At 37.6% G+C, this 121,896-nt stretch overlaps 4 protein-coding genes and 1 long non-coding RNA gene across 14 annotated transcripts; 3 read left to right on the top strand and 2 right to left on the bottom strand.

The window, feature by feature from the left end:
• The first annotated feature begins 24,666 nt into the window (after positions 1–24,666).
• Positions 24,667–25,758, top strand: id1 (inhibitor of DNA binding 1, HLH protein). Its single transcript, XM_058791091.1, has 2 exons — positions 24,667–25,145; positions 25,252–25,758. The coding sequence occupies exons 1-2, from the start codon at positions 24,795–24,797 to the stop codon at positions 25,285–25,287; spliced, it is 387 nt and encodes a 128-aa protein (XP_058647074.1). The 5' UTR covers positions 24,667–24,794; the 3' UTR covers positions 25,288–25,758.
• A 2,809-nt stretch (positions 25,759–28,567) lies between these two features.
• ncoa3 (nuclear receptor coactivator 3) lies at positions 28,568–73,429 on the bottom strand. The gene is made up of 23 exons (XM_058791090.1): positions 73,296–73,429; positions 44,929–45,033; positions 44,671–44,831; positions 43,773–43,873; positions 43,470–43,644; positions 43,157–43,342; positions 42,947–43,033; positions 42,110–42,253; positions 41,704–41,851; positions 41,103–41,599; positions 39,484–40,490; positions 38,757–38,883; positions 37,271–37,429; positions 36,953–37,171; positions 36,738–36,852; positions 36,192–36,363; positions 34,092–34,445; positions 33,060–33,158; positions 32,899–32,964; positions 32,530–32,713; positions 32,160–32,340; positions 31,309–31,492; positions 28,568–30,492 (listed from the first exon to the last, which is right to left on the bottom strand). The coding sequence occupies exons 2-23, from the start codon at positions 45,012–45,014 to the stop codon at positions 30,481–30,483; spliced, it is 4,464 nt and encodes a 1,487-aa protein (XP_058647073.1). The 5' UTR covers positions 45,015–45,033; positions 73,296–73,429; the 3' UTR covers positions 28,568–30,480.
• A 2,863-nt stretch (positions 73,430–76,292) lies between these two features.
• zmynd8 (zinc finger, MYND-type containing 8) lies at positions 76,293–98,785 on the top strand. Of its 8 annotated transcripts, none has more exons than XM_058792490.1 (20): positions 76,293–76,464; positions 83,944–84,011; positions 84,210–84,361; positions 85,367–85,588; positions 86,773–86,886; positions 87,376–87,468; positions 87,585–87,672; positions 87,763–87,818; positions 87,900–87,977; positions 88,080–88,195; positions 89,486–89,982; positions 90,438–90,575; positions 91,490–91,651; positions 92,095–92,661; positions 94,161–94,664; positions 95,304–95,506; positions 95,626–95,706; positions 95,807–95,885; positions 96,633–96,872; positions 97,225–98,785. In XM_058792490.1, the coding sequence occupies exons 1-20, from the start codon at positions 76,319–76,321 to the stop codon at positions 97,389–97,391; spliced, it is 3,771 nt and encodes a 1,256-aa protein (XP_058648473.1). In that variant the 5' UTR covers positions 76,293–76,318; the 3' UTR covers positions 97,392–98,785. The 8 variants fall into 8 exon arrangements, with proteins under 8 accessions (XP_058648473.1, XP_058648478.1, XP_058648472.1 ...); XM_058792495.1 differs by having other exon boundaries at positions 76,294–76,470; positions 95,301–95,506; XM_058792489.1 differs by having other exon boundaries at positions 76,294–76,464; positions 95,301–95,506.
• LOC131549913 (uncharacterized) lies at positions 80,571–95,246 on the bottom strand. 3 transcript variants are annotated; one of them, XR_009273520.1, is made up of 5 exons: positions 94,962–95,246; positions 94,422–94,655; positions 89,514–89,718; positions 84,197–84,311; positions 80,571–83,660 (listed from the first exon to the last, which is right to left on the bottom strand). It is a non-coding gene; the product is annotated as an uncharacterized LOC131549913 (long non-coding RNA). The 3 variants fall into 3 exon arrangements; XR_009273518.1 differs by having other exon boundaries at positions 80,571–84,023; XR_009273519.1 differs by lacking the exons at positions 94,422–94,655; positions 94,962–95,246 and adding an exon at positions 93,456–93,582 and having other exon boundaries at positions 80,571–84,023.
• Positions 98,786–100,595: 1,810 nt separating the features above from the next.
• dido1 (death inducer-obliterator 1) lies at positions 100,596–121,145 on the top strand. Its single transcript, XM_058792487.1, is given in 19 exon segments — positions 100,596–100,845; positions 101,887–101,936; positions 103,456–103,569; positions 103,932–104,829; positions 107,419–107,764; positions 109,174–109,392; positions 109,949–110,165; positions 112,807–113,380; positions 113,643–113,802; positions 113,905–114,021; positions 114,098–114,137; positions 114,140–114,261; positions 114,512–114,668; positions 114,781–115,258; positions 115,369–115,516; positions 115,628–115,717; positions 115,832–116,027; positions 117,121–118,978; positions 118,980–121,145. Coding segments are annotated over 17 exon segments (7,374 nt in total). The 5' UTR covers positions 100,596–100,845; positions 101,887–101,936; positions 103,456–103,487; the 3' UTR covers positions 120,652–121,145.
• Positions 121,146–121,896: the final 751 nt, after the last annotated feature.

Raw genomic sequence — 121,896 nt, forward strand, 5'->3', positions numbered from 1 at the left:
GACGGGCTGTAAATCAGAGGTTCATTTATACCTTCTCTCTCACTCTCTCCAATGATTTTCCATCATTCTAGGGTTCGAATGCAGAACTACCTCTCTGTGAGGACCATTTGGAAAAATAAACCAATGTAAAAACTAGTACGTTTTTATATACCAAAAAAAAGAGAAATAAACAAAAAGCAAATTAATTTACTTAAATATTTAACTTTTTAAGTATTCCTTACATTTTTAATGTTTTCCAAAAATGAACACTTTTAATTAAAAAATAACAAAACACTTAATATGTTATAATAACATTATATTACATAAATATATATATATATATATACATATATACACACATATATATATATATATACACTCTATAAAAAAAAGGTGCTATATAACACTAAAAGTGGTTCTTTGGCTCCACTTTTGGTATAGCACCAAATCTTGGTGCTTTAGTGGTTCTTCAATGGTTCTTCACCAGTTCTTTACCAGTTCTTTGGCATGACTGAGGGCTATATAGCACCGCTACCATATACAGAACCTGTTAAGCTCCTGTATGGTTCTTCAGCGGTTCTTCAGTGGTTCTTTGGGGTGATTAAGGTGCTATATAGCACCACTGCCGTCTGAAGAACCTGTTAAGCCCTTTAAAGGTTTCTTCTGAGCCAAAGAACCACTGTTGGTACTGTTTAGCACCATTTTGTTGAAGAAATACAATGCAATATGGTACCTCTTATGGTTCTACGTAGCACCATTTGACAGAGGTGCTGTATAGCATCTTTAAAGATATGGTGCTATATATATATATATATATATATATATATATATATATATATATATATATATATATATATATATATATATGGGCTTTACATTTATTTGAAATAAATGCTGTTCTTTGGAACTTTCTATTCATTAAAAATCCTAAATTGTACCAATTTTAAAATTAATTAAAATAGAAAACATTTTAAATATTAATATTTCTGTTTTTAATTTATTTTGATCAAATAAATTCAGCTTTGATGAGCATAAGGGACTTCAAATATTAAAAACAATATATATATGCATAAAAACCTACCCCAAACAATTGAATGATACATAACTAATTCATAACATAATCTTTTTATAATATTTTTTATATTACCGCACTGACAACTTTAAACCCAATTTAATGACTATTTAATTATATTTAATAAATAACTATTTGCCATCAGAGTAAATAAAAGCTTATATAAAATAAAATAATTAAATAAAAGATAAAAATAAATAATTTATTTACATGATATTTACTTTTTTTTTTTTGCAGTGATAAGTATGTGGTGGATAAAGTGCTTCACTCCATTATATTCCTTACTGATGCTGTATGAGCATGATGACTTCAGCAGTTCAACACAAATTCAAAAGGAGGACAGAAGAAGCCAGAGAGCGTCTGTAAAATAAACTACTGTCAAGTTCTAGAGCTCTCAGTTTATGAGCTATAGCGCGGGAGGGAGGGGATAAAGAGATTAACAGGTAAAACAGACCTCTCACCAGCACGTACCCACAACCACACGGGCATTCGTCATTACACCGCAGCTAACAAGAGCCTTTGTGTGAGAGTTTTTGTAAACACAAGGATGCATTAAGGAAAATATATGGCTCCTCTCAGTCCAACAATTCCACCGATAATCATATTGTTTCTCTCACACAAACACAGATGCTCACGGGCTGGTTTGCGTAAGTCTTCATAATAATATTTCTCTCGGTGTGTTTTGAGGACACTCGGCTCCAGTTACTTTGTCCTTCATCGCAAGAATCAATTAACCACTTGAAGGGGGCAACTTTAATTTAAATTAAACACAAGCAGCTATGCAAACAGTGGACAGCGGCGAGAGAGAGGAAGAGAGCGAGGGAGTCTCAGTCCTGTAGAGCCGCTGAGTCTAGACTCCAGATGTGCGGCGCGGCCCCTGAGGTCTTCAGTAAATATCAGCAGCACATGTCATCACAGTTACAGCACTACCAATCATGACTGCAGAAGAACAACAGGCGTATCATTTCTAGAGATCTCAGCAGCACAACATGCGATGGACTGGTGAACACACGCCAATGTCTCGTTTGTTTTGTACTGTAAAGACTCAAGGATCTTTTACAGTTTTGCCTTAAGACTCTGTGTGTATTGACAGGCATATACGGACAGTCATTTGTCAACTGGACAAGTTCATGCTGTCTTCCTCACACAGAAACTAAATGACCTGTGGAAATCTGAGCAGTAACAGATTTGGAAATAGATTTTCTTACATTCAAAAAAAAATGTGAGTGGTATTTAAAACAAAAACAGTCTCCTCTATGATGCTAGTTTGTTGTGGATAGTCGCCTGGGTGTTTCTATGCGGGTTTTAGTATGGTGCTATGCAGTTGCTATGGTATTCTGAGCGATTTTAGCATGTTTCTGTGTGGTTGCTAGAATATTCTGTGATGTTTTTAGATATTTGCTATCAGTGAGTGTTGCCAAGTCTGTGGTTTTCTTTTCCGCTGAATTGTGATATTTTTACACTTTTGCCGCGGCTTGTTTTTTAGTCTGCAGGTTACAGTGATCAACCAAAACCTTCCTGGAACGCATTTTCGATTGAGGGAACACCAAAGGAAACCGTGGGGAAAGATGTGATTGGTCTAGTTTTGATTAGCAATTGCATTGGTTTTGTTATGCACCTGGTAGTCTCAGACTGCATATGGCAAACAAAATTGGTTTGGTTGAATTATTCAGGATTTCCAGGAGATGTGTGTGTCACGTTCTTTAACATTCTGCCTGGAAACAAAGATGCCATGATGCCAAACCCCCTCAAGAAAATGAAAGCCGTCGTGTTTACGACGAGAACAATAAGCGCTTATCAGGATCAACTAAACGCTGGATTTTCAAAAGCATGTGAAATATGTGAAGTTTGTGGCATAGAATCATACAAGAGTTTTACACACCAGTTTGTTATTGTGGTGACACTTCCACGCCCCTAAACATGACGCGGCACAAAACGAAACATGATTCGTTGTTTCACCTGTCAGTCATATGGCCTCTTGGGCGGGCCTTGGCCATTCAAAGCAGCCAAGGTTCCCAGACCTTCCGCCGTCAGTCTGAAGGTCTGGTTACGCGAGACTATGCACCTGGCAACCCTGTTTGCTATGGCATTATGGTGTTTTTTGTGTGTTTTGTGATTTATGTGTTTAGTGTGAAGATGGTTTTAACATGTTGATGTTGCTATGATGTTTTGGGTGTTTTTTGCATGTTGCTATGTAGTTGTTAGGGTATTCTGTGTCTTTAACATATTGCTTTTAGGGGTGTGCAATATTTATCATCTATAATATTGTAATTGTAGTATTAATGATGTGCAAGTTTTATTTACTTTGCAAAAAAAAAAAATATATATATATATATATATATATATATATACGTCTTGAGAGTCCAAAAGCATTCACTGTGTGATGAAGCCTATCAGAATACAGTGCCACTATAATTTAAGTTATGAAAGCCAAAAAAAATCGGTTTTGCCAATGAAAATAGTAATTCCTGAATTAATCTGTTTTTAAACAAATAATTTGAGGCAGTGATCCTTTCATAAAAACAGCCACTTGCACAGAAATCAGCTGTTTGAATGAATGATTCAATGAATCACTCATTAGGAAAAGGGACTTACCACCACCTACTGGCAATTTTTGTGTCATAATTATTTAACCATGACAGGCCTAAACCAGCCAAGGTTTAGCAAGCATGAAAACACATGAGGCAAAATATTGCTTAATTTTCGAAAAATCCCCCAAAATATTGAGATTTCTTTTCTTTTTTTTTGTCAATATCGCAACCCTAATTAGCTATGCTTAATGTGTTATGGGTGGTTTTAGCATTTTGAGTGTATTGCTATGTGGTTTCTTACTGGCAAATATCAAAAGTATCCATTCCCAACATCTTGGTAATATTGTGGTATGACCCAAGTCACTCCTTCAGTGTAAGACTAGCGTTAATTTGCACATTTTATTGTCTGCCTGTTGTTGTTTTTTTAAATCAATATTACTTGTATTAACAAACAGAAATATGTGTTTGAAAGACATTAAAGGGACACTTTTGTGTGAGATAATATTCTATAACATCCCTTCCTTTTTTTAGTATTTTCTAGCTGTGTTTGATTTGCAGAATATAGTAAGTACACACACCTGACGCACACGGAAATGTGGCGTCCAATATTCGTTCGGTAAACAGGGCTGGAGGAGGAAATATTCAGCTGTTTAAACTGTGAGACATGAGCAGTACATGAGTACTGTGTGTGTGAGTGATGTTTGAGCTGACCAGGGTGAGAATATGTACCGAGCAAACAGGAGTATGGGTCCCAAGTATTGTACCAATACAGTTGTGAGAGACAGCTGCTTCCGCTGCCTGGCTTTTGTTAGTCTGTGTGAACAGGTGAGCAACAATTCATTCCCCTGATACAATACGGAGTGCATGCTCACAAGAGAGAACAAATATGCAGCAAACACACACTAAACCAAGCACAAGCTCATACACACTGCCTCGCTGTCTCTTTTCTCAAACACACACACACATGCTGTGGAGATTTTGACATCTCTTGGGTGTTTCCCAGGTCAAGCAACCTCACACAGAACAGTTCTCACTCCATTATTTAGGGTTATGCTTGAATTATGAATTCTTCAGCTCTTTCTCTCCTCACCTGTTGCAATATGGGCCAGAATCGCAAAAAAGTACCATTGTATCACCAAGTTTGATTATTGAACACGTATTTATCCACTACAATTGTGAATATTTGGGGAGACGATTGACTGGGTACAGGCCTGTATGTTATTATCATGTTTTTGACACAATATCAAGGAAATACCATGGTTTATTAGGCATGTACCATGGAAGTAAACCTTGATATTGAGTGCAGGTTTTTAGTAGCATTTTACACAAAAAGGAAATCTCAGAAATAGTTTTTTTACACTGCACCATGGTATTCTTGGACATACCCCAGATTACCATGGTATATTTCAAAATGCCATCACTGTATCATGGTACCACTACAAGACTGTTTTGTAAGGGTAATATCATAGTATATTAACACAGTAATCATTCAAGTATTTGTAAGATTATTTAAATTCTTTAAATAATCAGTTTCTTTGAAAATTCGTTAATCCGCTGCTATTGTGCCATTTTGTGGGGAGGATCAACTGCCTTCTACAGTAGGTACAGGCCTGCATGGTATTACAATGTTTTTGGACACAATATCAAGGTATTACCTTGGTTTCCTAGGCATGTAGTATGAAAATATAATAGGTGTTTTTGGCATTTACCATGGTACTTCCAGAGTAGCATGGTATTTTTTAACATACTTCAGAGTTTCATGTAAATACCATGATACTTGAATTGTAGTTCCATGGAATATTTCAATAATTCTAAGGCATGTAACATGGAAATATCATGTTTTAGGGCATTTATCATGGTAAAACATGATATTCAATGAAAGTCTTTGTAGTATCATTGTACACAAAAAAGTACCATGGTACTACCACATTTTTCACAATATGTACCTCAGAGTACCATATATGTAAATACCATGGTATATTTTAAAATGCCATTGTATTGCCAATTGTTTTGTAAGGGTAATATCACGTTATAGCCATATTACCTTTTAAAGAAAATCAACAAATGAATTATTATGTACAAAAATGATTTTGAGTCCCTGTTCGCGGTGAGTGTGCATTTCGAAGTGTTATGATTCATAAAATAATGAGAAACGAACTGGTCAAATTGGTCTCCTGAGGGTCATGGACAGCTTGAACAAATCATTACGCTTTCACACTTATTACACGTTCATGGCCACGCTGATTCTTTTTGTCACTCTTTGGGGATGAGGGCTGGATACAGATGTGCAGGAATCTGTGAAGTCTTGACTCCATTTTCCACCACTAGGGGGACTGAAACACTGTGACTGAGATGTAGCAGAGACAGTGAGACTTCAGGGGAATCCAACACAAGACAGAGCCAGAAACACCTCATTAGTGTGTGTGTGTGTGTGTGTGTGGGGGGTCTGGGCCACAGATAAAGATGTTCAAAGGCTTATTAGATGTTATCTCATTCAAGCACCTTTTGTCCAGCCCTTGGACTCGTCTCTGACAAACCGTGCCTCAGGATGAGATCATAGATTAGCAGCTTGGACAGTCCGTCCACAAGTGCAAAACATCATACATCTGCTGTAATTTAGCAGACATGTGAAGTATACAATTCCCATATGTGGTCACGGAGAAGCATGCATGCATGCATGTGTGGAGAATGCATTGTTGACTTAAACAACCGCTGCGCCTGCATGCATCTTAAATGAAAGTCCTTCATCGCGCTCTAAGCATCTGCCTGTGTGCCAGCCTGGCTGCTTGGCAAAATATGAGCAATTTCCCTACAATGTGGTTACAATGAGCCAGTAATCGTTGCGAACGGCCCCCTCCCCACCCCCATGCCACAAACACTCCCATGCATTCAGTGTTGACACAGCTTCAGTGGGAATACCCACCCTTTATGCCTCCTCCTGCTATGACCCCCCCCTCCAACACACACACACACATCAGAGGCCCAGCCATCAGGCCCCACACCTGGGCATGTTTGCAAAGGAAGAGGCCGGGGCGGGCGGCCCTCCATGCGCCTGTCGACTGGCTCCACAATGTCTGGCCAGCTGTGAGCCTGGCCTGCCCTGAGCCCTCACTGTGGGGGCTGAACACACAGCTGGGGAAGGCATGCTTCCCAAAGAGAGAGAGAGAGGGAGAGAGAGGAAAGAAAAAAGGGAGGGAAGCAGAGGGAAGACAGAAAAAGAAAGCAAAGGAATGAGGAAAGCGACAGCACTATATATCAGGATTCAGATGCAATAATGTATGCTTTTGTTCATAAACTGTAAATTTTGATCTAAAAACTTTTTTTTTTGCTGCATAATTCTACACATTTACATTTATGTATTTAGTAGACACTTTTCTCCATATAACTTACAAAAGAGAAGCATAAGCATTTTTTCACAGAGCCAGCAGTATTCACATTATTGACATCCTTTTTATTATTAAACAACAACAATAATAATAATATTTAGAGAGAGAGAGAGTATCACATAAAATAGATATTTATCATGACATTATAAAGAAAAATACTGGAATATATTGTATATTACAGATTTTTTCATCATAATGTGTAGATAAATGTATTATATATTATATGCATTTTTATTACATTATGCATTATTATATTAATATATGTATTATTTTTATTCATTATTCATTCAACCCCTTATTTTAATAAAAATTTTCATTGTTGTTTGTTATATTGTAGATTTCTTTTTTTGTTGTCATTACTTGTTTTGTGTATAATGATTTGGCAATGTTCTGTGTAAACAAAAATTTAAATTGAATTGAAAAAAGAGAATTGTTTGTATTGCATAGTTTTGATGACTTTTTTGTATAAAATGTAGAAAAAAGTAAAAAGAAAGAATGATTCTGTTCAAATTTTTCACTGCTAGTGTATTTTATTTTTAGATTTTAGAGTAGTAGGAATAAAGTTTAAAGAGCCAGGACACATCACAAATCATTACCAATCGCTTGTAATGATACACATCCAAATATATAACTGGAATAATATTCTGCTCTGTAAATCAAAACAAGCCCCCTGGGGGGTTTATAGTAAAAATCCAAGCATAAAACTCTCTTTTTATGAGTCTGAATTGCTATAATTTCACATATGGACATATTTTATGAATTAACAGTGAAATCGCCTTTTGTTTTCTTTGTTGTTTTGGTGCAAAACCAAAAGTTGAAAATCAGGTTTAGCTGCTATAGCGTGGGCCAGTGCTACTATTACCAGAATTGTACTAGTTTGACCAGAATTTCAGTCTAGCCCTAGACAAGCTTGTTATCTATTAATAATGAAAAAATTACATTTCAATAATAATTCGGAGAAAAACATTGCATTTGTGTTGCATATGTCCTACAATGCATTGCAATGACCTATAATAAATAATGATTATATTATATTATATTATATATGTAACGCATCCCTGCTTGAATACAAATCATGACACAGCCAAATGGTTCTTCTAACTGAGCCATATGACTGGCCTGTTGGGTTTAAACCAGCCTGTTTGTGTCCCTCTCAGAGGACACATGCTGCGTCTCCAACCTGTCCTGGCCAGAGCACCCTGCTGCTTCCCTCACACACAAACACACACATGCAAACACACACTCCAGATGGGCACAGTAGATGGACAGAAGGACAACACATGTTTAGGAAGTTGGATATTAAATCAGGAAGAGATCAGGTAGAAAAATATACTTAAAAATAGCTAAAAACTGTTAAACACGCTCTCTTAATAACGGGTGCAGTTTTTTAGACCGCAGCATTTTCCCTCCCCATTTGGGTGTCTGAAAACCCACGCACACACAGGTTTATACTGTTTACGTCATGTACCAATCAGTGCCTATCACCAGAAAAACTGAAGGCCTCCCCACCTACAACATTCCAAAACTATCCAGCACTTTTTATGCTGCTTTATCTGCCAAGATAGATGAACGCACACTACTGTTTAAAAGTCTGGGGTCAGCTAATTTATTTATTTATTTTTTTTGTAATGCAAGGATGCATTAAATTGACCCAAAACGTTACAGTAAATACATTTATAATGTTCAAAAAGATTTTTGTTTCAAATAAATAATTTACATTTTCCACAAAAATATTCATTTTCAACACTGATATAATAATAAGAAATGTTTCTTGAGCAGCAAATAAGCATATTAGAATGATTTCTGAAGGATCACTGAAGAAAAGAAATCATATTTTACAACATTACAGTTTTTACTGTCTGTTTATTCAAATAAACACAGCCTTGGTGAGCATAGGAGACATAAGTCCTGCAAAGAAATGTCATTAAACATTATTATTGTGACTTTTCTTGTGAACAATGTATAGCATGCATGCTTTTTGTTGTTAGGCTGGTTTCGTTTTTCTCATTATTATCGGTCACTTGAGAACTGGTGTTGTTGGACGTTATGACCTCATAGTTGATGTCATGATGTGCCTGTTTTGTATGTATGCAAGTGCACTTTTCACGCTTTTTTGTTTTATAGCCCAGTTTGCACATTTTAGGAAGAGAAAAAATGATAGATAGATAGATAATTATTTGCAGTGCTGCTGTTGAAGTGTGTGTAAGTGAGTTTCTGTAAGTGAACGTGCAACAAATGTGGCAAATAAAGTGAGAGACGTACGAGACATTAAGTGTTGTTCCACTTTGCAAGTGTTTTTCCACTTGTGTGAATGACGGAGCTTTACTTTTGGAATTCTGCAATGGAATCATCGTCAGAAGAGCAGAACAGCAGCAGATCTGTCTGTCTGTTTGCCCACAGGCCGACATGTACACAACACGACCAACTGATGACACTAAAACGACTCCTGATCACGTCAGCAAACGGCAGTCACCTGCTTAGCTAAGGGAAATGGAAAAATCAGCAGTACAAACGGGGTGAGAGCAGATCACATGTGTGAGCGTGTTTGTGTGCCAATTCCCTGAGTGAGGCCAAAAGCAGGAACTATCTCTACAGCTGTCTTTGAAACAGGAAGCTACTCTCTGAGAAGAGCTTTCTCAAGGCCTGATCGGAGAGGCGTGACAGGAAGCCCCATCAAATGACAGGAAGTGAAGTCTGGAGAGAGGAAGTGGGCTGTGGAGCTTCGGCTCCAGTAAGTCTGGGCCCTAAAGCGAGGGAGGAAAAGAGCGAGAGAGAAAGATGCTGGGCGTAGTGATGTTAGCGGCAGCTGTTCCCACACTGCCAGCTGTGAGTTATTATTTGCCGCCTCGTAAAAATACACTGGCACCAGTCGGGCAGCCTCCTGTCGCCATAGTGCTAGTCTCTCCAGTGAAGAACAGATGTGTGACAGCACACAGCCATCGGTCTATCATTCTGTTAGTACACCAAGGGAAGCATCACGTTTTTCATCACGTACAGAATTTTGGATCTTATTTGTGTGCTTTCATCGCTGTCGTATAGTTTATTGAGTCAGTAAGAAAACAATGGTGATAAAAATGTATATTTTTGAACTAATTAAGCCAAAGACACGGCCTGGTGCATATTTACAATGTCTTAAAACATGCGCTAGTGAATGACTCTTTTACACTCCCCTCAGGTTCGTAAAAAAGTCTTTAAAGTTTATGTCACGGACCGTAGCGTATGCTTAAAACATTGCAGGGCTAACCGTGTCTGTTTCGAACACTTAGCATACAGAGAATAAGGAAATAGCTGCTTTGCATTAAAATAAGATGTATCACCTCAGATAAGTAGGTGCTAATTTGTGTAGCGGCAGCTGACATGAATACAGTGGCAGCGTCATTGTGTGTTAAGGGTTGTGACCACAAACGTGGCCGCAAAGCCTGCGTACTCGTCCTAATTTGGGTATCGACTTCCTTATTCAGAAGCAGAGGTGCTAAGTGTACTTCTTACTGCTAATGGCTCGCGACCCTCCTAGAAAGGAAACAGATCTGGAGACAATAGCCTGTTACAATTATCACACTTTCTAAGTGGCACCAGCTAGTTGAACCTCTGAAACTTTTCACCTACTGTAAAGGGCTTTCTGAGGCGGCACTTCCTTTCATTAAGGATGCATCAGGTTGCTAATGGATCATTAGCACTTTTAACACCGGCCCTTGAACCTCAGGACTTTGAGTCGAAGGCAAAGTCAAGTAAAATTCAATGTTTTATTTGTCAAATGCAGCAAACCGCAGTACGTGATGACGAAGTAGAGCAATAAAAAAATCTGTAAGTAATAATTATACAAATATAATATTAATAATGTCTATAAATAATACTTATTCATTTGCTTTATATTATGTATATGAAATATATATGATTATACTATGAATATGAAAAAATGGCTTCATAGTTAATTATTAAATATTATAATATATTGTCAATGTAAAAATATTTATATTTAATGAATAAGTTTGAATGATCCTATTTATTCTTTATATATTTATATTATTTAGTTTATATTATGTATATAATTCTATGATGTATATGTGAAGTTTATATTATGTATAGAATTGTTTATTCATAATTTATTTGTATATATTAAAATGAAAAAACATCATTTCGTTTTGTGTGTATATATTAGATAGATTTTTATAGTTATAATTATTTATTTACAATTTATTTAAAATTGCTACTTTATAGTAACAATTTAGTTCATTATTAAATATTATAATATATTGACAATGAAGTAAATATTTATATTTAATAATTCTAACATCGATACTTTGAATGATCCTATTTATTTGTTAAATGTATAATATATACATTATAAATGATAAACATACAGAATATATATATATGTGTGTGTGTGTGTGTATTCTGTATGTTTATCATTTATATTGATTTTTATATTTATAATATTTTTATAATTTATTTTTATATATTAAAATGAAAAAAACATTTAGTTATTAAAGGTTGTTATTGCAAGACATTGTTTTTTTATTAGCATAGTAACTTGATTATGGTAGAAATTAAGAACTGAATTAATAACTAATTTCCACACAAAACTACAAATGTATAACAAATGCTGATCAAATAGTCTTACTTAAAAGTCTCTCCCATAGAATGTCATTATCTCCAACTATGTAAATTAAATTACCTCCTTTGTTTTGATTATTGCATTTACAAAGGTGAAATTTCATTTGGACAGTGTGCATGTGCAGAGAGCAAAATAAAGTGGCAAGTATAATGGTTTCTCAGTAAAGTCTTATTATTAGATCAAAGGCGCCACATTTCATGTGACCTTTTCATGTTATTAGGATAGCAAATTCAAATCTGATAGCAAATGAAAAACAACGCAATGCCACAAGGACAGACAATCTGAAGTAGCTTTACATAACTGCGACTGACTGGCATTAGCTTAGCATCTGCGCAGACATAACACAGCTCCCACAGAAACATCGCAGACATAATTCAGCACAGTTTTATCACTACGCACGATATTATATCACATTGTGTTGCATTTCCAGAGGGTGCACAAGGAGACACACACAGACACACATCTTGGCTGATAGAAACATGGATCCTTTCTGCTCCTGGTTGTATTACGTCTTACAGAATTTCAGGAATGTCACTGATTTTCTGTCTCTAACTTTGGTCATTTCAAACTCATTTTGAAGCTGGGGCTTTGATCACCTCACACAGCTGCCCTGAACCACTTTCATTGCACTCACAATAGAAGAAGAGTGTTTTTCTGCAGAAGAAAGGCTGGGGTTTAGTTCCCAAAGAAAGCTGAAGTTTAGCTCCTTCACTTTCTCAGCATTGTTATGCTAACAGGGCCAGGGCTAAAGAAACATCCCATTAGCATGTGAAGAAGACCCCACATCTGAGAGGAGACCTTCCAGAAAGACAATCTCCCATTCCTCTCTCACTCTCTTTCACTTATTCATTCTCTCCTTCTCATTCAGCTCTGATCCTTCACTCTCCTTTTTCCTGTCTTTCAGGCTTTTATTGTTGTGTGTTTCCAAAGATCCTCCATCTGTTTCCCTCTCAAAACGAGAAAGTGCATATGATTTCATTTTGGAAACTTCTTTAAATATAGACTCTTAACGTTAAACAATATTTATTGTTAATCACATGGCAATTATCTTTTCCGTGACTCGTGCTGTTATAGCAGCCCTAAACGTATCCTTCAGAGTCGGGATGAATTCATCACGAATATGGCAACAGCGTGTGGCTTAACTGGTGACAGATGTGGAGATCCTCAACGCGGACCGAGTCTGTGTGTGCACACTTAAACATGCACGAGTGTAAATCACGATAAGTATGACCACACCGATTTCTGTCTCGTACTAAAACTCCATCCGTCTTATAAAACACAGCCAGAGTAAATATATATGTTTAGATGCCATATTGAGCCCAGAGCTGTTGGATTACAGACATATGGTTCTGCTGAAAAGCAGAGCGCTATCTAGGTCACAATGGGAAATATGAAACACATACTTCATAATGACAAAATACACCATTTGAAGGATTATCTGCCAGGGTGTGTGAGCGTTTTTATTTACTTAGCTCTACTTTGGGGACAAAACTTAGCTAAATCTGACAAAAACTGATCAAAATAAAATTTACCTTACGTCAAAGGTAAAATAATAAAATAAAATAAATTGTTTTTTTTTTTCAAAAATGCTTTATTTTCTTTTTTTTATTAATATGTATATTAACAATATATTTATATTTTACTTTTTATTTTTATTTAGAGTTAGTCTATAGTATTTACAATTATTATAATATGAAACACATACTTCATAATGAAAAAATACACCATTTAGGGTCAGGGTGTGTGTGTGTGTGTTTACTTAGCAATACTTTGGGGGAAAAAAACTGTCCTTGAAACGTAGCTCAATCTGACAAAAATAAAATTCCCCTATACCTCAAAGGTAAAATAAAAAGTAAATAAAATAAATCGTTTTTATTTTAAAATGATGTATATATTTTTGTTTTTATTATTAATATGTATATTAATAATATATTACATTTATATTTTATTATTTAGAGGTAGTCTATAGTATTTACAGTTATTACAATTCCACTAGCAAAAGTAAAGAAAAAATATAAATAATCTATAAATAATTTAATATATATAATTATAAGTATTATGTAATCTACAGTATATCTATCTATATTATGTAATATATATATAACTTATATTACATTAATTAAATTACTCGCTACAGTTTTTTCTCCATATATATGAAATATATTCCTCTAAAGGTTTCCCTTATTAGTGAGACAATTCTCTCTTTGAATGATCATAAATAAAAAAAATAAAAATAAAAAGGTGCTCACATACTCTGGTCTGTATTGATATTGATATATATATATATATATATATATATATATATATATATCTACACGTCATAACAACTTGTCTATAGAAGTATCACATCAAAAATCACACCATGCTCTACTGTCTGGGAAATGCTCATTTCTAAAGAAAAACAATGGCATGTTTCATTATGATCCCGAGGTAAACTTGTGAAGGTGTCAATAAGCAGGCTGATTATCACTATGATTGTATGATAAACAGTAGTGAGTGATGTGACACTCGTCTCTAGAAACAGAAACTCCTGCCAGCTGTACAAAGAGCCAGAACACACACACACACACACATATGAAAGCCTGGAAACTCCAGAGTCACGGTGCTTGGCGCCTGCGAGTGTGAGTGATGCTTTCAGTAAACACTCAGACAGCTGGGCTGTTGGGGAGCAGCTAAATTGTTGATTACAACATGTACCTGTGACTAGTGCTGTGGTGTAACTTACCATCACATCACGCTCGCTTAATAAGGAGCTGCTCAAGTATGGGTATGACTAAGTCCCGCACCTGCTGGGCTGTCAGGGCATTTCACTAAAGACACTTACACAGGCAGGGAAGGGGAACGAGGGAAGAAAGGAGGGGGAGTAAAAGAGGATATTTCCAGTGAAGGCAGAAGGAGGATGTTGTGAAATCATGTTGCGTATGTGGCTGCACAGCTGCAGCTGCGTAGAGAGGGCCGGACTGAGCATGTGCAATCATGAGGAGTCACATACAGCAACGCTGTCATTTCTCAATTGGGGACGGTATCACAGATAATGTGTGAACATGATATGACCTGTCAACGTGGGAGGACTGGCAGTGGTGGAGGACACAGAGAGCTGCGCACATAAGCACATGCACCTTTCGTTTCCTGTAACTATTAGGCTCTGATCCAGCACATTCCTCCGTTTGGGAAGGAAATGCCTCACAGCTTCGGCCTCTCTGATGGTTCAAACCAGAGAAACACCCTGCACATTGACTTCTTTTGTTCTTGCTGACATATTTATGAAAGGTCTTGCAGGTGTTGAGGTCAACTATTCGTTAATACAAATAATGAATAAAATATAACTCGAAATAAGGTAAATGTAGGAGGTAGCATTTTTGTTGCGTCTCCACAAATTAATTTATTTATCAATTAAATTTCTTTTTTTATTTCTTTCTTTTTTTTTTTACTTCAGGACATGACTAAAACACAACTGAGTCTGAAACTGAACACTTGAAGTTTGAAAATAGCTTGTATATAATATGAAAAAAAAAGATTTTGAGTTTATATAATTACTTTAATATAATTTATAATATTGATATATAATTCATATAATTATTTTCAACATTTAATGTAATATTTAATATAATTATGAATAATTTGCATAATACAATAAAAAATAGAAATATAATTAAATAAAGAAATTTAGAATTTAGGTCATAATGAAAAATGAAAATGAAAAATATAAAACATATTTCATAATGACAAATTATAAAAATTATCTGACCTAGAAACAGTTCAATCTGACAAAATCTGTCTCTGGAGATCCCCTCACGTAAAGTAAAGCGAAGCGAAACTAAACTAAACTAAACTAAACTAAACTAAACTAAACTAAATTAAATTAAATTAAATTAAATTAAATTAAATTAAATTAAATTAAATTAAATTAAATTAAAAAACAATTTAAGTTTAAAGTTAAAGGTATTTTTTTATATAAAGAAGGCTCTTATGTTCACAACACCTGCATTTATTTGATTAAAAAACACACACACAAAAGTTATATTATGAAATATTATTACAATTACAAATATTTTTTATCAGAATATATTATTATTGTCAGTGTTATTGAACATATTATTATTATTATAAAACTTTCATCTAAATCTAAATGTATATTCATATTTTTCTAAATTGGTGAATCTTTCCATGTCATAAACCACTAATGCGAACCAAGTAGTGCATGTTAATTTTGACCTGTGGGGTCTGTAACCACTGAAGCCATTTATGGTGAGATGGCCTCCAAAAACACAGTATAAGGGTGTATGAAGCCAAGCGTCCTTCCATACAGGCGCTGTGTGGTCCAGCTCCCCCAGGAAATGTGCGTGGGAGCCCCAGGCTCTCTTTAACCGTTTTGCTTTGATGCCCGATCTAAAGACTAGTGCAACGGGTGGTGTATATGCAATAAGATAAATGCATGGCCTATTGTTGCATGTCTTTGTTAACAGTTGCGAGGTTGAGTGTGTCTGTGTGTGTGTATATAGGTAAGATGTGTCATTTAGATCTTCATGTGTTTTGTGAATATAAAATTGTGTGTGAGAATGTGTTTGGGGGGCACAGCGGTCCCCTCCTGCCTGGTTGCCAAGCGAGCACCATATGGGCTGCCTGTTAGGGTGCAGCTGAGGTCTCTAGCCCGTTCCCAGAATTGAGATGGTAATGAGAGTGGCTCTCTATAACTGGACACTGGACTCAAGCTGGAGCTGAGAGGAGACGCTGCCTTTCACTGCCTCCAACAGGCTGCGGGACAGCCCACCTCCGCAAGACGCAGCCCCTCCAACAGGGCCAAACCACCTGTTTGATTTTCTCATGAAGGGGTGGGGGGGGCACGGCAAGAAAGAATAAAGAGAATGGGAGAAAGCAGAGGAATGTGCTCTGTTAATTCTGTTCACGAGTGTCTCCTTCTCTTCATTCAACTTTCTCCAGAAACCCCCTCAGCAGCGCACACATACACACCAGAGTAATTTAGAGTCTATGCTCACAGATGTACGGCAGTAGAGGACGATGGTGTGAACGTACCACACACACAATGTTCACCCATTCTCCTTTTGTTACTGTAACCCCCCCGGAACAATGCAAAGAAGAAAAGAAGAATGTCAAAGAACTGGGGCACCTTCTGCTGCCTGTTGCACACAATTGGATTCCTGCAAGTCAAGCCTGGTAGATACATGTGTGTGTGTGTGTCCAAGTGTATGGCGTTGCTCGGGTCTGGCTGTGGGAAAAGAGGTAGCGTCACTGTATGTGTGTGTGTGTGTGTGTTTGTGCAGGGGACACATTCTTGTACCGTGAGAATGCCCAGGGGAGATGGGATGCATCCTTTGCATCCAGATTGTAGCCTCATTCATTCCCATTCCCGTGGTCATTCCTATGGACACTCAGGCTTGTTCCCTAAATAGGGACATAGTAGTATACTTAAAGTATGATGTAAAGTTCACTTAAAGAAAACTTCCGAGTATACTTGCAGTATAAAACTACTAAACTAGTAGTTTACTGAGACTATACTTCAAATTGTACTAAACATGCTACTACATGTATTTAATTAGTAAACTATCAGTATACCTATAAGTTCACTTTAAGTATAGTTGCAGTACAAGCTAAAAACATTGATGTAAACTAGTTGTGTACTCAAAGTTTACTACAGTTATACTTAAAGTATACTTAAAAGTGTACTTTTATATACTAGAAAGTGGGCCAATTTAGTCCCAAAGAGTATTGAAATAGTACACTTACAAGTATACTTCTAGTACACTGATATTTGTATACTTACTACATAAAGTATACTTAAAAATATACTTGAACTTTACTTAAGTATACTTAATAAAATAAACTTGAAGTATACTACTTTTTGGTAAAGGGTAGTGCTGAGATCCAACTAAAGATATACTATAATTGCTCAAATGTTATGAATAAAAATATCTTGATATTATACAGATATCATACAACCCTTATTAATAATGACATTAAAACGCATTTTAGGCACAATATTAAGAAATGTTCATTGTGCAATAAAGAAATACTCCAAATAAAGTTTAATTAATTTTTTTTATATCAATAAGTCTTAAGTGATATGTTAATTGATTACTCAGTATGAAATAAATTTATTTAAAATAAATCATAGCATAGGTTTTTTTTTACTAGGGTGAGATTGACAGATTTTTCCACTCTTATAGGAGTTGGCTGAATTTACATTTTGTACCTACATAAAACAGGTGAAAGGTTGAATTTTAGCTGTATTATATTTAACAGCCCAGCCCTGCCATATGGCAGATGGGCAGCTGAAGTGATCCAGCTTTAGGCAGTGAGTGTACACTTTTAAACTTATAGGCAAAATGGCTGATGAGCTTCACTTGTATTAAAGCTGCAGGCTAAACACCTGTGCAGAGGGTGTATGTGTGTGTGTGAGAAACACAGGGTGAGTGTGTGTATTTTAAGGTGTGGCTAACTGCCTTGGCTCTGTGGACAAACAGCCTCACAGCAGCACCTGATACATGTGAGTTTCTGGTTACCTCTTTCTGATGTGATTTCAAACCTATTTACACTTTAATAAAGGAATGAAACCAATGAGTCAAAACCAAACAATTCTTGCCTGCAGACTCAATTGCTTCACTGCCTTCTGCCATTCCTCACACCTGTTGATCCCGAGGCTTACGAAGCGGTCGCAAACATTTCTAAAAGTATGACGTCGTCCCCACAGTCGAGCAAGTCAGCTTTTATATGCAAGAACAAAACATGATTATTACCAACATAATTCAAAAACAATCACTAATTGTGTCTTAAAGGAATATTCTGGGTTCAGTAAGGTTAAGCTTAATCGACAAGCTTAACTGTGGCACAATGTTGACAACCACAAAAATACCACAGAAAAAACAAAAGGCAAAACCTAGGTTAGGGTGAGGCACTTAAAATGAAATTTTGAAGTCTCCAAGAAATATGACTCTTAAAATGCATACATTTCTGCAAAAATTGTTATTATTTGAGCTGTAATGTCGTTCTCATAAGTTTTATGGTCATTTTAGGCTTTAAATCATATATAACTTCTCATCAAAAGTGTTAGCATTTTTTCACACTAAAATCATGTTAACACATATTAACACATTATAGCTTTGCTGTTGAAATGGTGAGTATTTTAAGATTTTCAGAGTGGCCCGATTCACTTTTATTTCTGTGGTAATCAACATTATCCCACAAGTGCCTAGAATATTCCTTTAATGGCCATACAAGTCAAATCAAAGTATCTTGAGAGAGTGCCGTACCACCCAGAGGGGAACGATCTTACAATCCACAATAATCCAGATTACATAGATGCAATACTGAAAACAAAAGAGCTGGAAAGGTCTGTTCAGTGTCAACGCCGGCGGCCATTTATCAGAACCATCAACGGGTTTCATTCTCAGGCGACTGGCACAATACGCTCTGACAAACAGGAGGGCTTCCCATTCTTTGAGACTGCCACTGGGAAAACGGATTTGAGGAATTAATCTTAGTGTGGAGCTGAAGAGGAGAGAGCAACCAGGCTTCGGTATTGTCCCCTTTTCTCTGAATAGGGCTTTGTGAGGGAAGCACAGCTGCCACCATCATCACACCCATCTTTGGGCCGTACTTTCGTCAAGTATCCAGATGGGTTCAGAGGTATTTTCGCACGTAGAGGTATGTGGAGGAAGTCAGGTGATTTAAGCACACAAAGATCTATTAGGTGCAACCCGACCATACCATAAGCAACAAGTTGCGACAAGCTGCGGGACTGTGAATAGTTGCTGATGGCACCTTTTTTGACAGCTTCATACAGTAACGGAAATAGCACTGCACCTGACACACAGGGAGCTTTGGGTTTAGAATAGAACGAGCAGAAGCTCTCCAGAGGGTCTCTGGCTAAATGGCCTCTGTCCCTCTCCCCTGCTGGTGGTGACAGCTGCCCGGTAGTAAGGGTCTTCCCTCCAAAACTTGGCCATTATACCCCAGCTGTGAGCAGCTGGTCTCCCATAAACACACACACACACACACACACATCCTCTGGATCTGCCTATTCAATGGCAATGTGATGTAAATGAGGGCAGGGCGAGAACATCATTCAGCTTTTCTTGCTTTGAGGTGGGACCAGAGTCATCTAAACATCTTTAACAATCAACTTCTATCCACCTGGAGTGATTTTAAGACTTTTGAATGCACATAAAAAAAAATCACGTAATGCCAAAAAGGTTCAGCAGTTACATTAGTGAAATTCATTAGTGTCAATAGTGTAGCTTAGGGTGACCATACGCCCTCTTTTTCCAGGAAATTTCCTAAAATGAATTTGTTTTCATATTGACATGTTCTTTACAGTCCTTGTACATTATATGTAAGCGCATTTGCATTGCTTTGACTGTAGATCCCACCTTCTCACGCACTGAGCCTGGATGTTATTGGTCAACTTTTTCAGTCATTACCTCCGCCAAGTATGAAAATAGGAAAACAAAGGCAAAATCTGGATATTTTATGGTCACTTTCAAACTGAGCAGCTTTCTGTTGGCCTGCGCAAAACAGTTGCAAAATCTGCGAAGGGATTGTGTGGATTCCTATTGAAATGACTGGATTTGGCCAGCAGAAATTCACCAAACAGTGGCAAATGTGACCGCAGCTTTAGTGTCCACGCTTTGTTTACAACGCGCAGACCGGACGTTACCACCACTTGGGATCTATCAGAAGCTCTGCCTTCTGTTGCTTTTCGAGGATGTTAATATGGTGCTGTCTGGTTGCATTTATTACCCCACTAACAGCACAAAACAAATGTCTATTCCCAGAAGATGACGCAGTCACAGATTAACTCGAAGAAGGAGAGCTGTCGCCAATGAGCATGAGAAAAAAGGAGGAGGAAAACAAAATGTGTTTGTGTGCGTGGGGGGTGGCGGGGGGCATCCAGGGGACAGAAAGAGCTCCGACATTATTAGATTTGCAACAAGCCGCAACACTGCCGCCCTTTGTGTACTGGCCTCCTCCCCCGTCCCATCCCGTGCGCCTCCCGAAGTCCAGAGCTTGTCTCCTCCCTCTCCGTAACCCTGGCTCTCCTGTCCCATCCCTTCCCAGAGGTCCAAGTCCTCTCCAGGCAATCTCCAATGAAGTGGAAACGATCCCGGGACACAATGCTCACTTTCTGAATGGGGCTTCAGCATACCACCGGTGCTCTGTCACCAGCAGATGGGGAGCTAATTAGGAGCCATTAAGGCACATTGATAGTGTGTGTGGTAGCCAGGCGGAGAGGGTGGAGTGTGAAAGTGTGTGGCAAGCGGGGACACCGGCATTCACAAGCTGCTACCGCAGGACCACTATGTAGAACAGAGTGGTATATGTCAGGAGCGTTGACATATCATCAGGACCGAGACATTATGATGTCAAACAGTGTGCATCTGACACTATATAATAAATGCAAAGTGGAACTGGAATTTGAATTTTCAAAGTAAAGTCAAAATGTAACGAAAGTAGCAGTAGATCTTTTTTTTCTGTAGTGCGATGTACATCCGAGTAGAACAAATTATCGAAAAGAATAAAATGTAAAACAGGGCCTTCATTCTGTAGGGAGGAAGATTGATTGCATGAAAAGGGCAACCAAAATGATCGATCCAGTTATGACATTTTGATAAAAAGAATCATGGATGAATCACAATAAGAGCGATACATCCTATTTGAAAACAGCAATAACATGCTTTTTGAAAATAGATAGGGTGAAAATAAAAAAATAAAAAAGCATCAGCCAACTGCAAAATGTAATGACTTTGCTTTTCGGCTGACATTGCTTAGGCCTCACTTAGGCCTCAGAATATTCCACCATATTCTGTTTGAAAATGTGAAATAATCTCCAAATAGTTATTAAGCAAACATTTATTATTTTTGGCTTTTAACGGCCACCATCCAATCAATTCCCAAAGGATAAAATCAGTTCCCACCCAACATTTCAGAAATACATCATCCTACAGAAGTCATGTGTTGTGAAAAGCTATTCCATTGACTTTATGTCGTATGACTCACAAAAGCTAATTAGGTCATTTTATGTCTGTTCCTAGTGAACTCTTGTCTTATTGCGTTTTGCATTGAACACTTCCTTTCTCTGTCTACTGCTTTGTGTAACTGTGCTGTGAATTAAAGAGTCCATAGCCAGCTGATGACACAGCACAGAACACTACAGCCTTGTCAGACAGCCATCACATGACTTCTGACAGGATGTGATTCCCTCGAGGACAATTATCAGAGGCCACTCTTCCCATGAGAGGGAGAAGTCAAAGATACATGCAGATGCTACAAGAAGAAGAAGAGCATTCACACTCATCCTGTACCAGATTTTTCTGCTGTACAACATATTGTGAGAAATAACCAGCCATAAATCAGATCAGGGTAAAATCAGGACAAGAACAACTTATATAAATAATTTATATTGGGTTCACCATTTAAAAAATAAGCTTTATTTTACACATTTCAAACAGAATATGCATGTAGTACTAAAACTATAGGCACACTATAGATGTAGAGAAGATGCAAATAAAAACGAGCGATTGCTGTCCAGTGGCTAGCATAGGAGGACATCAAACAATAAAGCATAAATAATTTGCAACTTCTTTGAACTTCCTTTCTCTGCTTCTAAGAATATGTTTTGTATTTTATCGAGAGTTCATAAGGGTGTGCGAGTGTGTGTCAGGGGGATGTTACACTCTTTGCCTCTCTTTGCCTTGATGTGCAGTAAACAGGCTTTGGAGAGCCCAGCTGTGAGGGCTTATTGTTGGAGTCGGTAGGAAGTGCTGATAGCTTGCGCAGCTGAACAAAAGCGGGATGAGCGAGTGGAGGGGCGCTCCAGACTCGTCGGCTCCAGCCGAGATTCTCTCTCACAGTCCCGATACTGCACTCCCATTGTTCAGCTCCTCCTCCGCCTCCCCTCAACCCCGCTCAGCTGTGACCGAGCCAGAAACGCTCCAGTCCCTCTAACTCCTGCAGGATGTACGAGCCATCGGTAAAAACAACGTGTGCACGTTCATGCACGTGCATTTAGGCATTATTTTGAAATAAAAATATTATGAATGCATTTTTTTTTTTTACACATTGCAACTTTATTAGGATATTTAACCACGAAGGTATTCTCTGTTTTATCATTTTCTTGTCACAGCAAAATGGCTTCTTGCATGTAAAAATTGTATTTCTTATTTGCCAAATATTAAAATAATATGCACATCTTCCTATTTTTTTTAAAGAAATAAAAAAAAAAGTTAATGTTAAAATGTAATGTATTTTTGTGCGGTCAAAAATAATTACTGTAACATTCGAAAACAGTTCATTCGCTTCCTTAAAATTGCAATAAAATAAAAGGGTCTCTGGAATCTAAAAAAAAAAAAAAAACCTCTGGCTCAATAGGCTATTTTTCACTTTGTCTCTCACTTTTGTGTCTTTACAAGAGTCTTTCGGGGCGACAATGGCAGTTTGCAGGTGCGCGGAGCGGTAATCGCATCAGAGGTTTGAAGTGATAAATGAGCGCTGACCAGTTTGTTCTCAGGATTCCGCAGCGCGCAGGTGAATGGGGGAGAGTGGAGGGATGCTAGCCTGTTGTTTGTTGTTGCTATAGAGACCGCCCGCTCGGCGCCAGGCTGACAGGCGTCAAGGCTCGAATGAATGGGTGACGTCACGGCGCTGGCGCCCGGCAGTCTGCTTGGGTTTGTTTGGACAATCTGGGGGAAGAATCAGAGCACAGCAATGCAAAGTGATGTGAGTGAGTGAGCGAGTGCGCGCTCAAGGCGACGCGCACATATGAAGGAATTTGGAAGTTTGCGCGAGGAAACGCATTCAAAGAAAGACAATGAGTCGATCTTTGGTGCATGGAAAATAAACAGAAAGAGACACATTTGAATAAAAATGAGATTGTGGCAAGACTCAATTGCACTATAAGCCTTAGCACTATACAAGTGATGCACTTAATGTTGGTTAATGGACTATGAATACTTTATGTGCATACAAAATAGTTTAAAGCTGGTGAAAAAGTTTACATTAGCCCAGCATGCAAACTTATAATTAGGCAACAGTTCACAATAAATGTATTGTGTATTGAAACATGAAATCTCATATCATGCACTGTTGAACCACGATTTTATCAGATTTTATACAAACCACAAAACAAATATTTGATATTAAGCAACGATTTATTAATGCATAACTTTTTGGTTTAAAATGCATTGTAAAAATATAAGTCTGAAATTCTTGCAAAGCGATATGTTATCATAAACAGTGTGTTTGGTATAGCCTACTCCTTTATACTCTTCTTCTAAAAAACAGTGAAGCAAAAAGTTTATTTTTAAAAATTAAAAAAAAGTTTAAGGTCAGCGAAGTTTTAATATATTATCAGCCTAATGTTTTAAAAATATTTGTTGGTGAAATAAATGCCACTGTCTGTGGCATAACTAAAATGCCTGAAGTCATTTTGTTGTCATGTGACAATAAAATAATCCCAGAGACGATCCCTTAGTCACTAATGTCAGGGTTATTAATTTAATAGAAAAAAATATGTTTCGTTCAGGTTGTTATTGTCCAACAAATTCATAATATAGGCTATTATTATTGTTGTTGTTATTATTATTTTTATAGCTTAAAATATGTTATGTTGGCCGTATATTCATGCACGTGTTCAACGTGCACAGTTCGCCCAGTAATAACAGAAATGCCTGTGACAAGTAGTAAATAGATGGAAACAAAGATGCTGATGAAACATTTTACAGTGCGCTTTGTTTCTTGAAGCAGCCCACATACGAAGAAAGCATGTTTAATTTGAAAGTAATAACTGGTGCCTGTTGATCCTGGACCACCCCCACCCTGCGCTTGATCTGTCTGCTTCACCTGTGGAGTGCACAGACAGCTGGATACCCACAGATCATTCGCAGAAGACACACATTTGTTTCCATTTGTAACACCATCCCCCAAAGCATATTGTAACTGCGATAACAGAGCCGCGCCGTCATTGGCTGAGCGAGCTACTCCGGTGAAACCCCATTGGCCCAAACCTGCAAACACGAGTGTTTGGTGACGCCCACAAGCGCCGACATCCTTTAAATACCGAACAGCTCGGGTCCGCAAGCATGTGGTGAACTGTCATCGCACTCTCGACGCCTCAAGACCCTAAAGGAGTACGAGCGTATCGCCTCAGCTCAGCTCAGCTCATCTCTTTGACTTAACCGTCAACCTTTACATCCAAAATGAAAGTTGTGGGACCTACCTGCGCGCTGAAGAGCAGCAAAGTTGGAGGGGAAGATGTTGTCCGCTGCCTCTCTGACCAGAGCCTGGCCATCTCCAAATGCAAAATCCCGCTGCTAGACGAGCAAATGACCATGTTTCTTCAGGACATGAACAGCTGCTACAGCAAACTGAAAGAGCTGGTGCCCACGCTACCGACCAACAAGAAAGCCAGCAAGATGGAGATCCTGCAGCACGTTATTGATTACATCTGGGACTTGCAGGTGGAGCTGGAAAGCAAGAAGAACCAGAGCTCCGCTCCCAGAACTCCCCTCACGACTCTGAACGCGGAACTGGCCAGCATTTCTGTTGAGGTGAATATTCAAATATATAGCTTGTGATATTTTGCGCTTAAATAGACGACCTATTCATATGCAGCACGTATGCATGACTCATGATGTGTCTTCTTTTGTCTTGCAGAACGGCTGCTCGGATGACCGAATCATGTGCCGTTAAAGCTGATGCTCCCGGTTCCACCGTCAACTGATCGAGAAGCATCGCAAAGAACGAACAAGGTGCGCGGAGGAGACGATGGAGCAGAACCGCCGAGACGCCTTGAACTGTGTTGTTGGGAGAATCTCCTTCTCCTGTTGTAGAGGACAATAACTTTCAGTGGAGAGTCACAAAACTGACACGAGAAGTGAAGTGTGACGCTCTCTCTGAGATCTTCCCAAACATATCGATGTGTTTTAGCTGTGGAATCCATGGCGATTATTCTCTTATAGTTCATGCTTTTCCCTTTCGGTCAAAGTTTCTCCAATGTTTTGATAACTTTTTAGAAAAATGTCTATTTTGTTGTAAAGTTTTCTCAGATTACTGAGCGAAAGAATGTATTGTATATTACAATGACATACGATGTGAATGCCTTATTGTGTTTTTTACAATGTATATTGTGTTTTTTTAATTAAAACAAGAAAATGAGACCTATTTCGGACTTGCTTTGTATCACTTTTGTGTGTGAGGATGGATGAATGAATGGAAGTTGGGCTGAACTGAGAAAATCCTGTTTGTATTTTGAAATACTTTGTATTTCCAAAAAAAAAAAGTTTAGCTGTCAGTTTTACTGACGTCTAAAATGAGTTGGTCTCACAAGGTTAAAGGTCATTTAGCCTAGTTAACACATTAAACATTTAGCTTTAACATGTTATCGTGTTACAACATGACCATTTCGATTACAACTTGATTTGCTTCATCAGGCTAATTAAATTTAAAGTGAACTTATCACTTCAGATTGTAACTTTGTGCAATAAAACTTCGCCTAAACTTTTTTTTTTATTAAATAGCTTTTAAAAAAATGTTAATGGCAGAATGTTTGGAAAAATATATTTAAAAAAACATTCAGTTTGTGTATATAGTCACGTTTCGTCTTCAGATATATCTGATAAATACATTAACAATATCTATAAACAAACAGCAAAATAATTGTAAAAGTCTACATTAAAATATCTAGGCTATAAAACGGGTCAATTCATATCCCATTAAATTAATCATTAAAATCAAATAATTTAAACGTATTTTAATTTGTTAAACATTGCTTTATTTATTATTAAGGTTATTTTTAGCTAGTGGAGTTTGCAAACTCTTTCTAAACTCTATAATTCCGCTTATTTTTACGCATCCCAGTATTTAAAAGGCGGGTAGCGGAAGGGTTAAGTGTTTTCCGAGAAAAAGGCAGTTCGTTATAAGATTTATTCCGTCTCCCTGGTGCAATGTTTTTCTCATTTCCCTGCGGTGTGATGCGCGCAGCTGCAGGCCTCGCGATGTGCGGCTCGGCCAGTGTGTGTGATTGTGTTTGTGTGATCGCTTTGTGCCAAGGGCAGGGGAGGGCGCAGACTGAGCGGCGCCGCCGCACACCTGGGGAAGTTCAGGTTAAATCGCTCCACATTCCTCGGCACACAGCTGATTGAAACATTAACAAACAGTAATCCGCAAGCCCGGGCTGCAGATGGGCCGGGAACACGGCCAAGGAACTCTCACTCCCTCTGTATAGTTTCCCACATACTACAACGAAAGCTTCTTTTAATAAGAACTTAGCGCATTTAAACATAGCGCCACACACTACAGCCAACTTTTCCACTTGAACATCAAATAAAGCTCAACAGCAGGCGCTTTGAAAACAGCACACAAAGGGAACACGCTGTTTTTTGGGCTTGTGTGAAATACTTAAAATTAATTTATGTAGCCATAAAGATTTTCCCCTCCTAAATTAAGGCGATTTTATGTTAATTCAGAGGCGTTTAGCCTAAGCATGTTTGTGAAACTTCTCTCAGTAATTGATAATCTGTAAGCTAAATCAATTTTTAGTAAATTCTTATGCTCATTGTTGTCACTGGATTCTCTATTAATAATGAGGCAGATGAAGACGATCCTATTTGAAGGATAAAGTTCGTTTTGTAGCTTTGAAGATGGACATTTTAGCTTCTAGCGCCGCTCTGTGGCAACACGGCGAACTTTGTTTTCTGGCTATTTTCCAAACGCGTAGACACATTCGTGTTATTGTTAGGATATTAAGACTTTCCATTGATTTATCACCAACAATATTTTCTGTGCCTTAACCTACACAGAAACCTTTTTAGGTAGTATTTAGGTTTTAATTATTCTTATTTGGTCACGTTTGAACGGTTTTGAGGTAGGCTAAATGATTAGCCTACATTGTGGGGACAGACTTAGTTAAACGTGAAATTTTGAAGCAGAAAAACAGAAATAGCTTTTTCTTAGTCAAACAGTCTTTGTTTTGTTTACAACCTACAATAATCTTTGTTTTATGAACAAAACCGTGTAGCCTACTAACCGTCAAAACATAACCTGTTGATGTGACCCTAGACGACAAAACCAGTCTTAAGTGTCAATTTTTAAATAATAAATAAGCTTTCCATTGATGTATGGTTTGTTAGGATCGGACAATATTTGGCTGAGATACAACTATTTGAAAATCTGGAATCTGAGGGTGCAAAAAAATCTAAATATTGAGAAAAATGCCTTTAAAGTTGTCCAAATTAAGTGCAATGCATATTACTAATCAAAAATGAAGTTTTGATACATTTACGGTAAGAAATTTACAAAATATCTTCTTGGAACATGATCTTTACTTAATATACTAATGATTTTTGCCATAAAAGAAAAATCGGTAATTTTGACCCATACAATGTATTTTTGGCTATTGCTACAAATATACCCCAGCAACTTAAGACTGGTTTTGTGGTCCAGGGTCACATATGTAGAGAGGAACAATATGGCCAGGTTTAGCAAAGATGATTATATTTATAGAACTAAAACCCTAAAAAAAATTGTTTCTTGAAACAAAGTAAAAATCAACTTTAAGTAACCTTACTTTCATTTCAGTTAGTTCCCAAGACAGCATTTCTCATTTTCGTTTAGTTTAACTTGATGCACTAAAATAACTAAAACTAAAATTTTAAAACAGACAGTAAAAACAATAATAAAAAAAAGGACCACAAAAAAAATTCAATATTTTTCAAAACTATAATAGTATCTCTGGAATACTTAAATAACACTGTCTGTACACACAAGTTTACGAAGTTATCTAGACTACAGCTAGTAATAAATACTAAAAACAAACTTTAAACAAAACCTCTTGCATTTTACCATTAAAAAAAGAGAGAACATTATTTTATTCATTTTATACTGTTTTAACAAATTTATCTCACTTGGGTCCCCAAAATAAATAGGTACACACACACACACACACACACACACAGAGAGAGAGGAATACATGTCACGTTTAAATAGAACTTTTATTTACAACAATATCAACATCAAGCAAAATAATTAAGTGTATTGTAATTTACATCCTGTAAAATGTGAGCTTATCTTCCATGTTCACACCCCTCAGTCAACCAGTTCTGAAAACGCACCAGAGTAACCTCAATTTCCTGGAATTATCATTTCAAAATATACTCTGTCACAATCAACAGTATCCTAGCGAAATGAACACAAATGATAGTGTTGCTTTCCTGAAAAGACTGATGTATTATTAGTTTCCCCACTGCATTTCATTCCCACATCTGGGAATCAGCACTATTTGAAGTCACTGACGGTAAAGACTGGACTAATGAAGCGGCCGAGGATCACTGCACTACAGAGATACATGGATGAACGCCTTGGTCAGAATGGATTCCTTATTACTTGTACTTTTAAAAAGCACATCCGAGAGGCTCTTAAAAGTGGTTTAAGAAAAGTTTTAAAACGAGGTGTGTAGTTACAAGTTATAAGTCTTGGCAGTTCTGTAGATAATTCATAATCATCAAAATCTTACAAAACTTAAACTGAAGAGCGAATAAACCGCATGATAGAGAAACCCTCCAAAAGCACAGACAATACTGCTAAAATATTAACTGGCCTCAAAAATAAACAGGTATACTTGGTTTTGTATGTATACAGTATATTGTACAAAATCATAATATGTAGTAATATGTCCATATGATATGTACCTTTTACTCTGCGCATTTGCGCGAAACCATATATAAATGGATACATTTCTGTAATCAAACTTGAGAAAACAGGAAAAAAAAAGACTGAAAAAATATCTTTGGATTGTGCATGTTTCTTAAAGGTAGATTTCTGAAGAACGAACAGTAAGATACAGTGAGAAAGTGAGTTATTTTCCTTATTAAGAGCTAGCTTAAAAAGCAACAACAAACATAATCTTTGCGTATCATTTGAAAACTTTTTTTTTTTTTCCGGTCAGGAGAACAAATGGAGATTAAAATAAAATTATGAAACCGTCACTGCATAACATTTCCATGATGTTAGAAAAAGTGCCATCCAAACATAATGGCAGTCACTGTTGAAAAAAAAAAAAAAAAAAAGAGGCTGTGCTGGAAAAGATAAAAAATAAAATATTTTCTCCCTTTGACAAAAGCTAAAATAGATGTAAAACCCAGAGCAGTATTGACCTAAAATATAGATAAGATGGACCTAACCGGGCCCAAACTCTGTGCAAAAAAAGTATGTAGTAAAAGCATGTATGATACATATGTAGCATACAGTATTTACAATTCCAATCTTATTCACACCAAAAAAAAAAGGAAAAAAAAATCCTGTCTAATACTGCAGTACCATTTGCTTTTTGTTGACACACCACTTTGAGCCGGTGGCATTGAGAGGAGGATTATTGCTTTGATATGCGTAAGTGATGAAGTTCTTATGTTTACAATTCCCACGGTTTTCATTAAAATGAGGCTTGTCCGAAACAAATTCAAAATAGACAATATGCACATAATCGTTCTATAAGGCTAGAAAAGCAAGAGATATATTGCAACTATCCTTTTCCGTACTAGCCTTAAAATAAAGTGCTCCCCCACAATGTCGAGTTGTACCACAACCGTTCCTACTCTGATCCCTCTGGTGGTTATATTGTGTACTGCAGTACAGCCACATGGGACAGGAGAGAGTCTGCTGCACTCGCTACTGGGCGTATTCAGAAAGCAGCCCACAGAGAAGGCTCGAGTCTCTCTCTCTCTTTCCCTTTCCATGTCTTTTCTCTCTCTCAGTCAAGTTTTCACTGGAGATTTCCAGTGATTTATCCCCTACGAGGTGGATTTTATAGCTTCATGTTGACATTTCCTCACTGGACTGATGTGCGAGTCAGAGTTTGAATCCAGCTTTGACAAGAGATGGCTCATCGCCTCAGCAGTATTTCTGTAAAACACATATGTGTACAGATAAGTAAAAGTAACATATTGCATCTTTTAATGCAGTTAAAGAAGAGTTCACCCAAAAATTTCCTCACCCTCAGGCTATTTTTTTTCCCATCAAACTCGAGAAATTTAGCTTTACATGATCCACTGCAGTGAATGGGTGCCGTCAGAATGAGAGTCCAATAAAAACATCACTATAATCCACAGTACTCCAGCCCATCAATTAAGGTCTTGTAAAGTGAAAAGCTGTCTATTTGTAAGAAACGAATCCAAATCTGCATTTTATCTTTAAACGGTCACTTCTGGACAAAATACCAGTCTGTATAATAACACTTCCTCCAATAAAAAGTCCAACCCCTGTTATCCTCTCATATCAAAATCCACCCATATATTTGTTTAGAATGGTTTTGGACTGTTTTTGCTTGTAAACAGTGTTTGGTCTGTGCACATTTCTCTCTTGATTCAGATAAGTTTTTTTGTTTTTTTTATTGGAGAAAGCAATATTATGGCTAGAAGACTCTTTTTTTTTTTTGTCAGGAACTATGGTTTGAAGTAAAAATGTCTTGATGCATTCGTTTGTTTATTACAAACATGCAGCATTTCCCTTCCCAAGATGTTAACTGATAGACTGGAGTCGTGTGGATTAGTTGTGGATTATTGTAATGTTTTTATCAGCTGTTTGAACTCTCATTCTGACGGCACCCATTCACTAAATTTCAATCATCGATTTTGATGAAGAAACAAGCTCATCTACATCTTGGATTTCAGAAAACTGAATTCCTTTAAGCAAATGTAACTAAATCAATGCAATCTGTACCTGATCGGGTCCCATTGGCATGCGTCCCATACCCATGGCATTCATGCCCATCTGGCCCTGCATTGGGGGCATCTGTCCTGCAACGTTGCCATTTACACCTCCTTGCATGGAACCGTTCATCATCATTCCCCCATACTGTCCCGGCGCCCCCTGCTGGGGATATTGCTGCTGCTGCGAGTATGAGCTAGGAAACATAAAACAGGAGAATGATCAAATTAAATTAAATACACCCAATATAAATGTGAACTCTATTAAAGACCATGTACTAAAGACTATTGTGACTGACAGGTTGATTTTACTTGCTACTTGACACAGTGTTCCACACAAGTCTAATTATAGTATTATTTCTATACTTTTAAACTATTAGTATTTACTATTGATATTATCATTTTGAATTACCTTTCATTTTTATATCTTTAATTATTATCTTTAATTATTATACATTTTATATGTAGATTTAGCTTTAATATATTTTTATTTCAGATATAGTTAACAATAAAAACACAGCTTTTGACTGTTTTCTAGCTGGTTAAATTTTATTTTATAACTGACCATAATTTGAAAAGCTTTTTAAATATACAATAGCGTACATTAATAAAACAATAATAAACCAAAAAATTAATATTAAATATTATTTTAAAGAATATTAAATATGATTTGTACCACTGAATATTCTTTACTTGTACATTTATTTGTATATTTTATGTGCTTTTTTTTTTTTTTTTTTTTTTTTAAACTACAGTAAATTGTAGTTGTAATTGTAATTTCATGATTTTTGTAACTAACTATTTTTCAAGACCTGTAGGCAAAAATGACATTTCCAGGGTGCTATAGAAGGTTTTATGACTTACTTATTCATGGGCATAGGCCCCTGTCCCCAGCCTTTCATCTCTGCAGACTGGTACATGGGATTGCTCGGAGGGTGCTGTTGCATCATGGGATTCTGAGGACCACCAATACGGGCAGACATCATATTATTAGGGGGGCTGCTGCCTGTTCCCACAAATGAAGGATCCCCCTGCTGGCCCATACCTGGAATCACAACCCAGAGACATTTATAAAAAAGAAAGCAACAAGAAAGTGCATAGCATGTTAATCAGCAATCGATATACCCAAGCAAACTGATATTCTATTCCAATGATAGAATATCCACGTTTCATTGCTTGTTATTTTAGAGTACATTTTTCAAACTACAAGATCCCAATATGCTAACTATCCTACCATAGCTGCCTCCATAGTTAAAGGGCTGCTGGCCGGGCTGGGTCATTGGCGGGCCTCCCATAGGGTTGTCCATTCCTGTGGGAGCTGTGACATTAGGAGGGGGACTGAAGCCTCCGGCTGCAACCTGCTGCTGCTGCTGCTGCTGCTGCTGTTGCATCATCATCATCATCCTCTGTCTTCTCATCTGCAGAAAGGGAGAAAACAATGGTTAAACATTTTACGTAAGACACTGGTTATGATCAGTCTTACATAAAATCTTGTACTTCAGTTACACTACATACATTGTCAATGGGGGATAATTATCATATATGCAATTGCACATCACTGACAGACACACAAATTAATATTTTGAAAGTGATCGATTTATACCTCTGTTTGAAGATTCATCATTTCTCTGCTGCGCTGGGCCATCATCTGTGCATTCAGGAAACCAGGCTGAAAGATAAAGGAGGGATGATATTAGAGAGAGAAAATGGAACACATATAAGGCTTCAGATGTCATCAAAAGATTAAAAATAAAAAAAAGGTACCTGGCCGCCCATGCCTGGCTGCATGCTAGGCCTCATGCCAGGGTTTCCTGCAGGGTTATCTGGCCTCATCCCCATGCCCTGCCTGCTCTGGTTCAAAAACTGTAGCGAAGAAACATTCAAATGTTATGAGATATGCTAAATACTAAAGCTTTCATTAATCCAAATAATAAAGTGATTAAACAAATTATTTGTGTTGAATATAGATCTATTGTTAATTTAGAACCTAAAATGTATGTCTAACAACAAATATCATAGAATCAGAAGAAAACCAGCAACAGCAACGTTTAATCACTGTTTTGGATGTTCTGTTCTGGAAGGATATTAATGTCAAATGCCTTTTTAAAAAAAGCACTGCTCTTAATAAAATCATCGCTTTTTCTGCAATTCCTAAAAGTGTTTGAAATTGCATTTGAATTTATACCACTGAAACTTAGGAGCCAAATTTGTCAAGAGAAATATTACACGCAAACATTACCACCAGTTTGGTATTTAAAATTAAAAATAATATTTTGGAACTAAACTTTGGAAGGCAAATATTTATTACTAAATTTTGTGAAATGTTTGAAATATTCACTGCTTAAAAATACTCAATTGCAGTCCTCAAAATGCGAACTCTCTCAATACAATATATATGTTTTTTAAAGATATTTTTGTCATTAATAATCTTCCATTATATGGTTAAGATACAAAAGAAAGCTCACATTAAAAACATTTAAATTTAAGTGTTAATTTAATACACAAAACAACAACAAGAACAAGCCCCGTCTAATCAATACTGCCTTATAATTTTATATTATTATACTTAGAATGTTCACTATTTTTATCATTTTCACTATTGATTGTTATTAATTAGTAATCACAGACCTACATTACTCAAAATAATATAGCCAAATAGATTCTGGGACATTGTAATTTCTAAATGTGCATCAGCTGCAACATCAGGTTATTAGATTACACTTCTACACTGATCACTTATATTTGTATCATTAACAGAAATTATAAGTTGAGTGTTGTTGGTGCGCAGTTACTTACCTGCTGTCCCTGCAGTCTCTGCTGCAGCTGGTATCTGGTCGGATTCCCCATCCGAGGCCTTGTCATATTAGCACGAGGATGCATAGCGCCCATACTGCTCATTCCGGGGAAGCCACCCTGCTGGTTCATCTGACTCATCATAGGATTAAACCCTGGTCCAGACTGCCCTGGCATGGGACCAGGTCCAGGACCAGGGTTGGGACCACGGCCATATCCACCCTGCATTCCCATGGAAGGGGGGCCCGGGTAGCCCTGCCCATACATGCCCTTGGGGTCCATACCCATAGAGGAGTCAGGTCCCGGACAAGGACCAGAGAAGGGGTCTGGCGGAGGGGGCTGGTCTGAACTATGACCCTGAAGAGAGAAAAGACCACAACGGTGGTTTTCAGTGAATGTGACTGGGCAGCAGCTCTAACATATTTAACACCACAGCACTGAGAGTCATGATTTACAGTGGGTATGGAAAGTATTCAGACCCCCTTAAATTGTTCACTCTTTGTTATATTGCAGCCATTTGCCAAAATCATTTAAGTTAATTTTTTTCCTCATTAATGTACACACAGCACCCCATATTGACAGAAAAACATAGAATTGTTGACATTTTTGCAGATTTATTAAAAAAGAAAAACTGAAATATCACATGGTCCTAAGTATTCAGACCCTTTGCTGTGACACTCATATACATTTAACTCAAGTGCTGTCCATTTCTTCTGATCATCCTTGAGATGGTTCTACACCTTCATTTGAGTCCAGCTGTGTTTGATTATACTGATTGGACTTGATTAGGAAAGCCACACACCTGTCTATATAAGACCTTACAGCTCACAGTGCATGTCAGAGCAAATGAGAATCATGAGGTCAAAGGAACTGCCTGAAGAGCTCAGAGACAGAATTGTGGCAAGGCACAGATCTGGCCAAGGTTACAAAATTTTTTTTGCTGCACTTAAGGTTCCTAAGAGCACAGTGGCCTCCATAATCCTTAAATGGAAGACGTTTGGGACGACCAGAACCCTTCCTAGAGCTGGCCGTCCGGCCAAACTGAGCTATCGGGGGAGAAGAGCCTTGGTGAGAGAGGTAAAGAATAACCCAAAGATCACTGTGGCTGAGCTCCAGAGATGCAGTCGGGAGATGGGAGAAAGTTGTAGAAAGTCAACCATCACTGCAACCCTCCACCAGTCGGGGCTTTATGGCAGAGTGGCCCGACGGAAGCCTCTCCTCAGTGCAAGACACATGAAAGCCCGCATGGAGTTTGCTAAAAAACACCTGAATAAGATTCTCTGGTCTGATGAGACCAAGATAGAACTTTTTGGCCTTAATTCTAAGCGGTATGTGTGGAGAAAACCAGGCACTGCTCATCACCTGTCCAATACAGTCCCAACAGTGAAGCATGGTGGTGGCAGCATCATGCTGTGGGGGTGTTTTTCAGCTGCAGGGACAGGACGACTGGTTCCAATTGAGGGAAAGATGAATGCGGTCAAGTACAGGGATATCCTGGACGAAAACCTTCTCCAGAGTGCTCAGGACCTCAGACTGGGCCGAAGGTTTACCTTCCAACAAGACAATGACCCTAAGCACACAGCTAAAATAACGAAGGAGTGGCTTCACAACAACTCCGTAACTGTTCTTGAATGGCCCAGCCAGAGCCCTGACTTAAACCCAATTGAGCATCTCTGGAGAGACCTAAAAATGGCTGTCCACCAACCAGACAGACAGAACTGGAGAGGATCTGCAAGGAGGAATGGCAGAGGATCCCCAAATCCAGGTGTGAAAAACTTGTTGCATCTTTCCCAAAAAGACTCATGGCTGTATTAGATCAAAAGGGTGCTTCTACTCAATACTGAGCAAAGGGTCTGAATACTTAGGACCATGTGATATTTCAGTTTTTCTTTTTTAATAAATCTGCAAAAATGTCAACAATTCTGTGTTTTTCTGTCAATATGGGGTGCTGTGTGTACATTGAGGAAAAAAAATGAACTTAAATGATTTTAGCAAATGGCTGCAATATAACAAAGAGTGAAAAATTTAAGGGGGTCTGAATACTTTCCATACCCACTGTATAAACTGAACGCATCTCTTGCATGAAGCGAACTGGCTGGGTACCTGGTTGATGAGATCTGGTATGCCAAGGGCACGGTCGATCTCCTCTAGAGCGATGACGTCAGTGTTGTTGAGTAGAGAGTCCAGCTGGTCCAGCAGAGCTCGCTCATCACTCTGACCCTCAGTGGTAGATGGAGGGACCAGAAGGTCATCCAGAGAGTTATTAAATGGCAGCCTGATGTATAAAAAGCAGACAAAAAGGCTGTTATTGACTTGTGTGTAAAACCATCAAAATATCCTTAAAACAAGATCAATTTATTTAACCTTAATCCTCAGATGCACACACTTGTTTTAATTAAGTACTTTTTTGGTTTTAAGAATAAATCAAACAAAAGTTACATCATGTAATGCGGTTACGTAATTTAATTACAAAATAAATGTAACTGTAGTCTGTTACAGTCACTGAGAGAAAAATGTGTAATTAAATTACAGTTACTTGATAAAATGTTAACAATTACAAAGGGGATTACATCTGAATATAAAAAAAAAAAAATATATATATATATATATATATGAGAGAGAGATCTAGTGTAGTCTCATTTGTGTTACCTGTTTGCATTCTGTGCTCCCTCCATTCCCATCCCACTGTCTGGCCATGAAGGGGACTGTGGTGGAGGTGCCTGCCCACTGAACGAATTCATACCCATTCCTACATCATAAGGCCCTGCAAAAACAACAACATGCAGTTTTTCGAATTTAATTAATTGGATGTTTTATCTGTCTTAACACGCCCACACTGCTGGTACTGAGTTAACAGAACTTACCCATTTCCATCAACTGCTGCTGCAACATGGATCTGGTTGCAGGAACGCTGTTTGATCGGTTAACCATGGGTCCTCCCATCATGCTCTTAGGATTGTGGTCCATGCCTGTGCGACCCATGCCAGGGTGTCCAACAGGGCTGCCGGAAGCGGACATTCCCCAATCTCCTGCACCTGCCATAGGGGGCCGATTGGGCATTCCCATTGGCCTGTTTGGACCTCCTGGGAAAAGCATGTTTGGAATGTTAAAATTCAGCTAAAAATTAATGCATATACAGTTGTAGCTACATAAATTTAAAGCTGAATATATGAGACACTCACCCATGCCTATCTGGGTGTCAGTATGCTCCTGTTTGACAAGAGAGGAAGGGGCGCTCCTCCTACCAGTCATGCCTGGTCCGCTCAGGGGTTTACCATCGACAGACACAGCCCTCTGGAAGGGCACACGTTGACCAGAGCCCATACCAACCCCCTCCCGGTCTGAAATACACAGAAATTCATTCAAATTGCATTAAGAATAAAAACAAAGGACAGGTTTTGTTGGTCATCAGCAGTTATCTGCATAATATATGCCCAAAATATTTTCTATCTAATCTTTACATTCAATTTTCAACATCCCCTTCCTGACTTTGAGGCCCTCAAGGTGTTGTTACTAGGGATGCATCGATCCGATACTTAGTATCGGTATCGGCTCCGATACTGGTATTTTCTGCCGGATCGGGTATCAGTCAGACGAGACCGATCCAAATCCGATATTGTTTGTATACTATTCTGTGTTACTGTTTAGCCCCACGAAAGCACAAAAACATTATAAAGCAACAAAGTCAAAGTCCAAATGTTCTGAAGCCGTTCCATTGTTTAACGTGAGGTAGGCTACAGATGAATATTTAAGTCGTTAAATTCAAGTTCACATAAACTCTTCTCGCCGCTGCGGCTGTCTGTCATCCTCCATTCAGCATCAAACTGCGTGTGACGTTCGGTTACAACAGTCAAGATGATGAAACTCTCTCCAAAAGCGCACAGTAACTGAAATTTAAAACTGTTCAAAGAAAAGGCTCAAACTATTGCACAGATTTCATGAACTATGCATCAATATCTCTTTCCTTTGTGATTTGAACTTCTCTATGCGGAGCGCTGCACGCTGTGACTCAGTGTTGCTTCAAGCGCATTATTCTGCACACGGGATGCACATAAGCACTTTGTGCTGCTCTGTATCGGAGCTTTTCATATTATAATATTTTTGCACAATGAAAGATTATTTATAGCGTTTCTTGTTCAGTCCTATGATAGGACAGAAAAAGAAAGGCTATTAATAATCTAATGTATAGCACTGTAATAGAGGCAGCAACATATGATAGATAGGACTCCATTTAAAAGAAATGTCTTTTAATTTTATAGTTTATATTTATATATAAATACATTTACTTGTTTTCATTAATGTATTTTACAACAATACAAAGAGCAATGTGTAACATTTTACCAGATTTAGTCCTACACTTATTTCACTTTTATTTGTTCCCCTCTAAATATTATTTTACTAAATGTTTCGATTTTATAAAATTGTGCACTCATGATTTTTCTAGAATAACTTTTGCTGCTAACTTATCCACTAACATAGTTTATAATAGTATTTTTGTCTACACAAAAGAGTGACGATCAGGTCAACACACAGAAGTATAGAAATTCTACATTGATTAAAAAAAATAAAAAAAACTGCACTGGTATCGGAATAAGCCGATACTCAGAATTTTCTGGATCGGATCGGCTCTGAAAAAATGGTATTGTTACATCCCTAGCTGTTACTCACCATGTGCGGTGCTGTTAGGTCCATTGCCCTGCTTATTGCCCCCTTCCGTTCCTCCAGTTCCAGAATCAGCAAACATTCCAGAACCAGAATTCCTCAGCCCTCCGAGAATACTCTCCAAATTATCCAGCTGGAAAAATAAAACAAAGCATTGATGTTAGAATGATCAATAAGTAATTGCAAATTTGCAAGAGAGTTCTGCATATCAACAGAACAATTTAATAACTGCCAGTATTTTTCAAAATGTGCAAAGATAGATATAATATATATAATAGAAACTTAATTTCCTGTAAAGCTGCTTTGCAACGATTGTATCGTAAAAAGCGCTATACAAATAAACTTGAATTGAATTGAATTATTTGACCAAAAAACAGATATATTTACAAATACTACAATTTAACAAAAACATTAATATAATTTAAAATGATTGTTTTCTATTTTAATATACTTCAAAATGTAATTCTTTCTTTTAGATTCTTTAATGAAAGTTTATTTGAAATAGAAGTCTTTTGTAACACTTTTGTAACAAGTCTTTACTGTGAATTGTTCAGTTTAATGCATCCTTGCTGAATGAAAGTATTAATTATTACATTTATTTATGTAGTTAAAAATATCTATTTATATTTATTACTAAATTAATCCCAAAATATAAGACTGATGTGATCTTCAGAAGTAGAAGAAATATGAACCCAACATAAGTACTTATGCAGTATGAATCAACCATAAATACCTCATCAGGAGGTTCGATCTTGACTTTGCCCTCCTGGCTGTTAGAATTTGAGGTTGTGACCCCTGACCCCTGCCCTCCAGTGACCCCTCTCCCTTCCAGCTCCTCCAGCTTTGGCTTGACCTCTGCTGCATTGGGCTCTTTGGAGTCATCCTTATTGAGGAGGTAGTGAAGGAGGGCTTGTGGTTTTTTTCCTTCTTTCGGGCTGTGCTGCTCCTGCTTGAGATCTAGATTCCTCCCCTCAGCGCCTGGGAGCTCCGAACCAAGAGAGGCCTTACCAGTGGCCTCGGCTGTGATGCGAGCCACCTCGTCGGGTGTGTTTCCATTTTGAAGAAGTTTGTGGAGTATCTTGTGTTTCTCCTGTAAGGTGTGAGAGCCGTGGTGGCCACCGGGACAAGCCGTGGACGACACTCCTCCCGAGCCTTGCTGATTTACGTTATTCCCCGATGATGAACCAGATGAGGAGGACACTCCCGTCGATGAAGGACTCATCATGCCACTTCCTGCCTCCTTCGAGTCAGGACCCAATGGAGTGGAGGCACGACCTGGGACAGGTCCACCAGACCCAATCCCAATCTCTTCAGTTGGGGATGTGAGCAACTGAAGTAACTTCTTGTGGCCCTTTCCATCAGGGACTCTCCGGTTGGCTTCGGCCGCAGTGGAACCGTCCTTGCTGGACTGACTGTCCGGTTTATCCGTGGTCTCCGATGAAGAAGCCTGTTGCTGCTCTAACCCTGTGCTGTGAGCACTTGACGGGCTCTTGGAATCCCCAGCGCTGGGTTTGCTGTTGCCGGTCTGGCCTTGCTGACTGGACTGGGTCGAGTTGATGCTGGGAGAGCTGTCGGATTTGTGGGCAGGTGAGTTGAGAGCTGAAGGTAGAGAAGAGCCAACGCCTTCACTGATGGCCTGGAGAGCATTCAAAGAACTATTGGAGAAAGTGTTGCCAACTGATGGACCAGAAGATCCACCACTGCCGCCCATTCCCACAGGACCCATGGGAGAGTGCATGCCTGTGAAATCAAGAAAATATAGCTAAATCTTGAGCTTGTTTTCAAATTAAGCACTAATAGAGACAACACAACTAGTATTTGTACTAGTGCCTGAACTACTATTTATCACATAATTTCAATCAATATCATAATTATAAACACATTGGTTTGTTGCACAATAGTTTTGCCATTTACTCCCTTCCTGTCCTAGCTTTAACTATTCTGAACCATGACTGAAACCTTGTATAATAGGCACTTGACGTATTTATTGCCATCTTATGGTAAATATCTTGATGCATTCCTCAATTGTAAGTTGCTTTGGATAAAAGCATCTGCCAAATGATTAAATGTAAATGTACTAGGTATATTGGCTAATGAATCAGAAGTCTCACATTCACAGAAAAAGTTGGACAACTGCTTAACCACAGTGAGAAATCCCTATTTGTTATCAGGTAAGAGAATTATATAATTAGCTAAAATATTTAATAAATTAATACACAGGGTGTTTAGAACTTTGTAAGTGACATGTTTTAATTCTGTGGAACTGAATGGAGCTGTCTATGGAATTCTGTTTGATTTCACAGACCTAATCTTACATCCATCTAATCCAAAATGCAAAAACAGGACACTTACCTCCAGGTGAGAAAGGACTTGCACCCATTTTAGGACTCCCTCGTATCCGTGGTGACCCCATGAGATTCTGCTGAGCAGGGTTCATCCCAGGGCTTCCTTGGGAGGGACTTGTCATGCCCATTCCATAGCCACCACTGTGAAATTGACCCTGCTGGTGCTGATTCATGCCGGGATGGCCCATCTGATTCATGGAGTTCATCTGATTCATTGAGTTCATCTGATTCATAGTGCTCATCTGATTCATGCAATTCATCTGATTCATATTCATTTGATTCATTGAATTCATCTGGTTCATTTGATTCATCTGATGCATTGGGTTCATTTGATTCATCCTGTTGCCTGGGCCATACATAGCTCCTCCTCTGGGTCCCATGTGACCTTGCTCGTTCATGCCGTAGCCTCTGGTATTGCCCATGCCCATCTGGGCATTCGGATTGGCATTGCCCATAACTGATCGCATTACACCACCCTGATTGGGTCGGTATCCATTTTGCTCCCTGAGTGAAAGAGATTGAAATATAAGTGAAGGCGAGAAGAACACAGGGGCATTTTCATGTAAAATCAGAGTAGTGTATAACTGTTGACTTGGAGAGGAACAAACCTCTGCAGAAGATGAGTAGAGAGGAAAGTGAGCGGGTCATTGGTGACAGGGTTTCGGCAGAGCTCACTGCGCGTTTGTGCTGTTACTGGAGTGCCATCTGACAAAGAGAACCGATAGAGTGGAGTCTCTGCTCTTCCATGAACATATGCTGAAAAGAAAAAGAAGAATACAAACAACATTAATAAAACATGTATTCAATCTGTCAAACCCATTTCACACCAAATGCAAAAGCAGCCTGTTTTTATTTCTGCCATATTAACAAGTTACAGAATTCACACTTCTATTTTGTCTTTCAACATCATTTCTCAAGCACATCAAGTAATTTACTTCATTTACACAATTAACTAAAGTAAAGGTTAAAGCTGAGAAATACTGAAAGGTTCCATGCAGGTGTATTGCCACAGACCTTCATGATAGTGTCTCTTGTAGGACCAGGGCTGACCCTCACTGCGATGCAGGAACATCTGCATACACCTGCGCACTAAATCCTCCCAGCCAGGACGCATGGTGGTGTGCAACAGGCTCTGCTGCTCGATCTCGATCAGTTTACCTGGGGTCAAACATACACGCTCAGATGTGGTACTACACCTGCCTCAAATATAATTCTACGTCATCCCCCCATCGGTTTCAAAGTTTTGTTTTCTGTTTAAACATTTTCAGTATTTACTAATTACAGGGATGCAAACTCATCAATGGGTGAAAAAGGTGACAAAGACACGCAATCCAAAAATTGGTTCAGAGAGGATTCTGACTAACCAACAGAAAACACCCCTAACAGGCCATTCCTTTCAACAGAGATGCCTGTGATTGGCTACAATACTCAACGCTGCAAAAACACGTAAATAAACTTGTGGTTTTAGAGTTCAAAACCAGAGCATGCATGCAAAAAAAACACTGGAGTGTTTAAAAGCGGTTGACTACAAGCGGGTACAGAACTGAATTGGTACTAATGGTACGGTAAAAAGACCCCCCCAAAAAAACACTCTCTCATCAGATCTACACAAATCTTGTAGGTGACCTATTTTGATCTCAAATCTATGAGTACATATAGTATGATTTGGTAATACATATGTATTGAAGTAATATAAAATGTTGTAGTTAATATTTGGAATTCAAGTCATTTTAATATTGTTCAATTATTGTCATGATGAATTTTCGTCTTGCCTTCATAGAGAAAAATCAAAGAAAATCAGTAGTTTCATTGATGAGATTAACATCGAGTTAATCTTGTAATCAATTTTACCTGACAGTTCGTGTCTAGTACTGAATCGTTCTGTCCTTTCCACTGCCGTCACTCTCCGCGCTACACAAATCATACAAGACTGCAGATCTGAAAGACAGGAAGAAGAAAAACTTTAAAACTAATTCACAAGCAGCACTATAAAACAAAGTATATCGACTTCAATCTGAATATAAAAGTATTGAAATGAGAAATTCTAAATTTACTACAGACCTTCCCCTTCCTCCATCATTGCTTTAGGCTGTGTGAGAGCGAAACATTGCATGGTCTCATAGCGAGGCCCACCGGCACCTTCTTCACCTCCAGGACCGCCATGGCCAAACTTCACCAGCATGCGACAGTTAAACGTGTGACTCTTCTGACGGGAGGCATCACCGCCCCATGACACACTGTTGGGACCTTCAAACACATACAAAATGCATGATGCTCAGGAGACATCATGAACGTAGTCATCTCTATATGCTTATGTTTTTGTGACCAGATAAAGAGCAACATTCACTTAAAAGATATACATTGACATATATACCATTGCTTTTGGGCAGGTTTTTATGCAGTTCGTCTCGGTCTTCCTCATGCAGTATGTTGTAGATGCTGGTGTTGATCAGCTCCTCTTGTTTATACTGCAAGTACTGAGTCACATTATCTGACACAAATACAATGCTGCCTTCACGACTCACCACAAACAAGAACCCATCCAGAGCCTGACAGAGAGAGAACGATTCCGAATTATTATTATAAAACACTTTAAAACATAATTGGTAAGAATGCTAGTATGAGAAGTGAGCAAATGAGCTTCTGGTGACCATTGACCTTAGGTCTTTAATCTTACCTGCAGCAACAGAGGGCCCAGATGGTCCTTGTCGATGACCCCTTGACCAGTAGAGGACACATCCGCCTTCTGGACATCATCATCGCCACATGAGCTTTTACCTGTGAAGGGTGTGAATATAGACCATACATTAGAAACATTTTAGAAAAGTAAACGGCTGTAAAGAGGTTTTTTTTTTTTTTTTTTTTTGTGCAATACAATTTTTGAAAGGTAGTGTTAATGCATATTTGTCTCACCATATTATAGAAAGGGAACAGCAGAAAAATGGGTCTGCTTACTTTGATATGTAGATTTGTAGGTTTCATTCCCGTAAGACACTATTAACCAATGGAATGTCAAATAAGGAAGAATGAACAACAATGCCTATTCATCGTTTCACCGCGTGAACTCCGGGTTATAGTCCAAGTGAAAAAAGGCATGCAAAGGCCTGTCTCGCGCAACAAACTTGTGCAGACTACAGTTCTGAATGCGATATATAATTATGAAAAAAAATGAGTATAACTGTATAAAATATACCTCAAATCTGATAATTAAGTTACATTTTTCTTTATGGAAAATGATTTACCGATTTTAGTCAAATTAGATTTGCTAAGTTTTGCTGCTGGATAATCCACTCATTCGCATTCATTTACATCCACAGATGTAGTCATGCACTGCACTAAAAAAAGAGATTTTCAATGTCTAAAACTACATTTTCTATTAGCTAAAACTAGCAAAGGTGTTACACAACTACAAATTTTCACTCTAGTGAATATTTGCAGTAGCACAATATTCCACCTGCCACCAGGTGGCACCGTTTTTATAAAACCGATGAAATTCATCCGTGTCCCTACACTGTGGGTTTAGTAACTATTTTCACAGACTGATATATAAAAGCGCAGTCTGAGCAGATGTGTACCTTGCTCTTTGATCTGTCGTATCTGGCGCACTGTCTCTTTAAGGATGGCACATTTGTCTGGTTTGACATTGAAGCTGTCGATGTCACTAAGGTTGGCCGAAATTAGTTCGGCCAGCTCCTCGATATACTTGCTCTCCTGTTCCCTCCTGCGCTTATCACATCTGTAGATTAAAAACACACATGCAATTTTAGGAAAGAAAAACATTTAAAAACAAAAAAACCTGTCACTGCTTGTCATCGCACCCTAAAATGTCTCACCCTTGTCCTGGAGTGTCACATGTGGAGAGTTTGCGTTTTCGGTCCGAGCACAACGGCTCAAGTGAGTTCTCACCCACTCCGCTCATGTTTAAAACATATCAGCACCTAAGAAACATGCAAAGTTTAGATTAGGGGCAGAAAACACACAACCAAAGGCATATTATGATCTCTAAAAGAAAGGATGACTAAAGAAGCACTTCTATTCCACCACAAGTGCACCCCAAACAAATAATGAGCTCTAGACAATGCACTTGAAGGCTTCATCTCTTCTCAAACGGTTTTAGTAAAAAACTGAAAGTGTGTGTACGTGTCTACAGCTTATTTTTAAGTGTTCCCACATACAGCTGAATGTGCGGAATGTTCCAGACCTCAGCAGCAGTGCTGCGTGTGTGTTTGTGTGTTTTTGTGACAGTGTGTCTGAGAAGAGACACTGATTATGATGGAGTGAAACGGGGCCCCAGGGGAAATGGATCAACCCTCAGTGTGTTTGTGCATGTGTGTGTGTGTGTGTGTGTGTGTGTGTGTGTGTGTGTGTGTATTTCTGTAGCAGGGACTGGGTCAATTATCTCAATCCATGAAGTCGTACGCTGCACAACATATAAATGAAATGTATAATTGATCTAATTAAAAAGCAGACTAATGAATCTGAATTACTAACCTTAATACAGAATTAAAGACAATCTGGTCACAAAACATTCCCTTCAAAATGTATGTCAGAAATACAGTGATATAATGCCCTTCCTCCACACGTCTCATGACACACAATCACAAATTTCTTCCTACTTTTACTGTCATCGCTCCACCCACTTCACCAACGACAACACTTCCTCTTCTTTGGTGATACTTCTCACTTTTCTGCCTCGGTGAATATGTCCGTTTTTGTTATTAGCACTGGCCTTTCTGATGTCTGTCTTCCTTACAAGTTATGTATGCAAAGACATATTGTGGCCCAAAATATTAATCGCACTTAAGCTACACTTAAAATATATGAATGTCATTGCATTAAATACAAAATATCAAACCATCTGGCATTTATTTGAAAGGTGAAGTACGATTTCTGTGCCACTGGTAGGGCTGGATAAAAATACTGATTTTAAAATTGCTTCTTTTGAATGGTCCCAATATTGACTTCAATATCACGCAAGCCAATTCTCAAAATGAATGAGTCTTATGAGCCAGCTCTTATTAGTGAATCAAAATACAAATTGCTCTACCAGCGTAGTCCAATTCTTAAACTGAATGACTCTCATGAGCCAGTTATTCCTTAAAAAAATAAATAAATAAAAACACCAGGTCAACATAGTCTGATTCTTGAAATGAATAACTCTTAGAAGCCAATTCTTTTTAATGAATCATTAAACAAACAGCCTGACAACTGCAGTCCAATTCCTGTAATTAGTGACTCTTACAAGCTGGTTCTTTGACTGAATATTTCAAAAGAGTTACTGGACAAATTAATGAACTGGGAATCAAATCGAATCAGATTCATATGTGAATCGCCACTAGAGTGCAAAAACAATGACCGTTTTCCGGAACTTGCATGTTTGTCCCGCCCCAAACACACAGCATTGGTTGAGAGTAGATTTTAGTTATTTTTTTAGTTATTTGTGGTGTATTAACACAGAAGCCTTATAGTGTGACATTATAGTGTTATTTGTGTCTGAAGAAATTTTGCATACTCAAAGCCTACGGTGACTACACCTTTTTGAGAAATATCTCTATAGTAAATGCGTTAAAGTGCCCCTATTATGGATTTTTGAAAATGACCTTTCATGCAGTGTGTAACCCAGCTCTAAGTGAATGAAAACATCCTGCAAAGTTTTAAATCTGAAAGTGCACCGTGTATAAATTTATTGTCTCTCAAAAGAAAGAGTCAACTCTGAATCATTGAAACGAGTCATTTTTAAAACGAATCTTAAGCTGTTTCAGGTTGACGTCAAAACGAAACATTAGCACATTGCCCGCCCACTATGTGCACTAGGTGCGGCTTTTGGGGCGTTAAAAATAGCCGTTTCCCCGGTAACGCTGTACACAAATCAGCACTTCTGAAAATCACAAACACTGCTTTAAATGAAATCGACCAATCGGACCAATCACCGCAGATTAGCGTCACGCAAAGGAGGGGTTTGGAAAAACTAATCGTTGAGCGAATCGTTTGGGAGTCGTTGAGCAAATAAGGTAAAAATAAATGCATATTATAAGAAAATGTAAGTGTTTTTTGACCTTGCATGCATGTCAACCTGTTGTTGGGGACTCCCAAAACCAAAAAAATAGCCTTTAATAACCCATAATAGGTGCACTTTAAACTACACCTGTGGTTTCACTACTAGAACATCAGTGTGAACTTGGCAGGAAATTACTTCATACATTCACTAGAAATCACGTGAAGTAATAAAAACGACTCAAATGTCAAGTTAGTTCTGTTTGAATTTGGTTTAATATTTTTATCAATAGACAGCATTGAATAGAATAGATTTTTAACTGTGGCATCCAGATACTATCAGAGAGTCGTTGTATATAAACGCACACGTTCTTTTCATTCTCTCTGGCTTCTGCTGCTGTTTTCAGTCTTTGTCACTCTGGTCATAGACCCTCTGCTGTATGCGTGCATGTGAGCAAGTGTGTTTGTTTAGAGCCCTGACCTTGCCCCGTGCCTGACCCCTCCCAGAGTTCAGCGGAAATCTCAGAGCACAGACCATCGGCTTGCAGTCTTTTCCCCTTCCCTCACTGAACACACACAAGCAAACAGCCTTTTCCTCTCACCCAAACATGAAAATTCTGTCATTTACTCAGACCACATGCTAGACTATTGTTTTTAAAAAATATTTTGTACCGTTATTTACGTTTAATATTCTTTTATCATTTCTGTCCAACCATTTAAAACATTTTGGTCCTCACATGTCAGGCAAGCACATTTGAGCATCCGTTTACCATATCAGAGTCTTATGGATTATTTTTGGATGTCTTTACGTACTTTCTGAAGCATGAAAATGTTAGTTTCATAGACTTTAAAAGGATGGACAAATATTTGAGAGAGAATGTTCAGAATACATTCATTTTTGTCCCAAAGACGAAAGAAAGTCATGCAGGGTTGGAACAACATGATGACAATTTCCATTTCAGGGTGAACTATTCCTTTAAGGAAAACACTCTCGGTCACCTAAAAACTCTCAGTATGAGCTCATCATTCCTGAGTCCGACTGAGAGACATTACACAACTGTGCCCATACTGCACTGCCTGTGCTGACACGTACAGCTGTCTGTCACAAACCTATAACACCAAAAAATTGCTGCAGAACCGACTGCATCTTTTCTACTTTTATATCTCTTTCACCCTTTCCATCTCCTTGAACTCCGCAGTGGAGTTAAATAAGTGATAGGCATACAGCCATTCATGACTGTTAAGGTCAAGGATCTAAAGTCACATCTATAAAGAGACAGTTCACCCAAAATTGAAAATTCTGTCTATGTATTTACCTTTTTGTCATTCCAAATGTTTTTCCTTCATGGAACATAAAGATATTTTAAATGTATATTAGGGCTGTCATATTCAGGGTGCTTTTTGTAATTTTTAGGAGGACTCTTTAGCCATCACATCATGTTTTCACAATATACACTAAGCTGACCAATCCACATCCAGGACTGAAATATTCATTTTATAATTGAATATGCGTGTACGCAAATGAGATTTCACAGCTATGACAGAGGGAAAAACCGTCATAAGTACACAACCGAAATTTGGGTGTTCCTTAAATAAACTATCATAGGATTTCAGAAAATTTGAGTTGCATAGACCTTTTTTATGATACTTATGGCATTTTTATTGTAATGTTAAAACTCAACCACCCCAGTCCCTATTTGTTTCTATTGTATTAAATGCAGGGGTCATGCTGGCTTGGAATGAAAAACAGTCGTAAGCTAGTTTTCTGGCCCATTAAACTATCTTGGGCTAGTTTACCAGGGTTTGTTTGGCAGGAATGAGAAGGTAAATGAGAGAAATTCTCATTTTAACTGTTCCTTTAATACTCCATTCAAAGTGTACAGTTCCACCCTCATCAATACTCTGAGTGCACCTGCAACTAAATCAGAAGCCACATCAACATTCTGCTCAAGAGAGCATAAAAGAGCAAGGGTGAGAGTGAATGCGAATGTGAGGAGATGAACGCAAACAGTGAAAGCTAAATACTGAGAGAAGAAAAGAGCAAGAGCGAGAAAGGATGAGCACTTCACATACGCCTTTAATTAAGCAGGAGATGTGGAGCCCACGGCAGAATCAAGGACACAAGCAAGAGTGAAACTTCAGCCTTTATGTTGCTCTAATGTTTCCGATCTAACAGTAAAGATAGCAGGTGGGTTTTAAGGACATTATGACTCCATTCTACAGTGATGCAATTACACATCTTTCAGAAGTTCAAAAGGTGAACATCTGATAAAAACACACAGAAGCCCCACTCATTATTGCCGAGCTCTTGCAAAGACTTCTTACAGAACGCACCATATGAGCATCTCCAAGTGAAGATCCACTTCCAGTCTTTCTCAGAATAATGGCTATTTTAATGGGAAAGTTATCGAGAATATCCAAATCAGGAAGCAGCAAAAGCAGGCATCCTGTTTGCGCCTTCCCACACACACCAAGTTCTGCGTCACCACTTCCTCTTCCTGGAAAATGCCTGCTGGCTCTTTGCAATCATATTTACATATTCAACCTCATGGGTTGAACCGGTTCTTCTGTTCTCTCTTCGAAGCTAATCTGTCTGTCTGTCTCTTTCTGTCTCTTTATCTTTCACCACCACCCATTATCTCTCTCTCTCTCTCTCTCTCTCTCCCTCCCTCTCACTTAATAAAAACTTCTTTCCTCTAACTTTATTTCATAAAATTATGAGGAGCCTTATTCTACAACGTTTCATACTTAACTCTATAAAATCCAATTGATTGGATTAATCAGAGATGATTTAGCAAATTTTGCTATCAGCTACCTAGGATTATTTACATAATGAATAAATGCTATAGCATTTAATTCACATATAAATATGTGTTTTGTAGATCAGTATCTTCTTGTTCCAAAGCCTGGAATACACGGCAAAAATTAAATAAATAAAATACATATAAATAAATGTATATATATATATATATATATATATATATATATATATATATATATATATATATATATATATATATATATATATATATATATGTATATGTATATATATGTATATATATATATATATATATATATATATATATGTATATATATGTATATGTATATATATGTATATGTATATGTATATGTATATATATATATATATATATATATGTATATGTATATGTATATGTATATGTATATGTATATGTATATATATATATATATATATATATATATATATATATATATATATATATATATATATATATATATATATATATATATATATATATATATATATATATATATATATATATATATAAATAAAAAATCTTGTTTTCTTAAACACACAAATGACAAAAAGACAAAAAAAAAGTTGCCTATAATAATAATTACATTTTTGAAAATATTTATTTAATGATACATAGTAATAAACAACAATATTTAAGCACAGAGGATTATTCTTCACAAAATAATTTTAATACATGAAAAATGTCTCACTGAGACAAATAGTTTGAACTGATTCACTGAAGCAGACAGTTTGAACTGAACTTCCCAACTCAACCACCATTTCCGCATCTTAGTTTCAAATCAGACGTGATATTAAACTGTTACGATACAGGAGCATATTAAATGCACTGCATTATTCACAATGATTTAAACATTCAGTACATCGCCCAGCCATAACTAATAAGTGGATTACTGTAAACGCAATCTTTGTTTGCTATTCAGTTCTAAAATTCAGCACCAGTGAATTCAATGGCTTTTTGTAAACACAAACGTATCTGTTTTATGGATACTTATACACTGGCTGGAGGGGAAAGAATCATTTATTAATGAAAATTAAAGAGATGAAAAACAGAGAGATTTACTGACTGCAAATTCTACAGATATAGGCTACAAAACCACAACCACCCTCCTCAATTGCTGCTGTCTCCTCTGCCTGTTTCCCTGACGACCAGTAGGGTAACGTCTTAATATCCCATCATGCCTTGACCCCATACAGAGAGAACCTGCATTATTGATGGGGCTGCCTCCTGTCGCCACATCCACACAACACGCAGTCCACCTCAACACCTTCTTCATACATATCAGCAGTCAAATTCAATGGGCCGTTCAAAACTATCACACCGAGTTAAAGGGAGAAATACATTATTGAAAAGAAACAGACTTATAATTATGTCAGCGGCACCTGCGACTACCAGTCCTCCATGTGCAATAAAAGGGCTATCAAACCATTTAACAAATCACACTTCAATCATGCATTAAGATTAAAGATGTTATTAGCTTATTTTCTATACCTCATAAAAACTCCATTTGGCATTTTATGTAAACTGAAGGAATTTTAAAACAAACTGCCACTCACAGTGAAGGAAACGCAAAACATCAGCCATGAACTGACTGTCAAAGGACATCCGACATTACACATTATCTCTCACTGAATACCCAGTTATACTGGGAAATGTGTCACATTAAAAGAAGTAAAATAGATTTGTCAGTGCTCTTTCATGTTCACACGCTTTAAAAAGACCCAAACGTGTACAAGGAAAAAAATCCAGTTCACTTTACGTTCATACTACACTTTTTTTGTGAGAGAACAAGTATTATTTACTTTGTTTACAATAATAATAATAATTATTATTATTATTAATTGTAGTAGTAGTAGTAGTAGTAACAACAACATGTATTTTCATATTTTATTACTACTAAGAAAATAAAAATAATAAAATTATTTTTATTATTATCCATTACATAACATAACATAACATTTACTGAACCAGTTCACTCTGCATTCATATTGTAGAGTTGGAGTGGACTTTTGTCTACTTCAGTTTCAATTCAATTGAAGTTACCTATATCATATTTTATAACGGGTAATTTTGTAATTTTCAACATGTATTAGTATTATTATCATTATTATTATTATTATTATTATTATTCAGTAATTTTTGAACTAGACCTACTTTTACTTGCACTGACTTAAGGTAGTCATTGTTATATTATATAGATAAATATAAATATTACATCTCATACAATATCTGTTGTTTGCATGAATACTGTTTACTGGAGCTTTTTCGTGAGGGTCAGGCAAGTACCACATATGACTGCACATGATCTGCCCAGTCATGCTTTCATTGAGAATAGGGTGCATACAGTCACAATGGTAACGCACATCAGACGGTGACGGTATGTAAACTGTGCATATGAATGCAATGCATCTTTACAAACAGATGAATGAAGCATAAAGGAAGGAAGAGATGAAGGAATGTATGAAGAGAGACATGAAGAATGACTCTAAAGCAGGAGCCATTCAGACCCAAAATAGCCACCCCATTCTGGCAGAGCCTGAAATAAAGCATGAAATTTGAGCTCAGTGAAACACTCACTAAATAACAAACACATACACAACAAAACCTCCGCAGACAATACGGCACGCACACACACACACAGCCTTTTCAAAACGAGGATGAAAACACTGTGGAAATGAACTGTGGCAATATCTATTCAGACATGCTGCAAGAGGAGGATGAGGTGGCACAAGTTACTGGCCTCCGCTCTCTTTCTCTGTGATTGACGCCGCATGACCACTCTGGACGGCTCCATTCTGCAGCAGAGACGAGCGAGACAGCAAGTGCAAGAGATGAGCCAAGGTAGAACAAAAAGAGAAGGAGGGTGGGAGTGAGAAAGAAAAAGAAAACAGCACAAGAACAAGGGACAGAGAGTGGTTATGATTGGAGGAGGAGGAGGGTGAGAAAAACCAAGAGAGAGAACAATAGCGAACAGCCCAGACACGCAGACATGTGCCAAGCATGTGTGTACATGTACAGACATCCAAAAGCTTTTCGCAGCAACACTCGCTGCATTATCGGAGCTCAAGCGTTCTGACACACAATTCACTTCACCAAACCTGGACGCACTAAGGTCTGATGTAGTAGGCGATGAAATCGTCAAGTAAAGATAACAATCAAAGCATACTGCGTGAGCATACTCTAGCGGCTTTTAATTGAAGTTTCTTTCCACTAAACTATTTCCAACAAACTATTTTAATTTGTGTAGCAGTACAGATGTAGAGGGAGTGGCCATACTGTGATTAAACATTATGTTAAATACTGTGATTTCAAAGGGGTGGTTTACTGTTTTTTTTCTAGGCTTGATTGTGTTTATGGGGTGCAGTCTAACATGTGTTCACACTTCGTTTTTTTAAAAATGCATTATTTTTCATATAATTTACCTTTATTCCACAACGCTCTGTCCCTTCTCTGACAAACGCCTTGATTATTTCCTGTTTTTATGAAGCCCCTCCCTCAGAAATACGTGATGGGCTCTGATTGGTTAGCTGGCTCAGTGTGTTGTGATTCACTAAAACGCGTACGTCTATACGTCCCGCCCCTCAGCTCAGCGGCATGTGCTCCGGTTGTATTGTAAACAATGGCGTCGTCTATATTGCTTATAAATTTGAGCCCGATTGAGACTCAGAGGATATTAGTGAAGAGGATCGCGCAGAACCTGTGCAAGCACGGCTCTTATTGGTATGTTTGTTTGTTTGTTGTATCATAGTTTTAGATACGCTGTTATTATGCTACTGCTTATGTTAGCTTTTAAGATATGGTTATTCTGATTAAAGCTTTAATACAGTACGGCAACCACACCATGTATAACGCTTCTCATTGCTATGTGAAAATGTATAATTGGAACAGTTTGTTGGAGCTGATCTGACGATCTGAAAGAGAGAGAGAGAGATGCAGAGCAGGGCGACGCGAGGAACAGTATTAAGAACGGCTGTTTTAGAACATTAATTTTGAAACTTGTGAATCCATTAGAATCGTTAGAAGACAGAATCGCGATTCATATATGAATAGATTTTTACGTGCACCCCTAGTTTTCTCTTCCTCTTCTCTAAAGCAGCACAGCATGGCCTCGCCCCCTTCCTTACATGTTCCCGAAGGCGGGGTTTATCTGGGTTTTTGACGTAACGGACTCGGGAAGTAACTCGTTGTAGTCCCTTACCAGCTGTTTTTGTAGGCATTAAACTTCCAGAATTTTAAAAGACGATATCTCTGTTTGCATTGAACTTTCAGCGCTGCAACTTTGCAGATATTGTTTATGCTCAAACAGCAACATTACACACTAACTAATGTTAAAAAAGTGAAATTGCAATCAACCACCCCTTTAAAGTTTTAGTTCACCCAAAAATGAAAATTCTGTCATTAATTACTCACCCTCATGTCGTTCCAAACCCGTAAGACCTTCGGAACACAAATTAAGATATTTTTGATGAAATCTGAGAGCTCTCTGACCCTCCATAGACAGCAATGCAACTGCAATGTTCCCAGGTCCAGAAACGTAGTATGGACATCGATAAAACAGTCCATGTGACATCAAGGGGTTCAACCGTAATTTTACGAAGCTACGAGAATACTTTTTGTGCGCAAAGAAAACAATAATAACAATTTATTCAACAATTCTTCTCTCCGAGTTAACATCTTCCGCCATTTTGGAGAGTACCCCTGAACATAATCAACGTAATCAGCATTGTTGGCGTTCAGTAGACAGTAGGGTTGTCCCGATATTAGATTTTTCACACCACGGTTAGTGTGTCCAAAAAAATTCACAATAATGATATATCGCGATATCTATAGAAACCTTAGGGAATCAGCCAAATTAATTTTTACTTTGTTTATATAGTTTTTCATTTTACCCAATGAACATAAGGACACTGATAAACACAGGGCACATGCATTTTCACTTCTTCTTCAGGTCACAGCTGAACGGTTTTTAATCGGCGCCAATGACGTCATGCAGTTAACATGCTTCTAATTCAGTTTTAATGTGCCCCTAGAACGGCCACAGATGAGGCATTAAGTGCATGGCACTGCGACCAACTTTACATTTTACAGAGTTTAACGTGGTCGCTCAGTTTTTCTAGATCAGTTTTAATCGTGTAATAGATTTGAACAAAGAAATCAATTGCTACACAAAGGCCATATTAGCCATGACTTCATTGCAAATACAAATACAAAAATTAGATGAGTAAAGAAAATGCGGTACTTATTAAAAGAATCACCCTTTTATTTAAATTGGGGCTGCACGATATATCGCATGCGACTGTCATACGCATCTCATCAGTAAAGCCGGTTCTGTGATTATTAATAAATCTCCATCACCGGTTTTCAAATGGAGCAATATCACGTTCAATATGCATCAGGAAGTGATTCATCTGCAATTCTGAGCGCGAATTGTGTAGCTTGTTGTCGGTGAACTACGGCTGTATAATGTTATATTTCTGCTGCGTAGATAAAACAGGGAAAACGGCATGTAATAACATCAATTCCCATGATCAACAGTGTGTAAAATTAATTTAAAAAAATTCATTCAAATACTGAACAGCCCACTTTTCATAGTCCAATCAATTCCTGATGCATAAAAATAAAAATCTAATTTTATTCTACTTTTTCTTGTTTACTACTACTACTACTACTATGTTGATATTATTATTTTCAATATAATTTATTATATTTAGTGCTGTCAAACAATTAATCGCGATTAATTGCATCCAAAATAAGTTATATATATATATATATGTGTACTGTGTATATTTATTATGTATATAAATAGACATACATATAGTATATATTTTGATATTTGTGTTTATACATTTATATATTCATATTCTTATATTTTATTATATATAAATATATTTAATATATAAACAACATTTTTCTTATATATACACATGCATGTGTTTGTATTTATATGCATAATACATAATAAGTATACACACATATTATGTAAACAAAAACCGTGCACAGCATCCGGTGCGTGTATGTGCTCTGCATAGTTTACGCAAGTGCCGGAAGCGATCTGTCGCGCCTATACGTCACTCATTGTTTACACAGTGCACAGAGATTGTGGGTATGACGGCTAATCAAAATGGTAATTACTTGCGCTTATCCTGATCGTTCAAACCGACTTAAACCTAAAAGATTACGTTTGCTCATTCGGGAGTGTTGACTTTTCAAATTGCATAAACTACACCAGAGCACATACAGACGTCACGCACCGGATGCAGTGCACGCGCTCAGGGCAGTTGGACATGGTGTATTACAAGTAAAAAATTATAAAAATACTGTTCAGTTTCTCGCACAAACCGATTGTTTCATGTCTTAGGACATCAATGTATCATCACGAGCCGCAGGGTTTAATATGGATTTGTCTGTGCATGTTTTTTTACTCTCAAAGATTGTGTGCCCATTGACTTGCACTATAGGACTGACAGACTGCAACGGTTTGAGTTAAAAATCTTCGTTTGTGTTCTACTGAAGAAACAAAGTCACCTATATCTTGGATGCCTTGGGGGTAAGCAGATAATCATCAAATTTTCATTTTTGGGTGAACTATCCCTTTAAATTACATGTTAGAATATATTCACATAGAAAAGAGTTACTTTAAATTGTGTGTGTGGGGTATATAGTATAGCAAATACGAACACCACATTACAAGCCACGTGTGCTTAGACAATAAGCAGTAGATTACAGACAGATCAGAGCGCATGTCCTTCACTGTGAAGCACACTAGACAGTTATATTAAATCACAGCCTTTTGAGGTTTAATACCACCATATCACACCAGGCCATATCGCAATTTCGATTTTAATCCGATTAATTGTGCAGCCCTAGTGTGTATGCGGTGTTGCTTATGGGTGCGCCACAGGCCCACTTTGTGATTCATAACAATAAATCTGTTAATCCAACTGTGTTACTGTAACAGACCACCAGATAATAAGTCATTCCTGCTGTGCGAAACCGACACATACACACATTACACGTCTTTAAGTACTAGATTAGGGAGGAGAAGTAGCGTTCGTTTCAATCTCGTTCAAGAAACTGGCACACACAACCCTGTACCAACAATGCAGCGCAAAAACTGCCGAGTTCAGGAAAAATGCAACAAACACTGGCAGAATCACCTCCGCAGGAAAGAGAGAGAGAGCGAAAACAAGTAAGCATGGAGGTTAAAAAAAATAAAAATAAAAAATGTATTTGAACACAAAGTCCATACTATGCAAATTCATTCATTAATCTATGACAGAGAGGCTTTCAGCAGCCTGACAGGGGGAAAAAAGCATGGAAGGAAAGAAAAAGAGCAAAAGTGAGGGAGAAAAGGGGAACGGGGGTGGAAGGGTAACATGCGCCTGGTCATCCAGCCTCGGTTTTACCCAGTGAGCTAATGTACCATCGACTCTTTCAAACACATAAAAACGCAGCACTCTGAGGGCAAATGGAAAAAGCAGAGGGTGGGCCTCATTTTCCTCATTAAAAAGCCCATTTAAAGAGCACAGCTCCACTCTGGAAAACAACCACAGATTTTTGAACCCAGAAGGAAGGGAGAAAAGAGAGGGAAAGAAACTTCACTTACGAAAAAAAAAAAAGAGAGAGAAATGCAGTGCTTTTTTATTTGTTCTTGAACTCGTGTTGACTGCTCTGTGCCGCTGAACAACTTATTCATTCCAGACTGTGACTGTGTCGATTCCTTTTTCCAGCCTCCGCTCTTTCTCCCTCCCTCTCCCTCTCTCTCCGAGTAAACAGAGGAAGAGCGTAGGCTCCAATCCAAACTGGTTCTGGGCGTTCCTGCGCAGCTCCGGCAGGGTCAAAAGTTTACAGTGGTTTTAATTTCACCTTTCCTCAGCCAATAGCAGCACAGCAGCTGAACTCTGACCTCTACAAAAGGATTCTACTGGCAGGAGGATCGCTGCTCTCTTTCGCTCTCTCTCGTCTGCCCCTGCACTCTTTCTTTTACTACTCCGTTTCTTTCTCACCGCTTGGATTTGTTTTGAAATTGATAGAACGTGGGATTTCAAACAATGTTAAAAGCAGGACGACTCAGCAGAGCTAAAGCAGAGGTTTTAGTGCTCGAGAGAAAGTAACGTTATAAACCTGAATTTGAAAACTACTTCATGCAGAACACATTACAAACGTGTCTAAAAGAACCTACTGAAAATGAACCAAGATCTATCCAGATGTTGAAAGAATAATCTTTTTTAAAAAGTAAAAAACAAAACAAAATTAAACATACAACCTATCTATGTATAAATAAAAAGGCTTCAGAATCTTTAAAGGGATGAAAAAAATGCTTACTATATTTTTTGTTGACGTCAACCTAAAATGTCAAACCAAACTTAAATGGTTATTTGTTTTAATTAAGCCGTTACATATTTCTCTACAATTTATGGTTTTTGGTCCATATGTCAGCCATTTGCATATGGCACTGTAAAAGTTTTAATATTACATTTTTCATAATTAAACGACTGAAATATAAATAAAAGCAAATCATGCATGAATGCATACATATAATTTTATTAAATAGTTAATTGTAATTTTTTAGCATCACGTTTTTGACCAGTTCATAGCAATTTTCATACTGTATTATTTGGAGGACATTTTGAACAATTTTGGTAACGTAAAATGAAGACCCTGAAGCAAATCAGGACTGGCCTTGTCTGTGTCTTTCTCTCTCATAAACAGCTGGTTCTCGGACGACAAACCCAACGCTTTTTACTCCTCCATCATCTTAATTCACAAATCAAATTATGCAGTTTTCATAGTAAAGGGAGCTAAGTGCCCCATGCTGACCTCAGCCTATGACCCCTTCTGTTCTCCAGGTTCTCTTTCCTCTCCCTCACCACATGCTGCCCCAACACGGGCTAAACGCCAGCTCAACGTAGGCTAACACTATTAAAAGCGTGTTTAAATGACTTATGAGCGCTGAGACAACAGAGAGGTCGAGCAGGCCGAGCACCCAGGGAGTACGAGAGAAAGACCGAGGGCTGGGGAACGCTTCAAAGTGCATCCAATATTGCAGATAAAAATCAACTAATCGAGTTTGAACTGCCAATACGTTCGATGAAGCCCAGTCGTTCAAAAGGCTACTCTGAATGTTTCAAGGTTACACTCTTAGTCACCTTGGCAGAAAACCATCGGCTGACTGGCAAGTCACGGTTATTTCATGAAAACGAATTGAGCTTCAAACAATGGAAGGTCTGGAACCAGTCAAACAGTAAGAGCTACACGAAACGTTTGATCGGGACATCACCTTTTTTCATTTACAATGTCAAAAGAGAAGGAAAACGCTAATTAAATGTGTCGCTCTCAAAAAGAGAGGTGCGTGATGGAAAACACAAGTCTTTTACACAGCCATCAAATGTCAACCAAGTCAAATTCTCATACATAGTGCAAAGACCACAGTTATGCTGTGACCTTCCTTACCTGAATTACACCAAAAAAACCCAAACCTATAAATAAACCTAGAAACTTCCTGTAACAGCGTATTCTACATCTAGAACTGTTAAAGCAAAGCGGCAGCTAGCTTTCGGCGCTCTACAGATCAGAATGAGCAGGGTTAAAGGCCAGTTGCTTTTGTTGGCTTGTTCTTTTCTTAAAGATAACCTCTGACCTGCTCTGGGGTCAGCAGTGTGCTCTCGCCACTATTGATGGTGTCTGACTGGGTGCTGAGTGAGAGATTCACTGATCCTGAACACTGTTTGGTCAGATGCTGATTGGAGACAAGCTCAGGTGATGAGTCAAACTGTCAGGAAGCATTATGAGACTTTCCTTAGGCAAAAAAGGCACATCGGCCTTTTAACGTTTTCCAATTTCTAAGCATCTGACAGAACTAATAAATCATTGTGGATCAATTCACTCTACAAGGCAGATATTGGTACATTTCAATCAATCGGAGTTATTTAAAAAGAAAAAGAAAAATCTAAATCCTGTTAAAGGGAGAGTTCACTGAAAAAAAAAAAGTTCTGTCATGATTTATTCACCCTTATGTTGTTACAAACCTGTATGACTGAGTTACTTATTAAACAAAACGGAGATTAGGCCTATTTGATAAATGGGTTTTTTTTTTCCTTCAAATTTTTTGTCCATAAAACGAAAGCCAAAGGGGCCCAATGTTGTTCAGACCCCAACATACTTCAAAATATCTTCATTTGTGTTCTGCAGAAGAAAAAAAAAAAAAAGTTTATTTTTAGGGAAATTCTCCCATAGTTAGTTACACTAAGAAACATGAAACGCAAAATGTGTAGCATTTCCAATGCATCAAAAGTTGTCGATGAAAAACTTTTTTTGGGGATTTCCACCTTTATTATGATAGGCCAGATCAGAACTGACAGAAAGTGAAGTGGGAGAGAGAGAGAGAGAGATATAGGGACAGGATCAGGAAAGGTCCTCGTGCAACAGCGCGCTGCCCACAAGGCTATTGGTGCCGACAATGACACAAATGTCTTATAAAAGCCGGTGGTGCTTCCCTTCAAATGTTATATCAAATGTTGTACAGCAGTCACAACAAGTTCCGCTGGGAGACTTCTTGTAAAAATGTTTGCCATTTGTCGTCACCTTTAGAGTCTGTACTCCACACTAAAGACAATAGATTGGATTAGTCCACCCACTGAAGTGCTTGCAAAGAAAATGACAAATGTCAAGATGCGAAATTAACGTAATAGATCATCCAAACTGTGTCAGTCTGCATTCTTGGCATCAGGGTTCTGTATCGTCATTTGCAAACCACAAAGGATGAAAGGTAAAGCAGCTCATGACAGCATATGATATATATATAGTGGTAGGACTTTGGCATTGTGTGTGTATACATAATTAAATTTTAATTAAAATTTAGTAATGACAAAAGGCCAATGCAATTGCTAGCCGCTCTATTAATAGTGCATTGGATAGATGGACCTCCTAGAGGGAAGAGGACGCCCATCATCTTTTCCACAGCGAGGAGAGCTGTCTCCGCCCACGAATGGCCTCGTCACCTTGACAACAGGCCACAAACATGAGTGAAGCCATGGCGACAGGCAGACAGACAGCAGAGAAACCAGGATGTAATCTGTTTTACCACACGGTCTTGGACTCTAACCAGTAGAATGACATGCATTTCAAAACGAAAGCCATATGACCCTCCCACATCCTGTGGCACAAGCATCTAAATCTAGAATCTTAATATGGATTGACATGGAACTCTTCAATATATTCAATGCAAATATGCACTGGCGAACCACAGAATGCAGATTGTGGCGTCCGTTCAGTCTGTCACGCTCTGTGATGAGTGACACATGTGTCTCAGGTGTGTGACCGGTCCTGACAGCACACGACGGCTGCGACAGTGGCTAATTAAAACAAAAATGATGTGATTAAAGGGACAGAGCGTTGCTTTTCCCCACCTGGTGCAACCTTTTTTGTTGAGGCCAGTGCATGAGGTGCATCTGCTCTGCTGCAAAGCTGCGATGACACCGCATACCCGTTTTCTCACCGAGCTTGTATTCTACCTTTGATTTAATCACTGCAATGCTAAAATCCTATTCAGCGTTGTCCCTTCAACATCATCAGATTATCGGCCTGAGACAGAGAGATTATGGACTCGGTGACGCTCCTCAGGAACAAAAGAATAAGCTGAAGCCTATGGAAATACACAGTGCAAAAGAGGGGTGCATCAACCTTGGATGCAAATAGGCTTTGTGGTATGAAGGTAGACATAAATTAGCCAACTGGCTAAACATTGGCACATTTACAAAAATGTTGATTAATGTGTGTTGTCCTTATAAAAAAATTAAATAAAAATGTAATCAGACAGCATGCAAAACTATAGTCCACGAAAAGGGGTGCTTCCATAACATGTCTTGTCCAGTGTACTTATTTATGGTCTACTAATTTATTATAGATCTTACCTTTTGTTTGACCACATTATCAAAAAATAATCATTACGACCCGATTATGTAACATTTTTCAGCAAAAATGATTAAATTGTGATACACCAGTGTTCAGAGGTTTGGGGTTGTAAGAATGTTTTTGTAATGCGCACTAGACTGCATTTATTTGATCAAAAACAAATCAATAACCGTAATATTGTGAAATTTTAGGTCTACTACAATTTCAATTAGCTGTTTTTTGTTTTAATATATTTAAAAATGTAATTTAATCTTGTAATGACAAAGCTAAATTTGTAGCAGCCAGTCTTCAGTGTCACATGATCCTTCAGAAATCACTCTAAGGGGCCGTTCACATGTCGCGCCTAAAAACGCGTGGAAAACACTAGGCGCGCTGCTTTCTGCTTTTTTCCAAAGCGTTCGGGCGTGGAGGCGTCTGCCGTTGCTAAGCAACCATGATCTGCACTCTCCATGAAGACGCGGAAGTTTCAGCAAAGGATAAATGGATTTCCAGCACTAAAAATCGCTTGCAGTAGCTCTGCTACTAAATTTATTTAAAAATGGCTATCCCTGTACAGCTATGATCAGCTGTTCCTTCATCTTGGCTGAGCTTCCAGTGTTGGGAAAGGATGAAGCTGATTGGTTGGTTCTTGTCACATGACCCGCGGTGCGCTTGCGGCATTCTGAAAAGTTGAGTTGGTTTTATCTCGATGCGGCGCGGATGCGCCTGGAAAAAAATGAGCGTGTCGCACCGCATGCGCGTCGCTTCCATTATGAGCACGCATACCGCGCATCTACATTTGAAATAACGAACTTGAGCGCGCAAAAGACGCGATATGTGAATGGCCCCTAATATGCTAAGTTTGCTGCTCAGGAAACATTTCATATTATTATTATTATTAATGTTGAAACATTTGTGGTGCTTAATATTTTTGTGGAAGCTATGATACTTTTTGGATGAATAGAAACAGCATTTATTTGAAATAGGAATCTTTTGTAACTTTATAAATGTCTTAAGGTCACTTTGGTCAATTTAATGGTTTTAAACGGTAGTGTATTCTGTTACTGATCATGCAGCTCATCAGCAAGTAAAAAATGAGGAGAGCTCAACCTTGGGAGCAAAAGGTCAAAAGGTGAGGACAGGCTACTTTAAGCAAGAAGAGTTAAGCATTCAGATATAAAGGGGAAAGTGAGAGCAGAAAGAAGTGGAAAAGAACAGTTTCAAATGTCAACAGCAATACTGAAAGACTGAACTTATGCATGAAACTAAATTTGGCCCCATGACCCACAACTGCACTGAAACAAAACTCTCACCTGGAGTAATGCAGAGTTATAGGCATCGTTCACCCAGAAATTAAAGTTCTTTACATACTTTCTTCAATGGAGTATAAAATAAGACGTTTTTAATAGTAACAGACAGATAAATTTGCCCATATTTAGCTATTTTAAAGGGATAGTTTACCCAAAAATGAAAGATTTGCTATTATTTACTTACTCTGTGGAACACAAAAAGTCAAATAACACTGGCCTCAACTAACTTTCATTGTATTTGGAAACCAAAAAAAAAAGTATTCCACAGAAGACAGACAGTCATTGTCGGCTACTAATTCTGAAGAATTCCAGAACTGACACATTGTAATCCATCACAAGACAAGCAAGAACGAATGATAATGTTTCGATTACTCAAGATGGCGCCGCTCACGATATACTTCGCTATCCAGTTGTTTTAGTGTTTTTGTTAGTTTTTCGTTTCTCAAACACGATCAGTTTTACCAGAGAAGAACTGCTGAACATTCGGCAGAACACACCACAAAATCTCCAACCAGTTTTCGATTATTCGGATATTTTGCTGGACATGGTAGTCGGCGGAGCTGTTCAGACGTTTCAGGGGGAAGCGAGCCGGCGCGCTCGTGAAGCTCAAACAGCGCAGATTTAGAACGCCGTTGCCTAGCATCCATCTGGCGAATCTCTGCTCTCTACTCAACAAAACGGACGAACTCCTTCTGCTCCCCCGGATAAATAAGGATTTCTATAACCCTGCTGCTCTGTGTTTCATGGAAACCTGGTTGAACGACCATTCCTGACAGCGCGCTTCATCTGCCGGGCTTTCAGCTGATCAGAGCAGATCGCGACGCAGAATCAACGGGGAAAAAAAAAAATAATAATAAAAAAAAATAAAAATCGCATGGCGGCGGGACATGCTTCTACATCAATGAGAGGTGGTGTACAGATATAACAGTGTTAAAGAAGATGTGCTGTTCAGATCTAGAAGCTCTCTTCATTAACTGTAAGCCTTTCTATTTGCCGCAGGAGTTTTGCTCGTTCATTCTCGTGAGTATTTACACTCCTCCGCAAGCGCACGTGAGCTCAGCTTTACAGAAACTGGCAGATCTGCTCACAGACACAGAACAACAACACCCAGACTCTGTTTTAATCATTCTTGGGGACTTTAATCAAGCAAATCTCTCACGTGAACTGCCAAAATACAGTCAGCATGTTACATGTCCCACCAGAGAAAGTAATATATTGGATCACTGTTACACCACAATAAAGAATGCATATCACTCTGTTCCACGTGCAGCTTTGGGGCTCTCTGATCACTGCCTGGTTCATCTTATACCAACCTACAGGCAAAAACTTAAATCTGCTAAACCTGTGGTAAAGACTGTAAAGAGATGGACCAACAAGACAGAGCAGGTTTTACACGTCTGTTTCGACTGCACTGATTGGAGTGTTTTTGAAGCTGCTGCCACCAATCTGGACGAGCTCACAGAGACTGTAACTTCATATATCAGTTACTGCGAGGATATATGCATTCCCACCAGGACTTATGTAATATTCAACAATCATAAGCCATAGTTTACAGCAAAACTCAGACACCTTTGTCAGGGCAAAGAGGACGCCTACAGAAATGGGGACAGAGTCTTGTACAATCAGGCCAGGAACACACTGAATAAGAAGATTAGAGTGGCTAAAAGCACCTACGCTAAAAAGCTAGAAGATCAGTTCACTTCCAATGACTACGCTTCAGTGTGGAAAAGCCTGAAAGCCATCACCAAGTACAGGACACCATCCCCCAGCACTGAGGTGAATCAACAACTTGCTGAAGACCTGAATGAGTTTTATTGTAGATTTGAAACCCCCCACACCCATTCTGACCATCACTCTACACAACTGTTAACACCTCCAGCTAGGGCTGTGCAATTAATCAAATTCGATTATCATGCGCATCTCGTCAGCCGGTTTCGTGATTAGCAGTAAATCATCATCACCTGTTTTCAGATGGAGCGTCAGTTAATACACAGAGCCGTAGTTTACTGACAAGCTACGCTAAACCGCATTCATAATCGAAGGTGATTCGTCTTCGATTAGGAACGCGATATTGCCTAGCTCTTTAGGGTTTGCCAAAACCTTATTTAGTTTCTGAGACTGGCTGGTACTGCCGCGCGAGCGCGAGGTCTTGCTGTCCCAACGCGCTCACACACCTTTCTCTCTCTGTGCGTCTGCATTGTTCAGCGAGCGGCAAAGAGGAGCAGCACTTTCAGTTAAACACAGATATTATGTTGCTTCTCTAACTTAATATACAAGTATAGCCGAAATCACAGCACAGCTATTGTCGTTATTTTATGTGTATTTGATTTTATCAGATGACGGCTTGATTATCAGGATTTTTGTGCAGATTAACATCTTGGAAAGGAGAGCTGGTTATGTAGTCTAGCCTTAATGGGTCGAGTTTCAGTCACTATTTCATATTCATTACGTTGTCTGACAACAGAAACAATAAAATATACCAATGAAAATAGTTTTATTGAGAATTTAGCTGCATCAAAATACAGTATGGGCACAGAGAGGAAAACTAATCTAATAATAAATAATAAATGTACATTTTGCATTTTCAGAAGAAGTGAGCTGCCCTGTCTTGCAAAAATGTAAACATGTTTGTGTAAGTAAATTGCTCAGTGCAAAAAAAAAAGTATACGCTTCATGCTCTATGTTGACTATGTTTTCAATAATAATAAAAAAAACATACATTTGCATAAAGCATCCATATTTGTCCATGCCCATGTTGATTAGAGTATTAATTTAAGGTACATTTAGAATAAATAAAAATGTGCGATTAAGTTGCGATTAATCACGAGTTAACTCATGATAATCATGCGATTAAAAGTTTTAATCGATTGACAGCCCTAATTTATACTCAATGATCTTTTCTCATATTGAGTATTGTTTTAATGGTTGGTCATTTATAAGTGACAACTCTAAAGACAATAGAATCATTGTATAAGGCGGCGAAAAAAGTGTTAGATAAAATTACAGTTTCATTACTGTAATATTTTAAAACAGAGGATAGATTGTAGTATTGGTACTAGGTCTATTATTAGAGGGGACTGTGAGGTGCCGTATAGGCGAACATCTTTTGGACAGAAAGTTTTATCTGTAAAGTATCTGTAGGGAGTAAATATTGGAATAGCCTACCGCAGTCAATAAGATAATGTTCTAATTATCATACCTTTAAAGATCATTTTAAAAAACTGTCTTATGACTAATCAGTTGTGTAAACATTTTACTTAGAAACTTTAAAATGTGTTGGGATTAGTTTTTATGTACTGTTGTATGTGTATTTGAGTTTGTGTTTTTGTGTGTACCTGCCTAGGGATGGTGGATGTAAATTAACAATGTTGCTATAATCCGGCCTGTTTACATTCTGTATTACTACAAATGTTCATTAACATGCATAGTCCCTATCAAATAAATAAACAATCAATCAAACTTCTGAAGCGATTAAAAAAAAACAACAACAAAAAAACATACAAAATGTGACTGCAACTGAGTTGCAACTGAGACCAGGATTAATGGGATAGTTCAAACAAAAATGAAAATTCTGACAATAATTACTCACCCTCATGTCATTCCAAACCTGTAAGAAATCCAGGGTACTACCTGATGTAAGGACATCGGTAAAACAGTCCATGTGACATCAGTGGTTCCGTTTTCTTTGCGCACATAAAGTAGCTTCGTACATGGCCGCGGGAACTAGGGGTGCTGCAGCACCCCCCACCGCAGGGCCGGGTCTGAGATTTTCCTTTTGCCCCTTGATCATCCTCAAGATACTTAATTTTTGTGATTATATTTATTAAACTGACCAGAAATATATAGCCTAGTGTGGTTGTATTTTTCTTGCACGCCTTGCAGCGCGCGTCTCTACATCTCCCCCTCACACTGACAGAATTTCACGTGAATGTTCACGCGATGTTACCGTAATTTTACATTCCGACTTGTAAAAACCATTCACGTCCTCATCCTTTTTATGAGCTGTTTTCCGAAGCTTTCGCTTCTCAAGACGGCCACCGTCAATAAGCACTGCTCTTTAATTGCGTTCTAGTCTCTGGTCAAACGCGCTCAAACCACTGTAGTCTAATCTGTAGCCTAATGTAATCTATTAACTACGCACATCATAATGTTTTAGGCAAGTAGGCTATCCATATTATGACAAAATATTTTAATAAGACTGAATTTGAATTTAACCTGATCACGTTTAATAAAAAGACATTAAGTTTAATTATAACGCGCATTGTCCACTATTATTCAAACAACGAACAAATACAGCGAACAAAGAACATTTACATTATCAAAGAATATTACTGAAGCGTGAGTGTAAGCACTCTAAAAAAAACTATAAGCTATAATCAGTGATGTTGTCTGCAGTGTTTGATGAATTAATCTCTTACATCGCACGTAGGTAGGCTACATCTGCAATCTGATGTTTCTGATGAGAGAATTCGATAAAGTGCATTGACCAAAACTTTTGCGTATCAGCGATGTTAATATTTAATAAAATCCCCTTAAATAATAGAAATATTAAAGAAAAAAATTCTTGAACTAAAATCACAAAAGCACAGATATATATAGGTTATTGGTTCGCATATAGGCTACATCTTCATTTGTATGTTAATCTATAAGAGTTTGGGCTGTTTATAGGATTTTGCCAAAAATCCCCCACCGTGGCCCCGCCCTGCCACATCAAGCCTCGCCCCCCAGCACCCCCTCAGATAAAATATGTTCCCGCGGCTATGGCTTCGTAAAATTACAGTTGAATCACTGATATCACATGGACTATTTTAACAATGTCCTTTCTGTGTTTCTGTGCCTTGACTGTGGTAGTACCCTTGTTGTCTATGGAGGGTCAGAAAGCTCTCGGATTTCATAAAAAATATCTTGGTCTTGCGGGTTTGGAACGACATGAGGATGAGTAATTAATGACAGAATCTTCGTTTTCGTGTGAACTAGCCCTTTAAGAACCGCTGCCTTAGATGTTCTTCAAAATATCTTCTTTTGTGTTGAACAGATAAAATAAGTCACACAGGTTTGGAACAACATGAGGGTGAATAAACAATGACAGCACATTCATTTTTCAGTGAACTAATCCTTTAATTGTAGAGTAAATATTCGACAGTAATGCAGTTCAGTTGTAAACGTTTTCCAACACTACAGTGGGGTTTTGTAAGTGTGGAATTCTGAGTAACTCTCCACAAACCTTTCGTCAAATTGGGGGGTGGGGATGCTGGCAAAATGAAAACAAGGTGGCCGCTAAGCAGTTGAGAAGTTCATCCAAAGTTGACTTTTTCTCTTTCCATCTACTTCTCTCTCTCTCTCTCCCCCCGTTCTTCCTCTAGGCTCGACTGCTGGAGAACGCATCTGGTAACATTTACCTCGTGACTTAAAACTTTTCTCTACTATTATACAACAGGGCCCTAAACACAACACAAACACACACAGAGTCTTACTAACTTTTTACAATGGTAACAAGACCAGACCAGGGCCTTACCCTCCCATGGGCTTATTCAGGTGAACCCGTTTTACGAGCATTCTTCAGTAGAGGGTGAGAAAGCCAAAAAAGAGAGAGGGAAAAAAACCAGGAGTGTGCACTTTTCACTCTTTAAACCTCGTTAGCCATTTTCCCCCCTCTTTCTCTCCATTTTTAAAAGGAAAACAACTCCGGATCGTGGAGAAATGTGTACTGGGCTGGAAAATGCAACAAATTAAGTACGACAGCATTGAGAAAATGAAAAACCAAACACGATATTTTCCTCCATGAGCCCTTTCACAGTCTCAAGTGAAAGTCTTCATGCACAGAAAGTGTTTGCATGTATTTCCAACTTTCACTTTCAGACACCCACAGCACTGCAGAGAGCTTCCTTCCGCGTATGTGTGCATATCGTGCACACGCCATCGCAAGGCACATCCAGCTCGTCGTCACCGCCCGAACGACCTTGAGCCAGTCGTGCAGGAGTGTCGTCATGGCAACACAGCTTTACACAAGCAGCCACAGCTGGATGCAACTTACACATTCCTCTTAAATTCGACTTGTGCTATAGGACACTGAAGGGAGCTGTAAAACGTAGCAGCGACGCTCGCACACAGATGCCATGCAGAGACTCTTAATTATGACTCATAAGTTTCCAAATGATTCGCACAGAATTTTTGACTTGCGAAAGACAAACCTTCACAGTTGAGCTCTTGATTGGGTGTCTAAAAATGAAGGGAGAAAGTTTCTGTTTATGAACCGGGTAAACAGAAAGAAAAACTGGAAGTTTATTCCATGATGAACAGCCTGGAATTCCTTCGAAGCGCTGAAGGTGTACAAAAGTGGACGAGTGAAAGGAATTCAATTTATTACTCACTCTGGACTTCACTGAGAAAGACTAACTTTACTTTTTTCTCTGGTTAGCAGAATGGAAAGTTACAAGGATCTACAAATTAGTGTTATAAATCATGGCACAAGCTCCAAATCAGAAATATTTATGTTTGAAAATGTTTTCGTTGAAGATCTGAATGGTGCAATAAATCTTTAATATCCTGTAAGCTCCAAACGGTTCGTTTTTCAATTCATTTTGCACACGAGTCACTGAGATGCGAGTCAACCTCACCAAACGTATTAAAAGTTAACAGGGCTAAAATACCCACCTGCACCAACACCTTTAACTACTCCAAGCAAAAAGCCATCACAAGTAGCAGGTATCACATTTCAATTAGTGCAACAATCAAGCTTTTGTTTCAACTCACTGCCACCAACACAAGCACCTCGGAGCAACACTATACACCCCCCCCACCATTAATCTTACATTTGAAACAAACACAGATACATGATATAACTGGACCATTTTCCCTGCCCTGAAAATAACCATCACCCACAACCACACTGTTTTCCTTCTTTCGCTCTCAGAGAACATCAGTGTTTCAACTTCTTCAACTATTGTGGACTGACAAATGCAAAATGAGTGGGGACGATCAGATAAGTGTCAGAAAGGTGATGCACATTAGTCATTCTGCTGTCTCGCTAGTCACAACCTCCTGCAATCCAAGAGGAAACGTGAAATATGCAAAATGGAACATTTATAATAGACAAGATATTAAGGAATATTTTTCTATTACAAAAGTTAAAACAACTTTATTTAACATTATTTCTGTCTTGCATGGAACGCCATATGTAAATTCTGGATAAATATCCTAATCACTCTTTTCAAAATAATGGAAGTAAATGGGGACTGGGACGGTCAAGCTCCAAATTTTATGAAAGTAAATCAATAAAATCATAAAAAGTATCATAAAAGTGGGTCATAAGACTTTGTGCATGTCTTCTGAAGTCACATGATAGTTTTGCGTGATAAACAGAGCAAGACTAAAGTCATCTCTCAAACACGTGAATGAATCGTCCTTTTGAGTCGGATCATTTCACTGAAACGGCTCATCCAGTTCACAAAAATGGAAAGTCACGAGTTCAAATCACTGACTGGTATTGTTAAAGTTAATTCAAAATAAAACTATTAAACTGACAAAAGCACATAGTACTAAAACTAAAATACAAAAAGGTCAAAATATTAATAAATACTATATTATTATTATTATATAAATGATACTAAAATAACATTGTCATTGACTCAGGACGCATCAGTTAACGGCCACTAGATGGCAAGATTATCAGCGAATAATAACTTCAATTTTGGTCTGTTCATTACACAATGCTTCACAAATCAAACGGTCAACACTTTTTAGGTTTTATGACACTTCATGGTGCTTTTGCCACCAGTTGTCTTGATTTAGCCTCATTCTATTAAAAAGAGCAGTCGGGATGTTGCTAAAAATGTTAATGACAATATAATAATAATGACAGTTTTCATATTTTTTGGATTAATTATTCCTTTAACCACAACAATGGACACTAAAACAAGACAAAACATAAGATGTTTAAATGTTCAAATCAAAACTCAGATGGTAGTTCAAAAATCATGGGAAATCTTTCGCACAAGCATTTTTTTTCTTCCCTTGAGAGCGTCCGAGTTAATGAGTTATAGAACCCGAGCTAACAAATGGACGAGGACAGAGAATCTATGCATCCTTTAATTCTTAACCCCATCTGCAGTCAAAGCGTTCAACACAAGATTGATTCATAGTTAATGCAGCCTGACGCTCGGCGTGTGAGAGAGAGGGAGCTGGGGAGAAAGGAACAGATAAAGGGGGAAGGGGGGCTCAGCCTGCGACCAGTGTGAAGAAGAGTTCAGAGGGTCTTTTCCCACACGCAGTCAGGGCATTTGTGGGTCTCGTAGCGTGTGAGCACCAACATACACCGCTGTGCATGAAGCATGTTCTGTTCTAATGCGTTCAGCTACAGAAATGCTTTAAAAGTGCACGCTTTTATTAAACTATTTTTATACACCGAATAAGTGCACTACAGGCTAAAGAGGCTGCAGCTTTGAAATTTAATAACATAATTATTAGGAAGATTCATACTGCACTGTGGAGGCAATAAAAGCAAATCGGTCATGGTTCTAAAAATATGTTATTAAACAATCAGAGTGCAAGCATGTTATCTACCTGTACCTTCAGTGTCCAAATAACAAGGAAAATATATATTCAATGCTTTCCTGTAGCTCAAATAGTAGAGCATGGCGCTAGCAACGCCAAGATCATGGGTTCGATTCCCAGGGAAAGCAAGAGCTGATAAAATGTAAAAACTGTAACTTGAATGCAATGTAAGTCGCTTTGGATAAAAGCGTCTGCCAAATGCATAAATGTAAATGTCTATATATGTCAGCATGAGTGCATGTGGATTTTGGGGAAATGCTGGTCCTACAAACGTGGTTCTGTGATCTTTCTATAAATGGGCAGTGAATATTTTCAAATCAGTGGGATGTGGTCAAACTCTCCTAGCTCAGAAACTGCTGCATTTGGATGACTACATAACACGAATCGCTGTGAATTCAGAGGAACTTCCTCAAACTTTCCAGCAGTGCTGCAGTGCACCGAATACCTCAGGCTAAATCATTGCAATTAACATTGCAATGCGAGTGTTAAAAATAGTGTCTCCGATAAGAATCGTTCAAGTTCCTGCATTCATAATGTGCACGTTTAAAAGACGCCTGTCAGGTCCAACAACACTGTCTGGGTAGAGAGTTCACTGGGGTTTGAGACACAGCCATAATTACAGCATCTAATACAGTCGGTATGACCTACATCAGTTTATCGTGACAAATATGCAATATGACAAAAAAAATGTTAAAAATCTAAAAGATATTACAGGGACATATCCTCCCGACTTGTGCATCATTAAAGTGGTCAAACACTGATTTGGACTGTTTTCTCCAATTAATACACTACAGTTTGGTAGGTAGCAAAGCAAAAGCATAAAACACTGAAAAAATTTGTCCAGCTTTAATTTGTTCATGTCTGACTTATGATCATTTAATCTCCACCCTCTTTGTCATTAACCAGGAAACTATCTTGTTGTTTGGGTCATTTGAACTTCATCATATTGAACTGAGAGCAAAAGTTACAAAACATCCGCATAATAAAACATCACACAACAGATCGTTTGAGGTCAGCAAGTTGTTCATTAAAAGGTCAGAATGAAAAAGTTGGAAGAATTAATAAAAATAAGCATTTATGATAGTGACACATAATGGGTTAAGATTGTGTTATGCTTAAGCAAACTAACTTTAGACCATGTAAACTATCAGGTGACCCAAAAACTGGTAAACAAACTTGCTGCTGATCAAAGAATTAAAACAAACAAAAATTCCATATTGTATTAATCTCATTATTATATAAACCAGCAACGGAAATAGTGCAGCAATTACAAAAATAACTTAATCATTTAGGGTTGTTGTGTATCTCAAAAGATTCAGACTGGATTCAAACCTTTACAAAATGTTCATTAACTTGGGAAAACTGCGTCTGCTTAATGGCAGAATGTTAATAAGATCGTATAAGAATTAAAGAAATAAAATTCAAAAACGGATCTTGTTATGAAAAGTAAACAAACATGCTGGAGAATGTTGTCTCTGGCAACACTGTGTTACTACGATTATTGTCTCAAAGGCAGAATAACTAGGTGGTAAGATCCCCACCGTGGACAAGAATGTACTTCTGAACAACCGGCATCGCGTAACATTGCTTCACGAACACAACAATTGCTTAAATGTATCCATTTACGAACGCGACGAAGTGATTCGGTTCACTTACCGGTGTAAATGTATCCAGTGAAACACTCCAGTTTCTTTAAGCCACTTCTACGCATCCGCCATCTTCAGCATTAGCTATGTTTGTTTAAATGGGAAACACTCCCAAAGCTTAAAGAAGCCTGCCCGAACCACGCGCGCGGGGAATTCTGGGTAATGTAGTTTCGCCATGCAGCCGATCCGTGCATTCTACACAGAGCTAGAGAGGAAAGAAACTACAAGTACATGAACCCCCGCAGATCGAAAAATAGACATCCAGTAGGAGATGGGCAGTAGTAGCAATATCGTAAAAAAAATATAGTGCATTTATTTTTAGCTCATCCAAGGGCCACATAGAGATAACAGCCACGTATCCCTAATGAGTAGGCTGACGTACGCCTTTATTTACATAAATTGAGTGTGACGAATTCGCTGTCTTCGCGAGAGATCGAATTATTTATTTTGTAACACACCTTTTTATTCATAATCTGCAAAATCAAATCACTTTATTGGTACTACAACATGTGCATAAGTCTCATGTGGTCCACTAACATTGCAGCCACAGTATAAGTCAATGTACAAGAACACACTGCACAGTCGAGATTTACATATAATACACACACAAAGTTTACATTACACAATATACACCATGTGCAAGCACTTGAACAGTTACGCTACTTGAAGTTATACTAATAAGTTGCAGAATGCTTTTCAGTATGCACAATATTGCATAATGTGAATTAGTTTGCAACCAAAAGTGATAGAAATACTGTGGATATTTGTGTTGGAAAATATAGGCTATATTTTTGAAGCAAATAGGGAGGCAAACATCTATAATTTTATCTGTCATTACTAAGACATTATATTATTCATTGATTTTAATATGCATTGAGGTAAGCTATTGTTTACATTGATGAAACTTGTTAGGCAAATGCATGACATACCATGTGTTTTTGTATGGTTAGAAAGAAGTATGTTCTTGTAAAGGTAAAAAAAAAAACGCCCATGAAAATCATTTTAAGTCTGTAAATAGTAAACAATAATAAATAAAATTTAAAATAATAAACAATCAATATTTTCGAAACTGCTGCATGTGCAAGAGGAAAGCCTACAAAATAAAGGCTGTAATGCGCAATATATATGACACAGCAAACTTTGATAGCATAGCATTACTGTAAATTATCAAAGGCATGTGTTTCTATGACTGATATACATAATAGGCTCACATTTTGTCATGCATATTTATATATTTAGATCTTCATGAAAAGAGAAATAAATGGTCAAAAGGGTATTTTAGGACACACTCGTATTCTTGTGGTCTGCAGAGGCTGTAAGTGTTCTGCCCTCTGAAGACCAGACCTGGAAGATAGCAATGAACTCGTCTCCATGGTGATCTCTGAGGCATACCAGTGTAGAATTTCAACTGTTGGAGAAGGAGACAGCGCTAAAGAGGGAGGGAGGGAAGGAAAAAGAGAGGGGAGGTAGGAACAGTGGGAGGGAGGGGGAGGGGAGAACAGAGAGAGAGAGAGAGAGAGAGACAGACTGAGAGAGAGAGTAGTAATTAGCTCAATGCTTGCTGTTTCCTGTCATGACAGTTCACTGCTATACAACCCTTGGTCTCATCTGGCCAAAAAATGTAGATGTGAACCTGAAGCATTACGCAATTTAGTTATAATAATCACTGAGGAAAAACTCATACAGCTATAGAATTATATTTTCAAATTTAATTTGTGGACTTGTATGCATGTGCAAAGTTGAAGCAGAGTTATACTTTTTAAATCTTAATTTTTGAAGCATAATAACATGCTATATGAGATAAAACATTTCAGTTATGAGCATATTTGACCACAAAACTGAGAGTACCCTAATAGCATTCTTCAGAAACCCAGAAAGAGGCCCATAGACCTGTTGTTGTTCCCTCCCCCAATTCACAGCACAATCTGACTTCCCCCTTCCGAGAGTGTGAGATGGTTTACCCCCCAACCCCCTCACTCTGTCTGTCTCCTTTGAAAGGACAGGAGATAGCAGTTTTAAAGGACAGGAGATAGCCCCCAATCATCTAGATCTATAGATTCTCTACCTGCAAACATGCAGTCATGAACCTCTCGTTCGCCCATCCCCTCTCCAGATGAAGTGCTTTAAAGTTTTACTAGGTTAAATCACCTCTTCAGGAATGTATGAATGAAGAGTGAGTAAAAAAGCACAATAATTACATCTGTTTAATTCAAGGTTAGGAAATTGTATCACTATGCTTGAAGCTCTTTAAAGAGATTGTTCACCTGAAAATAAACATTCTGTCATCATTTACTCACCGGCACATTGCTCCAAACCGGTGTACGTTTTTTATTCTGTGAAATCTAGAAAAAGACATTTTGAAAAATGGCTCATTGTTGTTGTTGTTGTTGTTTTTTTGCCCATACAATAGAAGTCAGTGAGTACTGAAGCAAAATTCTTCAAAATATCTTCTTTTGTGTTCTGCCGAAAAAAAGAAAGTCATACAGGTTTAGAACGACATGAGAGTGAGTAAATGATGACAGATATTTCATTTTTGTGTGAATTATCCCTTTAAGGCAACTGAGTGTTTAATAAAAGAGAGAAACGATATGCTATATATATATATATATATATATATATATATTACCTCTATATATCTCTAGAGATTTTCCAGGCTGTAAATATATATATATATATATATATAAAAAATACATACAATATATTTATATATACAGTTTTTATAACTAACCTGCATTTTAAACCTGTGACTCATGCAAATATTTTAAGATACTGTAGATATGGAGCTGAATGAAATCAGTGTGTCTATGGAAAAACTATCCAGATCATCAATATTTCTTTGGCTTGAGATCTTGCATGCTGTGTGAGTGTGTGTCTGTGTCAGTATGTGTTTTGATTTATTAATGCAGCAGGGAGTCTCAGACAGCTGTCCTGAGCATAGATGACAACACTAGGAGCAGAAAGCTGAATAGCCTCCTCTAGTGGACACACTGTGACATGACCTACCAGGTCTCTGAACGGTATTGACCTCGTTGTATGTTTTTAGTTGACGAAGGACTATGTCATGCGTTCTATTTAATGGCTTTGAATAATATAATTACAAGGGCTTTTGATTTGGTTAGAGCCATTTATCAATATCTTCTTTTGTGTTCCACTGAAGACAGAAAGAGGTTTGGAATGACGTGAGTGTGAGTAAACGATGACAGAATTTTCTTCTTCTTCTTCTTCTTCTTTTTTTTTTTTGAACTGTCCCTTTAAGAATTGGTCATTGAACAGCTCGTGTTGATTTACTGCTAATATTGGGGTGAACCTGACCCCCTAATTTTCTTACAGTTTTGTCTAAGGAATTGGGCTAGTAAGGAACCACCCAGAACACACCATAGCAACAACCCACAAAAACCTGGCAACCTGGTATTGAGATTTGCATGGGCGAGAAAATGTAAAAATCAAAATGTGTAATATGGAGCATATAGTCATGTTTGCATACTCATTGTAAAACTAGGAATTTCCCTTGATTAAATGTGCACATGTTGTTGGTTAATTTTAAAACACAAAGTCTGGTTTTGTAAGGAGACAACAAGCGTGGGGTGTGTTTTGGCAGCTGACTCACTGCAAGGTGCTTCAGAACCTGTCTAACTAGAGTGGGTTTTAGATAAGCTGTGCCCAAGCCCCACCCCCTCAGATCTGTTGGAAACATATGGTAATGGCATTTTGAGTATAAATTAAGGATTGAATACACTACACGACTTTTCAAATCTGAACAGCTTTTAAAAGACTAGGTGTCATACATTTACCCAAATGTAGTGGACATCATACACTAAAGGACTGAGGATCACACACTACCAGACTGTTCAGTCATTCAGAGAATCAGAACACAATTTACACAGAAACATGTATTGTTAGGAGATACGTGACAAATGAAAACAATATTTTTTCAAAAACAGGCTCAAAATATCAAACACGTTTGATATCCTCCTCTGACAGAATGGATTTATAATCTGAAGATGAAAAATCTGAGTCTGATATCTCAAAGCGTTGCTGGCTCCAATTGACTTGTATTTTTCCCACACTATGGAAATCATTGGGTATTAGTTGCCAAAATATTGTCTTTTATGTTCCACAAAAGAAAGAAACTCATACAGGTTTGGAACAACTTGAGAGTGATAAAAAGATGACAGAATTTTCATTTTTGGGGGAACTGTCCCTTTAAGGCTCTCTCTTTACTGTTCAAGTAGAAATCACTCTTAACACTAATGTACTTGAAGAAACAACTAGATAACCAACCCAAGCTGTTATGAAGAAATGATTTTGTTGAATCAATGATGTGGTAAGAATTAGTGAATGATTCAGAGGAAATGAAGTAATGAATGATTAGCAAATTTGTATATGTATCCAAATACATGTATTAAGGCTGAAAAACATAGATGAACTTAATATTTATCATTCAAGTTTGAGTTTCCTCTCAGTAGAGAGTTTAATTTTAGCACTCAAGGCCTGTGTATAGTGACACCTTTTTACTACTTCAGTAATTATTTGTTTTAATATAACGTAAAGCACCTTTAACAAGAGGTTGAATGTAAGTAATTTAGCTCAGTTTTAGCTGTACACATCAAGGCCTAGCTCCTTTTTCAGTTCACAATCCTGCCACAGCCTGTCTGTACTGAACAAAAGACATTTACTCAGGAAACCCGTCAGCCAATCAGCGGCTGCCTTTCATCCTGGCTGTACAAAGCGGCCAATCACAGAAGTGCTTTCATAGCTGTTATCAGAATGTTGGCTTGGCTGGCTTGGAGAGCAGAGACTGCTGTGTGTAGAGAGAGAGAGAGGGAGGGCTGTCCTCCATGTTTTAATAAGCATTGACATTACCCACTGTTTTAAGCCATGCATCCACAGAGGTAAGAGATTTTTCATTGCTTATATGCTTTCTACACTACCTGTTCATGCTAATGGTTGAATTGTGTCATGCAGAATTACAGGATTTTCTGAGAGACAGGGCACAAAAACCTGTCCCAACACCAAAGAGCTGGATCCTGGCAGGCAGAGGCAACTCAGAAATCACACTCACACTGTGTTTTAGTCTCCAGGCTCGCATGGCTGACCTGTGCTAACACTGTGACCAAAATGGCCTCTCCTGGTCTTTCTCCTAGTAATGTTTCTCTAAAGCAGGAGAGGAGCACAGTCGTGTCAGGTTGTGTCACAGGCCAGACCTCTCAAAATGGAAGGCCCTGAGGAGCAGACAGTACAGACTGTAAGAGGAAGCGCACATGTAGACTGGCAGAAAGATCGAGCAGCAGTTTTGGCTCAGGTTGCAAGTTAAGGGAACACTTTTCAATGGCTGACATAATGCTGAATGTCCATTTTGCTCAGGATATAGGCCTAATTTGCAAAAGCACATAGCAGAATGCTTCTGCTGAAAGAGTTACTGGATTTGAAATAGAAGAGACTTTATTTTCTATAAACAGATGCATATGGATGGTGAATTAGTCTTGTGTTTGCCTTTCTTGGTTAAATAGCTACAGGCTTCTGTCTGTTGACTCAGGTTGTAAAGACTGTACAGGCCAGGCATTTTATCAAAACTTAGTTGTGGTATGAGCTGGCAGCCATTTCAGACAGACTTCCGCTTTCGACTGTGCAACCACAAAGACTGTTTTTGTATCTGTGAATGCAAGCATTTTTTCTTAATGTGGCATACTTGATGTTACATTTGTTGCCAGTATTTCAAATATTTATCTTGGATGGCAAGTCATTGGATACTGTATTTACTACAGCAGGGGTCTGATCAGAAGGTCAAAGTAGTGGACTAGTGGTGTTTTTCCACAACCGTAATGTCAAACTGAGGCACTTTTTGTTGTTCTTGTTCTTAACTTGCTATAGCAGTTATTGTCAGCAAAATAACCTGCGCGTTTGACAGTTAACGCAAGTAATTAAACCTGATTGTTTATCGGCTTCACCTGTCTGACTGGCAGTATCAGGCACTTGTGGGTTCATGATATCTGTTTGAGATTATACTTCTAGAAATGTGATTTATTATTTAACTGCTGAGATTTGAGGGGGATGGTTCAGTTTGGTTGTTTAAAAAAAGAGCAGAGGATTAAGTACAACAGGGAGATATAAGAAAACAAATAATTAGAATTATAGGTAATAATTTCAAATCATTATTATTAGTTGTAGACAAATCAAAGTTACCATGATAAAAAATGTATTTCCAAAATATTAAATTATTCATTTGTTTACTCCAAAAAATGTCACGTGTAACCACCTTGAATAAAATTGCGTATACATTTTAATCATCATTGTGAAAAAAGTAGTAATATTTTTTTAAAGGTTAAAAAATACATATATTTAATAAAGGCTTTTTGAAGAATTTAATTATTATTTTTTTATTACTAATGAATTATTTTTAACTATTAATTATTTTAATGAGGCTTTTTCCTTCCATTTTTTTTTCATTATGATATCAAGATTTCATTTTTGAACCCCTTCTCCCCCACCCCCCAAAAAAACTAATGAATGCATTAAAAACAGTTATTGTATGTGCACATTTTTTAATGGATCCAGACCGGACAATGTGCATCCTTGACCCTATTACAAAATCACTGAGCAATTGAAATTATTTTTAGTGGGTACATGAGCTCATTTCGGCAGCCGGCTGAGTGCAAGTCAGTCTTGAGCAGCTAAATGACAGCACATAAGGAGTATTCCCTAGACCTGCAATTTACCACGACTCCGGTTACATTTTCCAGCCTTTTCTTTGTCTCTTGGTGTTTACAAGGCCCTTGCTGCATTCCTGCGAGCCGCTCATTTGTCAAATCTCCGTTCGGCTCCTACTTAACAAAATGGTCGCCCTTCACCGTGACTGCAAGAAGGGGAGGAGAATAAAACCATCTGACATGTTTGTCCAAACATCTAAATCCCGTGTTTATTCACACCGGTAGTTTTCAGGGTAGAATACGAGCATTTTCCCGGTGAATGGCAGCAGCAGCAGCAGCCCTCCCTGCATTGCAGCAGTGTATCAGAGCAGAGAGACACACAGCACCAGCCGCCCAATCACGCGCCTCCGTGTGGCTCTCAAACCAATCGGCAGCACACAGCTGAGGTTAAAGATTGACAATCGCTCTGAGAGCAGCAGGGAGAGCAAGGCCCTTCTGGAAAATTCTGCACCTATCTTTGTCTCATCCCTCATTGCCTTTATATCTGAAAAAAAAACACATTTAAAAGGCTCAGCCTGAAGAATCTGTGTACTGTGCCCGTAAAGAAAAAGGTATGCTGTTATTATATGTCAGTTTTTAGATGGACAGTCATACAATGCTAGTGTGACTGTGTGTTTTTGGGGAGGAAGCTTGTTTAAGGGTAAGGTTATAGGTGTATCTGTGATTGTATTTTGCCATTTTTAACTCATGTGTTCGGGTTGTTGTTTGCGTAAGAGGAACTGGATTCTGCTACGGGTGGGGAGTGGATGGTGCATGTAGGTTGGACGTGAGAAGGCCAAGATGGCAAGTGATCAAGCTCTACAGATGTTTGCCTTGTGCATGCTGTCAACACACCCCCTCCCCATCTGTATCTCTGAAGGTTGGGGGTGCGGGATGGAGCAAGATATCACTGCCACATCAGGGCAAGCGCATTAGATAGATCTGGTAAATGTCAATAACAGTGTGATTCTCTGATCATCTTGAGGTTTGTTCATGGAGGATGTTCTCTGTTCCTCTGTTCATGAACAAGACATGGTGGGGGTGTGTGTGTGTGTGAGATAATAACCCAGGCATCAGGAGAGAAAAGGAGCCTTTTTAAAACCGCTCGGGCTGCAAAATGATGGGAAACGTTATGTCGCTTGGAAGGTCTCAAGTCCAAGTGCCGCATTGAAATTGAAATTTCCACAGAGGTTCAGCTTTGGCATCAAACGATGCTCAATCTGATGAGTTATGGGCCATCGGTCTGATGTGCATATCATATGGCATTTGTGTGTTTATTGAGATTTCTAATAGAAAGTTCTCTCTTGGCAGTGAGAGGAAACCATCTTGGTGCTACTTCAGGCAGTAATAAACTGCAAAATACCATTTTCTTACTCAGTATTTTTGTATTGTTTCAGTACAGACATTCTTAAATTTAGATATTTACTTGAGAAGCAAAATGATATCCTCGAAATTAAGTGAGCCTTTGCTTAAAACAAAAGAAATATCTGCCAGTAGGGTAAGGAAACTAATCTTGTTTTTCCTTTGAATTATCAAGTTAATTCTTCTTACCCCATAGGCAGATATTTTGTTTTCTTTTCATATGTTTTTCAGAAAAGAAGACTTAATATCTTACGTCATTTTGATTCTCAAGTAAATGTACCTTGTTTTGAAGAAATGTTTAGATATTTTAGAGAGTATTTGAGTTTTTGCAGTGTAAAATTAAACTGGGTTGCCTGTTATGTTCTTGGATTGGAGAAAAGCACATGATTGTTTACTGAAATGAAAATGCTTTGCCCTTTTTGTATATATTTACATAAGATTTGATGTTTTTGTGCCATATCACTTGTTAACGAAACCATCAGGAAATGCCACAAGCTGATTTGTTTAGTATCAAATAAATGTACCTATTAAGCTCACCAAAATCTACATTGAGACATTTTTAGTGCACAAGATATTGGTTTCAGTACAAAAAGTTATTTTAAAATAAAAGATTAATCTCTCACACAAACATATTTAATTTGATTTTAATTGACAAACGCATTTCAATTAAGATATACATCATTAAATTCAAAAAGTCCGGCTGTGCTTAATGGGTACATTTTTGTACCCTTTAAGCACACCCCTGTTCCCATTAAGCTCACATCATGTTTTATTAAAAATTCTTGTTTATTTTAAGGAAAATGTTTAAAGAATAATTGTAAAAATATATATTTGTTGAAGGTACAAAGTCAATCACAAAAAAAACCCAGAATAATAAAATCAAGCAACAAGGCATTCAATTTGATCAATAATATATTCATAATGAAGTGTCATTTCAGCACATTGCAAAATCTATACTAGTCCACGTTCAGCTAAGTAACACGTTCAAAACTCAAATAAAACAAACCAATAAAACATTTAATTCATGGGAATGAACACAGAAACTAGCCTCATTATGAAACCTCTTGTTAAATGGATGTCAGCTTATCTATAGTCTCTTATGGCTGGAATACACTTCATGATTTTTGCCCCGATTTTCCACCGATTTACAGTCTGGAGAAGTTGATGCTATAGTTGCCAAAGATCAGAGCCAGTCTGCAGATTTGAGTCGACTGATTCCATAGAAAATTGATTAACTTAACTTAAAGTGACAACCATCAGTTAATATTTAAAGTCTGTTTATGAAGTATTTACATAGACGTTCAATGTGAAAGAGCTTAAAGAGAGCACACTGAGCTTAATGGGAGCAGCAACAATTTTTAATACATTTCATGTAATATTTATTACAATGACAGGATTTTGCTAAATAAATAGTCTGTCATGTATTAAGTTCATACATATTTTAATATGAACAACTATTATTAACAATATCTATGAAATTGTACTTTTTCTTATTGATTTCACACTGAAGCTGTGTGATTTTCATAGAAGTGCACCCTTTAAGCTCACCTTAAAATAATAAGAAATCTTTAAAAATTACAGCACTGTAAAACGACAGACCAGAAATAAACTGTCAATTTATAATATTATGGATGTAAAAGTACAAGCCAGTAATGCCTGTGAAGTAATATGTTAGCGTAGCACACAACCTTATACAGCTAGTCAGCTAACTCTGTTCTGTAGCATCTGCGCTATGTTGCTAAAACTATATTTTGGATCTAATGTAATTATTTCCCACATCCGAGTTCCAGGTTAAAATATGCAAAAGTCTGAACATTAATCTCTAAGTAGTGAAACTTACCCAAAATAAAAGCTTAAACGTCTAAAAAAAACGCACATTTATGGGGCACCTCTTTTAGACAGCTTTCAAAATGGCCGCCAGACAGTGTGAACCCATATGGAGACCCATATCTCAGTGTGAAATTATCTGATTGACTTCAAATTATAGGAGGTATATAGTAACAAACACATCACTTGGTTAAGACATCAAGTAGGATAATAAATTATTTTTTCTTTTTATAATCTGATCTCAAAAATGGAAGTGTGCTTAATGGGTATGTGAGCTTAATAGGTACGTTTACCCTACTCATTTGTAAGTTACACCTGACACAAAATGTTTTATTTAATCTGTTTATTCTTAATGTTCGATTTCTACAACAATAAGATTTAGTTAGCATTTGTTAGGAGTGGAGAATAAGCATATTTTGTTGAGTCTGATGGAGGCCATGCTGTGAATTTAACGTCAAAGCTCTCTTTCAATGTGAACTTCCTTCTCTTCTGCATTCAAACTGTTGAAATAAAACTTAAATTCAGTGCCGTACTATATGAAGACATTTGCTTGCTTGATGTTTGATAAAATGAAGTTATGTTAGATTTCATTGTCCACTGTTGCCAAACACATTCCCTCTAAAGATAAAAAACAAAGATTCAAGCCTAATTTTAGTAAAGCAATTTCTTTTACCGAAAAGAATGGCATGAGAAATACAGGTGCCATAATGACAAAACAGCAGGTATATAAAATAGACATTTAAATATCGTTGATTTTTTTTTTTTTCATTTTCATTGTGGCAGTTTGGCTGAAGGAGGAGGGAAGGAGTCAGATGCAATTGAAGGGATGGAAATCGCAACACGATCCAAGGGTGAGAATTGTCCTTTGTGTGAGAGCACCACATTTATTTCCACATTCAAGTGTAAAAACAGCGCCAAAAATGTCAGCTGAGTTAATCATTCATATTTGTTGATGCTTTGTGGTCGGATTTAATTTTTTCAGTATGGTTTAGTTTCTACGTGTAGTTTTAACTCTGTTCATGTCAGTAATTTGTACCATTACTGTGTAGTCTCTGATCAAGGGTCAGCAGAAAGGACCATCCCTAAGCGCAAGGTTTCCAGCCCTCCTCACTCCTCAAATGGACACTCGCCTTCAGAATCCTCCTCTAGTCCTGTAAAAAAGAAGAAGAAACCAGGAGCCGTTAATAACAGTAAAGACCAGGTGCAACATTTGCTCTTTATACAAGCCCTTGTTCAGTCCAACATTTCTGTCATTCACTAATTTCAGTGTCCATCTGTTTTTTGTTGGGTTTTTTTGTCTTTTGGGTGCCGCCTTCGTGGTGATACACTGCAAGATTTGATGGTGTTCATCAAAATATAGATGCACTTTAAAAGTTTTTAATTAAATCAAATTAAGTACATTATCTTTAGCAATTTAAAACATCAAGTTTGTACTTTGTTTTTTAAGAATTAAGTAATATATAGATTTATAATTTGAATAACAGCTATATTTACACATCTTAAGTGCATGTCTTAAGGACTGATGTCCTCAAAATAGAATAATTAAATCAATGAATATTAAATTGAAAGGTCTGTTTTATCAGGCTATTATAGTAGCAAGAGTTTATCAATGTATTAATGCATTCCTGTGTTCTTGTTTTATTTGTGCCCTGTTGGTATATGTGTTTTGACTGTTGTGGCCATCCACTGTTTTTCAGCGTCTCACACCATGAGCGTTTGCTTAACAGCAACCATATGCAAACAGACCATCCTTATTGTCAAGCCCTGGTATAGATTATTGATAAATCCTCAACCTGACCACTACTGTTTTTGCCAGGGATCCAAACAAAACATTTTACCTTCTATAAAAGTGTCCTCTTTCGAGAGTGAAATAAATTTCCATGTCTTAATATAATGAGCCCAGCCAAACGAACACAAGGCTGGTGGCTGTTATGCAAGCTAAGCAGAAATATGTATCTAGGGACAGCCTATGATGCAGCTGCAATGAATTATTAGTCCTAAGCTTGTTCTCTAACAAGGATGCATTTACTTTCACGTTTCAGGTTGAATGCCATTCATTCAATGCTCATTAGTCTACATTTGCCCTCTTCTGTCCTTCCATGCCACTTCCTGATCGATAACCTTTGTGCCTGTTGGTTTTGTCTTGTTATCTTTAATACCCATGTATTGAAACCCCAACCCTCTGTTTCTCTCGCCCGCATTCCAGTCAGAACTAAGACATGGTCCCTTTTACTATGTGAAGCAGCCCGCACTCACCACAGACCCTGTTGATGTTGTACCGCAGGACGGGCGGAATGACTTCTACTGCTGGGTGTGCCACCGCGAGGGCCAGGTGCTCTGCTGTGAGCTCTGCCCGCGCGTCTACCATGCTAAGTGCCTCAAACTGGCTGCAGAGCCCGAAGGAGACTGGTTCTGCCCTGAATGTGAGGTATTGGCGCATGCGGCTCCATTTTATTTAGGGCAAGATACTACAGGCAAAAATGTTGTTTAATTCATAAACTTTCTCTTTTTTTTTTTTTTTTTGTCAGGATTTCAAATATAATACATATCTTTTGTGAATTAAAGTAAAGCTTTGGTAGCAACTACATCAATTACAGAATTTTAACTTGCATACTAAAACACAAAAAAAATTAGGTAATGACGTTCCTTAAAGTTACACTCAGATTGTTCAGATTTTTGAACAGATTTACCTCAAAATGATGAGACCGATCCACTCACACCTTGTAGCTATGAGAGAGGGGGACACAGGAATATTTCCTGATCATAAATTTATGGGTTTAGTTCAAATCAGTCTTGGCCAATAGACTAAAACATACACTGTTTCGGTAGTGACATGAAAAATGCGGGACACTTTTTTTTTTTTTTTTTTTACTTAACATTTCATAATTTACAAAGAAAATATAAAATATATATATTTTTTTTAACTTAACTTTTTAAAAGAATCAAAAAGATACTTTCAAAAACAACAATGGAAAAAAACTACAATTATTTCAATATCATCTTCATAAGTTGAAATTTAGGGGTTAGGGTAACTGGACAGCCACCTCCCAATTGAAAGTACCCAATGAATGATGATTTAATATATATTAAGCTTATTAATATTTAAAATATTATTGTGGGTTTCAATAGAAGGATCTTAATAAACATCTAAGATTTGTATACTTAAATGCTTTTAATGCCAGTTTTGTATATACTTAAACATAACATTTTAGAAAACTTGTAATACAAAAAAATGTTTGCAATTCCTAATGTAATCAATCAACTGGGGAAGTATGGTGATATCTATCAGCTAAATTTACTTTTTTTGTAAACATTTTTTTTTACTTGGGATTTGCTTGACGATTTCCCACCCTTTCTGACTTTTAGAATTATTGATTTTTGCTTCTGTAATTTAAAAACTTCTATACTGTATAACTTTTTGCATTTTAAATTAGTAGTTGCTGAATACTTAACAAGCTGTAACTGGCAGCATATGATGCCAGTGATATCCGAATTATTCATTTTTGCAGCTTAAAAAAAAGAGAAGGAAAATTCTGCTTTTATGATATAGAAACATGGCTTTAATATTTGCATTAAAATAAAGCTTCAAGTATTTCTTACTTTTGTTTACAGAAAATAACAGTTGCAGAGTGCATAGAGACTCAGAGTAAAGCTATGACGATGCTCACATTGGACCAGCTGTCTTTCCTGCTGAAGTTTGCTCTGCAGAAGATGAAGCAGCCTGGGGTAAATTTCATTACTTTCCATGGCTCTGCAGATCTATGATTTAGTCCGTGATATTAGAGAGTTGTGCCTAGATCTAACACAAAAGCAATGCAACTATCAAATATTGTATTGCTTTACCACTTTTTTTAACATTGTACACTTCATTATGAAATGAGTCTTACATTTAAGCCCCTTTCCTCATAGAACAAGCACAGACACATTCTGAAAAGCTTCATGAATATCTCAGTGGTGCGCTTTAGGATTGCTTTCACACTAGAGCTTTTCACATCACAATTTGGTTTGTTTGGTTGGGATAAAAGTGTTTTTTATATGGCATGCCAACACAAGTGTCATTCTGTGCATGCAATATCCTATTCAAATTACCGTAAGAAACGGGAAGCACTGGTTGCCAAAAATTAATTGTAAAAAATACTGTGACAGTGATTCAGGTATTACAACGTGTTTTTTATTTTCAACTTTAATACAAAAATATTTCTTTCTTTTCTTCAGACGGAGCCGTTTCAGAAGCCAGTGTCGCTGGAACAGCATCCTGATTATGCAGAGTATATATTTCATCCCATGGATCTCTGCACTTTAGAAAAGGTGAAAGTGAAGCATTTGATCCTGAAAAATCGACACACTCTGTTCTTAGGAATGCATAATATTTGGCATCTTATAAAAGTGTTTTATTAGCGTGTTCACTTTTTGTTCTTATTCAGAATATTAAAAAGAAAATGTACGGCTCCACTGAGGCTTTCCTGGCTGATGTGAAGTGGATTTTGCACAACTGCATCATTTATAATGGAGGTCGGTTGCTAACGGTTAAACAATATTGGCAAATTTGTTTCTGCTGAATGTTTGTTTTGTTAAAACTCTTTGCGTCTGTTTTTCCCTTAGGCAACCATAAACTTACAGCAACGGCTAAAGTTATTGTGAAGATCTGTGAACATGAAGTATGTACTATAAATTATAAGCCAAAATACGCAAATGCTTTATTCAGTGCCAGTTTTTTTTTAAAAACAATTACTTTTCAGATGAATGAGATCGAGGTCTGTCCAGAGTGCTATCTCTCTGCATGCCAGAAAAGGGACAACTGGTTTTGTGAACCATGTGTGAGTGTATTAGACTAAACAAAATGAAATTCCTTCTTCACATAGTAACTAGTGTGAGTTAACCATCTGTTCATGCAATTTTTGTGTGCATCACATTATCAGAGCAACCCCCACCCTCTGGTCTGGGCCAAGCTGAAGGGATTCCCATTTTGGCCTGCTAAAGCTCTTCGAGACAAAGATGGACAAGTGGATGCACGGTTCTTTGGGCAGCATGACAGGTGAGGACTGCTGAACTGGGTCCTCCTAACCATCCACAAAATGTCAAGCAATAAACCAGTTTGCTCCATCTTAATCTGAGTTTTTACCAGAAGTGACAGTCAGCAGTGTTGCACAATAGGATTTTGACAGCACATTTACAGGTTGACAGCTTCTTTGATTACATGGATAAAAATGAATTTTAAAACATTTTTTATTACTATTGTTTTAAAAAAAAAGTTATTCCACATTCTGCCCAGTGTTCTGAAGTCTATACGTGTATTAAATATTATAATTATTACTGCATAAGTAATATTACATATATACATAATATTTATGTAATTAATATTAATCATGTAATAAATATTATAATTTTATATAAATGTATGAATGTAACTGCTAGCAATTAAAGGTTTAAATATGAATGCTACATTAATACAAACAATACATTAAATTAATATCCTATTACAGTTACTTTTACAGTAAAATTCCATTACATGTGTTGCAAGTGTGATTTCAATGAAGTATTAATTTAATTAAAGTTTAATTTTAATTTGTTTAAACTTTAAATAAGAACAAGTACTTCATCAAAATGAATATTTTAATTATTTTATTAACATTTAATTAATTTTTTTGTTTTTTTACATATTTGTTTACATAAAACAAAGTTACTGAGCTTCTATGTGCACCGATCCAACTAATAAAATCTGTTATTGATTATTTTCATAATTTTTTTGCTGCAATTTTAGTTAGATTTTGCAGCCCTACTTTTTTGAATGTAACTGTGCTAGCAATTAAAGGTTTAAATATGAATTCTACGTTATTACTAAAATTACATATTTTATTCTATACAAGTAAGAAACTTCTTAAATTAATATCATGTTACAGTACAGTTTCGTTACATGTTACGTGCAGGGTTTCATTCAAGTATTATTAATTTAAACTCTAAATAAGAACAAGTACTTGAAAATGAATATTTTAATTATTTTATTGACATTTAACCTTATTGTGCTGCCTTATTTTATTGTATAATTTTTTATTTATTTATTTCACATAAAACAATGTTACTGAGCTTCTGTGTGCATAGACCCAACTAATGTTTTTTTTTTTTTTTTTTGCAATTTTATAAATTAGATGTTGCAGCCCTACATTTCTCCAAAATACCATTTCTCATAACTAAAACTAATATGTTTTGATTTGCTGTGAATGATATTGCGCTAGAAAATTTACACAACACTTTACAAAATTTATAGAAAATACTTGGGGTCAAGCATAACTTCATTTTATTCTAACTTATTCGTTTTTATTTAAAGGGCCTGGGTTCCTATTAACAACTGCTACCTCATGTCCAAAGAGATCCCCTTCTCTGTGAAGAAGACCAAGAGCATCTTCAACAGTGCCATGCAGGAGATGGAAGTATACGTAGAGAACATCCGGAAAAAATTTGGAGTCTTCAATTACGCTCCATTCCGCACACCTTACACACCAGACAACCAATTCCAGATGCTCCTGGATCCCGCAAACCCTGGCGCGGGCTCCGTCAAACCTGAAAAACAGGAGAAGATCAAGTTCAGCTTTGATGTAACAGCATCTCCTAAGTTGCTCGTGGGAAAGAGCATGGTGTCCAGTGGAAACATAGGAAGTGGAACAGGAAGGCGAATCTCAATGACGGACATGCCTCGTTCACCAATGAGTACTAACTCCTCTGCCCATACGGGATCTGATGGAGAACAGGAGACTGCAGAGAAAGGTCATGCGAGAGCGGCTCTGCCACATTACAACACTGGAGAGGAGTCAGTGGACTGCACTGGTATATAGAACATTAAAACACACTGCTGCTTTGTGTAGCGTATGTGAGCTATGTAGTAGAAACTGAAGCAACCTGCCAAAAAACAAGTACTGCTATAGTTTTAGACTCTAGAAAAGTTTTAGAAAATGGTGGTAACACTTTAGTATAGGGACCAATTCTCACTATCAACAAGTTGCTTATTAGCATGCCTATTATTAACATATTGGCTGTTTATTAGTGCTTATGAAGCACATATTCTGCATGACCATATTCTACATCCCTAATCCTACCCAATACCTAAACTTAACAACAATCTTACTAACTATTAATAAGCAGAAAATTAGGCAAAAGTCATAGTTAATGGTTTGTTAATAGTGAGAATTGTACCTTAAAATAAAGTGTGACCAAAAATAAATTTCATAATAATATTTAAACAGAGCGGTATGTATGATTAAAGCTCATTTCTGCTATTACAGCATCGCCTGCCCCTCCTAGAGCAGGCCTCACAGGAAACACCTTAGAGAGCCCTAAACCTTTCCATTCACCAGCTCCCAGCACCCCTGTTAAACAGGAGAAGACCCCCACTACCGGCAGCATCCTCAACCTCAACCTCGGTAAACTTCCTTCAGCTGATTAATCCATTGATTATTTCTTTGATTAATTGTTTTATTTGATGATAGCCAAAAGTGTGGGGTCAATAAGATTTTTAAATCTTTTTCAAATGCTGCATTTATTTGATCGAAAGCACAATTTTTACAGAAATATTGTGAATGAACTGTTTCTATTTTAATATAATTTAAAATATAATTTATTTCTGTCATGGCAAAGCTTGGACTTTTCAGCATCATTACTTCCAGTCTTCTAATATGCTGATTTTCTGCTCAGGAAATATTACTTATTAATATCAGTGCTGAAAACAGTACAGTCACAGCACAATATTTTTTGCAGGATTCTTTGATAAATACAAAGTTCAAAAGAATAGCATTTATTTGAAATATTTTTCTTTAATGCCACTTTTGATCAATTTAATGCATAATTCCAGAATAAAAAGGGGAAAAAATCTTACTGACTCCAAACTTTTGAACGGTAGCATATATAAAGCATATGTTATTATATCACATCCTGTCTACTGTTCTCCTTTAAACTGAAGGCAATAAATTAAAGTAAATTTATGTAAGGAGACAATCGTATACAATGTGCATAAAAATGTTTAAAATATAACATAATAAATGTACAATGTGAACAGAAACAAGGCAATATGTTGTCCTGTGTGCAAGTAAACATGAAATCAAAATTGACCCTACTTAATTTCTTCACAACAAGACATTAACGTCTCAATATGGATAATTGGTGTTATTCCACAAAAAGCCTTTCTACGTCTTCCTAGAAATTATTTATACATGACATCTTGTAGCTCAAAAAAGGATGTCATGAATTAAAATTTAAAACTTCAGTATTACTTAATTCAGTCCGTATGCTTTTAGATCTGCTCATAATGGGCTAGTGAGAGCCTTGTGATCTCTTTCAGATCGTAGTAAGGCAGAGATGGACCTGAAGGAGCTGAGTGAAAGTGTCCAGCAACAACAGCAGCAGGGGGCTCAGCCCTCCCTCACCTCCCCTAAGAGACAGATCAGGAGCCGTTTCCAACTCAACCTGGATAAGACCATCGAGAGCTGCAAAGCACAGCTGGGTCAGTTCAGATTGAAATCTGTCAGGGTTACGTTTTGACAGTTTAAACTGCCGTACAATCGCAATTGCAACAGCTTCCAGTGTTTTGCCGCCATTCACAAACCATTCTATTAAAACTCTCCTGATGTATTTTCCTCTTAAGTTTCTTAAGAAGTTTTTGTTTTGTTAGTCCAATGTGGTATTGTGACGAAACATAAATCATTTTTGACTAATTATGCCTAAATATTCCCTTTTAGGTAAAATACAGTTTTGCTTAACTCATTACATCTTCTGGAATATCTAATACTTTTTAGAATAGCATTTTTAGAATTCTAAATATAATGAAGCCGTTGTCCCAAAAAAACAACAACTTTTTTTGAACTTTTCAAATAGAAAATTATTGATAGAGAATGTGCAGCCATTGCATTACTTTCTTGAAGGTTAAACATTTACTCTGTCTCACAGGTATAGACGAAATATCTGAGGATGTGTATAAAGGAGTAGAGCACAGTGATTCAGAGGAATCCGACAAGTCTGACTCCAGTGACAGTGAATATGGCAGTGATGATGAACAGAAATCTAAGAGCGGCCAAGACGACAAAAACGCAGTTGATGATAAAAATGAGAAAGAGCCACCCAAGAAAAAGTCAAAACCATCGGTGGCTACTGGTGAGGACAAAGACAACAGCACAGAGTCTGCTGCAACAGCCATTACAGCAACCAAAGGAGAAACCAGCCAAAAAACAAGCACCTCCGAGCCTATAGCTAAAGACAAACCAGGTCTGGATTCCGAGAAAGAACCTCCTGAGAAACTGAAAGCTGCTCCCGCATCCCCAGATTACAGAGAGAAACCCAAGGGCTCTGAAGAGGCCGTGCAGCCAGCATCTGTGGATGTAGACATGGACTCGGACTCTGAGAGGGAGCTGGTCATCGACCTGGGAGAAGAGCAGGCAGGGAAGGAGAGGAAGAGGAACAGGAAAGATTCAGCCGCTGTCACCGCACTCAAAGAGACCACAGCCTCCAAACCTGAAGGTCAGATTTCCTTAATGAATCAGTGTAAGAATCAAGTCTAAACTTCTAGCAACATCAGCCAGTTGCTATTAGACCAGCAGCATCAAGTAAATTTTACAGTGGTGGCCAAAATTATTAGAACACGGCATATTTAAGAGGTTTCAGTTGTTTTTGTTGAATTAGCCATTACAGTACCCATAAAACAAACCATTGATGGAACATTGAAAATGATGGTCTGGCCCCCTCAAAGTCTGGACCTCAACTCCGTCGAGCAAATTTGGGGCGAGTTGGAAAATAAACTGGACCGATCTATTGTATATTCAAAGGAAACCTTTGGCTTGAATTTCAGAAGACATAGTGTTGAATTTCTCAGGAAATATATTATTGACACTATGCCAGTGAGATGTGCTGCTATAATTGCTGCAAAAGGTGGACATACCAAATATGAAAGTTAAAAAGTGGACAAAAACAGTACGAGTCACTCCATCTGATATTTTTTGTGCTTAGAGCAACCATCTGCATGTTTCATGAACATTATGAAATGAAATCATATTTTGAAGGCAAAAAAGGTCAATATTTTCATATGTCAGGTGTATTAAATAATATAAAATGAATATATAACTTATATAATTACACATATAAAGCAACCCAGATCGACATAAAATAAAACTGTTTTTATTAATTTTATTTTACATGGATCTGAGTTCCTTCATGCTGATCGCTACATGATCACATGACTAGCCGAATGCTACTTCTGCTACTATTAACGTTACTACTACCAAGTAACCCCATTATTATCAGACATTTTCACTTACAGAATAAATAAATGATGAGTGACTCCAAATTTATACAATGGCATGGTAAGCGAAAACGTTTTAACTTGCCCGATGTTGTCAACAATCGCTCTCTCGTTTCATACAAACGCAACTGCGCCATCTTGTGTCTCGGTTAATGATTGTGATGAAATTGAAAATCACCTCAGAGGAGTTTTTATTAATATTACCTTCATATTGTAGTCTTTGTCTTGTTTCTATGTCAGTAGGTTTGTACGTTGGAGTAGACGTTTTTGGAGCTAAAAACCTTTATCTTAAATCAATATTTCATGCCCATGTATGTTTTACTCAAGTCTAGGATAACTGCCACTGAGTGCATTTTTAAATTTTGGGGATTTAGAACTACGTTAGGTTTAACTGGATAAACCAAGGTCGTTATAATAGTTTGAAGTAGTTTTAATTTTTATATTTTCAGTTTTCATTTTAGTTATATTAGTTTGTCATTTTATTGTGTTTTTGACATTTTATCAGTATATTTGATATCTGTTAATAATGTTAATTTTGTTGTGTGTTTTAGTTATTTTAGTACATCAGGTTAAACTAAATTAAAATGATAAGTGTTACTTTGGCAACTATATTTGAAAAAAAAAAGTTTATTTCAAGTAAAAAAATAAAAAAAAAGTGTTTTTATGGTTTTTGGTTAACTATAATAACCATTTTTCATGCTCTCATTTTCTTTGATTGCAGGTAAAGCCACTCCAGTTTCAAGCAGTCTAACCCAGCCTCAAAACTCAACGGTCCTTTCCTCCTCCCCGACTGTTAAGGACCCATCTCAGTCCCCGTTGGCCGTACCGCTTAACATAATACCCCTCACAGCAGCTCCAACCAGCACCACTCTAACCTCCTCCACCCTCCCCATCACCACTCCCTCCACCACCAACAGTTCCTCACCCATCTCCACCAGCACATTAAAGAAGCAGCGGCCTTTACTGCCTCGAGAGACTGTACCTGTGGTGCAGCAGGCTGTCGTGTGGAACCCCACCACCAAGTTTCAGACGTCCTCTCAAAAGTGGCACATGCAGAAGGTGCATAGGCAGCAGCAGGGCCAAACGCAACCAGCCACACAGGCGCAGGTGTTAACACAGGTGCAGCGCAGCCAACAACCGCAGCAGCAAGCGCAGGTCTCCTCATCCTCAACGGGACAGCAGCCTTCATCCAGCACCAGATACCAAACACGACAGTCTGTGAAAAGTACGCAGGCGATTTGATTTAGTACTATAAATGTCATATGTACATTTACCAGTCAAAACTATGGAATAATTAAGTTTTTTTTTTTTTTTTATGTTTTAGATAGAGGTCTCTTGTAGTTGCATTTATTTGATTAAAAATACAAAAAAAAAAAGAACTATTATTAAGAATTGAGCACCAAATCAGCATATTAGAATGATTGCTGAAGGATCATGTGACGCATTAATGGCTGTTGAAAATTCAGCACTGCGTCACAGGAATGAATGATATTTTAAAATGAATTAAAATAGAAAGACATACAGCCCAACTGCGCACACGGCGACCCGAGTTCGATTCCCGTCTCGAGGTCCTTTGCCGATCCCTCTCCCCTCTCTTCATCCAAAAGCTTTCCTGTCAGCTCTCCACTATCCTGTCTCAGTAAAGGCATAAAAAGCCCTTAAAATATAACTTTCCAAAAAATAAAAAAATAAATAAAGTTAATGGAAATTGCAATAATATTTCACAATGTTACTTTTTTTTTACTGTATTTTTAATCAAGTAAATGCAGCTCTGCTGAGCATAAGAGACAGCTTTCAAAAACATTAAAACATCCTAATTGTTCCAAACTTTGTAATAATATTGTTGGCTGTGTTTATCCAGCAGTACAACAGAAAGACCCTCCACACACCACCTCCACCTCCACCTCTGCCGTCACACTGGTGACCAGCACACCTGTATCAGCCCCCATGATGGCAGGAACCACCGTCAGCTCTTCCTCTTCTTCATCAACATCCACAACTGGAGACTTCCAGATCCCCACCACATCTGCAGATGTAGCAGCTGATATAGCAAAGTACACTAACAAAGTGAGATTGCTAAGGAAATGGGGGGGTTACAAACTATATGTTTAGATGAAAACCATTTTAATGGTTCTGTTAATGTAATTATTGATGTGTTTGACAAACTGTTTTTAAACTATTAACAGATCATGGATGCAATTAAAGGGACGATGACTGAGATATATAATGACCTTACCAAAAGCACGTCGGGAAACACAATAGCAGAGGTTTGTATTTAAGTAAATCTGGAGACGTGCAAAGCACTGTGGGTGAATTATTTAACAACTTGAAAATATTACTAAAACAGACATCTCTATGCTGTTACAGATCAGACGGTTGCGAATTGAAATTGAAAAACTGCAGTGGCTGCATCAACAAGAATTATCAGAGATGAAGCACAATTTAGGTATGTGATTTTCTGATAATATAGTAGTCAACATTTGAAGTGGATCAAAAAAGTTCATCAAAGTTGTCCTAAGACAAGAACATGTTTTAGGACAACTTTCATGAAAGGTTTTGATCCACTTCAAATGCTGACTAGTAGTGTAGTTTATTTAATGTAGGGATGCACCAGTAATGATATAGACTGTTAAATGATATAGATCCCTGTGTAAATATGGACCGTCATAAAAATGGAATTTACAATGTAATGCAGAATTTGTCATATTTATAAATTATGAATTTGCAAATCAAAATGGGCACTACACCTAATCAACATGATATAAATTAGTGTCTGTGAAATTTCTAAAATGCTATTTAAATACAAAGTCTGTATGTCTGTGTGTGAATGACATGCAATTTTCTTTACTACACATACTCAAGCACACATGACGTCAAGCACGTTATAGCACTTACATTTTGGAAAATCTAAAACAAATTTCATAGGCCCCTAACAATTACATTTTTGTTATAGTTGTAATAAATTGTTGTACATCTTTTTCAATTTAATTAGACATGCTTTAAACCATTAAAATGGAATCTAGCAAAGTTAAAACGGGAAGAAGAAAAATTGAGAAAAAATTAAATGGAATTTGGGGAAATATAAAACAGATTCTCTAGGGACATACTGATATGGTACCAGAATACTGTGCATCAATAATCCATCCTGACTGCATATTTGTGTTTCCACATTTGTTAAATGTGATGTACTCAGAGCTAACCATGGCAGAGATGAGGCAGAGTCTTGAGCAGGAGCGAGAGCGAATCGTGACGGAAGTCAAGAAACAGATGGAGGTGGAAAAACAGCAGGCTGTAGATGAAACTAAAAAGAAGCAATGGTGTGCAAACTGCAGAAAGGAGGCCATTTTCTACTGCTGCTGGAACACCAGCTACTGCGACTATCCCTGCCAACAAGCACACTGGCCTGAGCACATGAAGTCATGCACACAGTCTGGTAAGACATAGTATCAAACTATCTATATATATATATATCTATATATCTATATAGATATATATATATATATATATATATATAGCCCAAGGCTGCATTTATTTTTATATTTAGTCTCCAGTGTCACATGATCCTTCAGAAATCATTCTAATATGCTGATTTGGTGCTAAAAAAAAAATTCTTATTACCAATGTTGAAAGCAGTTGTACTGCTTCATGTTTTTGTGGAAAACATAATATATTTCGGTATTCTAGAAGTCTTTTGTAACCTCAATTTCATGCATGCTTGCTGAATAAAACTTGAACGCTAGTGTGTTTAAGTAGTGTATGAAATGACTTGTCTTTGTGCATTCCAGCAACATCATCACAGCAAGAACAAGAGTCAGAAGGCGGCACAGACGTTACTCCCAAAGCCCCTGGACAGCCAAACAACTCCCCTAGAGAGACTGTATCTGCTACACCTGCAGACAAAGACAGTGAAGTGGATAAAGCCAAGGACAGTGTCACTGTCACTATGTCATAGCTCACATGTACAAAACATACACTACATCAGCACTTATGTCTGTACAGCTGTACATAGATGTTGTCAAATTCTTCACTACAAAAATGGTTTTAACTAACGTTTGTCTTGCCTGATTGTGCTTTTGTGTTTTGTTTGTTTGTTTTTTTCTGTGTATGACTGTCTGAATGTTCCAAATCTAAGACACAAAGACCACCCAAACATTTCCTTCTGTAGGTTTGAGAGGGTTGTCTGCTTCTTTGTTGGGTTCGATTCTAAACAAAAAAAGACCAGTTTATTTATTTAATTTTTTAAAGTCGTCTTGGGCTCTGATAACTTCTAAGTTTATCTTTTTAATGTTGCCAAAATATATTTATAATATTCCGAAAGCCTCATCTGCTGGTAATCTTTCAAAGATGAGTCACTTTTTTTTTTTTTTTTTTTTTAGTTGCAAAAGCTAGTACAGAATGTAGTTATTTTTAGTTTTAGTTTTTTAAGAAGAGTATTGTATTGTTTTCATATCTTATTCATGCTATTTCATCAAAAGAACATTTGGTTATATAAAGACTACATTATATCTTGATACAACGTTTAAACACTGTTTCGCAAAATATGACTACTTTATCACTATCTTGTTCGATTGTGTGTCTCCATGGAAAAGAGATGGTTAAAACATGTTGTAAAACTGTATTATCACTAGATAAGAGTGAGTATTATTAATCTGAGGTTCTGTTCATTTGATTTCCTGTATCTTAAATGCCTTTGGTTTTTCTGTTTCGCCTGCTGTTCACGTCTGTGATCTTTTGATGTTGAAGTTTGTAACATCTGTAGGATCTCATGGTTCTCTTTTTGAGTTTACCTTAAAGTCGAAAGGTAGTGTTAGATCATTGATGAATGATAGATTTTGTCATGTTTATATTGTTGGTGTCAAAGAATTGTTAAGATGAGTAATTTATGTTTACTTTTTTTTTTTTTAAAGTACCCAGTTCATTTTATTTGAACATTGGTGAAATTTATTATTTTTTTAATTCTATTTTAATATTAACAGGACTGTAACTTCACACCAGTACAGTACTGTTTTTGTTAGTTATAATTTTGCATATATCATTCATACGATGCTGTATTCTCAATGTTTGAAGAACAGATTCTTAAGAACCCATAAGATACTGTATCTATGAACCACAAACAGAAACATTCCTGTATGTTATGCTGTTAATAGTGCAAACATATGTTATTTCAAACCATATACAGAAAAGGAGAGCGGTTGAGAGTGGCTGTCAGTCTAAAGAAGAATAGATCGATGTTTACATATTGTATATAAATAAAGATCTGGTGGTCTAAATTGTAATTTAATAGTTTTTGTATGGTGCAAGTGAATTAAAGAGAACACCTGATAAAAGTGTTTCACATTGGAGTCATTCTTTGATTGACTATAAAAAAAAAACTACTTTATTTGGACCTTCAAATATGTTTTAATGTGACAGTATTCATAAAAATCTTTTAAATGTTATATGCTACATCCATTTCTGGGTTGTGTTAAAGTGTAATTCTAAAAAGAAGTGGATTGTTTTTGCCACAGAATGATTGTGGTGACTTGTTGCTTTATATTTTTGTGGACATCTGTTTGCTGCCAAATCTTGTATTGATGGCAGAATCTGAAGGAAGGCGACAAGGCAAGTCAGAATCCAATGTTTGTAACATCCTCTCATTTGCTACTTGCATCAAATATAGAATTCTTATAATGCATTTTAATTAGTCTACTATAATACCCAGTGTAATACAAGTAGATATCATATGCAAATGCAAGTAAATTCTTTTTTTTTTTTTTTATGTTTTTAAGCAATTTATCAATTGTTTGACTACTATTACTAATTACAATAAAATATGTAAATTCCGCCAAATCCAGAACCCCAATTATTAAGGAATCGGATCAGAATAATATAATTAAATTGTATCCTACCAGTTTGATTATTTAAAGGGGTATTGCATGCATGGCTTTCATCAAGCAGCACTTCTGCATGTCAGATCTTCTCGGATGGTGCATTTTCACCCCCAAGACACTGCGTCGCTGTTCTACAACTTCAGCTTCGAATGTGCTTTGCCTCATGCCATGCACTACAAGCAAAATACTGCATTCGCCACCATCATCAACAAGAAGAGAAAATGGAGGTCATACCGTTGCACTGACCGTAGGCCTAACGATCTTAATGCTAACAAGTGAGTATGCATTTCCAGTTGTATTCACCACTAATGCATGCTATTTCGCCGTTCTTCTGTGCTGAATAAATACAGGGATGCAGATACAGTTTGGCAGTTTTACAGCAGAGAACCTCGCGCTCCAGTAATGGCGCCACGAGACTCCATATTTATTTGAAATGATAAGCAAAGATTATTCCAGGTGGAGTCCAACAACCCAGGACATGCTAACGTTAGTAAACAGCACAGGTTTTGTCTCTAAATTAAATAAAGCCGAATCTCTGTTTTGGTAGCATTATATGAGTTTAACTTATGTCTCCCATGTGTATGGTAGTCGCTTTTTTTTTTTAAGTTAAGAGTTTGGTTGTACTTTATTATCTAAACTGTATACCGATTGCTTTGTATGCAATTGCATTCCGTCTTTATTAAATGTGATTACTATTTTTTTTTTTTTTTTTTTAGATGCAATGACGTTTTGATTTGTAATGTGTCGATAAAGTGGGTGTGTGCGGTCCTCTGGTTTTGCACTAAACTTGTGTATTGTTTTTCCGCTTTTGAATCTAATTGATCATAATGTGGAGTACTTTTCTTAATGAATGTTTATGTATTTTTTTGCAAGCTATATACAGCTAATCAGTGTTGATAAGGATATGTTTAAATTCTATGTCTGTACTGGTTTAAAAAATAAATAAAAAATGTCTCCAGCATATTTTGCATGAATATGAACTCTCTCTAAATTATTTTGGCATTATATAATAAATTTATTACGTGCAGACAATAACCGCTTCTCACGTGGCAACTCTCCGTGACCGAAACCCACCAGTGCTCTTACTAACCTTACGTACGATTCGCAAACGAATCCCTTTTAGAATCGGTGATTCAAAAGGAGCTACTCGGCATGGTTCGTTTGCGACACTGGGACACATTAAATCCCATAAGCATACAATTATCCATAACGTAAAAATCATCAGCAGCGGATAGGCTAGGGTTTTATCGGAACGCCAGGACGTAGAGACCACGTGATGGCGTCAAGAAGAACCACTGTACCGGATGTAATTGATTCTTTGGCTGGTCGTAAGAACCGATTCGCTGAAATGAGTTAGATTTAGCACCAGTAGTACATACTGCAGAGCCCATTTAGAATTGTATTCCGTTGTATTTCTGCACCGTGAGACAGTATGAGTCAGTGTAGGAACAAAATAGGATCTCGTGTAAGCGAGACTGTGCGCGAGCGGGACAGTGAAATGGAGGTCGCACGCTAGCGATTAGCCAAAGCTAACTGGCAAGTAACAACTAAACACTTAATCCTGGAAACTTGTTTTTTTCTCATTTTGGGCCGCCTTTGCATTAACTTAGGCGAATGTATATTTTACAGCAGTTAGGGCAGCTCTTCGTGTCAGTTTTGTTGGGGTGTATGTGTGTTACTATGCCACTCAATACTGTGGTCGGCCATGCCAGAACACAACGATGTAACGTTATGTTTTATTTATTTAAAATGTAACTATGCAGGAATGCTGTGTTTATAAATACATCAGAAATCCTTTTGAGAGTGGATTATATTTCCTTAAATTACACTAGACGAGGGTGAATTCATGTATCTCATAACTGGGCCTTGAGCACGTTTTTAAAACTGTAACGTAAGTTACGTTTTGTTCCCCGTCTTAGTTTGTTGTAGTTTACCTTAATATTATTGGATAGCAATTGTGTTGTACATGACGCCCAGAATGTGAAATGTGAAGTGATTTTACATTACTTGCTCAGTAATTGTGTGTAAGAGCGATTATAACAGTTACAACATGAGCTGTCATCTGCTTGTTTGTATATATGACTAAAAGTGCATTAATTTTGCAAATATGTTTTGCAAAGTGTAGGACTGGCTTTCGACTTGAAGGCGTGTGGTTGAACAATATTTTTAGTGGTTGTTTAAGCTAACAAAGCCAAATCAAATATGACATTTAATCCTTTATAGAACATTAATTTGCTCATAGTATTCAGGTAAACAGGTTATTTATTTAAATGTATTAACTTTAGGGTTTTTATAGACATACTAATTTGTGACATACAATGTCTCCGTTCTGTTGATCTTGGGTAACAGTTTTAGTACATGATTGGAGTGCTTACTCTTGTTTTTTTTTTATGTATAACTTGATAGACTTCCAGCTAGTTGAAAATGAAGGAACATGAATTATATACAGAAAGCTATATATGAAGTCAGAAAGTACAGAAAGTTATATGTCCTGATATGCTTCTTTTAGCACCTTCCTAACCTCATAGTTTACATCTTAATCAATTTTTAATTGTTTTTGTGTGTATGTGTTTATAGATCAGTATCTTAATTAGAAGAGCTCCAGTCATCGTCCTCATAGCACACAGGTACAGCATTTCACTACTGTTATTATGAGACTCTTCATGGTTTTTGGTAACTGAAGTCACACTGTTACTGTTTATTTTTGTGAAAATTGTTGCCTGTAGGTGTTGTCTTACAGCAGGTCTGGTTTTCTTTAGATTGCATTGTTTAAGATTTGTACAGACTTTGTTTAATAATGCAGCCCTTATCATTTAAATGGCTTTCATTGTGATGTGCAGCATTGTGAATTCTTTTAGCTTTAAACCAGATCTATTTGAGATGATGATATTGTTGTTTATTATTATTATTATAAAAGGCCACCAAAGATTACGTTGTTGTATGAAACACAAAATAATGAAAAGCAATTTTAATTTAATAATTTCTTAATATGAAATGAATTCCTAGTGTCTAAAAATGTGAAATGCATTGTAATAAAGATGAAAATATCTGAAAAGGCATCACTTATGGAATTCAGAAATGCATTATTATTAATATACAGTAGCAATGCTCAATGTTTTACACTGTTATATGATACTCAAAATACACACCTAAGTTGCAGAGGTTTAACTGCAAAAGTATTTTTTTTTAAGTAGCAGACAAACTTGATTTATGCATATCTATGTAAAGTGCTTGAAGATTTATTTATAGTTTTAATCCTTATCAGAAGAAAGTTTCAGGAAGAAATATATTCAAATTTAAAATGGCCAATCACACAGACTTTGTATTATGAATAAGTTATCCGATAATCCTGCTTGTTTTTAGGAATAAAAATAATATTGAAAATTACGACTAGTTATTCACTGCTTTCTATTTTAATAACTTGATATGAAATTTATTGCTGTGATAGCAAAACACACCTCTTTATCAATTTAACGTGTCTTTGCTGAATACTTTTTTTTTTCTTTTTTTTAAGGAACATTTACTGAAACCAAACTTTTTGGTAGTTTTTTTTATTTGTTTGTTTGTTTTAGTGTACTTATTTTACACAACATTTGCACAATTCATGTAAAACTATTTCTTGTTTATTGCCCACTGATGTGGAATTTATATGTGGATTCGGGGAGCAGCATTCTCTGAATTATACAGATTGAATTTAACAACAAAGATGATATGGTTAGTCTATTTTTTAGTTTTAGTTGCTAGAGGAAATAGAAAGCCCCAAAATATGTGGTGTTAAGTGATTTAGGCTAGTTTTGAGGAGTCCAGTGTGCATCTTGAGCACAAGAAATGCATAGCCATGTAGTAATTCAGTTTTATTCTAAACAGTTTAGATAATCTTTCACACATCCTTAAATTATACAGTGTATTTTGATTTTACACAGCACTTTGGATGCAATAGATCAGGGATGGAGCACTTTTAAGCATCTGAATCATCCTTTGTATATGCCCTGTAGACAACAATTTACAAAATGCATGATAGACCCATAAGAAAAAAGACACACTGGCACCTTCTACTGGGAAGCCACATGACTTCAGCTGAGAACACTTGTAGTAATATTTGGGAGTTGTGCTCTCCATTAAATCTGTCTTCTTTCTTAATTATAGATATTCTGTTTGAAAAATAGTGTCTCTCTGCTATGGAGGAGAGTGTGAGCCCTGAGCTGGCTCAAGCCCCTGAGCCTGAGCCCAGCCAGGATCCTGTGGATACCAGCTCACAAGGTACCCACGGCCCACTCCACCACATGCACTCCTGTACAAGAGAGCCGTGGGATTTACTCCAATCAGGGTTTCAGATTGAGAAATTACTGAAGCAGGATGTAATCACTGAGATTTAAGAGTCTTGTAATCTATTCTGGGCATGCATTGGAAAATATTAAATGGCATTTTAAACAATCACATTTTTTTTTTCAGAATGTGGTGTCACCATATCAATTAAATTTCATCCATGTTTTCATTGTTTTGTCAGCTTGAAAGCATGTATCACAGTTTTAATTGTCTCCCAAATCGCATAGCTGCAGCATGCTGATAATTAAACATTTATTGTTGAATTGAATTATAATTTTGCTATGTCTCACACACAGAACCAACATCTGTCTCCGAAGAAGTCAAAGATCAAAAAGACCAAGGTGATGTTAGTGAAGACAAAGTAGAGGACCCTGACAAATCCGCAAAGCCCTCGCGTGAGTTTAAGAAGACTTGGGGCTTTCGTCGGACCACCATTGCTAAAAGGGAAATCCCTGGAGAAATGGCAGCAGAGACCCCAGAGGGCAAGGGCGCCCCAGTGCGTCGCAGCGGCCGGCAAGCGAAACGCACAGACAAACTGGAAGAGTTTCTGGTCACTGTGAAGCGAGGAAGAGGAACAGGCAGGAGAAGTTGTCCCTCACGACTTGAGGGAGGGGATCCTCCATCCCAGACCCCAACCGATGCCGAAACGGCCTCTGAAGCCAGCTTTGATGGAAATGCAGATGCTAAAATAGAGGAACAGAAAGTGCCCTCACCAGAGAAAAAGAAAAGGGGTCGGGGAAGGGCGAGGAGGGCAGTGAAGCCTAAAGCTGGCTCGGTGAGTGACGACGGCAGCTCTGAAAATGAAGAAAAGGCCACCGCTGAGGTAACGACAGACACTCAAGAAAATGTTGAGACTGCGGGTAGTGCTGGAGATGGAAAGGATGTGGAAGCAAATGAAGAACAAGCGAAAGATGTGGTGATGAAAGACGAGGAAGGTGAGGAGGAGTGTGATGAGAACAAAGAGAAGACCTCAAACGAGTCCATAAATAGACGTCCTACTAGAGCAGTCAGTAAAGACTCCAAAAGAGACACTAAACCCAAAGTAGGAGTGAGGCTCCGCAATGAGAAGAAAGAAGAGGATGATGATGATGACGACGACGACGACGATGAAGAGTCCTCGTCCAGTGAGTCTGACAGTGATGGTTATGACCCTAACGCACTTTACTGCATCTGCAGGCAGAAACACAACAAAAGGTATGTGTCTTTGGAGGTGCAAAAGATGTTGTTAGCTGATATGTTATTTGATGAATACTTGGAGAATTAAATTATTGATGCATGTAGATTCAGCATAAAGAATGTGTATGATGCAAAGTTTTGAATCAAATACAAGATTTATATAAATATTTAATTTATAGAATGTTTTTTTTTTAATGCTTATGTAGTTTTTGAAATATTACATAGTTTATATGCAAACAATAATTATTTTATACGCTATATAATACTATGAAACATTTTTAATAATACTGGTATAAATGTTATGTAACAAATGTATTATTACTATTATAATGTATTTAGCACTTACATAAGTTATTATACAGACCATTAAAATGTTAAAGCGAGTTTATAGATGTTTAATTTCAGTAAAAGTAAGTAAGAGTTATTCTATGAGTGTCATGAGCAGAAGAGCAAGTCACTAAAGAACTAAACTGAAGTGTTCTTATACACTGTAAGTATGTGCACATGTGTCTCCAGGAGTAATTTAAACCAAATCATGAGACTTAAGAGTTTTATTAACTTAAGGCCCAGGAGGAATCTGTATATATTGTGTGCTAGAACAGTGTTTCTTAACCTTTTTTTCCTGCCGCAATGGTTTGATGAGTAAAAAAATCCCACGGCACACCGCTAAGCACTGAAATATAGCAAAAAAGAAAGGGGGGGAAATATATCTCTTTTTTTGTGTGTGTGTAAATAAACACTGCGCTGTCAGATTTGGTATTGTAGCTTTATATATGATCAGACACTTGCACATAACATTTTATGAAAATCATCATCGAATGTCAGAGGTATGTGTTTTGTCTGATGCACTAAGTGCAACGCATTAAGTTTTCATCAACTTACAGGTTATAACGTTTATTGTATAGCTATATGGGAGCTTAGAATTTGTTGTTTAATACATTTGGCCAAAATCTCATGATATAAAAGATGAACCGCAATGCACAGGATATTTAAAACGTACAAAAATATGTGACCCTGGACAACAAAACCAGTCTCGACATGGGTTTATTTGTAGCAATAGCCAACCATTTATGCAAAAAAATCATTAGGATATTAAGTAAAGATCATGTTCCATGAAGATATTTTGTAAATGTATCACAACTTAATTTTTGATTAATAATATGCGTTGCTAAGGACCTAATTTGGATAACTTTAAAGGCAATTTTCTTAGTGTATTGATTTTATATAATTTTTTGCACCCTCAGATTCCAGATTTTCAAATATTGTCCTATCCTAACAAACCATACATCAATGGAAGGCTTGTTTATTCAGCTTTCAGATGATGTGTAAATTCAGATGACTGGTTTTATGGTACAGGGTCACAAATATCGGCTACAACTAGACTGCAAATAACTCTTCTCCACTCTTCAAACACAAAAATTAGCCTTTATAGATAGTGGTTCTTGAGTAAAGAAAATGCTGTATTTATTCAAACATCAGTTATTTATTTACCTTTGCATTGCAAACGAGTTACAGTGGATCCAGTGGAGTCACAAGCTCTTTTGAATGCTTTTCTTTGGTTAAATATTTGTAGACATGGGGATGACCAATATCACTGATTTAAAAATGATAATAGTAAAATAAAATAGAGATGGGCAGTTGTGATAATTTTTCACGGTGTACCTGACAACCTGTCTGGGAAACACTGTGCTAGAAATTGGTTTGCATGCTGAAAACAATTTGGTCTTTTGAAAGTTATCAGATACATCTTAAAATTAAACTGTACATTGCAGTGTCATTATAAAACCATATATGGTATGAGCAAGATGCATGAAAGTCACACTTTAGATTCACAGAACGCAGTATGCATATGACAGTGTGTATGTGAGTGTGTAAGTGTAATCCAGAAGGATACAGTTTTTTTTTTTTTTTTTTTTTTTTTAAGCTGTATCATGTTGCTGTATGATTATTTTAAGATCTGTGCCATATTACATTGTGTTTGTGCTGTTTGAATCATCTGCAGCAAGTAACTGCCATTTTCTAAAAATCATGAATCATAATTGTGAATATGACAACAGCGACAACATTTATTTTATTTGCTTTAGATTTACTTGTGCATCTGTGAGTTTTCACAAAGTAGATATAGCTCAATGTGTGAGTGAAGCACATTCGTGTGGCGTTCTAGTATACAAACATTTCCAATGATCTGTTTTTTGAATTGCATTGTTTTACTGATTTCTAGTATGACTGTATTTCATAATTTATCAGCAGTAAGCATTCAGATTCTAAGCTCACAGGTTTTCAGTAATTATCTACAAAGTGTTTTAAGCCCAAGATGAAAGAGTCAAAATGTGCAATTGAGTATTTTGACAAAAATTATTGGTGTCGATTACACAATTCCCTATTGGTACATTCCTAATCTTTGTCATAATTGTTAATTCAACACTTGGTTAATGTTGCACTGTCCTCATGAGACACGATTCAAGAAACATGGCAAGTGCTTATGTTCAAAGCAGAAAATGTCCATTGCTTGCTTTTTATTTTTGTCAGCAGAAGTTCTGTCATTATCTCTTGTGGGTTTAATGATTATTGAGGGTGTTTGGTCATTATTTAAATCCTTGTGCATAGGTTTATGATCTGCTGCGATCGCTGTGAGGAGTGGTTTCATGGCGACTGCGTTGGCATCTCTGAGGCACGTGGCCGACTGATGGAAAGAAACGGAGAGGACTATGTCTGTCCCAACTGCTACACACAGAAGGGACAGTTTTCCAAGGCTGGTTCTTCCACAGCAGCTGCAGAGAATGGCAAACGGCCAGTAGCTGGCCTTCGTAAAAGTGAGACCGGTCTTGCTACACCATCTAGCACTGCTGCAGCCACCACAGAGGAGAAAGCTTCTGATGACCTGGGTATCAAGGGCAGGATCGAGAAGGCTACCAATCCTAGTGGGAAAAAGAAAATAAAGATTTTCCAGCCGGTATGTCTCAGTATGAAACACAAGTTTGAATGCTGCACCCTTGTTTAGATGTATATTCATGGGATTTAAGAAATCATCCTGTTGGTTTTGGATACAGTTTTAATGCTTTGTGTCTCTGTGCATGAAATTTGTTAACTTTTCTTACAGGAATTTACTGTCAGTTGCATTGCTTGAAAGCTTAATTTTATATATATATATATATCTCTTTCAAAATTTGATGGTAATTAATTGGCATCTAATCATATCTGGGTGTTTTTGCAATGTTACATTGTACAGGAAAATTATGATTTTCAGTTTTAACCACTAATAGTTAGATTGATGTTTGGCAAACATCAGAAGTAAATGTCATATTTTTTGGTGGTAGTAATATCTGAGAACCATGCTTTTTTTAGTGCCATTACAAAGCATGTAATAATAGGTTTACTGGGTTTCATGTCATTATTGGGTGTTTTTCACAACGGAGTACCTTTCTTGCTGACACAACGGTGCGAATGTTTGTTGTAAAATCACCTCGTGAAGGCATGCAATTATGATGTTAAGGTTATGGACAATTTTTTATAAATTTTTTTTTAATATATGTAATAAGTAAAGAAAAACACGGTGAGTGCTTCCTTAACAATAAAATAAAAGGTGGCTATAAATGAGCCCCTCTTAAAATTAAAATTTTTAATTTTTAAATGCTATGAAAATTCTAATTGATTCTCTGGTGTCAGAATATTATCTATTTTTTTTATATTTATCATCTCTTTACAAGAATCACTTAATTTTTATTTAGTTTTTTTTTTGTTTTGTTTGAATTGTACATTTTTTGGGGTACTGCATTTGTCCTTAGTTAAGCAAAATTCCCCAAAAATCACTATTCAGTCATTGATTTTTCAGCAGATGACAACCTCGTGAAGTCAGAGTCTTGACTATTTTAATTAGCATACTAGCATGCTACTCTTTCTAATGCTACCGTATATATTATGTATACTGTGGACTTGTGAAATTTCTGTATTTGCAGAATACCCAGATACGCTACTAGAGTGACTGAAATGTGCAGTATAGAACAGAGCTTTCTGCTTTTGAGTGCTGGATTCCACAATGCAATGCCATGACTTTTATTAGTGTCATGGATGACCTTGGAAGTAATATTAGCCACAAACTTCTTAGACTCATTATTTGATCATATTTTGATCATTTTTTTCTTCCACAAAGTTGGATTAAAAATATTTAATAAACATTTTTTTTAACTTGATGACATTTTATGAGGTCTTGTGACGACATGCATATTGCTGTTTTGATAGTGCAAAAATGCTACTGTTCTACTTGCTATTTAAAAAAAAAAAGGAAGCAATATACAGTACATAAGGTGTAGATCGGTTGCTGTAATCCTGTGGCCACAGAGGTTTGACATCCCTGAGTTTCAGCAGGTGTCTGCAGTTGAGGGATCTTCCCTCCCAAAGTGCATTGGCCCTGGCTGTGAGAGAGATGCCCTCCCTGACTCCGTCTACTGTGGGAACGACTGCATACTCAAACACGCCGCTGCCGCCATGAAGACCATCACCACAGATGGAAAAGACTCCAAACAGAAAGAGAGAGGCAGGCCCAAAGCACAGAAAAAGACCACAAATAAAACACCAAATAAGGTATTATTCATAGGCACCCAATAATAATAATCATATCTTCATTTTATTAAGGGCTTAATGGTAGTATATTGTTTGCTGTATATTTATATAAAAATTTAGAATTTATTTTGTGTATGTGTATATGGCTAAATTACTGTTTTGTGAGGATTCGCTTAAAGTGGTGTTTAGGTGTAATGGTAAAAGTTGTTCAGTAGTTGCTAATTCAGGTGCTCTCTAAATCAGGAAGACAGGTATTGTATCAGCTCTTTCTCTATAATGCTAGGATAGTAAAATCTATATATGAAGAGTTTATTTGCAAAAAACATAACTCCGTATTTTATTTTTTTCATAAATCATGTTTTTTATGTTATGTTTTTATTGTTTTAGTTAGCTGTATGTTTTTTTTGTTGTTTTTTATTTTTAACCTAATCAAAATAACCCAACTGTAGTTTGATTTGAAAATGAATTGGAATGCACAATGAAAAACATGATTTTTGAAAATTGTTAAAAACGGAGTTATCTGTTTTTGCAGATGAACTCTTCATATGCTAACAATGGTTTCTGTTCTTGACTATAGAAGAGGTCTGGCACAGAAAGGAGATCATCTAACCAAGGGGGTGAGGAGGAGTCAGAATCTGGGACTGAGGAAGATGATGATGACGATGATGAAGACAAGCATGCAGAGGAGCATCCACCACCACCAGCCATGTCATCCTGGTCCAGTGACCATAATTACATTGCAGTTACGCCTGAAAAGACTTCACCCATATCAGCATCTGTTTTAAACAAAACGTGTATGTATCTCTCTGAGGGTTTTCCACATTTTATTGACCTGTCTCTACCAATGATGAACTGTCAAAAACAGCAGATTGAAATTGTTGCAGTTGAGAAGATTCACAGATTTAAAAAAACAGCTCTTTTCTGGTGAAAATTGGATTGAAATTATGTGCCTTTTTCAAGGGATATTAGTGCTGGAAAATGTTAGCACAGCTATAATTATGAATTTTCTAAGTTGGACAACCTGTGCTACATCTTAAAATATTTTGCCAGTGTTTTTATGCAACACTGAAAGGTGATAATATTTGGAAAGTATCTGTATCAGGCTGTTCAGCTCCAGAAAAGGTAAGTTTAAAAAAAAAAATAGCAAAGGGGTAAGTATTTAAGATCTAAAATGCATAATAGACTATTTTACAGTCTATAAGTAAGTATTTAATCCAAGTAAATTTAGTTTTGCACCAAATAAGTGATAAAAAAATGTAGATCCTATGGATCTGAGCCCAAACTGTAGTGCCTTGCCATGATATGCGTTTGTAAAGCTTTCTGACCAACAAAGTATGTATGCGTGTGATTTTGAGTCTCTCAATGTATGGAATGCCATTGCCACTTATCTCCAATCCCTGCCATCATCGGGGCAAAAACTTCATCCGAAAAGATGTTCTGACCTCACACCAGAACAGGTAGGTTTGGTGTCTTTTTCTCCTGCCCTCCTTCCCCGACTAAGAATAGAACATCTTTGATCATATGGACGTTTGACTACGTTGCTGTTACATATTAATGAAAACATGTAACTTTAACTATAACTAACAGCTTTTAGTCCTTTGACTTGCATGCACTGCATTTATAAATCCTCATTGGACAAAGTGGCATTCAAAATAAAGTGAAATTGCGGATAATACTCTTCTGGCCCTGTGTGAGAAGTCTGTTTATTGGATGACAACATGGGATGGCACGGCCTCTGCCTGTTTTTGGTTTTTGTCAGCCATCCGCTAAATGTCTCAGCATGATTCGCGAAAAGAAGCCTACAGTCGTTGGAGCCGGCCTGAGAGAAGAACTGTGGCATGTCAGAAAAGTCCGAGAGCCCAGAGAGTGAGCTGAAGTAATGAGGGATCGTATGAAGAACAGCTGAGGACACCATATCACCCCACAGCAGACAACAACAGAATTCACACGCCTCATAACTGCAGCACACAGGGAAATGTCAAGCTGTATTTATACATGTACACAGAATGTAGACCAAAGCTGCCTGATACGCTTGTTTTATTTAATATTTACATATGAACAAATTACATATTGAGAGTGTAGGGTACTTGTGGAAAGCTGAGTGCAGCTGATTTGATGCAGAGATTTTAGAGCACGACTTTTCTGCCTTAGTAGGAATGGTTGACTGTTGTAGAGGGCAAGTTTTCAGTTTATCATATGCAAAAACGACAAAAGAAGAAAAAGGATACCTTAAGTACTTTTAATGTGGGGCATTTTTTTGATACTAGAAAATGATGAAATAGAAAATCAAAATGAATGGCAATCATTTTTGTCTTGGTCCCAGCAGAATTTTTCATGGTTTTTAGTCTTAAATGTGGCACTAGTGTACATAAGGTTGCCTAGGGTTGTTTGTGTTGTGTTGATCAAGATATGGAGAAATTTGGCTGATATGGGTAACACATGAATGGGGTTACATTGATGCTCTGTGGTACACTGTATACCTTCTCTTGCAAGTGCTTTTTTTAGGATGCATTTCTACAACAGAAAGTGATGTTTCATTGTTGTACAGTTATTCTATACTTAAAAATATGTTTTCTTTATATTTAACATTGAAATGTTTTCCCCCTCCCTGTAGCTGGTAAGATAATCATTTATAAAATCCTTGTGTAATATTTCCATGAATTATTACATCAGGATATTTATGTTTCATGTTCTTGTTGTGCTGTGTTGTACTGTAATGTACTACTGGCATTTTAATTGATGCACATTTTTCAGATTTTTCCCCAAAGGACTTTAATTGAGTTAGAGGTGTATGTCCTGACAAAATAATTAAAACAAGGCAGAAGTTAATCTAAGTTTGGCTCCAAGATCAAGTCTTCTCTTAATAACTGAAGGGATTTTGCCATCAACCCTTCAAATTCTGCTTATGCATGTATAATTATTTTAATATTTTACTAATAGCTGCTCTGTGCTCCAGTTGATTCAATATTTATACCAAGTTGCTTCTCACACAGTGATTATGACTAATAAATTGCTTAAACAGAATTTATATAAATATATACATATAAACACACATACACACACACTTTCGCATACAAATACAGCTGACTGGTCTGCGAGTCAATTACCCTTAAATACTGACTTAAATATAATCGTAAGATTTTTTTTTTTTTTTAAATAAAGCTTGCAAGTTAAACATTTTCTTTGTTTGAAGCAATTCTTTAACTGGTACTGGTGGTCATCATGTGAAGTAACTTGAGAAAGCTATTACAGTGTCAAGGCAAGGCACTACAATTGAGCATACTGTATATTTTTTCTTTTTTTGTGGATTGACACATACAAAGTTGTGAAATTACTTGAAATTGTGACATTTTTATTCTATTTTTGTATTTGTTCTTTAGGTTTGCCATTTCATTTGTGTTCATGAATCAATTTATTCCATCTGTTTTCCAGCAGCTGCCCAAAAAGATAAAGAAAAGGAGGACAATGAAGAAGTCAAGCCAGAGAAGGAAACTGCGTCCACTGACAAGAAACCACCTGCTTCAATTGTTCCCCCCAAAGGTGGGAAGAAGTCTCCTGGCTCCAAGGGGACAAAGGCAGCTGCTACCACCACCTCGCCTCTTCCCAAAGGCAAAACAAATGCAGCACCTTTGAGCAGCGGAAGAGAGTTAAGAAAACAGCCTATACCCATTCAAGTCAAACCAAAAAAGCCAGGACCTCCCATCCCACCAATTCCGGTTTTATCACCTCCAGGCCCCCCGGGATCTCGTCACCATGCATCTGGAGCTCTCCGTGTGGGCAAGAGCACCTTTACAATCCCAAAAAAGCAGCCACAGGCGGTGCAAAAGGATTCTGCAGAGCCTGGTCCCTCTCCAAACTCTAGAACCCCACCATTACCAGTGTCATCCACCCAGCACTCAGCACCTAAACCAACCCAACCCGCTGCACCTGCTGCTCCTCCACAGCCACCACCCAACAACCAGATGAGATCCAACATCAGACGATCACTGACTGATATCCTATATAAAAGGTTAGAGATGTTTCAGAGGTTTAACATTTACTTTGGTCTGCTCATTTTTTTCTCATGAACCAATATAGTATTTGTTAATATCAAACATTATGGTTAAAATAAACACATTCAGATTAACTGATTTTTGGTTCTGTTTATGAAATATCAAATAGCATTTTTAAATGCATTTTGCATTTGTACTTCTGACTCATGCAATCGAAATTTAAAATGACTTTTAATCGTATTGAAAAAATATGATTTTAAATTCATCTTTGTTCTACAGGGTCAGTGACAGTGATGATCTTTCCATGTCTGAGAGCGAAGTAGGAAAGTTGGCGGTCAGCATTGAGAAGGAGATGTTTAACCTTTATATGAACACTGATAACAAGTACAAGAACAAGTATAGGTCTCTTATGTTCAATCTAAAGGACCCCAAAAACAAGGTTAGTCACTTTATTTGTATGTTTATGTTTCTACTGAAACCTCCATAGACCTTTTTAGTAGTTTTGGAGAGAGTTGTATTATTTTACTTATCTGTGTGGCAGGGCCTTTTCTATCGTGTGGTTGGTGGTGAGATCAGTCCTTTCAGGCTGGTGAGACTTAGTCCAGAAGAACTTCTTTCCAAGGAGATGTCAGACTGGAGAAAATCAGAGATCTCTGAGGTAAAACAAGTTGGAATTTGTTTGTGTAAGCTATATAACTGCACTGTTTGCTTAAGTGATTTACTTATTCCTGAAGAGTCTGGATGTCAGTGGGAGATCCCAGTCAGGACAGCCAAAAGTGGATCCAGACAGGAGGGTGCTCCCCCAGATGTGGATATGGAGGAGGCTCCTCCTCCTATGTCTGATGGAGATGTATGTATGCCTGCCACTTCCCAATCTTCCCACTTGGCTTCTGCTGCTGTAAGTGCTGGCTTTCTTGCTTTCTGCATGTCTAATCTTGCCCACACCTTTGTATCTGTACCGCTTTCATTTCAGTTTCTAAAGCAGCTTTGCTGAATGCACTATTTGTTTTTATACCTGCCACCTTTCTTATCTTAATTTTGGTGCATATAAACATGTATGACTAAATGGATGAGAATAGCATTCTAAAATTATTAATTTTATTAAGTTTATTGATCCTTCATTTCTATGTTTGTCCTTTATTGAGCAGGACTCCCAGGATGACACACGGCCTACTTCTGCACCACAAGCCACAGTTTCTACTGGGAAGGGCAGTTCAATGCCAGATATCTTCAGTAGTATGCTAAAAGACACTACAGCAGAGCACAGGGCTCATCTCTTTGACCTGAACTGCAAGATCTGTACAGGTGGGACTATATTATCACAATAAAAAGCCACATACCCTTAAGACCTACTGAAAAGTGGCTCTTACTGGTTGTATTTATTTAAATAACATATAACATGTTGCTTATTTTTCAGGCCAGAAGTTGGCAGATGATGAGCCGCCACCATCTAAAAAAACCAAAATGTCTGTGCCTAAAAAGCCAGAGCCATCTTTTAAGCCTAAATCAGAGCCAAGACCATCCAAATCCCCTGCTGATATCCCTCAGGTTTCCTCTCTTTCTGGTCTTGAGACGCCTATGTCTGATTCTACATCTGTGGTGGAAGATCCAAGCAGTGTATTTCCTCTGGTTCAGGCCCCAGTCCCTGCTGTTGTACCTGCTGTCACTTCCGTTACAATAACTCGAAGGGATCCTCGTACTGCTGGTCACCGCTCATCTGTACCTCAGATAGTTCCTGATGCTGTTGTTCCTGTTGTGCCAGCAAATATTCCTATCTCTGTTGAACCTGTGGTTGTAGAAGCAAAGGGACCTTTGCCTATGCCCCCTCCTGCCCCAGCGTCTATACCCAGGCCTGTGATTCCAAAACCAGCCTCTTATGGGTCCGGTACTACCAGGTGCAGGAATATATATATAATATTTTTTAAATGTATAATGTCTTTCATTCTGCTTTGTTGCCAGTTTTATATGTAGTAATATTTGTAATTGCGTTGTTTTTTATAATCAGTGTGTCAGAGCCCCCTCCTGAGGGTGAAACCGCTTTGTTCTTGTCTGGACAAGAGATGATGTGGAAAGGATTCATAAACATGCACTCTGTTGCCAAGTTTGTCACAAAAGCCTACTTGGTGTCAGGATCATTTGAGCATATTAAGGAGGTTTGTTTTCGAAGGATTTACTTAAAAGGTCTTCATGTTATACAGTAGGGTTCATGTTACTGTTTCATTTTAACAACTGTTGTTTTTTTTTTTTATTTGCGTTTTTTGCAGGACTTGCCTGACACTATTCATATTGGTGGTAGAATATCACCACACACTGTATGGGATTATGTGGGAAAGTTGAAGACTTCACTTTCAAAAGTATGGAAAGAAAAAACATTTCATATTCACTAGAATTAAATTCAAAACACAAAGTTAATTTAAACTGTACTTCTTTCGAGTGCTGTTTTCTGATGCCGAGTGTTCTTTTTTCAGGAACTCAGCCTCATTCGTTTCCATCCAGCAACTGAAGAGGAGGAGGTGGCATATGTGTCTCTGTTTTCTTATTTCAGTAGCCGTAAGCGGTTTGGAGTTGTGGCAAACAGCAACAAACGCATTAAAGACCTTTACCTCATCCCTCTGAGCTCAAAAGACCCGCTTCCGGCTAAACTTCTGCCATTTGATGGACCAGGTAAGCATATACAAGGATATTAAAAAATCTCTTTAAAGAATCATCTTAGTGTTTTCCCCAGACTTTTAATGGAAAGCAATTTTTGATGTTAACATCAGGTGATGTTTTTCAGGTGTTTGTATTTAACTCTTTATTCTGTGAATTGAAAGCTTGTTCCACAATTTACAAAAAGTAAAACAAACCATGGCCTTATCAAATGTCCTACAATACAGTACGAGTTTGTTCAAGACAAAGTTGTTTGTGTACTTATTCTTTGCTTGTCTTATTTTTATGTATTTTAAGACTTTCTAATAAAATGTATCATGAATCCAAGTTTGATGTCCTAGATATTTGTGTCCTAGCCTTATTTTGTCAGGTACATATTTCATTGTAAGAACAAGTGTTTAAAATGGAGTTTCTCAGTGTGTACCTAAAAATGTAATGTATAACTTTTGCCACCTTGCTGAATATTAAATATAAAAATGCCCTTTTATGCTGTCTGCTGTCGGACAAGCAGTAATGTCATGGCAACTGTGGTAAGTTGTATGTTGGACGTCATCTTGTCTTATTAAAAACAACAAGGAAGTCGTCCGATGTGCCCAAGGAGTGACTGACTTACTGTTTGCCAACAAGTTGAGACAAATTGTTGCATAAAATTTGCATGATTGAAATTATCATTATTGGCATAAGTTTGCTAGAGGAACATGAGTAGTGTTATCATTAATTAAATACAGCTATAACTTTTATATAATTAAGAGGTTTTATGGTGTATAAGGGAACATTTATACATAAATTATCTAGCCTTTTGTGGTAAACTAATTTGGCAATATTAAATGATTGTTTGCTCATTATGGGTAATTTGGTTGGTACATAAAAAAAAAAAAATACAAAACATCAACAAAAAAATGTGTGTAGTTCAAGTTTTTACTAACCAGTTTGTTGTATTTTGTATTATGTGGAACAAGCTCTTCTAATTGTGTATTTCTCTGTCCTATTAACATCTACCTAAAATATGTTACAGTATGTAGGTGTTATATTAGATGAATCTGTGGATCATAATGATGGGACTATAGAGGACTCATTTGTGAAGTAATGTTTCATATTTATTTTGCAGGTCTAGAACCAGCTCGCCCCAATCTCCTTCTGGGGTTGTTAATTTGCCAGAAGGACAAGAAGCGTCCTGGAGCCCCTCTAGAGAATGAGGAAAAACGATCCAAAACTCTGAGAGATGATGAGACGGGCCTTCCAAAACCATCCACTAATAGTAAATCTGACATGAAACAGGACAAAGTTCTTCGATCTAGTCTGGATGCCATAAGCACAACTCCTCCAGGCACCCCTCCACCCCTCACTGCCTCCGAGTCTTCAAGTTCTGTCACATCTGTGTTTTCAATACTGTCTTCTGTGAAAGCACCTGGTGTCAACACTAGCACAGGCAGTAATTCTCCATCCTCCAATGTCTCTGCAGGACCTACAGCTTCTTCCACACCACTTCAGACTATCCTAAAAACACTTTTTGGTAAGAAGAAGCAAGATTCTGATGTCTCGTTATCACCTTCAGATCAAAGTTCTGTGGACGTCTCTGTGCCTTCTGTTTCCCTGTTAGATCCAATTGTACAGCAGTTTGCAATAACCAAGGGTAAAGAGGTAGAAGTACAGGATGATAGACCATATGATCCTGAGGAAGAATATGACCCAGCTGTTGGCTATAGTACAGAAAATACCCATGATACAACAAAAGTAACTGCTGCAGTAAAGCAAGCAGAGGTCAACTCCGTGGTGGATGATGTGGCTTATGACCCTGAGGATGACTCGCTTTTTGATGATGTTGATCCAAGTGCTAAGAAATTAACTGAGCATCAAAAGGTGCTTGAAGAAAAACAGACTGAGGAACAGAAGCACGAGGACCCAGTGATACCAGAAACTTTGATTTCTCAGCCTGTTACATCTCTGTTGGCTAACAGTCAACTGCTGCAGCTTGGTAAAAAGGTTGAAGAGTTGGTGGCAAAGAGTTCAGCTGCTCCAATTATTAACCAGAGAAGAGACCCAAGGCAGAGTAGAGACCCTAGACAGGCAGCTGCAAGTAGAAGACAGACGTCTGATTTCACAGAAGCAGAGGAAGAATTTCCTCTTACTTCAGACAAACTATCTCCACAAGGTACAGACACATCACCAACACAAGCATGCACCGTTACAGATACACAAACTGCACAGTTGGACACTACCGAGGATACATCAGTAGAGGAACCTTCTGCAACCACAGATATGCCCCTATTGCAAGTCACTGCCACCTTAGATTCAGTGCAGCCTGCCATCCAGCAGCCAGAAGCATCCAAGTCTGAAGAGGAGGATGAGAGTGAAGAAGGAAGCAAGACTGAAGAGGTGCCTTTTCTTGATGCAAAGAGCATAGAGGTTTCAATTCCGTTACTAGGGGAAAAGATTGACCCAGAGTTAGTTGAAAGCTACATGGAAAAAGAACCTGAAGAGGAACTCAAAATGAAGGATGACCCCATTGAATCTGAGATCAAAAGTTTTGAGGAGGTTTGGCCTAATTCTGCCAGTATTTTAAAAGCTGATAAAGTTTCATCCATTGGACAGGCTGTTTTAAAAGCTGATCAGGTTTCATCTATTGGGAAGCCTATTGAGACTACTGCAACCACATATTATAACATTTCAACAATCAGTACTTCATCTACTTTACACTCAGGAGTGCCACAAGATGTCATCCAAGACAGCTCATCTTATATGGATTCTCACAGTTCCCATATACAGCACATACCAACAACAAACCCTGCTAACATTCCACCTCCAATGTCTTTTCCTCCTCCTATTGGCCCGCCACCTATTCTTGGTCCACCTCCCATCCAAGGCCCGCCACCAATGTCTGTTCCACCACCCATGCATCTCCCTCCTCCAATGTCTGGACCACTGCCAATACAGATTCCCCCAATGCAAGGTCCACCTCCTCCCTTGGGATGGTGATCATTCTCAGTATCCACCACCTGGATCGTATCCACCTTTCCAGAATCAGTGGGGTAGCAGTTCTCAGTTTGATGCTGCTCCAAGAGGTCCACCACCTCATAATTTTACACCAAGAGGGCCACCTCCATTCCAGCCAATGGGTCAGAGAGGTCCCCCTCCTCAGATATTTGACAGTTCCATGAATTCAATGCCCCCACAGCATATCGGACCAAGAGGTCCACCTCCAGGGCCTCCACCACCCAGGCCACCTCCCAGCTTTGATGGACAAAGGTTTAATGGGCCTCCACTCCCTTTTAACTTCTCTGCACCCAGGGGTCCCCCTCCACCATTTTCTGGTCCCCCTCTAAATCACTTTGATAATAGAGCACCACCACCATCCCACTTCTCAGGTCCAAGAGGTCCACCTCCACTTCATAACATTGGGGATCATGGCCCTCCATCTAATATGTCAAGAGGGCCTGGTGATCAATTTGAAGACGGTGGAAGCTCTTATCATCAGGGATTAGAGAAGCCCCAGATACCTTCACAAGGGCCTCCTTTTAGGGGACCACTGCCAAACCACTTTGATGGACGAAGGGGACCCCCTGGACCTTCAGGTGAAATGTCGGGACAGCGATTTCCACCTCCAAACCAATTCCGTGGTTCACCTCAACACAGGGGATCATTTGAGGAACCACGGGGAACTTCATCTCAAGACTTTGAAAGGCACCGGGGACCATCGGTGCAGCAGTTTGGTGGCCCAAGAGGTCCACCATCAGGACATTATGATAAGGAACCTGTTGGTCAGCCAGCACGATTTAACTACAATGATGACAACCCAGGTGATGTTCGAGATGTTAGACCTGTTCGTGGACCTCTGCTTCCAACACCTCCTGAAGGTCCCATCCCAATACCTGGCCGTATAGGTGGACACAGCCCAGACACCCACCGTGATGACCACTGGAGACGGCACTCCCCTGAAATGAGGAGGCGAAGCTGTTCCTCCAGAGATAGTTCAGAGCCACATAACCGTCCAAGTAGATTTGATGGTGGTTCACGTGACAGAGATGCCTCCTCAAGGTTGTCTGAAGAGAGACAGCGGGATTTGTCTGAAGATAGGAGAAGAGACAGAGATCGAGAAGGTGGTCATGGTGGACGATCATGGGTTTGGAACAGGGAGCACGAGTATGACCGGGGCAGAGAAAGGGATCGTGAAAGAGACCGGAGCAGGGAAAGAGATAGGGAGCGGGGCCGCAGCAGAGAAAGGGAGAGAGAACACAGTAGAGAGAGAGATCGCAGTAGAGGCAGAGAGTCTGACCGATACAGAGATGGAGATGGAGACAAGAGGAGAGACCGGGATCGAGACCGAGACCGTGGCAGGGAGAGAGATCAAGAGCGAAAAGACCATGAACGAGACAGAGCAAAGAACAGAGACAGAGAAAGAGATCGTGACAGAGATCGAGACAGCAGGGACAGGAGAAGAGAACGCTCAAGGAGTCGTGAACGAGAACGTGGAAAAGATCGTGACAGAAGAGATCGTGACAGAGAACGTGACAAAGACAGAGGCAAGGAGAAAGACAGAGACAGACGGGACAGAAGCAGGAGCAAGGAAAAGAAAGATGACAAAAAAGAAAGATCTGACAGCTCAAGGGCAAAGTCAACAGAATCTGAAAACCCATCATGAAGGTCATTCTGTTGACAACTTTTTGTTCTTTCTAAATCTGCATGGGTTTGAACATTGCGCTTGAAAGTCTCTTTTGTACTCTTTTCTTGCAGAATATTTTATGCTTTTTACTTATAAGTCCTTGATGATAACATCTTCAGGTGTACTTGTGTGATGATTATTTTGTCAGCACAACATACACTCTCCCTGTACTTCTATTTTAAAGAAAAATATGGAAAACGTCACTGATAAGAATAAAACAAGACTGTAAATATGTATGTATTTGTGTATATACAGGTACGTTTTTAACTACTTTTTTCTAAATAGAGAAGTCATAAGCCATATAGCTTTAAAATTATGTTTAAAGGAAAAAATGTCTTCAAAAGAAGGTCTTTGTATGGTAAAAGCTTAACCAGCATTTAATGAATGTGTCTAAAGGCTATTGGTAATGATTGACCTGAAGCCACTCCTTATGTTCATTACATTTGTTCAATTAAATTCTCTGTGATAATTCATTTCTTTGTGTTTTCTTTTAAGTTTTTGGGGGGGTTAAAGTTGTTTGTAATGTTTTATACATGACCAACTAAACTTTCATGCAGGTTAAATTGTATGCGTTAAAACTTGCTGTTTAAATTGTTCTAAAATGTAAGCATGTCAGGCAGGGTACATTTAAATTAGTAAAAAATTTTTTTTCAGTGACGGTATGGTCATTTTATTCATGGTATTTAATAACAATCAATTGCAGTACATTTCACTAGTATGAAGTTATTTGAAACACTTTGTACTTAATTTCTAATAGTTTCCTCTATCCAAAGCAATCCAAGTAAATCAACTCGTGACTAACTTTTAATTATTTTATACTGGATGAAGTACCAATGCGATGCAGTTTTCTTTCCTGTTTTTTATTAATTTTTCTATTCTTTGCAGGCATCACTGCTAGGCCTACCTGACATTAGACTTATACATTTTAATATGTTGGAATGACTGTTACACAGATGACCGGATGGTTTATTTACTCATTTAAAATTATTTCCTGTGTCGATCTGTGCTTGCTGGGACAGTTTAGGCTAATTAAGAACTATTCACATCTCACAAGTTTAAGGGTTGAATGCAGTTTAAAAAAAAAAAATCTTTGTAAGATTAGACAAACACAATGTTAGGCTCATTACACAGTGAACCATCAGCTGCTGCGAAATATGAGAAAATATGAGGCATAAAGTATAGTGTCATGCAAGTGTACGTATGGTGGGAGTAGTGTAAATTAAA

The sequence above is a fragment of the Onychostoma macrolepis genome, chromosome 11, assembly GCF_012432095.1.
Source record: "Onychostoma macrolepis isolate SWU-2019 chromosome 11, ASM1243209v1, whole genome shotgun sequence".
NCBI classification, from domain to species: domain Eukaryota; kingdom Metazoa; phylum Chordata; class Actinopteri; order Cypriniformes; family Cyprinidae; genus Onychostoma; species Onychostoma macrolepis.

Bases quoted from the DNA above. Each gene is read 5' to 3' on its own strand.
- id1 (XM_058791091.1), top strand. From the start codon at position 24,795: ATGAAAGTTGTGGGACCTACCTGCGCGCTGAAGAGCAGCAAAGTTGGA. The intron at 25,146-25,251 runs GTGAATATTCAA...TTTGTCTTGCAG, and splicing joins TGGCCAGCATTTCTGTTGAG to AACGGCTGCTCGGATGACCG.
- ncoa3 (XM_058791090.1), bottom strand. From the start codon at position 45,014: ATGAGCGGAGTGGGTGAGAACTCACTTGAGCCGTTGTGCTCGGACCGA. The intron at 43,343-43,469 runs GTATATATGTCA...ATGTGTTTGAAG, and splicing joins AAACCTGCCCAAAAGCAATG to GTCCCAACAGTGTGTCATGG. The intron at 41,600-41,703 runs GTTTGTTCCTCT...TCTTTCACTCAG, and splicing joins TCTACTCATCTTCTGCAGAG to GGAGCAAAATGGATACCGAC.
- zmynd8 (XM_058792489.1), top strand. From the start codon at position 76,319: ATGTTTTTAGTTGACGAAGGACTATGTCATGCGTTCTATTTAATGGCT. The intron at 86,887-87,375 runs GTAAATTTCATT...TCTTTTCTTCAG, and splicing joins AGAAGATGAAGCAGCCTGGG to ACGGAGCCGTTTCAGAAGCC. The intron at 91,652-92,094 runs GTCAGTTCAGAT...TCTGTCTCACAG, and splicing joins GAGCTGCAAAGCACAGCTGG to GTATAGACGAAATATCTGAG.